Source organism: Oncorhynchus mykiss, chromosome Y, assembly GCF_013265735.2.
Source record: "Oncorhynchus mykiss isolate Arlee chromosome Y, USDA_OmykA_1.1, whole genome shotgun sequence".
Classification (NCBI taxonomy): Eukaryota; Metazoa; Chordata; class Actinopteri; order Salmoniformes; family Salmonidae; genus Oncorhynchus; species Oncorhynchus mykiss.
In genome coordinates this window covers 17,491,606-17,635,784 of record NC_048593.1, presented here as the reverse complement: position 1 = coordinate 17,635,784, position 144,179 = coordinate 17,491,606, and the positions used below count along the sequence as shown (strand labels likewise).

The window sequence follows — 144,179 nt, the reverse complement described above, 5'->3', positions numbered from 1 at the left end:
TGCTATGTTGTCTGATTATAAGACGTAGTATGTGAAACTTAGCTGCTGGGAAGAGGAGCGGTCAGACCTTTACTGAACATAGGGGTTCAACAGTTTGTTGCGAAACTACGGGATCGGTGTCCCTATACCGGGACGGTTGTTGCTAATGTGACTAGAATTACATTGTAAGTAACAGACAACTTTCCAGGACATAAAGTTTAAATTATTGTTCAATCCAACTGAAGTGTCCAATTAACAGTAGCTATTACAGTGAAAAAATACCTTGCTATTGTTTGAGGAGAGTGCACAACAACAAAACACTTTTATCACGGCAACTGGTTTGATACATTCACCTCTGAAGGTAAATAATGTACTTACATTCAGCGATCTTGCTCTGATTTGTCATCCTGAGGGTCTCAGAGATAAAATGTAGCATAGAATAAAAATCTATTTTTGTGTTCAAATGTAGGTACTGGGTTCTACAGGTTGAACCACTGCTGTACCGGATGGGATGTTAAACCGGTGTCCTGACTCTCTGTGGTCTCTAAAGATCCCATGGCACTTATCGTAGGAGTAGGGGTGTTAACTCCGGTGTCCTGGCTAAATTCCTAATCTGGCCCTCATACCATGGTCATCTAATCATCCCCAGTTTATAATTGTCTCTCATCCCGCTCCTCTCCCCTGTAACTATTCCACAGGTCATTGCTGTAAATGAGAATGTGTTCTCAGTGAACATACCTGGTAAAATAAGGGTTACATTTTTTTTAATTAAAAAATAACATGAAAAAAATAAAAGTTTGAAAAGTTTGTGTTATCTTTTACCAGATCTAATGTCTTATATTCTCCTACATTCTCCCACAAACTTCAAAGTGTTTCCTTTCAAATGGTATCAAGAATATGCATACAGTATCCTTGCTTCAGGTCCTGAGCTACAGGCAGTTAGATTTGGGTATGTCATTTTAGGCGACAATTGAAAAAAAGGGTCCGATCCTTATTAAGTCATGGACACTGTCATGGATACTGTCATGGATACTGCGTGAGTCTCTCGTGTTAAATGTTCGGGCGGAGAAGAAAATCACTGGTTTTCTTTTTTAGTAGATGGATATCCTTTGTATGGATTGTCTTCCCAATGTCCTTGCTGGTGGAAAGGAACATATGACAATGGCTGTCTCCACACAATGCCTCCCTCCACAAGCTTCCTCTGCCAGATCTCCATGCAGAACGTCAGCTGCGTGGCCTGTCACAATGGAGTCCCTGGGCAGGATGAGGGGAGCAGCCAAATTCTCTCCTCGGATCCTATTGATGGCTGAGCTTAGCTCTAATTGAGGAGGTGCTCGCTCAGAGAGCACACAGCCGATTCCAACCCCCCCGCCTCCCTCCAGCTCCAACTCAGAGCACAGTCTGAAAAACATTTCATTATTAACAGATACATGTATTTTTTTGAGGAATGTCCTCAATGACTATGAGGAGTGCTTAGGGGGTTCGTGGAGAAGGAAGGATCCAGACAATTTAGAAAATGAAGTAAGACGGTAAAAAGACAAGCGACATGGACGGGTTGTTCAGTGTTTACCCTGGTAAAGTAAGACATGCAGCTTTTAGAGGGAGATGCACTGACACACACAGAGCTACTGATTAATGGACTGGGTTGGCCAACCACAGCCAATCCAGTCCATCAATCAGTAGCTCTGTGTGTGTCAGCGCATCTCCCTCTAAAAGCTGCATGTGTCTTACTTTACCAGGGTAAACACTGAACAACCTGTCCATGTCGTCTGAGTGCATTTTATGGAGGGGTAGAGTACAGGCTGTTTGTTTGTGTTTTGTTATGATGGTTGACATTCCCAGTGGATTGTTAATAGGTAGGAGGGTGTGGAGTGGAGAGAGGCTTTTCACATTCATAGGGATCTCCTTCATTCACGTGACCGGGCTCTTTGTGGCCGCTGAAGGAAGCTACTCGAAGCAAATAAACAGCTTGTGAATCTCTCTCAATTAAAAACACATGCTTTGTTTATGTAGTGCTTGTATGTCTGTCTGCATGGGTGTGTCAGACATAGAGAGTACATTCTACCCAATATGGTAGCTGTGTCCTTTTGTATCTAAGAACGCAGTTTAGATTAATATTCCCAATTGAAATATTGCATTTCGATTTTTGTCATTTAGCAGACACTTTTATTCAGAGCGACTCAGGCTCTGATGCCTTATTGTCGTGGGCTCAAAATGAAAGAGAAAATCATACCTACTTGCTCTAATTGTGTAGTCGTCTGTCCTCCTTTTTGTTTTGTCAACTTTTTGGTATGTTCTCTGTTAAATAGGCTACATGGTTTTTATACCTTTTTCCACCTTGGCTTAGTGCTAGCGTGCTAGCTGGCGGACATCTGGAATCTATCTATTTTGGATTTCCTGGACTTTCCCTCGACCCCCCCTCGCTTTGGTAGCTAACTCAGGCTGCACTCTTTTGAAAGTTTTACCATCTGATGGGCCCTAACCATCAATCTGTAAGTCTCTGCTTTCTCTTGGCTTTGATTTGTGGTTATGTTTTAGTTGTGTTGTGTTCTAGCTGGTCTGCAGTAGTTGGACTCTAGCTGACTGTGGTGGTTAGCTAGGCGGGCTAGGCTAATAGCTTGTTCGATAAATAGCTAACGTTAGCTGGCTGGCTAGCTTGCTGGCTAAGATAACCGCACATAGATTTTTTAAAAATTCATAACTGTTTAGATGGTGTTTTTTATTTCCAAAACGTTGGTTTATTTTAATGTAGCTGTAAGCTAGGTGTTGATAGCAACTGACTGACTCATGTAGTGCTAACGTAAAATTAGCAGGTTGCTAGGGATAACGTTAGTAGGCAATTTGATTTGTAACAATAAACTCATAAAGTACTTGCTTGTAAGTTGGCTGAAAATGTCATTGAAACCAGTAGTCATGAGTGCAAATGATTTGGTTTAATTTGAAGGTATACATTTTAAGTTATTTCTATTGGAGTTTACATTATATGGAATAGTCTGTCTTGCCGGGTGCTCCATATTACATCACATCCCGGAATTGGGTCAGGGGGTCATGCTAACTCATGCCTGCCGGGCATCATAGAGGGGCAATGGTAACATATGTAGCTCTGGTACACTGACTTTGTCCACGTTCCTTCCACTCCAACACAACATGACACACACCCACACACAGCACGTTCTGTGCGCTGTGATCAGGGAAGTGTGTGTGTCTGTGACGCACGTCCTATATTAAGGGGATCAGAGGTCACAGGATTGACGTGTCATAGCATCTCTCCCTCAGATCTAACAACGCCCCCACTGTGATGGCGAATCCCTCCTGATCGATGAGATCTGATGGACCGGCCCATCCAATAGTGACAGTACAGCCGAGGGCACTGAGAGGGAGTTTTGGGAATATCTTCATCTCGTTCAAGTGGAAAATGACACGTCATGCTATCTCTATGGGAAATGTCCTGAACCGGATGATGAGTGCCACCGCCTGACATCCTCTGGTTTTCCAATCCCCCTCCCTTCAGTGCTCAATTGGGCTCTTTTATCTATCAGCCCCGTATCCGTGCCCAACCGATGCTGGGCCAGAACCAAAAACCCTCTGCATGTATAATTCAGGGAGCCATGTTTGTGTGCAGCTGTTATGGGCTGATTAGATAGGAACGATATAGAAGATAATGATACAGTGATGAACGAGCTGTCTCACACACTCTATCTTACAGTAAAGCAATATGGCATGTCTGTCAGAGGGAAGCTCGTAGTGCCAAAGCGCAAAAAAAACAACAACATGAAGTTAGAAAGTAGATGCAGAAGAAGCTGCTATCATTGACCATGCTGTTTCATTCATTCCATCTTTGTCTTGCCCGACGGAGCAGTTGTGGACTGAAGCTGCTGCAGCAATTGAGGGAAAATCCCCCCAGGTCCTCCTCCCTTCCTGCTTCCCACCCCTCCATGCAACTCACTCTGTTCCCGCCTCTAGTTAAGTGAGTGCTTTGAAAGGGTCACCCAGCCCATCCACAGGAACACAAACATCAAGACCCTCTTTCTTTCAGTTGCTGTCCAAGTAGAAACGTCTCCGCAACTGGCGACTGGCGAACACTGCCAGGATGCATGCGTGAGTGTGTGTGTGTGTGTCAGGCGTGCATGAGTTTGTGTTGTGTTTGAGTGGGTTTTGTTCCGTTTGGCTGCACATGGGCTGGGCCCATTAACCAAATGGATTTGGGCAGCACAGAGAAGGGGAGAGTGGAGGGGAGGGGAGGGGGGAGAGTGGGGAGGGGTACAGAGATGGGAGCCAGTGAGGGTTAGTGGGGATGTTAAAGGGTGACTGCACTTTCTGATTTGGTTCATTAAGAAATGCAAGCAGACCATGGCTAAATTCAACCTTGGGTTGGTTTTGGGGTGTGGTTTGATGTGAGTGTCTCTTGTGTGTGTTCACAGGTGGGAAGAGTTAACAAATATTGAGCCAAATATTGAGCCAAATATTGGCAAAGTTGCTTGTCATAGTTGGGTCCCGTCAATAAATTACACAATGTAAATGGGACAATATTTTCATGTTGCACATATTTTAGTTGTCTGATTAAATGCTTTCAATATACACATCTACAATTGAAAGTTGGTTTGAGGTTTTTAAGTCATTGAAATTTGGAGCTATTGCTTATTATGATTGGTTCACATGCAGCTGCGCTCCGAATTGATGATTACTTGGGTCCTGCCAGCTGTGGGAAGGTTAAAATAAACCCAACCCATGGAAAACTGTTACGGCACCCTTCATTCCGTGACATACCATTATTTTCCTATCATCTCGCAAATCTCAGTTTTGGATGGGACTGACTTTGACCAAAATGATCCTATTTACACATTGTAGTCGTGGTGACACTACAATAGGTGTTTCTGACTCATGACGATGCCACATAATGTAGGTTGTTTTCAAAGAAGATGCTTTTTAGGGGCAGTCGCTATTTAATGGCTTCCTCTCTTTCCTTACTCAGTGAATAGCAGAGAAGTGTCTGAGGCACACACACAAAAAGCCCAATGTACATCCGAGAACGGGAAGCTTAGGCAATTTCACGGAGCCAAAGGAGACGATGATAATCCAGTTAAATTAAAAAATGTGAATGTCAATGGATCCTCGTTGATCCCCCTTTTAATCCGTCTGTGTATTCATAGACCCAGATAGTTTACATGATTAGAATTGACTTAGGTTTCTAATGTTTTCAATATGTCGCTATGGTGAACTACTCTCTGTAGCCCTTGAGATGTTGACGAAATATTTGGTCATGGTGAAAAAAGAAATGGCCATTTGAAAGCTTTAAAATATAGAGAAGGCTGTTAACCCTGGCTCGGCGGAGTTGCTAGGAATAGGTCAGCATGTTATACATTGTGCAGTACCTCCACAGTGTTTAATGGAACGGCTAAATGAAGGACTACAGGGAAGGTAACGGGGGGGGCTGGTCAGACACACAGACATGCACACTCCCACATGCGCACACACATACACGCATTCTTCTCGAGCACCAGCCTACAGAGAACCTGTGGTCATGGAATCAACCTCTGTAACAACAAGTAAACCTATCCCATCTGTACCCTTCACTCATGTCCCCTTGGTGCAGTTAATCAGGGTTAATGAAAGTTTTATGGCTGTCGTTGTTACCTCTGGACCGCTGTTTGTGTGATGGTAATGGTTGCTGTGTTATTTCTGCTCCTGACTCTAAACTATGTGTGTCTACCCTGACAAGCAATTTTTAAAAAGTGTCTGGTTTGGAGTGCCTCCATAAGTGAGGGGGTAGGAGGAGGAGTCTGAGTTTATTGGTCTAGTACACAGATGTCATAGTGGTGCAGCGAAATGCTTATGTTACTAGCTCCTAACAATGCAGTAAAATGTCAAACAAGTACATAAATAATAATAATACATTATTTTGTTTTAAATATATGAAATCTTGAAATGTTGGAACAAATCCAATTCACTCAGATAGCACTGTAACAGCAATCAAAATCTTTATGTATACACCAGATGAATTTACAGGACAATGACCCAATACACCTCCAGGCTGTGTAAGGGCTATTTGACCAATAAGGAGAGTGATGGAGTGCTGCATCAGATGACCTGGCCTCCACAATCACCCGACCTCAACCCAATTGAGATGGTTTGGGATGAGTTGGAAGAATATGGAAGATAATGTTATTATTAGACTTTTGCATCATTATAACAAATCATGATAACATTGGATAGATAGATGCATGTGCACACACGTGGATGTGTAGCATGAGACAACAGCAAGATCATATATTGTATTTAACTAGGCTAGTCAGTTAAGAACAAATTCTTATTTACAATGATGGCCTACCCCGGCCAAACCCTAACCAGGACGACGCTGGGCCAATTGTGCCCCGCCCTATGGGACTCCCAATCACGGCCGGTTGTCATACAGCCTGGAATCGAACCAGGGTCTGTAGTGACACCTCTAGCACTGAGATGCAGTGCCTTAGACTGCTGCGCCACTCAGGTATAGCATCACAAATGAATATATAAGTACCACTTGAAGCTTGATGATGAGTTGATCATTTGTATCAGCTGTGCAGTGCTAAGGCAAAAACCAAAATGTGCACCTCTTTGAGTCCCCAGGACCAGGACTGTGAACCACTGCTCTTCATTTGGACCTCTTCATCTGCAGACAGGCTTTCACAGCTCTCTGTATCTGAAGACAGAAAACATCACATCAAACAGACTTCATCATACTCAAATTAGACAGCACTGAATATTATGTTACTATTATCTCAGTCCTCACTTCTAGGGACCAGAACTACCAACTACCAAAATAATGGGCAACTGGGCATTTTCATACATGACCCTAAGCATGGTGGGAGGTTATTGTTTGATTAACTTAGAACTCACACCTGTGTGGAAGCACCTGTTCTAAATATACTTTGCATCCTTCATTTACTCAAGAGTTCCCTTCATTTTGGCAGTTACCTGTATATCAGCCGTGGAAAAGGTTAACTATTAATACTGCAGTCATGACCACCTGGAGGCTTTCATCACCAGTCACATGGATAGTTCTAATACAGTACATAGATCACAGATAACCAAGTAGATATCTCTACTGTAACTGAATGGAAATGGTTAACTGGTAATACAATGGCTCATGGCCACATGGAGGTTTCCTCACCAGTAGGGCCCCCTAAAATCTGTGATGCGGAGAACGTGGATGGAATTACGGAATCCAGACATTAAATCTAAATTCAATAATGTTCAAAAACATTTAGTAGGAAATCAATTAAATGTACTTACCTTATGAGAGAATGGTGTTGGGATGTATAGCGGCCGTTTTGCGGGCTCCTGACAAGTTATACTATTTTGTGGGAGTTTTTGCACTGATCTTCTTTTGTAAATAATGTTTCCGCCATTATTTCCTACGACCCGAAAACAGTTTTTGCACATCAGAACAGTGATCAAAAACCTTTATTTGAATGAAGAATTATACTTCAATGACTCGGCCGTGCAGATCATACTGCTCACCCAGGACCAGGCCCTCTTAAATTTGGAAGAGGAAAAGACGGCAATATACAGTAGAGGCCGACTTGGCGACACCCTAAGGAAACTACGGCGACGAGTAAATAAACAGCCTCTACCCTCTGTTCTATTGGCGAATGTACAATCACTGGAGAACAAACTAGACAAACTCAGTTCGAAACTATCCCATGAATGGGGCCTGAAGAACTGTATTATCTTCTGATTCACGGAGTCATGGCTGAATGAGGGCATGCTTAGTATAAATCTAGCTGGTTTTTTTATGCATCAGCAGGACAGAATGGCAGAGTCTTGTAAACTCAAGGGCGGTGGGTTTCCCTTTGTTAACAGCTGGTGCGCAATCTCTAATATTAAGGAATTCTCAAGGATCTGCTCGCTTGAGTTAGAGTACCTCATGATAAGTTGTAGACCCTACTATTTACCAAGAGACTTTTCATCTATATTTTTCACAGCTGTCTATTTACCAACACAAACTGATGCTGGCACTAACAGCGCACTCACCGAGCTATATAGGGCCACAAGCCAACAAGATGCTCATGCTCAACAATGCTCATCCAGAGGCATCACTCTTGGTGGCTGGTGATTTTAAGGCAGGAAAACTGAAATCCGTTTGACCTCATTTCTATGTTGCAAAAAAAAATACATCTAGATCTCCTTTACTTCACACACAGAGACACATACAAAGATCTCCCTCCATTTATCAAATCTGACCACAACTCTATCCTCCTGATTCCTACTTACAAGAAACAACTCAAACAGGAAATATCAGTGTAGGTCGGATGCGGATGCCAAGCTACAGGACTGTTTTGCTAGCACAGACTGGAATAGGTTCCTGGATTTATCAGATGGCATTCAGGAGTTTACCACATCAGTGACCGGCTTCATTAATAAATGCAATGATTACGTCTTCCCCACAGTCACCATATGCCATGCAGGAGCCATGGAATACAAGCAACATCCTCGTTGAGCTAAAGGCTAGATCTGCCTCTTTCAAGGAGTAGGACACTATACCCAGACACTTTTAAGAAATCCTGGTACACCCTCCGACGAACCATTAAACACACAAAGCGTCAATACAGGACTAAGATCAAATCCTACAACACTGGCTCTGACGTTCTTCGGATGTGGCAGGGCTTAAAAACTATCATAGATTTTAAAGGGAAACCCAGCCATGGGTTGCCCAGTGACACAAGCCTACCAGACGAGCTAAACGCCTTCTATACTCGCTTCAAGGCAAGCAACACTGAACCATACATGACAGCACCAGCTGTTCTGGATGACTGTGTGATCGCGCTCTCTGTAGCCAATGTGAGTAAGACCTTACCAGATGGATTACCAGGAAGAATACTCAGAGCATGCGCTGACCAACTGGCAATTTTTTTCACTGACATTTTTCTCCCTGACCCAATCTGTAATACCTACATGTTTCAAGAAAACCACCATAGTACCTGTGCCCAAGAATGCCAAGGAAACCTGTCTAAATAACTATCACCCCATAGCACTAACATCTGTAGCCATCAAATGTTTTGAAAAGCTGGTCATGGCTCACATCCAGACACTCTGGAACAACTCCATTTCGCAGACTGCCCCAACAGATCCACAGATGATGCAATCTCAATTGCACTCCACACTGCCCTTTCCAAATTGGACAAAAGGAACACCTACACCTGTTCATTGACTACAGTTTAGCGTTCCACACCATAGTGCCCTCTAAAGTGCCATCACTAAGCTAAAGTCCCTGGGACTGAACACCTCCCTCTGCAACTGGATCCTAGACTGAGGGTAAGCAACCTCCAGGTGGTGAAGGTAGGCAACAACACATCTGGAACGCTGACTCTCAAAACGGGGGCCCCACAGGGGTGCATGCTTAGTCCCCTCCTGTACTCCCTGTTCACCCATGACTGCGTGGCTGCACTGCTCCAACGCCATCATCATTAAGTTTGCTAACAACACAACGGTGGAAGGCCTGATCACCAACGACGATGAGACAGCCTATAGGAAGGAGGTCAGAGACCTGGCGCCAGGACAACAACCTCTCTCTCAATGTCAGTAAAACAAAGGAACTGATTGTGGACTACAGGAAATGGAGGGCCGAGCATGCCCCCATTCACATCAACAGGGCTGTAGTGGAGCAGGACGAGAGCTTCGAGTTCCTCAGTTTCCAAATCCCTAAGGAACAATCATGGTCCAAACACACCAACACAGTCGGGCAAGGGAACGACAACGCCTCTTCCCCCTGAGGAGGCTGAAAAGATTTGTCATGGGCCCTCAGATCCTCAAAAAGTTCTACAGTTGCACCATCAAGAGCATCTTGACTGGCTGCATCACCGCTTAGTATGCATCAACCGCTTGGCATCCGACCGCAAGGTGCTACAGAGGGAAGTGCATACGACACAATACATTACTGGGGCCGAGCTACCTGCTATCCAGGAAATCTATACCAGGCGGTGTCAGAGCATGGCCCCATAAATTGTCAAAGATTCCTGCCAGCCAAGCCACAGACTGTTCTCTCTGCTATCGCATTGCAAGCCGTACCAATGCACTAAGGCTGGAAACAACAGGACCCTAAACAGCTTCTACCCCCAAGCCATAAGACTTCCAAACAAGACTGCTAAATGGCAAATCAAATGGCTACCGGACTACCTGCATTGACCCTTTTCTGTACTAACACACTTGCACTGACTCTATGCACACACACTGAACTCTACCCACACACACTGAACTCTACCCACACACTCACACATTGAAGATTGCACCGACAGACATGGCAGCTCTGCTTCTAGGTCCTAAGCAACATTGCAGTATTTAGTTTTTTTTGTGTGTTATTTCTTACATTATTATCCCATAACGTTTTTTTGTTTGTTATTACAGCCGGAAATAACTTTTGGATATCAGAGTGGCGGTAACTCACCAGCATTACGACCAGGAATACAACTTTCCCGAAATGGATCCTTTGTTCGTACCCCCCAGAGCAATTTATCTCAGAGGCTGCTCCAAGACCCCACTGGCGGGGAAGAGGTATTCAATGAATCATTGGCTCTCTCCGGAGATACTGTCCCCGTCCATATGGCCAGCTGGGTTCTCAGTACATTGCGCAGACAAGAAAGGAGGTGGTGTATGTTTCATAATTAACTACGCATGGTGTGATTGTGATAATATACAGAAATTCAAGTCCTTTTTTTCACCAACCAAGAATACCTCAAAATCAAATACCTTCCAAGAGAATTCTCTTCGGTTATAGTCACAGCCATGTATATTCCCCCTCAAGCCGATACCACGGCGACCCTCAAGGAACTACACTGGACTTTGTGCAAACTGGAAATCACATATCCTGAGGCCGCATTTATTGTAGCTGGGGATTTGAACAGAGCAAATTTGAGTAAAAGGCAAACAAAGTTCTGTCAACACATTGACTGTAGTACTCACGCTGATAAAACACTCGACCACTGTTACTCCCCTTCCGGGAAGCCTACAAGGCCCTCCCCAGCACTCCCTTCTGCAAATCAGATCACAACAAACATTTTCTCCTCCCTTCCTACAGGCAGAAACTCAAACAGGAAGTACCTGTGCTAAGGTCTCTTCAACACTGGTCTGACCAATCGTAATCCATGTTTCAAGATTGTTTTGATCATGTGGACTGGGATGTGTTCCAGGTAGCCTCTGAGAATAACATTGACGTATACAAAGACATTGTAACTGAGTTCATCAGGAAGTGTATAGGGGATGTTGTTCCCACTGTGTCTATTAAAACCTACGCAAAACAGAAACTGTGGATAGATTGCAGAATTCGCACAAACCTTCTTCGCCCACTTTGAGAACAACACAGTGCCACCGACATGGCCCACTCCCAAGGACTGTGGGCTCTCATTCTCCGTGGCCGATGTGAGTAAGACATTTAAGCGTTTTAACTCTCCCAAGCCGGCAGCCCTAGCTGCGTCCTCAGAGCATTCGCACATCAGCTGGCTGGAGTATTTACGGACTAATTCAATCTCTCCCTATCCCAGTCTGCTGTCCCCACTTGCTTCAATATGTCCACCATTGTACCTGTGCCCAAGAAAGCAAAGGTAACTGAACTAAATTACAATCGCCCCATAGCACTCACTTCTGACATCAGGAAGTGCTTTGAGAGACTAGTCAAGGATCATATAACCTCTACACCTCTACCCCCTTTAATTTGCATACCATCCCAATAGATCCACAGATGATTCAATCACCATCACACTGTACACTGCCCTATCCCATCTGGACAAGAGGAATGCCTATGTAAGAATGCTGACTATAGCTCAGCCTTCAATACCATAGTACCCTCCAAGCTCATCATTAAGCTCGGGGCCCTGGGTCTGAACCCCACCCTATGCAACTGGGTCCTGGACTTCCTGAAAGACCGCCCCCAGGTGGTGAAGGTAAGAAAGAACACCTCCACTTTGCTGATCCTCAACAAAGGCGCCCCACAAGGGTGCGTGCTCAACCCCCTCTTGTACTCCTTGTTCACCCATTTCTGCATGGCCACGCACGCCTCCAACTCAATCATCAAGTTTGCAGACGACACAACAGTACTAGACCTGATTACCAACAATGACAAAGCAGCCTACAGGAAGGAGGTGATGGCCCTAGCGGTGTGGTGCCAGGAAAATAACCTCTCCCTCAACGTCAACAAAACAAAAGGAGCTGATCATGGACTTCAGGAAAAAGCAGAGGAAGCGCACCCCTATCCACATCGACGGGACCGCAGTGGAGAAGGTGAAAAGCTTCAAGTTCCTCAGCGTGTACACATCACTCAGCGTACACATCACTCAGTGTACACATCACTGACAGGTCCTCGGCTTGGCCCTTAAGGCCCTCACAAACTTTTACAGATGCACAATTGAGAGTATCCTGTCAGCCTGTATCACCACCTTGTATGGCAACTGCACCGCCCGCAACCGCAGGCCTCTCCAGAGGCTGTTGCGGTCTGCCCAACGCATCACCGGGGGCACACTGCCTGCCCTCCAGGACACCTACAGCACCCAATGTCACAGGAAGGCCAAAAAGATCATCAAGGAGATCAACCACCCGAGCCACAGTCTGTTCACCCCACTACTATCCAGAAGGCGAGGCAATTATGGGTGATCAAAGCTGGGACCGAGAGACTGAAAAACAGCTTCTATCTCAAGGCCTTCAGACTGTTAAATAACCATCACTAGCCGGCTACCATCCGGTTACTCAACCCTGCACCTTAGAGGCTGCTGCCCTGCATAAATAGACATGGAATCACTGGCCACTTTAATAATGTTTACATACTGTTTTTCAACAGGACAATGACCCAACACACTAAGTGCAGTCGCAAAAACCATCAAGCACTACTATGAAACTGTCTTTCATGAGTACCACCTCTGCTGCAGAGGATACATTCATTAGACTTAACCGCACCTCACATTTCAGCCTAAATAAATGCTTCACAGAGTTCAAGTAACAGACACATCTCAACATCAACTGTTCAGAGGAGACTACGTTAATTGGGACTTTATGGTCAAATCGCTCCAAAGAAAGCACTACTAAAGGACACCAAAAAGAAGAAGACACTTGCTTGGGCCAAGAATCACTAGCAATTGATATTAGACCGGTGGAAATCTGTCCTTTCATCAGATGAGTCCAAATTTGAGATTTTTGGTTCCAACCGCCGTGTCTTTGTGAGACGCAAAGTAGGTGAACGGATGATCACCACATGTTTGGATCCCACAGTGAAGCATGGAGGAGGAGGTGTGATGGTGTGGGGGTGCTTTGATGGTGACACTGTCTGTGATGTATTTAGAATTGAAGGCACACTTAACCAGCATGGTTAACACAGCATTCTGCAGCGCATCGCCGTACCATCTGGTTTGAAAGATGCACATCCCTAATAAATTAGCAAGAGGAATGATATGGCAGGATAATTCAAGGATTCCATGTCTGGATTGACAATACTTTTTTGTGACCATCCTAAATGCCATCTAATGACTTGTGCTTTGATTGATGTTTTGATATTGTTTCATACTAGGGCATTGTTGGGATGACATATTTACTTTTGCAATTAAATTGTGAAAGGAGAGAGTCGTCCTCAATTTGTAGGTATGAGATCTTATTTTGCGCTCTGGGTCTTTGATCATCTGTGGTATCTTGTAACGAAAGCGCTTGGCTGGCAGAACCTGTAACACCTTGAGAAAGCATCTGGCTACGTCCAAAATGGCATCCCATTCTCTACATAGTGCACTACTTTTGATGGGCTCTGGTCGAAAGTAGTGCACTATATAGGAGATAGGGTGCCATTTGGGACTTACACTCTCTCTTATTATCCTTGTATAGCCCAGCGCTGACAAAGTCTCCAACTACTATTCAAACGGTAGAAGTAGCTAGTTAATGTTCACATAAAGAGCTAGAGGGAACTACATACAACATTATTTATCAGATATTAATCAGATATAATTTACTTCATGTTATTGAATGTTCTCCTTATAATTCAAGCAATAAGAGGAATGGTTTATTTGTGCAGTTTGGGTACTGAACTAAAACTGGTAGGTCTTTATCACTGACATGGATTTCCCAAGTCCATTTAACATTCCTTGATCAATAGCTAAGTCCATTGACAGGAAGAGTGGCAGGTGTATCTCACAATGTTAACTGTGAGCATGAACATATTTTTCCAAAGTGTGTGAAACCAGCAACAGAGCCAGGCTTGATTGTTTATAACACTTGAGTATTGACTACACTCTAAGAAGAAGGTTCTTAGCGGTTCTAAAAAAGGTTAAATATATACTGTAAACCCAGTTTATAAACCCAGTGAAGGCAAAGAACCTTGAGGGTTCTTTCTCTACCCCAAAGTGTAATGTGGACTTTAGCCAACAACAGCTAACCAAAACCAGCATTAAATTCTAAAATGACAGCTAACTAGATGCTTTTTCTTTTTTTTGACGTGATGGGCAGTGGGCTGACTGAGAGGAGGTATGTATCTAAATTATAATAAATTATTCATTATAAGTCTTGGTGATTCAATAGTTAATCATTACATGATTTGCTCATTCTGGCAGAGGATCTACTCTTTCGGCTACAGCTGATGACGACAACGGCATGTTCTTCTAAGAATAGAATTTAGTCTTCAATTTGGCAGATTAACTCATATTTATTTCTGAAGATTAACTTGTTTATTTCTGAAGATGAACTAATGTTTTTGCTCCTCATTTCTTCTTCTCAAAAACCAGCCAGGAAACAACCCATCTTGTATCTTGTACTGTTCCATAGGGGACTCAGCCAGAGTTGCTACCAGGATTGACGTTGGCCATCATTCAAATAAAGAGATGCCTCCCAGGCTATCGGTGCTTACAGTGACAATAAAACTATGCTGGTATTCTTTTGTACATTATTCTATTGTTTATTATGTTATATTCTTAGCTAGAAATAGTACTATTTATTAGTATAACCCATAATTCATGAATGGCACCAAACAGGGTTCTTTATGGAACCAATTTTGGTTCAGTGAAGAAGAACCCTTCAGGTACTGTATTTAGTTCTGTGAATAAGAACCCATAGGGTTCTGATCAAAGAGCCCTATAAAAGGGTTATATTGTATATAAACCTTTTAGGGGTTTTATATATGAACCAAGCAATATAACTGTTTTTGCTTCTATATGAGTGTACGATTGCTACATCAATTAATTAAAGGAGCAACAGTACACCCTCCTCTGTTTCTATACACATAGCCTCACAGCTGGAGCGAATAAGCTCTGGGGCTTTAATTAAATGGCCAGAGAGAACCAGTGATGTAAAAGCATTGGTCAGTCATTTCATTATGGGGAGTGTTTGTGTCCCTGAGAGGCAGCCCAGGCTGATGCAAGCCTCCATTAACCTGACGGCACCAGCTTAGTGCCAAGGGAGCACCAGGGCAACAACGGGCAAGGCACCACACTGTCATCAAGCCACCAGGGCTTTCTCTCTCTCTCTCTCTCTCTCTGCCCTAGCCAGAGCTAGCTCTGCTAACAGCCATCGTACAAACCAGGCCCTTTACGTAGCCAACAAAGCTGTCAAACTCAACACCTCCGGCAGAATATACTCTTCTTTAAGTAACTGATGCTTTTTATCAACCCTGTTAAGCACCAGCGTTCCCCCCCAAAAGAGGATTGATGACAGAGGTATAAAAACCTGTAATTGGAGGGGGTTAAAAAAGGATGGCATGGTTTTTAGGTGAACCTGTCCACCGTCCATTTGGTCCCCCGTGCAGTTGGTGCCAAAGTGGGAGTGTTGACACAATTAGGGATCTTTTTTTATACAGGCACCTCGGGCCCAGCCTCTATGGGGCTTTGAGGAAGCTGTGGGCTGGTAATTAGCTGAATAACTAAAAAGTTATTAACCCCACAGTGTTTCGCTGTTAGCGGCTAATATTATCCTGCCTAATTAGCCCTCTCGTTGCGTTATGTGGCCTAATTCCAGATATGTGCCACAATGTTCCCAGGAATGTGAGTAAGTAGTTTGGAGAGTAACCACGCCCTGAAAATACCTCACTGAAATATGGAGAAGGGGATACCTGCATTCCAACATGGCGACCGGCGTAAGGGTGAGAGGGTGTGCCGGAAGGAAAATAATTGGAGTGTGGAAAGGAGTGGGTGTGTCAAAAGCTCTCTTCTATAGGTTAGACGGTTTTGATTGAGCTGTGTTTTTTTTCTTCTGTTTCTTACCACGCAACTGGAGCTACTGTACAGCCAGAGCTTGGTCTTCTGCCCAATTATGAGTCTGAGTCATAGTTCACTGTTAGTTTTACAAAAATAATTGTACATTTTCAGTTGTAAAACTGACGATTGTTCATTTTTTATGAAAAGTACTGATGATGGGTGTACTGTTGCTCAATGCGTTGTATGTGTGTGCTTACTGTGACTGTCACCCTGTTATTGGCTAGGTAGCTACTGCAGGACAGAAGTGCTTGTCAAGTGTGAGTGTTGTTACAATGTTGCCGTTTTGTTATCGTTCATGCCCTTCTCATTGAGTAGTAGACTGTATGTATGTATCAAGGTGAGATCTAGATGGTTAACAATAAGAGTTATTTAATGTGTAGGCTGCTATAGCTACTTGAAATAAAATCATGTGAGAGAAAACATTTGCATCGTAGTTACCGCTGGCGACACGACCGTGATACCTAGTAGGAAGCACTTAAAGTTGGCAGGCACAATATCGGTGCTGGGTGCATCGACTCATCGTGATGCTGCCAAATCAACCACACAAAACGGTCTTGAGTGGCAACAATACTGCCCAATTAGCTGATTAGCTTTCCATACACCCACTGCTTTCGACACTCCCAATCACCCATACCTCGTTGCCATATTGGGCTGCAGCTACCCATACTTGGAAATATGAGTAAGAGCTACTGAGCAAACTCCACAAAACTCCACTGGTACACACTCCAAGCAAAAATAGAGATTCTTCTTTAAACGTGCATTATGCAGAAATTCCTCTGCCATTTCCTGATTGCAAAAATTCTAATAGTTTGCCTAATTTTAGTTTGTGTGACAAAACAAGCAATGTATAGGGTAGAGAATCTAAACCGCTGTGAAATATCTTTTCAATAACCAATCATGTTGTATTTTCAGCTGTTTGAAGCTGGTGTACAAAACCAAAAGTAAAAGACGCAAAAATGTAACTTCAGAACAGGAAGCATAGAAATAGAGTGCATAGAACATATCTGCTGCTTCTTTAACTTGCTTTTGATGAGAATGGCAGATCTATAACTCACATATCTATGTGAATTTGGCCGGGTCACCCAAAGAGTTACATATTGCAGTTTTAACCCTAAATGTGCTCGACTAGGGTCTATTGTTCTGGGTTTCAGTCAGGTAAACAGGGCACATCTTGTTTTGAAGGGAATAGCATGAAGAGCAAAGCAACACATAATGCTCTGTCCCTGCCTCATAAAGAGCATGAGAATGAGGGATCTCCTCTTTTAACTGCGCTGTGTGCTTAGCAAATACTGCTTGTTGATGTTTTTCATTGTCTTTGTGAAATGCAGCCGACCTTATTCAAAGGCTAGTCACATTGATAAATATTTACAATGATGAGAACGTTGGTGGTGGGATGGTAGGGGATTGTTGGGAAGGGAAGAAGGGGGAGGGTTGAGACGGTGGAGGACTGACTGGCGCATCAATTCCCAAGATGCATTCCTTTCCTGCATCCTCTGTGGCGAGGATGTTTGAATGCTAGAGCACAATCTTACTGCTGTAGACCAAAAAACAATGTTAACTAGCCGAACCTACACACACACCACACACACACACAGCAGTAGCTTCAAGTTTTATTAGTCATATGTACGGATAGCGTATACAGTGCATTCAGAAAGTATTCAGACCCCTTGACTTTTTCCACATTTTGTTACGTTACAGCCTTATTCTCAAACTGATTAAATCTGGGGGGTTTATTGTCAATCTACACACAAAGCTCCATTAGACATTTTTGCACATAAAAAAATTATAATAACTGAAATATCACATTTACATAAGTATTCAGACCCTTTACTCAGTACTTTGTTGATGCACCTTTGGCAGCAATTACAGCCCGGAGTCTTCTTGGGTGGGACGCTACAAGCTTGGCACACCTGTATTTGGGGAGTTTCTCCAATTCTTCTCTGCAGATCCTCTCAAGCTCTGTCAGGTTGGATGGGGTGCGTTGCTGCACAGCTAATTTCAGGTATCTCCAGAGATTTTAGATCCAGGCTCTGGCTGGGCCACTCAGGGACATTCAGAGCCTTGTCCCATAGCCCGTCCTGCGTTGTCTTGGCTGTGTGCTTAGGGTTGTTGTCCTGTAGGAAGATTAACCTTTGCCCGTGCCTGAGGTCCTGTGCACTCTGGAGCAGGTTTTCATCAAGGAACTCTCTGTACTTTGCGCCATTCATCTATCCCTCGATCCTGACTAGTCTCCCAGTCCCTGCTGCTAAAGAACATCCCCACAGCATGATGCTGCCACCACCATGCTTCAAATCAAATCAAATGTATTTGTCACGTGCGTCAAAAACAACCTTACAGTTAAATGCTTACTTATAGGCTTTAACCAATAGTGCAAAAAATGTATTAGGTGAACAATAGGTAAGTAAAGAAATAAAAACAGCAGTAAAAAGACAGTGAAAAACAGTAGCGAGGCTATATACAGTAGCGAGGCTATAAAAGTAGCGAAGCTACATACAGACACCAGTTAGTCAGGCTGATTGAGGTAGTATGTACATGTAGATATGGTTAAAGTGACTATGCGTATATGATGAACAGAAGGTAGCAGTAGCGTAAGAGGTGATGGTGGGTGGTGGGTGGCAGGACACAATGCAGATAGCCCGGTTAGCCAAAGTGCAGGAGCACTGGTTGGTCGGGCCAATTGAGGTAGTATGTACATATGTACATGAATGTATAGTTAAAGTGACTGTTCATATATGATAAACAGAGAGTAGCATCAGCGTAAAAGAGAGGTTGGGGGGAAGGCACACAATGCATATAGTCTGGGTAGCCATTTGATTACCTGTTCAGGAGTCTTATGGCTTGGGGGTAAAAACTGTTGAGAAGCCTTCACCGTAAAGATGGTGCCAGGTTTCCTCCAAATGTGACGCTTGGCATTCAGGCCAAAGAGTTCAATCTTGGTTTCATTAGACCAGAGAATCTTGTTTCTCATGTTCTGAGAGTCCTTTAGGTGTCTTTTGGAAAACTCTAAGCGGGCTATCAAGTGGCTTTAACTGAGGAGTGGCTTTCGTCTGGCTACTCTACAATAAAGGCCTGATTGGTGGTGTCAGTCTCTGATCTGTTCACATGTCTTTGTGCTTGTCTCAACCCACCTCCAGGTGTTGCCCATCTTTGTCATTATACTGAGTGTATTTATGCCTGTGTTCTCTGTTTATTTGTTGCCAGTTCGTTTTGTTTCGTCAAGCCTACCAGTTGTTTTCCCATGTTCCTGTCTGTCTCTAGTTCCTGTTTTCTAGCTTTCCCGGTTTTTGACTATCCCTGACCTTGAGCCTGCCTGTCGTTCTGTACTTTGTCATACCACCCTAGATTACTGACCTCTGCCTGCCTAGACCCTGAGGCTGCCTACAGTTCTGTACCTTTCAGACTCTGCTCTGGACTACTGACCTCTGCCTGCCCTTGACCTGTAGTTTGCCTACCCCCCTGTTTTTGTAATAAACTTTTGTTACTTCGAAACTGTCAGCATTTGGTTCTTCTCCTGAACCGTGACAGTACGAACTGGCCTTGACGGATGCAGCAGACTCGGACCAGCTCCGCAACGCCGTTTTCCACACAAGGAGCCACCATTGGAAGGCACGAGGAGTTGCTTCGTGGTCTTATGGAAGGGTTCACTTTCCTGGAGTAATTCCGAAGGTTGTCTGTCAGGCAGCCTACCACGATGGTAACCTCCCAGCCTCTCAGTAACTCAGCTGTTAGCAGCGCGGCCTCCCCGGCCACCCCGGTTTCCCGAGGGCCCCGCTTACCTCCCCCGGAAAGCTCTCGGACTGCTCGAAGATAGCGTACCTCATCACGCTGATGTCCGGGAGGGCTCTCGCCTGGGCTACAGCTGTATGGGAACAACAGTCAGTATGCTTCAGTTTGGAGGAGTTTGTGGCAGAGGTGAAGAAGGTTTTTCATTTTCCGGGAGACAGGTTGCCCGGAAGTTACTCCAGATTCGGCAAGACTTCCACAGTGTGGCAGACTATGTGGTGGATTTCCGCACGTTGGCAGCTGAGTGTGCCTGGAACCCGGAATTGCGGTTTGGCACAGAGTTTTGGAGAAGGTTAAGGACGAACTAACAGCCCGGGAACTACCGACAGATCTCGACTCGCTAATTGCCTTGACCATCCGGATCGATGGGTGGCTACGGGAACGCAGGATAGAGAGGGGGGTCTGATTTCACTCGCCCAACCAAGGATTCCACCTCGCCTCCAAGGCATCCCGGAAGTCCCCGACTCTACGTTGCTAAAAGGACGCGAGGCTACCCGAGTTCCCCCGAGTGTCTCCGAAGTCTGCAGAATCACCTCTTCCTCAGCCGATGCAACTACGCAGAGCTAGGCTGTCCCCAGCCGAACGTCTACACCGGCTTCACATGAAGAGTTGCCTGTATTGCGGTACTACTGGTTATTTCGCGTCCTCCTATCCACTAAAAGACCAGGCTCACGAGTAGGGGTGAGTACTCTGGTGGGCCATACAGATAACTTTTCCTCCTCCCTTACTCACACCCCTTTCCATGCCATCCTGCTGTGGGGGAACCAGTCGAAATATCTTCGGGTACTCATCGACTCTGGGGCCGATGAGAGTTTTATGGACTCTACCCTGGCGTCTGAGTTGGGCATTCCCAGTCAGCCCCTCTCTATTCCCATTGACGTTAGAGCACTGGATGGGCGCTATATAGCCCGGGTCACCCACAATACCACTCCCATCAACCTATGAATGTCAGGGAACCACAGCGATGCTATCCAATTCATGCTAATTAAGTCCCCTCAGGTTCCCGTGATATTGGGATTCTCTTGGCTCCAGCGACACAATCCCCTCATTCTGACAGTAGTGGACTGGTTTTCCAAAGCCACCCACTTCATTCCTCTCCCCAAGCTACCCCATGCCAAAGAGATGGCCCAGCTCATGGTGCAGCACGTCTTCCGGATCCAAGGACTTCCGCTGGACATGGTCTCCAACAGGAATCCTCAGTTCTCGTCCCGGTTCTGGAAGGCGTTCTGCACTCTCATTGGGTCGTCGGCCAGCCTGTCCTCTGGGTTCTACCCTCAGTCCAAAGGTCAGTCGGAGCGAGCTAATCAAGACCTGGAGACGACTCTTCACTGCCTTGCCTTTGCCAACACCACCACCTGGAGCCAGCAACTTGTGTAGATTGAATACGCCCGCAACAACCTCCCCTGCTCTACCACTAGGCTCTTGCCTTTCGAGTGTTCCCTAGGTTGTCAGCCCCACAAACCCGCGGCCTCCTGGTCAGGCTTCGAAGGCGTGCACACCGCCCACCGCTTCCGAGTATACCACTCGCAAATGTCCAGTCTCTTGATAACAAGATGGACGAAATTATGGCAAGGGTTGCCTTCCAGAGAGACATCAGAGATTGTAACATTCTCTGTTTCAATGAAACATGTCTCTCTCGGGATATGTCTCGGCGTCGGTACAGCCACCGTGTTTCTTCATGCATAGTGCCAACAGAAATAAACATCTCTCTGGGAAGAAAAAGGCCAGGGGTGTATGCTTCATGATTAACGACTCATGGTGTAATCATAACAACATACAGGAACTAAAGTCCTTCTGTTCATCTGACCTAGAATTCCTTACAATCAAATGCCGACCATATTATCTCCCAAGACAATTCTCATCAGTTACAGTTGAAGTCGGAAGTTTACATACACCTTAGCCAAGTACATTGACATTTAATCCTAGTAAAAATTCCCTGTTTTAGGTCAGTTAGGATCACCACTTTATTTTAAGAATGTGAAATGTCAGAATTATATTATGATTTATTTCAGATTTTATTTATTTTGTCACATTCCCAGTGGGTCAGAAGTTTACATACACAATTAGTATTTGGTAGCATTGCCTTTAAATTGCTTAACTTGGGTCAACCGTTTCAGGTAGCCTTCCACAAGATTCCCACAATAAGTTGGGTGAATTTTGGCCCATCCCTCCTGCCAGAACTGGTGTAACTGAATCAGGTTTGTAGGCCTCCTTGCTCGCACATGCTTTTTCTTTCAAATATTCTTTGGGATTGAGGTCAGGGCTTTGTGATGGACACTCCTTGGTTTTGTTGTCCTTAAGACCCATTTGCGACCAAGCTTTAACTTCCTGGTGTCTGGTGTCTTGAGATGTTGCTTCAATATATCCACATAATTTTCCTGCCTCATGATGCCATCTATTTTGTGAAGTGCACCAGTCCCTCCTGCAGAAAAGCACCCCCACAACATGATGCTGCCACCCCCGTGCTTCATGGTTGGGATGGTGTTCTTTGACTTGCAAGCCTCCCCCTTTTTCCTACAAACACAACAATGGTCATTATGGCCAAACAGTTCTATGTGTTTAATCAGACCAGAGGACATTTTTCGAAAAAGTACGATCTTTGTCCCCATGTGTAGTTGCAAACCGTAGTCGGGCTTTTTTATGGCAGTTTTGGAGCAGTGGCTTCTTCCTTGCTGAGCAGCCTTTCAGGTTATGTCAATATAGGACTCTTTTTACTGTGGATATTGATACCTTTGTACCTGTTTCCTCCAGCATCTTCACAAGGTCCTTTGCTGTTGTTCTGGGATTGATTTGCACTTTTCGCACCAAAGTACGTTCATCTCTTGTAGACAGAACACGTTTCCTTCCTGAGTGGAATGACGGCTGTGTGGTCCCATGGTGCTTATACTTGCGTACAATTGTTTATACAGATAAACGTGGTACCTTCAAGCATATGGAAATTGCTCCCAAGGATGAACCAGACTTGTGGACAATTTTTTTCTGAGGTCTTGACTGATTTCTTTAGATTTTCCCATGATGTCAAGCAAAGATTAACTGAGTTTGAAGGTACATCCACAGGTACACCTCAAATTGACTCAAATGATGTCAAATAGCCTATCAGAAGCTTCTAAAGCCATGACACCATTTTCTGGAATTTTCCAAGCTGTTTAAAAGGCACAGTCAACTTAGTGTATGTAAACTTCTGACCCACTGGAATTGTAATGCAGTGAATTATAAGTGAAATAATCTGTCTGTAAACAATTGTTGGAAAAATTACTTGTGTCATGCACAAAGTAGATGTCTTAACCGACTTGCCAAAACTATAGTTTGTTAACAAGAAATTTGTGGTGGTTGTGGTTGGAAAACAAGTTTTAATGACTCCAACCTAAGTGTATGTAAACTTCTGACTTCAACTGTATATTCACAGCTGTGCATATACCCCCTCAAGCAGATACCACGATGGCCTCTTTGGGCTGCAATCCCGTTAACGGGATGATATGACAACAGCCACTGAAAGTGCAGGACGCCAAATTCAAAACGACAGAAATCTCATAATTAAAATTCCTCAAACATACAAGTATCTTATACCGTTTTAAAGGTATTCTTGTTGTTAATCCCACCACAGTGTCCGATTTCAAATAGGATTTACGGCGAAAGCACCACAAACGATTATGTTGGGTCAGCACCTAGTCACAATAAAACACAGCCATTTTTCCAGCCAAAGAGAGGAGTCACAAAAACCACAAATAGATATAAAATGAATCACTAACCTTTGATGATCTTCATCAGATGACACTCATAGGACTTCATGTTGCACAACACATGTTTGTTTTGTTAGATAAAGTTCATATTTAAATTTTTAAAAATCTGAGTTTACATTGGCGCGTAACATTCACTAGTTCCAAAAACATCCAGTGATTTTGCATAGCCACATCGATTCAACAGAAATACTCATCATAAATGTAGATGATAATACAAGTTATACACATGGAAGTATAGATATACCTGTCCTTAATGCAACCGCTGTGTCAGATTATAAAAAAACTTTACGAAAAAGTAAACCATGCAATAATCTGAGACAGCGCTGAGAACAATCAAGTCAAAATAGCCGCCATGTTGTAGTCAACATAAACCATAAATGACATGCTAAATATTCCCTTACCTTTGATGATCTTCATCAGAATGCACTCCAAGGAATCCCAGGTCCACAATAAATGCTTGATTTGTTTGATAATGTCTGTTATTTATGTCCAATTAGCTACTTTTGTTAGCGCGTTTGGTATACATATCCAAACGCGTGTTCTGGTCAGCGTTACATCGGATAGAAACTACAAAAAGTTATATTACAGGTCGAAGAAACATTTCAAACTAAGTACAGAATCAATCATTTGGATGTTTTTAACATTAATCTTCAATAAAGTTGAACCAGAGTATTCAACCAAAGTCCAACCAGAGTATTCCTTTGTGTCTTCAGGAGCAATGCAACGCAGGTCGCTATCATGTGCAATGTGCATGACCAGAAAATAGCTGACTGCCAGAGCCTTGATTAATTCAGTCATTGAGTAATTCAGTCACACAACACAGTAGAAGCCTCATTCAAATTTGTATAGACAGTTGACATCTAGTGGAAGCCCTAGGAAGTGCAACATCATTAATATCTCAAGCGGATTTCAATGGGAACTGTGTACATACCAGCCTCAGATTTCTTACTTCCTGTTTTGATTTCTCCTCGGGTTTTTGCCTGCCATATGAGTTCTGTTATACTCACAGACATCATTCAAACAGTTTTAGAAACTTCGGAGTGTTTTCTATCCAATACTACTAATAACATATATTAGCAACTGAGACTGAGGAGCAGGCCATTTACTTTGGGCACCTTATTCATCCAAGCTACTCAATACTGCCCCCCAGCCATAAGAAGTTAAAGGACCCTCACTGGACTCTACATAAACTGAAAACCATATATCCTGAGGCTACATTTATTGTAGCTGGGTTATTTTAACTAATCAAATTTGAGAACATCGCTACCTAAATTCTACCAGCATATTGATTGCAGCACCTGTGCGGGCTATACACTGGACCATTGCTACTCTAACCTCCGCGTTGCATACACGGCCCTCCCCCGCCCTCCCTTCGGCAAATCTGACCATGACTCCATCTTGCTTCTACCGTCTTATAGGCATAAACTCAAACAGGATGTACCCATGACTAGAACCATTCAACGCTTGTCTGACCAATCAGAATCCACGCTTCAAGATTGTTTTGATCACGCGGACTGGGATTTTTTGGGTGGCAGCCTCTGAGAATGACATGGATATGCTGACTCGGTGAGTGAGTTTATAAGGAAGTGCATTGGAGATGTTTTACCCACTGTGACTATCAAAACCTAACCTAACCAAAAACCATGGATGGATGGCGGTCTACAGGCAATTACGTACTACAAAAACAAAAACTAGGGACGTCACGGACACCGACATATTGCTTCCAGACAAACTAGGCACAAATTATGGTGGAAAATAAGTATTTGGTCAATAACAAAAGTTTATCTCAATACTTTGTTATATACCCTTTGTTGGCAATGACAGAAGTCAAACGTTTTCTGTAAGTCTTCACAAGGTTTTCACACACTGTTGCTGGTATTTTGACCCATTCCACCATGCAGATCTCCTCTAGAGCAGTGATGTTTTGGGGCTGTTGCTGGCAACACGGACTTTCAACTCCCTCCAAAGATTTTCTATGGGGTTGAGACTGGCTAGGCCACTCCAGGACCTTGAAATGCTTCTTACGAAGCCACTCCTTCGTTGCCCGGGCGTTGTGTTTGGGATCATTGTCTTGCTGAAAGATCCAGCCACGTTTCATCTTCAATGCCCTTGCTGATGGAAGGAGGTTTTCACTCAAAATCTCACGATACATGGCCCCATTCATTCTCTCCTTTACATGGATCAGTCGTCCTGGTCCCTTTGCAGAAAAACAGCCCCAAAGCATGATGTTTCCACCCCCATGCTTCATGGGTATGGTATTCTTTGGATGCAACTCAGCATTCTTTGTCCTCCAAACACGACGAGTTGAGTTTTTACCCAAAAATTTTATTTTGGTTTGATCTGACCATATGATATTCTCCCAATCTTCTTCTGGATCATCCAAATGCTCTCTAGCAAACTTCAGACGGGCCTGGACATGTACTGGCTTAAGCAGGGGGACACGTCCCTGGCGGCGTAGTGTGTTACTGATGGTAGGCTTTGTTACCTTGGTCCCAGCTCTCTGCAGGTCATTCACTAGGTCCCCCCGTGTGGTTCTGGGATTTTTGCTCACCGTTCTTGTGATCATTTTGACCCCACGGGGTGAGATCTTGCGTGGAGCCCCAGATCGAGGGAGATTATCAGTGGTCTTGTATGTCTTCCATTTCCTAATAATTGCTCCCACAGTTGATTTCTTCAAACCAAGCTGCTTACCTATTGCAGATTCAGTCTTCCCAGCCTGGTGCAGGTCTACAATTTTGTTTCTGGTGTCCTTTGACAGCTTTTTGGTCTTGGCCATGGTGGAGTTTGGAGTGTGACTGTTTGAGGTTGTGGACAGGTGTCTTTTATACTGATAACAAGTTCAAGCAGGTGCCATTAATACAGGTAATGAGTGGAGGACAGAGGAGCCTCTTAAAGAAGAAGTTACAGGTCTGTGAGAGCCATAAATCTTGCTTGTTTGTAGGTGACCAAATACTTATTTTCCACCATAATTTGAAAATAAATTCATTAAAAATCCTACAATGTGATTTTCTGGATTTTTTTTTCTAATTTTGTCTGTCATAGTTGAAGTGTACTGAAAATTAAAGGCCTCTCTCATCTTTTTAAGTAGGAGAACTTGCACAATTGGTGGCTGACTAAATACTTTTTTGCCCCACTGTATGTAAGAATGCTGTTCATCGACTACAGCTCAGCATTCAACACCATAGTATCCTCCAAGTGCATCATTAAGCTGGAGGCCCTGGGTCTCAACACCGCCCTGTGCAATTGTGTCCTGGACTTTCTGACGGGCCGCCCCCAGGTGGTGAAGATAGGAAACAACATCTCCACTTCGCAGACAATCAACATTGGGGCCCTACAAGGGTGCATGCTCAGCCCCCTCCTGTACTCCCTGCTCACCCATGACTGCGTGGCCATGCACGCCTCCAACTCAATCATCAAGTTGTCAGATGACACAACAGCAGTGGGCTTGATTACCAATAACGACTAGACAGCCTACAGGGAGGAGGTGAGGGCACTCAAAGTGTGGTGTCAGGATAACAACCTCTCACTCAACGTCAACAAAACAAATGATATGATCGTGACTTCAGGAAACAGCAGTGGGAGCACCACCCTATCCACATCAAAGGGACAGCAGTGGGGAAGGTGGAAAGTTTTAAGTTCCTCGGTGTACACATCACAGACAAACTGAAATGGTCCACCCACACAGACAGTATGGTGAAGAAGGTGCAACAGGTCCTCTTGAACCTCAGGAGGCTGAAGAAATTTGGCTTGTCACCTAAAACCCTGACAAACTTTTACAGATGCACAATTGAGAGCATCCTGTCAGGCTGTATCAACTGCACTGCCCTCAACCGCAAGGCTCTCCAGAGGGTGGTGCGGTCTGCAAACTGCCTGCCCTCCAGGACACCTACTGCACCCGATATCACAGGAAGGTGAAAAAGATCATCAAGGAGAACAACAACCCAAGCCACTGCCTGTTTGCCCAATTACCTTCCAGAAGGCGAGGTCCGTACAGGTGCATCAAAGCTGGGACCGAGAGACTGAAAAACAGCTTCTATCTCAAGGCCATAAGACTGCTAAACAGCAATCACTAACTCAGAGAGGCTGCTGCCTACATAGAGACTCATATCATTGGCCACTTTAATAAATGGATCACTAGTTTAAACAATGCCACTGAATAATATTTACATATCTTACATTACTCATCTCTTATGTATAGACTGTATCTTATACCATCTATTGCATCTTGCTGCACGGCCATCGCTCATCCATATATTTATATGTACATATTCTTAATCCATCCATTTAGATTTGTGTGTATTAGGTAGTTGTAGGGGAATTGATAGATTACTTGTTAGGCATTACTAGAAGCACAAGCATCTTCCTACACTCGCATTAACATCTGCTAACCATGTGTATGTGACCAATAAAATTTGATTTGATTTGTTTCTAGGCCCACACCTCTTCCCTGTCTCATCGATGGCCAACCGGCGTACACGCTGAGGCGCCTCCTGAAAGTTTGACCGCGGGGCAGGGGATTCCAATACCTGGTTGACTGGGAGGGTTATGGCCCATGGGAGAGGTGCTAGGTCCCCACTAGGGATATCCTGGATCCAGGCCTTATTGCTGAGTTCCAACGCCGGCACGCTCATCTTCCTCATTATCCCCAGTGTAATTATGCCTGTGCTCTCTGTTTGTACCTGTGCTCTCTGTTTGTCTGTTGCCAGTTAGTTTTGTTACGTTAAGCCTACCAGCGTTTTCCCCCGTGCTCCTGTCTCTAGTCCCTGTTTTCTAGCTATCACAGTTTTTAACCATTCTGCCTGCCCTGACCTTGAGCCTGCCTGTCGTTCTGTAACTTGTCACACCACCATGGATTACTGACCTCTGCCTGCCCTGACCCTGAGCCTGCCTGCCGATCTGTATCTTTTAGACTCTGCTCTGGACTACTGACCTCTGCCTGCCCTTGACCCGTCGTTTGCCTACCCCCCTGTTTTTGTAATAAACTTTTGTTACTTCAAAACTCTGCTTCTGGGTCTTCTCCTGAACATTGTCAGGTGGAGTGTTGTAGGGATGGTTGTCCCTCTGGAAGGTTCTCCCATCTCCACAGAGGAACTCTGGAGCTCTGTCAGAGTGACCATCGAGTTCTTGGTCACCTCCCTGACCAAGGCCCTTCTCCCCCAATTGCTGAGTTTGGCCAATCGGCCAGCTCTAGGAAGAGTCTTGGTGGTTCCAAACTTCTTCCATTTAAGAATGATGGAGGCCACTGTGTTTTTGGGGACCTTCAATGCTGCAGAAATGTTTTGGTGCCCTTCCCCAAAGCTGTGCCTCGACACAATCCTGTCTCGCAGATCTATCGACAATTCCTTCGACCTCACCTCATGTGGGACCTTATATAAACAGGTGTGTGCCTTTCCAAATCATGTCTAATCAACTGAATTTACCACAGGTGGACTCCAGACAAGTTGTAGAAACATTTCAAAGATGATCAATGGAAACAGGATGCACCTGAGCTCAATTTCAAGTCTCATAGTAAAGGTTCTGAATACTTATGTAAATAATCATTTTTATTTTTAATACATTTGCAAAAATGTCTCATACACTATGTCATTGTGGTGTATTGTGTGTAGATTGATGAGGGAAAAAATTTATTAAATCAATTTTAGAACAAGGCTGTAAAATAACATGTGGAAAAAGTCAAGGAGTCAGAATACTTTCCGAATGCACTGTACATCATCCAACGAAGTGCTTACTTGCAGGTTCCTTCTCGACAATGCAAACAATTAGAAGTACTAAAAGATAAGAATACGAACGTAAAGTAAATGGCAATCAAATTGAATAATTTTATCATAAGTATAATACAGGAAGGTACAATTTATAGTCCAATATTTACATGTGTATTGGGGAATGGGGGATGGGGCAAGTGTAGAAATATAGCAGTGTAGTAAGAGTCTAGTAGCAGTGTGTGTGTGTGTGTGTGTGTGTGTGTGTGTGTGTGTGTGTGTGTGTGTGTGTGTGTGTGTGTGTGTGTGTGTGTGTGTGTGTGTGTAGATGTGTGCATGAGTGATTGCATGTGTGCTGAGGTGCGGAGAATCAGTGCAGGTGGTCAGTCCAGTTCAAGTGTTCAGCAATCTGATGGCTTGTGGATTGAAACTGTCTCTGAGCCTGTTGGTACAGTATCAGACCTTATACTCCTTTACCGTCTGCCCAACGCTAAGAGAGAGAACAGCTTGTGTGGGGTCCTTCCTCAGGCACCGTTTCGAGTAAATGTTCTGGATGGTATGGGAGCACGTTCAGGGTCCCAGTGATATACTGGGCAGTCTTCACCTCCTGCTGGAGGCCCTTGCGGTCGTGGATGGAGCAATTCCCATAACAGGCCGCGATGCAACCGGTCAGGCCGCTCTCGATGGTACCGTGGTAGTATTTGGAGAGGTCCCGGGGTGGCATGCCAAATTTCTTCAGCCGCCTTAGAAAGTAGAGACACGGTTGCGCCCTCTTGACAAGAGTGGTGGTGTTGATGGTCAATTCAAATGTCCTCGGTGATGTGGATGCAGAGGAACTTAAAACTTGTGACTCTGTCTCCTGCAGTCCAGTTGATGTGGATCGGGGCTTGCTCCCTCCTCTGCTTCCTGAAGGAGTACTCAACTTACCACTCCACTAGATTGCAAATGGAATCAGAGAACAATCTATGGTGTGCATTATTTGTTTTATTCAGTGTGTGTGCTCCCACTGGGAATGACAAGGGGGAGGTGAGCAATGAGATTACCCCTCTGCTGGTACAGACAAGCCTCTCTCACAGGCAACAGAGTACTACGTCCAATCTAGAAAACATCTCTCACAGAGAGACGCAACCGAGAGGGGTTACATTAGAGTCTGATTAACACGAGGAGATAAAAGGTGCATATGTATGGTGCACGTTATTATGTCCTCTGTCTGATTTCAATTTCCCAACGCTTCAATTAGACACCAGGGATGAAGGTGGTGGGGATAGAATGAATGGAGGGGAAACGTGTATATCCACGGCTCTGAAGCATGAACGTTGTTACCCCCCGTCTCGAGCCATCTCTCACTGAGAGTATCAGATTTCATTATGCCATGCCGGCTTTTGGTTAAGGCCGGAAGATTTAATCAAATGAATAATCATCCGGTTGCCACTAATGATGAATCACGGAGCATTCGCCGATCGTTTTGCATGTCACAAAGGCAAAACTGCTAACACAAAGCACTTGGTGCATAGCGTGGCGTGTCTGGTGTGAAATCAAAAGTCAAATGTGGAGATCCGTGGATTAAATATGGCCTCTAGTGAGTGGTACTGCTTACCCAGAAGGAGAATCCTCCATGTCCCCTGCTTCTATTCATCACGCCTAATCCAGAAACGTACCATAAATCAGCTTGGGAGCTTAATTTGATTAATTAGCTAATTAATTAAAGGCAAAATGATTGAGAGAATGCCTGGATGAGAGTCTGTTCCATGGGATGCTAGCACATGGTTTTTAGACTCTTGTAAATCCATCAATTTATATTTCCATAATAGATAAAACACTGCCCAATAATATACATGGAACAGATAATAGATGAAAAATGGCTAGGAAGAAATACATGGATATGGGGCGTGGCGTTATAAGACAGGAGGAGACTTTCCATTAGGTAATAAAATAGTACTGTAGCTAAAATGGTGTAGAGGCAGGGCTTTCTGAACAATATAGCTACACTGAAATTATGCAAGGAATGAGGAAAAGCAGGGTTGATCATTCTTCAGATAGTGTGTGTGTGAGAGCGCTAGCTAGCTAACCCACCTGCAGCTCTTGCAGAGGAGGGGGGAGAAGAGAGAGCTCCTAGTGTTGGTCTAAATCATTGATGGCTTATTCTGAGAACCTGCAGATCAGAGGAACAAGCTCCTAACACAGAGCGCCGTTTCACATTAAAGGAGTCGCAGGTAGAGGGCTCTCTGAACTGCTGCTGCTGCTGTTAAACGTTATAGTAACCGACACCAATGGATGTGAGAGGCCTAGGTGGGAAGGAATACTACTCTATGCTTAAAGATGGCTGTTTCTAAAAGAGAGACTGCAGGGAAAGGACGACGGACGAGGGTAGTTGGAGTTCAGAGACTAAGCAGAGTAATGGGTGATAAGGGTCTATGTTTTTTTAGGGGATCAACTTGAATAGATCCTTCATGGATCACAAGAGACATGACAAAGCCATTTCCCCCAGGGATTACTGATAATAAACATCTGAAATTGGGTTGCAGAAGGGTTACCATCACTAATGAATGCATGTCAGTATGGTAATAGGTCAACTATTGATGCTGCCTAAGGTGCTGCCTGATTTCCCCAAGGGTGTATTCACCTGGGCATCTCAACCTGTAACCTCCCCTTCTCCTCTTCTCCTTCATCCTCCACCTCCTCCTCCACCTCATCCTCCTCCACCTCCTCCTCCACCTCATCCTCCTCCCCCCCACCTCCACCCCCACCTCCACCCCCACCTCCTCCTACTATCCTGTTCCTTACATTGTTGGCCTCATTTATTTTTTTATTTAACCTTCATTTAATTAGACAAGTCAGTTTTGGAACAAATTCTTATTTACAATGACGGCCTACCCCGGCCAAACCCTCCACTAACCCGGAAGACGCTGGGCCATTTGTGCGCCTCCCTATGGGACTCCCGATCACGGCCAGTTGTGCTAACACTTCTGTGGTGGCTATCAGACGGAGACAAGCTGAAGGGTGACATTGAAGAGGCAGGGAGGGTTGGACACCGCGGCCCATAAATCAGATCCTGTCTCGGGAGGCAGACACATGACCCCCCTCCCCCACCTAGACCCTGCACCAGCCCCAGCCACTCCTCATCCGCCACAGACAGCCCCAGTCTGATCCAATCTGGTACATGCTGACATGTATAACCCGTTTGATTTCCTCTCTCTGATTGAAACACACAATCTCATCTGCAGGGAAGGCAGTTCTGGAGGGTTTTAAATTAAGACAATTAAGGTAAGGAGCACTTTACTCCAAAGGATGGGCAAATATTGATATGGCGGTTTTATTTGGTCTCCTGGTCTTTCTCTGCATGTTAGCATGCTTTTCTTATGGGTTTCTTTCATGTATGTTCATCACACATAGTTGACAGTCTTGAAAGATCTACAACATCTCATCAAATGAAACATGAAAAAGCCACCAGTAGCATGGACCAATAGCTGTCTTCGGCATGTTTTCCCTGTTACCCACCATATATCCCTATGGCTGACTCTATTAAAGATCAATCATTTTTTCCCAAGATAATTAATTGAAGATACTGTATGTCTGTTGGCCCAATATCTTTGAAAGAAGAGTATGAGCAAGTCCCTGCGTCATTATCTGATGTTATGGGTCATCCATGTATAATAATCCCTATGGGTTTCGTCACACACACACACACACACTCACACATCCAGGGATTGTCATGGAGGATATGGGTGTGTGTGTAACAAAAGGAAGCTTGACAAGTTGATAACAGCACTTACTTTCTTTTAAAAATGCTATAAGGTGCTTCCATAAAGCTGAATAAAAAGTATGCATTGAAAGTACCAAAGCCAGACTCTCTCTCAGATAAGGTGTTTTTTTTGTTTTTTTTACAGCTGCACTGGACTGAATGTGAATGGAGGGAGAAGGCATGATCGGAATGAGAAAAGAAGACACGGTCTCCGGGGGGGCTGAATAAATGTGACTTCACGTAATCTGTATGTGTATCACAACAATGCAAGACGGCCTTCATACTTTAGGCTATCTGTGTCTTCAGAGAGGTTTCTGGCGTCTTGCTAAGTCTGTTGATGAATAACATTATAGCCTTCTGCAAGAGAGAATATAACACAGGAATCGGATATGATGTGAATATTTCTTATTAACAGTGTGACTTCGACTTCCTGTGTGTTTATGGATCTATAGTCTTTTTTATGTTCTACTTCAGTACACACACACACACACACACACACACACACACACACACACACACACACACACACACACACACACACACACACACACACACACACACACACACACACAAACACACACACACACACACACACACACACACACAAAGCCAGAAAGTACAAAAGCCGAAAATATTCATCAATGCCCAGTTGACATGTATGTCTGTTTGTAAAGACTGTAATCTTAACCTGTCCAATGGGAATGCCCATTAGGCAGTGCTGGCAGTGGAGATGTGGAATGCACCAGGTTGTGATGCACAGTGTGATAAACACAATTACAGGCAGACAGATACCGTCTCAGACACTGGCTCGCAATTTTTTTATTTATATATGGCAAGAAAATATGTTAAAAAGTCCCTCGGCATGAATATCCATACTCAGAATAGACAAGATATAAACTGAAAAGTAGACATGAAAACCTTGTGTTCCTTATACACATCCCGGGCTTGGAGAGAGAGGTGAAAAGATGACAGGGTTAGGCATGGCACCAAAACCTGCTCCAAAAAGCCTTCACATTGTTATCAATAGAATGTCGCTTCAATGTTCTGTTTTGTTATACACAATCATTCAATTGCCTTAGGTCATGTTTGAGGTAATGTGATGTAGTCTCACCAAATATGCAATGATTATGTGACCTCATCAGGGCCGTAGCTACATATGAGCAGATCGAGGTCCAGACCTCTGTAATGTGGTTGTGCATCAGCAGTTTTCCTCTTGTTATATGTCATTCACTAACAGTCACCCAATTAGCCCATGTCTGTTCAAACATTTTAGACTGGTATATAAGTCTAGGTAGTCTAGCCAGCTATCTAAACTTGTAGTAATCATCAAGTTTTTAAATTGTACAGCAATGCAGTAAATGCGCTTGAACTTTTTTTAAATTGGAAATTTGAATTGGAAACACAACATTTCAAAAACATGAATATAATATTACAGCAAGGTCTGGGACTTGAGATTGTAATGCAAGGATATTACCCCTTGGCTCAGATAACTTAATACTGCTTTTGTTGGGAACTAATAAAGCTTAATGCATTTTTACATGTTTCAGCCCTCAAGCCTTCAGATAAATGACAGTCAGACTGTTGGACCTGATCTGAATAGAAAATGTGTGAAGAGAAGGTGTTAGTGTGTATTGGCAATGCATCTCTGGATAGCTTTATGCCTCTTTTCGCTCTTTTTGCATGAAATTGTGTTGATAATGATGGAGTCAAGGGTCAAACGGTCTGGTAGGAATTTTAACACCATCATAGAGACTGCTTAACCTCTTTTATTTTTCATTCAAATGCTGTCTTTGTGCATATGAATTGAAACATTTCGGAAAAGTTTCAACAGGCTATAGTTCAAACACGTTTACGTTGTTATATTTGACATTTCAGTCATTCCAGAGCGACTTGAAGTAGCTATCAGCAAAGTCAGTGCTAGTTCACAAGGTGAAACATCTGTCTGTGCCCTACTATACTACTATGGCTGATCCTGTAAAACAACACATTTCACTGCACCTATCCAGTGTGTGACAATACAACATCTATTTTCATTTAGTAGGAAAACGTGTTAGTTCTTGAAAGTAAAAAAACAAAAAATTGTGGGGGAAGGAGGGGTGCTGTGGGATTTTTAAGATATTCTTTGAAGGGGTAGGGTTTCAGACGTTTTTGGAACATGGGAAGTAGCATAATACAGACATACATACACGTGTACATACAAAGCTTGGTACAATACAGCTGTCACTTTATTAATTAAATGGTGACTTTGAACATCACAACACAAAGATGTCATAATTCTGTCTTTTATATTCACAACAAGAAAGTGCTACTCATCTGCTATAGAAGAGTATGGATAATCTAATTGTCTGTTCTCCATTGCGAGCCCTCTGATTTTGTGTAATTGTGATGATTTCTGCTTTTTTCCGAATTGGTTTGTAGTTTTCTGTGATGTCTTTTGAAATGCCAGAGTAATGAGGGGTAGAAAATAAAACAGCTTCTGTATTTCAGAGGCATTCGCACTATTTTCAGTCCAAAGAGTTTGCTGCTGGCGATATGTATATTTAATTGGGTGTCAGTTGGCTCCCTGAACACTCACTTGTATATTCTGGGGGCTCCTGGTCTCTAATGACAACAAAAAAGCCATAACATGTATCACTGGTTTGCTAAATAGCCCAACTGGGAAAAGATAATGATAATATCTATTTGTGCTTTTATACAGGAACCATATTTGAAATAGAGATCCATGGGTTCCGGAGGAATGCAGGAGACTTAACTATTCTTTAAAGCTAGAATCCTTTGTTGCTACATACATTTTGGGATTTATAAATGTATGATACACTGGTGGAAAAAGTACCCAATTTCTCATACTTAAGCAAAAGTAAAAATACATTTAATAGAAAATGAATCAAGTAAAAGTGAAAGTCACCCAGTAAAATACTACGTGAGTAAAACTGTAAAAGTATTTGCTTTAAAATATACTTAAGTATCAAAAGTAAATGTATTTGATTGTTTTTTTTTTAAAGCAATCCAGAATCACAATTGTCTTTTTATTTATTGATTTATTTATGAATAGCCAGGGTCACACTCCAACAATCAGACATAATATACAAACAAAGCATTTGTGTTTAGTGAGTCCACCAGATCAGTGGGAGTAGGGATGACCAGGGATGTTCTCTTGATAAGTGTGCGAATTGGACCATTTTCTGTCCTGCTAAGCATTCAAAATGTAACGAGTAATTTTGGGCATCACGGAAAATTTATGGAGTTAAAAGTACATAATTATCTTTAGGTTTTGCAGTAAAGTAAAAGTTGTCAAAAATATAAATAGTAAAGTAAAGTACAGATACTGCAAAAAACGACTTAAGTAGTACTTTAAAGGTATTTTTACTTAAGTACTTTACACCACTGATACTGTATACCCATTGATTCTTGAAGAACATAACTTATAAATGCCTCAGGATCTTGGTTCAAATCACACACCCAATCAGAACCCAAAATATAAGATAGTTTTACTCCAATGTTTGTAAACAATGTCAATGTAAACAAACTCTGAATAGTCTCAAAAGTCCTTGCATCAAAAGCTCTGTCTACACATTTGAGAATGGTTACATTTCTCCAGACCAATCCCACAGCTTTTTACCAAAACAAAGGCGGTGTGGGTGTGTTGGGCAAGACAAAAACAGCAACCTACATCAGTCAATTGGCTCTATCTATAACTGCAGACTGGTGGGCCCTTACTGCATATCATAATTTTATAGGTACTGCAAGGACCCATTTGTCAATAATTTCACAATGCTGTGTAAACTCCCCAGTGCCCATTTAAGTCAATCATCCCCACAGTGCCTAACTCTGCAGATTGTTTTCAATGGAATGAGGGCACAAACACAGAAGGGCTTTACGAAAACATGTTAGTGTGCTTAGGTGTAAGAAGGATGCACTCTCCTAAATGAATGTTACAAATGTGCTATAACCATTTCCATCCTTGAGGAATGGAGATGGCTATAATGTAAAACATATATTATTGTGTATCTTGATCAACTAGGCCTTCCTCAATGTTAATGTCCTTGGAAGAAGCCAGGTGATTAATACCAATGGACATGTCAGACAGAAGACTCAAGGTCCTATCAGGAAACAGATAAATTATTACCCAAACTAGTCAACGCGCTAACATCTGTCTAACCTTGGCAGACCCATGGCTGTTATAATTATCATTATATGAGGTCAAATATTACCAAATCTCTCAACTTCGTAAAGGTTGAGAGCAGGGCCTAGCCTCGTCGACTTGTCAAACACGAATAGGTCCATGACATTGATGCGTAGTGTACTTCAAGAGACGCGAAGTTGAAATGCCTCGGCATGACTCATGTAAAGAATCAGACACCAGTTGTTCGATACTTGTATATGTTTTTCTATAGATTAAACTTGAAGGCCAACGAGAAATACTTAATAATGTTGACTGACTTCTGTTGACAGAAGCGGCGCAGTAAGGCGTAAAGGCTACCCACTGATTTCCCTCCGGTGAGACAGCGCGAACATGTTCTCTACAGTTTACACTCTGCCCAGTGCCCAGGCTTTCACCTCACCTTCTGTACAACGTGAGAGAAACCTGGAGCCGAGGCTTCCTTCGTAGAGATACTTATATGTCATATGTTGTTTCCATGTAAGCTAGTCCACTGTAGGCTTGCATCACATAGGCCAAGTAGGCTACACACAAGTTTTTGCAACATCACCTGGTCTTATAACCTATTGGTGTATCTATATCAACTTTCTTGGTAGGTAAGCCTTTGAACTATGGTAGCATCATGTGTAGGTCTATACGTTAATTTGGCTAATGATGAATTGATAGGCCAACGGGCTACCTTTCACCCTGCGAAACAATACTTTTTTCATTTGAACAAAATGCAGAGATGGCATCTCTGTTGCGCATGTATAGGCCTATCTGATGTGCACACTGTTGTGCCTGCAACTCTGAAACCGAGGGTCTAAATATTAAAAAGATGTCACAAATGTAATACTATGCACATTCTAAGTGGACTGAATAATGCGCCTTTTGTATCGCCTCCTCCCATTCTGCAACTGGCTAAATTCCTCTCCACTCTCTCATCGTGCGTCTGTCTCAGTCTCTGACACACCGCGCAGGGAGCACAAGCCTATCTTCGTTTGCTTGTGTTACAGAGGGAATATTTAACGGGTTAATTTTCTTTGCCTCATGGGCATATTGGATATTCTGAAATAAATGCAGACTCTTATGCCGAAAGTAGAAGTTATATTTCTTTGTAAATACTGGTAACCGTTGGCGTAATTGGGTGGTCCACCAAGGAACAGCAATATGACTGAGATGGTTTTTCAGGACGCGGATCTTGGTGAAAACGAACTGTTTAATGTTTTTAGAGGTATTTTCGGCTCTATGTGATATGTGTTTCATGTGTTTACGCGCAACAGTGAGGTAGAATTCTCGTCCAAATTGGACCGCTTATCAGAGGGATCCGGAGCTGGGTGATTTATTTGGTGAATGCGGCGGCCAGGGTCGGTGTCTGAGCGCTGCTGGAGCAGCGAGTGGCGGGGCATGATTTCTCAAATGTTTCAGTTCGCGCGGCGCATTTGGATTATTTCTCCAGAGATGCTCCTGCTTCCCATGTTTTGGTTTTTATCTCAGGCTCTTGCAGCACCATCTCTGACGGCCGAACAGATGGATATGGGGGTGGTAAGTGCCTATATTCTTCCGACACTTTACACTGAATATTTGAACATAGGCTACTGCAGTGGATACATTTTTCTTGGTTAAATAGGCTACGTATAACTAAACTTTTATCCACATAGGCCGACAATAGGCTGTTGAAATAGGTTACCTCATATTAGTTCATTATCAGCATATCAAGACGATGCCAACTGTGGTGTGTGATAGTAGTGTAACTCCTGCGCATTCAGTGAACATTGAGAAATCATATAGGTTGCTTTTTATTGTAGCCTTATGGCTTCAGTCGTTTAGAAACAGAAGATAAAAGGCGGAGTGAATCATTGGGAGTGAGTATTGTTTCTGTGCCCTGTAGTCTCCCAGGTGCATTTGCCTAATATATGAAGTTACATTTTCAGTGAAATCAGTCTGACTTTCAGTAAATATTTTAATGGTAGGCTATCCATAATTATTTATTTGGACATCGGTCATGGGCTACTCTGCCATGTGAGCGACTGCTCCGTCCAACCTGGTCTCAGAGCATTAAGTATTATTCTGTATGAAAATCCGAGACACTCCATCTAGTATGATATGTTACGTTTCGTACAAGCTTGTATGAGAGAAAATATCTCTGCATGATCCTCGATATCACTGTGCAGACCGTGTCAATATGTTGTCAGTCTTGTATAACATTGTATTTACCCTGATTTATCATTTTTCACATGCACAATATGATGTAGGCAACAATTCCCATGAAATATTACACACACCGCGGCCACTTTACACGCATGGCACAGAACGATGAAGGAACGCTTTGAACTGTTTGTAAATGCAAATCAGAATCATGGCCGTCATTGCCCGCGGGTGGAGAGGTGAGAGAGGAAGAAATTGAAGAACGGTTGAAGAAATGCTACCAAAATGTAAGCAGATTTAAAACGCAATGTCGCTCAAGAGTGTAGGCTAATTGCCCTGTAGGCTATGGAGCTCATGGAGAAGTAACCCCTGAAGGCATGTTTCACTTTGAAATGGCATTTCTGAGTGCCTCAATATTTCTGCTCGCCACAGGAGTCCCGGGGTGATGGTGATGCGATGGCAAGGATGCTCACTCCTCTCAGCGAGTAGACAAAAATTGCTGCTTAAATAATCAGAGAGGTCATTTACACTTTACACAATCATCCAAGCATTAAATTAGTTGAAAGTCGAGAAATTCTATAAATGATCCTCATTTATCCCTTAAAGAAGTTCTCCAACACCATTTAATTTAGACAGTACCATCAGAGTAAAATAGTTAGTTTTTTATGCAGGCTTGCATTCAAGAACCATTCTATAGAGAAGATTAGTGTCCCTAAAATACTTTTGTACAGTATTACAGTCATCTGTAAAATGAACTGCCCCTACCTTACCCTCCCCACCCAAACTCTCAACACACAATATGCAGATCTTCCTCCCTATGTTTTCAAAGTTCATTCTCTAGCATGAAGGCTGCGAGGGTAGGGGGCAGAAGACGATCTTGTCTCACAGCTTGGCCCATAAACAAGGGTCACACAAATGCTTTTTCATGTGCTGACCTCTACATGGCCCCCCTGGAGCGAGTGGTGTAGGTGCTGTAAGCGTGCACATTTAACGAAGCTGCATCATGTCTCTGTGGAGCTGACACATTCAACACAGTGGACACTCTTATTGCCCGGGTGTTACTGTGTGGGCTAGGGCCTGTCTGGCACCATTACTGGGATGTGTCTGTAAAGACGATGGCCAGCTTAGCTGGGTAATAAGTTGGCCAATAACTGAACCTTATTAATGTGGCACAGCAAGGAGGCAGAAGGCTTAGGCGGGATCGTTCTGCACTAGTGGTGCGCAGGTCAGCTGTTTGTTCACCCGCACCCGCCCACAAATGCTAATAAACCATCTGCAACCACCCGACTAGGCCTATTTTATCTGGTTGAAATACTATCAGCTTTTATGATGCTGATAAAGATAGCACCTCTATAGACGGTATCTCACTGCACATTCGCATTCTCTCAAGATGTTGGAAGAAAGAAATCATATTTCTCCACTCTTGGTGGTGTATCATTTTGCTGCACGAAATGCTTAATTCTGCAGGGGTTAATGTTAAGGCTATGTGAGACGTTAACTTACAGTCAGTGTCCAGATGTCAGTTTCCATTTAACCCATCTGAACAGTAGGCTACTGTTCAGTAGGCCTATTTGAAGTCCCCTTCTTGTGACTGTCGAATTTGTATAGCGCTTCACAATCATCACACATCGTCTTTAGCACTGCAACAAATATTTCCCAAACAGGACTTTTCTGACCCTCCCTTCTCTTTATTTTCAGCTCTACATTTTGCAGCTTTTCTGTATTTGAGTTAACCGCTGACATTGTTATTTCTGCCTCTGTGGATGGATGTTAGCTTTTTCTGCCCATTCCCAAAAGCATTTGGCTATTGGCGTGTAGGCTATATGGCGCGTGTACAGTTAGGCTCTAAAGTTTAGGCTTGCGCACCAATACCAGATTGGTGCGTAAGAAAAACCTCAATGTAGCCCATAGATATAAATTGTTTTTTCTTTATTTAACCCGCCCGCCAACCACCCGCTCTTCATCCACACAATATTTATTGACCCTAAACCTGGCCGCCCCATGGATATAACCGCGGGGACTGCGGGTTATGAGTCAACCGGCGCATCATTAATCTGCACAATCAGCCCATCCACAACACAGGCTTTACAGCAGAGATGTGATCAGATGATTACAGAGACGATTCAACGCGTGTGCTGGTGCATGTCGGTGTGTACTGGTGCAAGTTGTGTGGGTGTGCATTTGGGTGTGTCCGGCTCAGCTGGGCAGGCTCAGGTGCGTAGAAGTTACCGCTGCAGGGGGGGCATTGGTCAATACTCAGACAGACAGATGTAAAGACTTCTATCCCCTGGAGTGCCACCCCATCTCACGCCCTTCTGCAGCCGGCTGGGATTAAAGTAAGGTTTACGTGGGGCAGGTGAGTGTGTTGCTCACTGATTAGGGTGGGAGGCCATTTCCCCTACTCAGCAGGACCATGTCGGAGACTGCTATTCACCAGGGGCTTGGGATAAGCCCCCTTCCAGACAGCCCACCAGAGACACACTAGACACTGTCTCGATGTCTGGGTTATTGTCATTGTACATCACATGCAAAGTCCGATTGGCAATTTTGTAACATTCTAGGAATTGGGATCAAATGGACACATGCGAGCTATAACCAGCACAATATGCTTTCTGCTCATCATGTCATTTTTCCCCTGTGGATTTCAGTCTGCTGATACTGAGAGCCCTAACTCCCCAGTGGACAACTCTCTCAGCTCTCAAGCATCTCTTTAGCTGTCATATAGACCAGTTGAGGAAGCACTGAGATGGTGTTTTAACCAGCTAGCAAATCACTCCTGTAGAGGACGTGTAGTTGCAGTAGAGAGAAAACAGCATGTTGTGCAAAACTAGAGTTATTATCAGTATAGTATTGCAATAACGTTAAAGTTCTCTGGCTAGTGTGAGCAAACTGACTAGAAGGTAAGATGCTAACATTAAACGGAGCCTGACCTCAGCAGTAACAAAAGACAACTAAGTTCTCATCATAACTTTGCTTTACAAGAGAGTACTAGCGAGACAGACAGTGGTGAGGCTGAGGCAGGCTGCGATGCATGCAGGAGTAGACAGAGGAGACAAAGAGAGAGAGGAAGCAAGCAGAGAAAGAGGATAGGACAGAGGTTCCCAAACTTGGTGTCGGAGCCCCATGTGGGGTCCCCTGAAATAATCTGCACTAATTTTATCAAACGAATCAAGAACTTAAAAAGAAAAATAAGATATGTTTCAATATGAATACCTCCCAGAGGCCTACCTTCCATATAGGCCGACATTAAAATGCAATCAAACTGCAAACCATACAGTTGTAAAAATGTTAGATGTCTTAGTTTATATCGGTGGTTGTTTGTCTTAACTCGATTGCCTACTGGAGTTTATGGTTTGCCCACTTCTTTTTGCCACTACAACACTGGTTATTATCACACCCTAAATGTAGGCACAATGCTTATAAGAAACCGTGTGAAATGATTCCGGCTGAAATGTGTGTAGATACGATGTGCTACTGTTTGAGTCCCCCATTCTTTTTGGTGTCTGGCAGGATGGTATCGATCTTACCAGCCCGTCTATATCCTAAAGCGGAGAATCTCATTTTGCTGTAATTTCTTTAATGAGAGCACCATCTGGTCCCATCTCCAGTGGAGTGGAGGCGAGAAGAGCATACCCCCCACACATACCCTTGAATTCGCACCACACAGTCCAGTTGTGTCACTTCCTCTCAGCTCACTCTGTCCCACCTATAGCATTTCTCCTCTGGAACTCTGTAGATAGGATGCATTCCTTCACCGACCCCAGGCTGCTCCAATTACACAGAGAGGCGTCGGGAACAGGTAAATGAAAGAGAGTGGGATTGATCGACGGGGAAAGGGAAATGGGTAGGAGTTAGTGTAGCTCTGAAAGGAGAAATCAAACAGAGAGGCACAAAAGAGGCGCACACCAAACAAAAAAAAGCTAGCGCACCACTTAGACAAGTGGCAAACATGAAATCAATACCCTCTCTGCGGCTGGGATGGAACTGTCTCTTTGGGCTAATGCTCTGGGGAGAGATTTGCACCTGTGGAGAGGAGAGAGGATACATTTTTACTTAATTGTCCTCGTCAGCTGTAGTCGTGACTCAGTTGTGTCTGAGTTATGGTATGTTACTATGGGCTCTATCCAATCCGTATCGTGGAAGTTAAGCATTACAGCATAATTGAAATTTAAAGGAAATGTTAGCGGAGACTGCATTCATGGTAAACGCTGCATTTGTCGGTGCAATCGGAAAATACCTTTCCATCGGTTAAATCATACAGATTTGAGTAGAGCCCTAGATAAAAGGGACGTGGGATATTAATAATAATGGTATGTCTTCTCTTTCACACACTCCCCTGGTTCCTAGTCCATTTTTAGCACGCCTGTCCTACTTTCAGTTGGCACTTTGGACGCCTGTGACCATGCGTCCATTGCACGGCATGGTTGGGACAGATTCCGGGCAAGGAGATTATTTCAGGAACAATGTCTAGGGAGAGGAGGCCGCAGTGCAGGAGAGAATATATTACTGTACAGAGAAGGAGGGATACCCAGCTAACAACAAACGTTCCCACAGCTTTCTCTTAAGAGTCTCATTAGGTTATTACCTAATATTGTCATAGGAATGTTCCAGTGATGTGCAAGGACTGTTTCCAAGAGACCATTGACCTTATTATCAAACATAATTTATCCAGAACTTGGTTGCCATGTTCTCCAAATATAATATATTCATGTTCTAGACACGTATCATGGGAACGTTGCAAAAGCACCGTATCCAGTTTTCTGTGGGATAGGAGAATATTCCATCAACATCCCACCAAACATACACAGAACGCGGTTGCTATGTTCTCAGGACATAATATATTCATGTTCTAGACACGTTTCATGGGAACATTGCAAGAACATTTGTGTCCCAAAAATCTTCCTTACACATTATTACACATTCATGTTGCTTTGCCAATCAAGGCCCTGATTGGTGAATCACTTATCCATTCATAGCTCTTTGTCTGTTAGCCAGGTTAAGGATGCTCACTCACGCAGTTATTTTAACATACAATGTTTTCAACGTACTTATTTGGCATACAGTACCAATCAAATGTTTGAACACACCTACTCATTCCAGGGTTTTTCTATATTTGTATTATCTTCTATATTGTAGAATAATAGTGAGACATCAAAACTATGAAATAACACATGTGGAATCATGTAGTAATCAAAAAAGTATTAAACAAAATATATTTTATATTTGAGATTCTTCAAAGTAGCCACCCTTTGCCTTGATGAGAGCTTTTCACACTCTGGGGCTGAGGTCGGGTGATTTTTCTTAGATTTTCGCCTTTATGATAGCCTATTGGAAACGAGCTAGCCTACAGCATGAATATCGTTAGCATGAAATAAGGCTTAAAAATATATGCATGTTGGCATGCCTGCTCCCGCTCCCTCTCGAGGGCGCCTGGCGGCCCATCATTAGGCACGTCTGTCACCATCGTTACGTGCATCAGCACTTCATGGGACTTACCTGGACTCTTTTACTTTATTGATTGCCTTCCCTATATCTGTCACTTCCTCAGTTTCTTCCCAGTGTCTGCATTAATGTTGTTTTGTTCCCCCTGTCCAGACGCTGTTCTTGTTTCGTTATAGGTCCATTTATCCATTAAATCTTCACTCCCTGTACTTGCTTCTCACCTGGTGTCTGTCCTCACATATATACAGTATTTGATAAACTACCAACCAGTAAGAATTCCGGCTCTCACAGACCTGTTAGTTTTTCTTTAAGAAGCCCTCCTGTTCTCCACTCATTACCTGTATTAACTGCACCTGTTTGAACTCGTTACCTGTATAAAAGACCCCTGTCCACACACTCAATCAAACAGACTCCAACCTCTCCACAATTGCCAAGAGCTGTGTAAGGACATCAGGGATAAAATTGTAGACCTGCACAAGGCTGGGATGGGCTACAGGACAATAGGCAAGCAGCTTGGTGAGAAGGCAACAACTGTTGGCGCAATTATTAGAAAATGGAAGAAGTCCATGCAAAATCTCACCTTGTGGGGCATCAATGATCATGAGGAAGGTGAGGGATCAGCCCAGAACTACACGACAGGACCTGGTCAATGACCTGAAGAGAGCTGGGACCACAGTCTCAAAGAAAATCATTGGTAACACACTACACTGGCAGCGCACGCAAGGTCCCCCTGCTCAAGCCAGCACAAGTTTGCCAGTGACCATCTGGATGATACAGAGGAGGAATGGGAGAAGGTCATGTGGTCTGATCAGACAAAAATACAGCTTTTTGTCTAAACTCCACTCGCCGTGTTTGGAGGAATAAGAAGGATGGGTACAACCCCAAGAACACCATCCCAACCGTGAGGCATGGAGGTGGAAACATCATTCTTTGGGGATGCTTTTCTGCAAAGGGGACAGGACGACTGCACCGTATTGAGGGGAGGATGGATGGGGCCATGTATCACCAGATCTTGGCCAACAAGATCTCCTTCCTTCGTAAGAGCATTGAAGATGGGTCGTGGCTGGGTCTTCCAGCATGACAACGACCCAAAACATCATACAATGTGATTTTCTGGATTTTCTTTCTCTCACAGTTGAAGTGTACCTATGATAAAAAATTACAGACCTCTACATGCTTTGTAAGTAGGAAAACCTGCAAAATCGGCAGTGTATCAAATACTTGTTCTCCCCACTGTATATATAAAACATGCCTGTAGAGATATGCTTCTAAAAGTAATATACAGGTTATGTGAAAAAGTACTGTAAAACTGTAATATTATTGCAATATTTGAAGAGAGTAAATCGTTAAATTACCACTGTAATACATTATTGTGCCTTCGGAAAGTATTCACACAACTTTACTTTTTACTAATTTTATTGTGTTACAGGATAGAATTTAAATGGATCGAATTGTCATTTTTTTGTCAACGATCTAGACAAAATATTCTGTAATGTCAAAGTAGAAGAACAATGTGAACATTTAAAAAAAATGTATGGAAAATAAAACAATAATATACACTACATGACCAAAAGTATGTGGACACCTGCTCGTTGAACATCTCATTCTTAAACCATGGGCATTAATATGGAGTTGATCCCTCCTTTGCCGCTATAACAGCCTCCAATCTTGTGGGAAGGCTTTCCACTAGATGTTGGAACATTGCAGCAGGGACTTGCATCCATTCAACCGCAAGAGCATTAGTGAGGTCGGGCACTGATGTTGGGTGATGAGGCCTGGCTCGCAGTCTGCGTTCCAATTCATCCCAAAGGTGTGCGATTGCGTTGAGGTCAGGGTGGTCCCGTTCTGTGAGCTTGTGTGGCCTACCACTTCGCGGCTGAGCCGTTGTTGCTCCTAGACCTTACCACTTCACAATAACAGCACTTAGAGTTGACCGGGGCAGCTCTAGCAGGGCAGAAATTTGACGAACTCTTTCATTTATGTTAGTATATTTATCTAAGCCATTAAACTTTGTAACTGTTTTAAAGTCACCATTGGCCTCATGGTGAAATCCCTGAGCGGTTTCCTTCCTCTCCGGCAACTGAGTTAGGAAGGGTGCCTATATCTTTGTAGTGACTGGGTGTATTGATACCCCATCCAAAGTGTAATTAATAACTCCACCATGCTCAATGTCTGCTTTAAAAAAAAAAGTTTTAAATGTACTAATAGGTACAGTACCCTTCTTTGCAAACCATTGGAAAACCTCTTTGATCTCTGGTTGAATCTGCATAAAATTCACTGGTCGACTGAGGCACCGTACAGATAATTGTATGTCTGGGGTACAGAGATGAGGTAGTCATTTAAAAATCATGATAAACACCATTATTGCGTACAGAGGGAGTCCATGTAACTTATTATGTGACTTGTTAAGCAAATATTTATTCCTGAACTTATTTATGCTTGCTATAACAAAAGGGTTGAATACTTGACTCAGACATTTCAGCTTTCCGTTTTTTTATTAATTGTGACACGTTTCAAGAAGCGAGCCGTATGTTCCGTATGTCACTACATCACAGGAGATGCATTTGAACGTTTTTTGTTTTTTTATTAAAATGCGTTTTTGGGGGGCAGAAATGCCTTCTGGAACATGTGAACTTGTATGTGCCTTAATAACAAACTTGTATGCCAACTGTAAATATGAATAAAATTGTTAAATTACAAGCCTAGTTGGTTTAGCCACGCTAGCCATGATTGGTCTAGATAATGTCTGGACTGGACATGCCGAAAGATGAGTTCATATTGATCTGTCATGTAGAATGCTTCTGTCTATAACATGAGCTGCTCAGCATGTGTAGTTAATCCTTTCTACTGCTACTTTTTTTTTAAAGATATCATGAAGAAGTAAACTACTGCTCTCAACATTGCCTCTCTGAAGTTATCAGGCGCTATCGACAGAGATCAGTGGGAAAAAGTTGTGATCGACTATTTTCTGGAGGACGGTTTTGCCATTCTGACTCAGAAAATGAATCTGACAATGAGGAAATCCCTGATGTAGGTAAAACCATTTTCATTGAACCAGACATTGTACAGTTGTGGCCAAAAGTTTTGAGAATGACACAAATATTAATTTTCACAAAGTCTGCTGCCTCAGTTTGTATGATGGCAATTTGCATATACTCCAGAATGTTATGAAGAGTGATCAGATGAATTGCAATTAATTGCAAAGTCCCTCTTTGCCATGCAAATGAACTGAATCCCCCCCAAAAAAATGTCCACTGCATTTCAGCCCTGCCACAAAAGGACCCACTGACATCATGTCAGTGATTCTCTCGTTAACACAGGTGTGAGTGTTGATGAGGACAAGGCTGGAGGTCCCTCTGTCATGCTGATTGAGTTCGAATAACAGACTGGAAGCTTCAAAAGAAGGGTGGTGCTTGGAATCATTGTTCTTCCTCTGTCAAACATGGTTACATGCAAGGAAACACATGCCGTCATCATTGTTATGCACAAAATGGCTTCACAGACAGGAATATTGCTGCCAGTAAGATTGTACCTAAATCAACCATTTATCATGTCATCAAGAACTTCAAGGAGAGTGGTTCAATTGTTGTGAAGAAGGCTTCAGGGTGCCCAAGACAGTCCAGCAAGCGCCAGGACCGTCTCCTAAAGTTGATTCAGCTGCGGGATCGGGGCACCACCAGTACAGAGCTTGCTCAGGAATGGCAGCAGGCAGGTGTGAGTGCATCTACACGCACAGTGAGGTGAACACTTTTGGAGGATGGCCTGGTGTCAAGAAGGGCAGCAAGGAAGCCACTTCTCTCCAGGAAAAACATCATGGACAGACTGATATTCTGCAAAAGGTACAGGGTTTGGACTGCTGATGACTGGAGTAAAGTCATTTTCTCTGATTAATCCCCTTTCCGATTGTTTGGGGCATCCGGTAAAAAAGCTTGTCCAGAGAAGACAAGGTGAGCACTACCATCAGTCCTGCGTTACGCCAACAGTAAAGCATTCTGAGACCATTCATGTGTGGGGTTGCTTCTCAGTCAAGGGAGTGGGCTCACTCACAATTTTGCCCAAGAACACAGCCATGAATAAAGAATGGTACCAACACATCCTCTGACAGCAACTTCTCCCAACCATCCAGGAACAGTTTGGTGACGAACAATGCCTTTTCCAGCATGATGGAGCACCTTGCCATAAGGCAAAAGTGATAACTAAGTGGCTCCGGGAACAAAACATCGATATTTTGTGTTGATGGCCAGGAAACTCCCCAGACCTTAATCCCATTGAGAACTTGTGGTCAATCCTCAAGAGGCAGGTGATGATAATTTTAAATGTAACTTCTTTTCGAAAGTTATTCTTGAAAAGGAAGAAGCTAACAAATTAGCAACATCATCCTCTTCGACAACACCTGCTGCAGCCTCTGCAAACTAGCCTACAACAAAAGATGGCTAGCTAGACCGTGGGAAAACTACTGCTCTCTATTGCACAGTGACCTTTTGGCCTTCGAGAAGGCAGAAGTTTCCATATGTTTTTGTTTAAACGGTCCCACCCATTACAAGTCAATGTAATTGGTTGATTCCACTGTCAGTCCAAAATGTTGCCCTAATTGTTATGCTCGTCATTGGAAGGAATAGACCAAGGTGCAGCGTGGTAGGTGCACATCTTTCTTTTATTGATGACACCGAAAGAAAAAAAACGAAAAGCACAGTTCGGTGGGGCTGGAAAGCAACAGTACAAAAACAAGATCCCACAAACTAAGGTGGAAAAAAGGCTGCCTAAGTATGATCCCCAATCAAAGACGACGATAGACAGCTACCTCTGATTGGGAACCATACCCGGCCAACAAAGAAATAGACAACATAGATTGCCCACCCTAGTCACACCCTGACCTAACCAAATAGAGAATTAAAAGATCTCTAAGGTCAGGGTGTGTTGAACAGTTGAATGGCAGATACCTTCTATCAAGCTTCTGGTGGCCTAGCCAATTGCTGACTTAGCTAGCTATAATTATCTCCCCAAAGACCACCAAAGAAAAATCATGATTGGATATTTTTTTCTCTTCAGTGTTAACAGGCCAACTGCACCACTCGCGTCGCGTGAGCGAGCGTTGCAAAATAAATGTAGAAATCTATATTATTCAATTATTGTGCCCACATTGCTTGCGCGCGCCAACGAGCGTCTGCGTTGCCAAGGGCTAAAATAGAAGTCAGTTCTATTTGTGATGCAGATCACGCTGCAAGTCCCGCCTCTCCCATCGCCTCATTGGTTATAGAAGCAGGTACCCACGTGCCAGCTCCTTATTGGTTATACCCACGTGGGTGACTGAAAGACGAACGAGATCAGTGGCGGTAATGCACTTAATTTATGAAAGTTGCCAATCACAATATAAAGTCAAGAGAAGAAAAAGCCCGGATGGAGGAGATATGACTAGAAACAATTCAGTTGGCCGTTTTATGTGTGAATTAATTGGTGGAGTAGAGTACCTTGTGCATTTCAGGTAAAATAATAACTCAATGTTTATATCCCAGGACAAATTAGCTAACAACAGCAAGCTAGCTAAATAGGACAAACTAGCTAGCAAGTGCAAGCTAGCTAGCTTAATTGCCATAAATGTTTAATGCTTTTTGACCTGTCCCCAAATTAATATAGTTAGTTGGTTCAGAGTTTGTTTTGATATTTTAACCTGCGTGTCGTGATCGCGTTTGATGTGGGGGGACAAAATACATTTATGCATGATGGCGCACGCACGCGCGCAGCCGGTTTGGGATCCATATTAATCCTTTCTCTTTTCAAAAACTGAAGAGATTAAATCAGAACATAATTGAAATTAATAATATTATTATTATTATTTTATATATCCTTAGCCTTACTCTGAAAGCATAGAAGGCCCTCATTGTTCCCAACTGTGTTTGGGTTAGTTAAAATGTGTAGAGTGGCTCTATTTTCCTTCAGCATGCATTTATTCTGAATGTCTAAAGAATCCATATGTTGATGTGAAATATGAACACAGAAATACTGGACATTTTGAACACTTATTATGGTGAAAATTTGACTAAATTACAGTCATGGGCTTGAATGTGGACTCTCCGTTTCTGGTCTTGGCATAGCCGCGGGAAGTAGGAGTGCTGAGGGTTCTACAGCACCCCTGAAAAATAAAAACAAAAATAAAAAAAGCTACATAATTTTTTTTTTTTTTTTTTTAGAAAAGTAGTAGTAATCCTTCAAAGAAAAAAATTGTGGCACCCCCAAACTACTTCTCTATGGTTCTCGGTCTTTACTTGGTCTCGGACCTCTCGTCCCCCTCCCGTTCTCGGTCTTTACTCCGACTCGTTTCGCTCCAGTCTTGATCTTGAATTGATCTCACTTTAGGTGGTCTTGAACACAACACTGGTGCATGATCTGTGTTGTAATATTATTTGTATCTCAGAAATCCATTTGCATTGCTAGTTCTAGCCTAATATTAGTTAGCTAGCTCAATCTTTAGCTACCTGCAGATTCATGCATGGTGCATGGTAGTATGAGTTGGGATTATGGTTCATTGTTTACTACTGTACAAAATACTCCACTATGCAAGTAACCATTTCACTGTACCGTTTACACCTCCTGTATCCTGTGCATGTGACAAAGGCTTAAGGCTTAAGAGGGTGTGAATAATGCTGAATGGATGTAGACAAAGAAGAGCTCTCCAGTAGGTGTACCAAAACATTCATGGGTCATTTTCTCAAAAGTGGGGTTACAAGTTTATCAACTTTCAAAGCAGAATAACTTTCTCATTGTTCCTCAACTGCAGTGTATGATATAACATTTTCTAGCTCTGATTCTCTACTTTTATCCAATGTAAAAAACACCATTTCAAATGTTGCTACATAGGACCAAATCCAGGTGGTGAGTCACAATATGTAAACATTTCTTAAAACATAATTCCACTTTGGCGTTATGGGATGTTGTGTGTAGATCTGTGAAACAAAATCAATTTAATTCATTTAAAATGTAGGCTGTAACACAACAACGTGAAAAAAGTTACAGGGTTTGAATACATTTTGAAGGCACTATATTACCCCCAACACTGGTCCCAAGTGATTCTGTTGTCTGTTTTTCATGGACTGTTTTGGTATAACTGGCATCATTGCTTAAATGGCAAATGTGAGAAAGTACAAGCATGCTACTGTAAATATACATATTTCTGATACTCTGAGAATACGGCAACCATGTTCTAGGTATGCTTCTGTCAGACGCAACACTCCCACCTGGGCCTTGTATATGCAAAAAATTAGGAATGTTCCAGATAGAAACACTATGATGAGAGCTGATGTGATTCCTTATCAGAGACACGTTTGTTCTACATGGTATATGTGGTGTGGATTTAAAAAACACATGATAGAGAGTTCCCTTTGAGATGCTCAGCTATCTGGAATTCTACCAATTCTTATCTCTCAATAAGAAACACATTTGAATTAGATCAGATAGATGTGTTGTAACTGTTGCCAAACAATGACATTAACGTATTTGGCTAGTGATGTAAAAGTAGGGTGATTCCCCTACCGTGTCTCGAACCCTGGCCACAAGCAGCAATGACAAAAGCCCTAAACACTGTTCCAATAAGGGATATCTCTAGGGCAGTGGTTCTCAAACTTTTTCACTCGGGCCCACCTTCCATCAAACCTAGCTAAAACACCTTAGCTGACATTAACTAATTGATCTAGACATTTCTGGCAAATTGTAAATAGCGCTCTAAGGTATGCAATGACTAAAATTACAAGAGGAAAACTGCTAATGCTCTACCCAATTTCGAAATTGTACCTCATGCAACTTGTCAGAATAACTATCGAGAGTAGAGTGAGTTCCTTAAAAATAAAATCTGCACCCTGGGGGGGCACTAGTGATGCATGGGATGACTCATAAGCCGCAGTCCCCGCGGTTATATTCGCGGAGCAGCCGGGTTTAAGGTGATTCATGTGTGGATGAAGGGCAGGTGGGTGGTGGGCGAGTTAAATAAAGAGAAAACAACACCTTAAAGAAATCCATAAATGTATCATTCTTGTGCAATTTATATCTAAACATTTAGGTTTTTCTTTCATTATTTTAGGCTATCTGGCATTAGTGCATAAGCCTAAGCTTTAGGGCCTAACTGTCCACAAGCCAAATAGCCTTCACGCCAATCACCAAATGCTTTTGGGAACCAAAGAGGCAAAAAGGACAATGTCGGAGTTCAATTCAATAAGAGAAAAGCTGTGAAATGTAGAGCTGAAAATAAAGAGAAGGGAGGGCCAGAACAGTAATGTTTAGGAAAGATTTGGTGAAGTGGTAAAAGAGGACGATAGCAGTGCCAGCTACTGTACGTTAAGTGTGATGATTGTGAGGCGCTGTACAAATTCGACAGTCACAAAACGGGGACTTCAAATAGGCCTATGGCACGTCAAGGGAACAGTAGCCTACTGTTCAGATGGGTTAAATTGAAACTGAAATCTGGACACTCATAGCCTTAATATTAACTCCTGCCAGTGGCGAGCTGTCATTCAGGGCGGGTGGGGCAGAGCTTTAAACAAGTCAGCCATGTCAACTGTGTCTTTTAAAAAGGAAGTAAATTAGTCTGAATTAACTGTTTCCTTGCCAGACAAGGCTCCACCAGGTGTAGCGATGGTAGGGATTCACCCCACGGTGCTGAAAAGAAAGCTCTGCTGTTGGGACAGCTTTATGTAGGACCTAACAGTTTGTGGGCACCGTTTGTCATCGTTATAATGCAATTCATGTATTTTTTTGTGTTTTATTGTGTTGTGTAGTGGCTTTGCTGGCATGCATTTAAAAAAAAAAAGATGTTGAGTTTGCTCCACCAAAATTTACGTGCTAAAAGCGCCAATGGTTTCTGCAGAATTAAGCATTTGGTGCAGTAAAATCATTCACCAAATGTAGGCAATTTTTTTACTGGGGAACATAAATGGAGAAATTAGATTTCTTTCTTTCAGTATCTTAAGAGAATGCGAATGCACAGTGAGATACTGTCTGTAGAGGTGCTATCTTTATCAGCATCATAGAAGCTGATAGTATTTCAACCACATAAAATATGCATCCAAGCCGAACTGAAATGATCAGACACATGTTGGGTCATTTTCACATCTTTTTATTTCCTTACAACCGGTCAAACTGATGTCATATGGACATTTTGCACTGAACATCTTTCCATTATTTTATTTTCTCCCTGATCCCTAATCATCTTTGCTCTGCGAAATAAGCAGATTGAAGCATTCATTTTATTGATTTATTACGTTATTCTGGTGAGCTAGGGTTTATTTAGTCTTCTAGGGTAATATATAATGACAGAAGAGAAGCTACTATACATGTATCTAATTATAGACCAGTTGACTAACAAATAGCCTTGCAAAATATTGGATATTATAAGCAGCAACATATCTATTTTTTTTTTACCCTTTTTTCTTGGTAGTTACGGTCTTGTCCCATCGCTGCAACTCCCGTATGGACTCGGGAGAGGCGAAGGTCGAAAACAATCGAAATTTGTTACTTTTCTCCCAGACCTAAAAAACAATGTCTTCTGATGTGATTTCTCCATGAACAACTGTCATTTTGTGAGTGAAAAAAAAAAGTATGGAAAAGTAAAACTTTGGTGTTAGAAAATCTCAGATTTTATAGAGTTGTTTATTAACCATTATTTTACCAGGTATGCTGGCAGAAAACATAGTTCACTACTTTCTCTTGTACACTAAGGACCCGGGGAAGAGTTGCAGGGGAGAGGAGAAAAGAAGAATGTGTCCATTTGAAAGATAGAAAAAATGAGTAGCTCGCAACACGTTTCTTTATAACTCTTGTGGTAGAAAATATTGGAGACCCCTGAGTTAGGCCATGTCCAGAAGAAAACCTAACCCCTCCTCCCTAGGCACTTGATAGGTGTAAGCAATAGGGTGAACAAATTCAATCTCAGCTCTGTTAAAAGTACATTCAATAACAACTTTTATTGATCATAGTGATTCAAGAGTATCATTAAAACAGGTTCATATGCCCCAACAACATTAGACAACTATACAGAAAGCCCTTAAATTGTTTAAATAGTCAAATCAATGAGGATAAATTAGTCAAATATAGTGCTAGCTGTGCCACCAGAGATTCTGGGTTTGAGCCCAGGCTCTGTCGCAGCCGGCCGCAGCCAGGAGGCCCATGGGGTGGTGCACAATTGGCCCAGCGTCCTCCGGGTTAGGGAGGGTTTGGCCGGCAGGGATATCCTTGTCTCATGGTGCACTAGCGACTCCTGTGTCGGGCCGGGCGCAGTGCACGCTGACCAGGTCGCCAGGTGTCAAGAAGCAGTGCGGCTTGGTTGGGTTGTGTTTCAGAGGACGCACGGCTCTTGACCTTCGCCTCTCCTGAGTCCGTACGGGAGTTGCAGCGATGAGACAAGACTGTAACTACTACCAGTTGGATACCACGAAATTGGGGAGAAAAAAAGGAGTAAAAAAAAAATCTAATCAAATATAACTGATAGCTGACACAGACATGGCGGCGTAGAAGGAAGCGCTGAATGCCGCAAACCAAAAGGTTGTGAGTTCAAATCACAGGTGAGGACATGGGGCGGCAGGGTAGCCTAGTGGTTAGAGCGTTGCAAGTTCAAACCCCCGAGCTGACAAGGTACAAATCTGTCGTTCTGCCCCTGAACAGGCAGTTAACCCATTGTTCCTAGGCCGTCATTGAAAATAAGAATTTGTTCTTAACTGACTTGCCTGGTTAAATAAAGGTTACATTTTTTTAATTTAAAAAAAAAAAATGTAAATGTTGAATATGAATTACTGTATAAATGAACATGCACAATGTAATCAATTGTTTGGTGGGACATTGCTGGAATATTCTCCTGACCCTCAGAAAACTGGACACATAAATGTTCTTGCAACATGTCTAGAACATTAATATTGTATATTCTGAGAACACGGCAACCTTGTTCTGTGCATGTTGGTGGGCTGTTGATGGAATATTCTCCTATCCCTCAGAAAACTGGACGCATGAATGTTCTTGTAATGTCCCATAAAACTCACACAGAACATTAATGCTGTACTGTATATTCTGAGAACATTTGATCCACGTTCTAGTTACGTTCTGCTTGACACTAAGGGAATGTTCTTCTAACTTCCACAACAAAACTAAAGGTTCTTCGGAGGATTTTGCTGACATAGATAGAATGTTCCCCAAACTAACGGGAAATGTTCTTGAGGAGATTGTCAGATTTGCTGAAGGGTTTAAGACAGCCTCAAAGGCCCGATCTGTGAGGTTTTGCAGATCTTGACACATTGGCAGCCGCAGCAGCTCTGCAGTCTGGGATTGCTGCACTGACCTCATCCAGACCCTATCGATCAGCACGAAGACAGGCATATTCAGACCGTTGATAGATCAAATACTCATACTTTGCAGTGAGGTATAAGATGACAAGATGAAGACGTTTGTTTTCCTGAAACAACCACACATGCAGAACAGCCACATAAGCATACATACATAAACTCACAAAACACCAAATGAGATTACCTCATAATATTCCAAGCAACATTGATTATGATCAGAGTGAAGCTATGGATCATAGCAATGGAACAGGAAACAATAGTTCACTGGCCAGAAATCTGCATTTCCAATCTCTACACTTTAATTCATGCCATTGTAATGTTGTGTGCGTCGAAAAAAGATTCCAAATGCCAGAAAGTATGACTTACAGTGGTAATGAATCAAATTGTGTGGAAGAGGGAGTGGGAGTTATTGTTCTCCGCAACAGAGCTGCAAGCGATCTCCCTCTCTCTATTGGCTCACACTGATTCCTGCACTCAACTGTGGTTTATGAACGAAGCTGCCCCACTCCACGAAAACCCCAAATCAACTCCATGTGCTCCCTCGCAGGTCTTATTTCAGCCAAGGAGTCCCCCCTCTCCCCATCTCATCCCAGATTATGAAATAGTCACCATTGCCATCCAAATGACCAAGGAGCTTTTGTAATTACTGTGGTTACTGGTATTTCCTGTCACATCACATCTCAATACAGAGTCCAGACAGCTAATCTGGCGATGCACGACCTTAAAGCACCATTAAGGAAACCACAAAGCATCAACAGAGCTCTTCTTAAATTGCTTGCAGAAATTTGCAGAAGATTTGCGGAAGAATAAAGAAATAATTGTGTGTGCGTGTGTGTCTGCATGTGATCAGGTTTGTGTGGTATGCATAAAGCATTCCTGTGAGGGCAAGTACGTCAGTAAGCTGACAAGCAGTCAGCTCCCACTATGAGTAAGCAGGCAAAATGAATGTAGAAAGCCACCTTGTTACTGATGCAGGTGACAGGCCCCTTTGGCTTTTAGTAAGTTTGTTCATTTTCCAGGTTGTTCTAAGCCACGCAGCAGGTGATGCCGCCGTTTGTCTCTCATTAGCATTTGTCAGTTCTTAACCAGACGAAAGGAGAGCGGAGCAGTGAAAAAAAATGGAAGCGAAAAAGCTCCCTCAGAGAAATCATCATGGGGAATGAAGACGTTTGATGTGTAGTGTAGAATCAGCTTCAAGCCCGCCGTGTAATGTTCTCATGACGGGACCCTATTCCTCTGCTGGTCCTTATGGAAGGAAGTTGGAAAGAGAAGGAGCGGGTTGGGTTAGCTAGCAGCTTGTTTTCAGAGGCCTACTACTGCTAATTAGATAGGAGACTCTGATAGGATCAGGGAATGAGCTAATAGGTGACAATAATCAGACTGTGATGAAAATCATCTTAACCACACATATTGGAGAGTCATCATTAGTGGAACAATTCGTTGTTGACAGGATTTTCTCTCAGCCGAGCCCAGGGGAGAGAGAGATAATCTATTCTCTGGATGGATGGATGTCTTAATAACAATTTAATTCATTAAGGTGCTCTGCAAAAGTACTTCAGAATGAAACAAGTTACTCCTTGATTGACACTGATTATCTAGATTTCGGACAGCCCATACAAAGTCCAAGAACTACCAATTCACAGACCTGTATCAGTCTATAAAAAAGTTATTGGTGTAGAAGGCAGGCAGGATACCTGTGTGGGCTGGGGTTGGCTCAGCAGGGAGCCCACTAAAGGTAATGACCCTCACTGTGTCCTTGATATGGACTCCTCACCTCACCGGCTTCATTTCAAATGGATTTTCAGTAAATTGGTTACTGCCTCTGAGTTAACAACATTGTAAGTCACCCTGGGAAATTGTATCTGCTCAGAGAATACTGTGTATGAATGTAGCTAAGCGGGGATAGAAATGGGCTTTTCTCTGTCTATATGGTTTATGCTTTCACTTCTTTGACCCCTGTGGCTTCTGGGTATTCCAGTGCTCACATACCTTTCACTAGCTTTGCAGAAAAGTCCACAGATCTGCTGAAGAGCTCTAGCCTTCACATGGAAATGGATAGTTAGTCCCTCAAGCCAGAAGCAAAGCAGAAGATTAGCTTTTTCTGAGTGGCCAAAGTGCTGTTTTTACTGATTGGTTCATCCTCTGCTGATGTTGGGGGAACAGTGTTGCAGTAGATTCTAGGCCTTTACAGGGAGTCTGTTTAAATGCTTGACGTACACACTATGTTGTGTTGTGATGTAAGATACTCAATATCTTTACGATCTCTTTCTCCACTCCCTCCTATGGCTCTCATTTAAATAATCTGAACCCCCCCCCCCCCCCTCTTCTCTTCCTCCATTCTTTAGCACAGACACTTGTCCCTGTGAAGATGCATAGTGCTGCAACTGGAGGCTGGTTGGCATTTAATAAGCTAGCAAGTCTATATGACCTTAATCGTTGGCCGTTCATTCAGTTATGTGCCGGATCATCAGTTCCATAATTTCTTTATGCCCTTATTAATATGATTTCAGGCCGGCGTTGATCTGATTGGTCGTTATTGGCACACCAACCAGGAGTAATGGGCCGAGCCCAGCTAGAGTGCTGGTGCACTTTAAAACAGGGTCACGTTAGGGTGTCTTATATATTTATGTACAGTACAGGAAAGGAAATATAACCACACTAATACATTGCCCTCCAAATGACTCAAAGAGATGCTCCAGGTCCTTACTTGCGATAAGACACCTTAAGAGCATGTAGCCCACAGAGATCCTACAAATTACTCATTTTTTATTCTATGATGTAGCCTATGTTCTGGGGGAGAAAACCTTGCCCTCTTCAACTCTGCCCTCCATCCAACATCTAACAAGAAGAGTTTGGCGAAAGAGAGATGTTGTTCTTCCCAGTCTTTTGTGGCACGACTGTTCCTTCCCCAGTCCATAAACAAGCGAACCCAGCTGAATCCTCTCATTTTGTGTCGTCTCTCATTGTTAAGTAGCACCCTGTAATGGACTAAATCAGGATTTGCAGCATAAAGTGAAGATAATAAAGAACAGGCCTACTGTGCTCGGCGCCGTGTTATTATCAATTTACCCGGATCAATTGTCTCCTCCATCTGTCTGTGGTTTGCATCCTGCAACCCTAACCGCCTTACCCACTTTACGAATACACTGGTTTAATAAAACTCTGATTCACCTTGGAATTAAATGGTTCTGTTTCACCAAGTGCCAATATGTCAGTCTATGAATAAATTAGACCGGAAGACAGCCCCCCCAAAAAAATCGTATTTATTCACACCGACAAATATACGCATTTTTCCCCCTGTTTTTGTGAGACGATCCAAGGTCGATGAATATGCATTGCGATAACTCATAGAAGTGTGTAAACATGCTGTGAGAAGTGCTGTATTTATCATTTAGCTCGTCATGAGCACGCATTCTTCACATACAGTATATGTGTGAGTGGGATTAGTCTTTTGGTAGGCGATCTGCATTTTTTTTATAGAGCACCGCAGCCCACTGCTGTTGCCTGGCTGCCAGACTGTCATTAAGGTTACATTGATGTTTCCGTATTCTTGGATCTCCTTGCTCTGCCTACGGGTAAGTGTCTGGGGCTGTGGTTTGACAGCAGCCCTGCGGTGAGGTGAGCCCCCTGATCCCAGTCTGGCATCACAGACTAATCTGGGTCATTCCACAAAATGAGTCCCTTTTATATGTTAAGTAGAAATTGTACACCAATATAGAATTTCAAAAGGCTGTTATATTAAATTAAGTGGCTTTTCATATAAAATGGAAAATTGTGTTATTCGAATAAAGACTTGCTAATGTGCCAAAATTCAGCCTTTTGGCATGTCGCTGTGCACTCGCTCTGACTTCTAGGAAGATTTTAACCCACATAAGTTTTCACCAAAAGTCCTAGTTGTTCTGTTGTTTTGACAAAGTCATTTCTGGAGATTATTATTTATTTTAATGTGATCAGTGACTCATTTTAACGTAAAAAAAAATTAAATATTAACTGTCCCTGATTTTAAGGTTGACCCTGTTACATGGACGGAACTGGGGGACTAATATGGAGCAACTATTCCTTTTTAAATATTTTTTTCAAAAGAAACATTGAACATCTAATAGTCGAATCATAGTGTAAAAGCAGGTGATCTGATTTGACATTTTCTGGTGTTTTGTGGTGGTAAACTAAGTGGTTCGAGCATAACACGTCAAAAATAACACATGAAAAGATCTTTACTCCTGAGGTACTGACCTGATGCACCCTCTACAACCACTATGGTTATTATTTGACCCTGCTTGTCATCTATGAACATTTAAACGTTTTGAAGAACGATCTGGCATTAATGTTCATGTACTCGTATAATCTCCACCCGGCACAGCCAGAAGAGGACTGGCCACCCCTCAGAGCTTGATTCCTCTCTAGGTTTTTTCCTAGGTTCCTGCCTTTCTAGGGAATTGTTCCTAGCTACCGTGCTTCTACACCTGCGTTGCTTACTCTTTGGGGTTTTATGCTGGCTTTCTGTATAATCACTTTGTGCCTACTGCTGATGTAAAAATGACTTTATAAATACATTTAATTGATTTATTGATATAGCAATTGTATTATTTAAAACATGTTTTTTATTAAGTTAAATATTTTCTCTTGATGACATAATGTTAAAATTAGGTGAAATCAAAAAAACGATTAACCAAGTTACACTACACAAAGGGACTAATTTTGTCGAATCACCCAGCTACATGACGGCTGGCGAATCAAAGAGAGAGGAGACGGAGTAGCTTATTAGCAGTCATTAGTGAGATGGCTACTGTGATCAGTTGGTGCTGCGGGGCACCCACTAAACCCCCTGTGCCCTGTGTGGGGTGGGTATCACTACCCACCCTGCTCTGTCAGCTAAACCCTGTATGGGCACCCCTCCTCACCATTCAGCACGGCAAATGAGATCTAATTTAGCATGAGCTGAGTTACAGAAACTCACAGGCCACTGCATAGATTGGATCACTGACACACACACCCCAGCTAGCACATTTGGTTCCTTGTAAGTTGTGGGAAAGTACGTTTTTGGTTTCCTATTGGTTCTGGGAATGAAGCCATACTTTTCCTGAAAGGTAAACATTTTTTTTTTAAAAACATTCTGAGAACGGAAGTGAAAATTTTACCTAATCTGGGAATGTACATTTTTAGGTTGCAGAGAGGTTCTGAAAAAAAGCTACTATGTTTCCCTAAAAGTTTTTCTGGAAGGTTGTATTAATGGTCAAAATGAATGTTTCAAAAATGCTTCTAATAACACTGCTATCTTATTAGAAATGAATTTCCTTAGGCATTAATCAAATACATTTCTTTTTTATTGTGACATTGCATCAGTGAGATTCAAACCTACAGTATAATCCCCTGTTTCCCATCCATGGAATTAGTCCAGTGAGCCACCAGGATGGAGCTAACATGACATTTTTTTACACATACAAAGCTGTTCATTTTAGTCAAGTTTTCTTAACGTTCTTGGAACATTTTGAGAACATGACTTGAAATAGAACCATGAGGAAACCTGTAGGAAAAGTTATGCTCCTCCCCTCCAGTGTTCAAAGTCGCCGGTCTACTAACCACAGGTCCTGGCAACCCATTTTCACACATACCTGGCAACCACCATTACGCACACCTGTGTCTCATCCTCAGTCACACCTGGACTACGCCCTAATTACTTACCTTTCATATAGAACTCTTTTGTTATCAGACATCAGGTAGTATTGTTTGTGTTTCCATTCCAGACGATGTTCTTGGGTTGTTCCATGCGCATTGTTATTAAACTCACAAACTGCACCTGCTTCCTGATTGCCGGTGTCTACGTTACAACAGACGAATGTTGTTTCTTAATTCCAAAAATTCTTAATAAAAAAAAAGCAAGTCAGTGTCTGGTGTGACCACCATTTGCCCCATGCAGTGCGACACATCTCCTTTGCATAGAGTTGATCAGGCTGTTGATTGTGGAATGTTGTCCCACTCCTCGCCAATGGCTGTGCAAAGTTGCTGGATATTGGCGGGAACTGGAACACGCTGTCGTACACGTCGATCCAGAGCATCCTAAACATACTCAATGGTGACATGTCTGGTGAATATGCAGGCCATGGAAGAACTAGGACATTTTCAGCTTCCAGGAATTGTGTACAGATCCTTGTGAGCCGTGCATTATCATGCTGAAACATGAGGTGATGGTAGTGGATGAATGGCACGACAATGGACCTCAGGATATTGTCGTGGAATTTCTGTCCATTCAAATTGCCATCGATAAAATGCAATTGTGTCCGTTGTCTTTCGCTTATGCCTGCCCATACCATAACCCCACCACCAACATGGGGCACTCTGTTAACAACGTTAACATCAGCAAACCGCTCGCCCATACGACGCCATTGACAGTGTCTGCCATCTGCCTGGTATAGTTGAAACCGGGGATTCATCCATGAAGAGCACACTTCTCCAGCGTACCAGCTGCCATCGAAGTTGAGCATTTGCCCACTAAAGTAGGTTACGATGCCGAACTGCAGTTATGTCATGACCTTGGTGAGGACGACGAGCACACAGATGAGCTTCCCTGAGACGGTTTCCGACAGTTTTTGCAGAAATGATTTGTTTGTGCAAACCCACAGTTTAATCAGCTGTCTGGTTGGTTGGTTTCAGGCGATCCCGCAGATGACGGTCGGATGTGGAGGTCCTGGGCTGGCGTGATTATACGTGGTCTGTGGTTTTATTGTCCCCAACACAAAGTGCACCTGTGTAATTATCATGCTGTTTAATCAGTTTCTTGATATCAGCTTCTTGATATATATATATCTTGGCAAAGGAGAAATGCTCCCAAACAGGGATGTAAACACATTTGTGCACAAAATTTGAGAGAAATAATATTTTTGTGCTTATGGAAAATGTCTGTGAACTTTTATTTCAGCTCATGAAATATGGGACCAACAATTTACAATTTATGTTGCGTTTATATTTTTGTTCAGTATATTTGAGAACATTCCCAATGTCAAACCAGTTGGAGAATGTTCCTAGAACGTTACCAAAAGTTAAATTAAATGTAACCATGTTTGAACTTTTTGGAAACGTTCTGTTAAAAGTAATGAAATACCAAGAAAATTCAATTTCTTTGTTAAGTTCCTTAAAAGTGCTGAGAATATTCCAAAGCCAAGCAACTATCCTGCACCATTCCCAAGTTGGTGGGAAGGATGTATGCAAAATAACCAGCTCTAAGAAACATATGGTTCTCATAATGTTATGTGCCGGGACACACCTACAGTGCTGTGATGCCATAGCATTTGGGCTATTTTATTCATGGGAGTGTTGTTGGAGTTTCAGTCTAGGGCAGCTAGTGTCCCCTCAGTCTCCAACCAATACACAGTACTTGTTTTCACTGTGTTCATTTGCTAGTCTTTACTGAAGTCTTTGCCTCTGAAAATAGCATTTTTCTCCACCTCTGGTTGATGGTGATTCACAGTGGGACATTGTCGTGCTGTTTTATGGCTCTGGGTTCTGTGTCGTCTCCACTTCTCTCCATGAACAAGGCACGCAGTATCTAGGCTATGTACACTATCTCCGGCGGGCCATTCTAGTGGCCCCTGGCATTCCACCCACTCTCAAAGCTGCCGGCATGGTTCTCCGTGTGTTACCCCACTCAGGTAACACATGAAAACTTTGTCACCCAACACTGTGCTGCACTTTTCATCGCCGGTGGCTAATCTGAAATGTTGTTTTATTTGTGATGTGCTGTTTCACTTCCTACCTTTCCTAGGGAAATTCCTATTGTGTCTAATGTACAGTAGTCGTTTGTTACAGCTAGGGGTTGTGTGTATGTGAAGATGGCAGTAGAAACTCTCACACTGTCTACCTTGCAGGATGAAAAGTTTGTTTATCCTGGCGTTGATGGGGATTGTCTGTGTTTTCTTTATTGCTTTGGTTTGAGTATGTGAGAGTTGTAGGCCAGTTGCAGCTGTTACTCAGTGTGTTGTCAATGGGGCTCACGGCTTAGACTAGGAGGGCAAATCTGTCTTTATGACACTGGTCACATCTGGTCACATCTGGTCACATCTGTCCCACGGTTACTTTCCAGGCCATGAGTTACATACACATATTGTAGAGGCCTACGTAAATACTCACACATAGACACACACACATTCATATACACGTACTGACACTCAACCTCATTCATAGAAATGGTAACAATAACACTCAGACATACACAAATAAATGCATACTCATATGCATACCGTCACACTCGCACTGACTAAGAGGCACACGGTAATAACTCAGAGACAAACACAAACCACTCCCCTGCTCAAACAGCTCCAGCGTTTGCGTTCTCCCTTGCACAGACACACAATTTCATACTGTCCATGCACACATACACACACACTCAGGGATTCATCATAGCACTAGATGGCATATAACAGTTCTGCAGATTTTCCTTGGCAGGTCTCTGGTCGATGGCAGTCAGTCTGTGTGTGTGACTGTGCGTCTCTCGTTTCCCTCCGTGACATATGGACTAAATATCACAGTAGGGCACCAGGCCAGCTTTATTCAAGCCTTCTGTTTGTGGGCTTTGGCATGGTGCCATGTTAGATCGTTGCCCAAAAGAGATCAGACATCAAACGGTTCTGGAAGTTTGGACCCACTTTGGCAGTTAAATAAAATGACTGTTATAGGGCGTCTCCAAATTGGCTCCGACATCACGGTTGGTTTATTTTCTAACTTGAGCTGACTCTTGTTTACCGTGTGTGTTTTCCCTGGCAAGGTTTAATTCATAAGCACACATATAAAACGCTGACTAACTGAGAGCCTCTGATGTGGGATTTGGTCTTTATTTTCTCTGTAAATACTTGCCAAGGGGTGATGGGGGGGCAATTGTAGCGCACGCCGCGATGGTGCCAGGAAGAGGCACTTCCTCCACCACGGTGAAAAGGTGCCAATGATGGGATGGCTGAGATACCTTTATCAGAGGCTGTTCTTAGCCATGCCATAGCCTCGATCACTGTCACATTACTGCAGTGAATCAGCCTACAGTTAGCCCTCTTTGGAAAAAATTGGGAGTCCGAGGAACAGCTGCCATCCATAACCATGTCTCCCCCCTACACACAATACACACTCTCTTTTTTTAAAATGTATTTATGTATTTTATTTCACCTTTATGTAACCAGGTAGGCCAGTTGAGAACAAGTTCTCATTTACAACTGTGACCTTCCAAAGCAAACTGTGACACAGACAACAACACAGAGTTACACATGGAATAAACAATAAACAAGTCAATAACACAATAAACAAGTCAATGACACAGTAGAAAAAAAACTTGACCAATCTGATGCAGATCGCTCTCATCGAGCAGACGACCATAGTTACCATTAACCGGTCGCGGTTATCCCCGCAGAAGAAGGCCCGTGTGATGGATCTGCCATATTGATCCCCTCCCTCTGTCTACCGCCGTCCTTCTCTCGCTCTCCATCCTTCCCAGCAGATTTTAATGAATCACCTGTCCTGTGTCTATGAGAGGTGACCGTACCTGTTCAATGTAGTCTGATACCCATTAGCCTCCTGTCACTGATGTACCTGATGGGACCACACTTACTGTCCCGTGATTTCCTTCTGTCTCTCTCTCTCTCTCTCTTTGTCTCTCCATTGCTCTCTCTCATTCTAATTCTCTGTCTCTCCCACTCCCTCTCTCCCCCCTGCCACTGTCTCTCTTTCTTTCTTTTTGTCAGCAGTTCGTCCCTCCTTAGGGACAGATAGGAGCTCTATCTCTTTTCCCTTACATCAAATGTTGAGATCCAGGGATTTAAGACTAACTTATCGGCTGCATTTTATACATGGGTCTCTGCCTGTGTGTTGCACATACACGTTCCACACCACACTGGGGATCGCACCCCGAGAATCACGTGCACGTGCGCACATATACACACATGCACACAGACTCACTCTCAGAAGTGACGAGGTACACTCACAGACACACTCAGATACACCTTTTAGCATGTAAATCTTGGTGGGGCAAACTCAACATTACACATGGAAATCAGCGGAGCCGTGTCTGGCAGTTCATTCAGCCTTATTTACTGTCTTTAAAAAAAAACATAGCTGATATGGCTGACTTGCTTAAACAAATGTGGTTTCTACTGACAATTGAGATGTACAAACTATGGCATAAAGGAACCGTGAGTGGATAAGAGGCAATCTGTAATTTTGATTACGACATTAATGAGCGAGCTAAGATGGACGTAGTCAATAAACTATTTGTTCAGTACTTTTGAAATGTACAGTGACAGAATTCAGAACATGGGCCATTCTTACAGTATTCTCCCTGTACACCAAGTCAGAGCTGTAGGATAAATAAAGGGGACATATAAGCAGACAATGAAAGTTCTTCCAATATTTGATTATGACGTTTCTTTAAAACAGGCTATAGGCTACATGTGCACCACCAAGTCAGAACAGTAGGCTAATTTATGAGGGTGAAAGGGACCAAATTATTAGGGTGAGGCACATGAGCTACTAACAGCTTACTATCCAACATATACTTAGTATTACTTTCTTAGCTACAGTATACATATCTCCCTGGCATATTACATAATTTATGCAGCAGCATATAAGACATTTTTGGACTGTTGTGTGCTGACATGAATAGAAAGGTGTCGCAGTAGTCCTTCTTGTGGGCAACTTTTGTCATGAAACTTTGTCATCAAAGTCTGGCATTCTCTTGATTTATGGTGCATTCAAGACATCTGGGATCTCTGAAAAAACAAGGTTGATTCATGACATCAGTGATCTTCAGGTCAGAGCTCTAGAATGATGCCCGAGTTCCCGACTTGTAATTCCAAGTTGGATGACCATTCAAAACATATTTTTTAAGAGTTCCCAGAGTTCCCAGTTGTCTTGAACTCACTGAAGTCTGAGATTTCCCAGTTCCGAGTTTCCAGTTGTTTTTAATGCGGCAGAAGTCATGCTGTATTGACAGCATGGCCAGTGTATTCAACCTTTTCTGGCCCATGGTGTTGCCTGTGAATGTTTATCCTTTTAATCTTGGAAAAGAGACCCTTAAACCCAGACTTGGACCACACACCCTCTCCACCAAATATCAGGCAGGGGAAGAAAAATAGTGATTGCTTTGCAATGCTTGCAGTTAGCCACTGATTCTTTCCGAACCACACTGTTGAATTTGCAATTCCAGAACATTTCTGAACACACAGTATTTTCCACTGACTGCCCCTCCACCACAGAAAGCACTGAGCTAGTCTGCAACACCTGCATTTTGGAGCTACCAGAGACCATGTTTGTATGTGTTTTTTTTTATTTTTAGCTAAACAGGTGACAGGTCGCCACTGTACAGCTTAGACACACAAGTAAAAGCATAATCTCAGACAAACATGCCAAATATTGTTCACTCACTCCATTTCATACACCCTCAAACACACATAAAATCATGTTACAGTGAACAAGACCGGCAGGTGTTGTTACCTTGCTATGGTCTCAGTTTAAGGACGGGTTATGATGAAGCTATTTCCTACTCAGGGTGTCAACCCACTAAGACACAAACACGTTCACACACACACGCCCAATTGAACACACACCTGCATCACCAAACGGCAAAACGCTGCAGGCCTAAGAGGATAAGTGCAGCGCCCTGTGTTGACGTGCGCTTCCTCCAGCGAGCGCGCACGCGTCAGGGTTATCGCTGTCAGATTGTGTGTGTCTGGAAAGGTTAGTGTCGACTCCACACTGCTCGCTCCCTGGAGGAGCGTCTGAGAGGCTGATGACAGACCAGACACAAGTGCGACCCAAGAGAGTATGTAACGGAAATACATGGTGACACTCAAACACACAGTCACACAGCCACATATACACAGTGACACACACACACACACACACATCGCCCTCCGTAGCTTAGTGCATCTGGCTCATTTGATTTTCAAGTGGCAGTCTCTCTGACATTCACACCTCTTGGTGTGTGGACAGTGTGTGACTAAATAAACTCTCCTCGGTGTGTAGCGACCTCTCCCTCGTCACGTGAACCATACACTCCTGTGTCCTCTAGTATATGATTAGAGAAGAGCCCTGAGACTACCCCTTGCGCCCCCTTTATCATGATCTCTACGTATACTAGATATACTGTGTAGTACCCTCTCCTGTGTGCACTTCTACAGTAGTACTCTAATAAAGGTGGTATGAAGACACAAGCTATTGCAGCAGAAACTAATTGAAGTTGTGCAAGTGTGTGTGTTTACTCTTCAGTGGTGGATGGCTTCCTTCTGGTCTATGACTGATCCGTCTCTTGAGGTGTGTATTAATGTAGCTCTGTGTTGAATGCTAAGAGTTTCCATTGTATCGATCGACACATACCTGTTGTTTGTGCTGCTACCAGCAGCCTGAATATGGATGTACTGGAACAATGGGACCGGCAGCAAGGTTCTCTCTCTCTCTCTCTCTCTCTCTCTCTCTCTCTCTGTCATGCGGTTTATTGTTTACTCAGTTGACACGTGACTGTTTTATCCATCATCCTGCATCTATCTTGGCTTGTGGTCCCCTAGAGAACTTGGCAACTCCTGATGGAAGTTACACCTATGAAGCTCTACCCGTCAGCCATCTTTAATCTGTCTTTCCTCTGGTAGATGGAGGTGTGTGTTTGGACTGCTCGCACGCTGGGTTTCCATTCCCCGCTTCACTTGTTTTGCTGGTTAAATCCCCTCTTTCCCTTTGGCTCTTGTAGCTGTGTGTGTGGTGTGTGTGGTGTGTGTGTGTGTGTGTGTGTGTGTGTGTGTGTGTGTGTGTGTGTGTGTGTGTGTGTGTGTGTGTGTGTGTGTGTGTGTGTGTGTGTGTGTGTGTGTGTGTGTGTGTACACCTCTGTACCTTGCTCATCCACTGGTGATCGTTATAACCCAGGGCCAACATGTGCTGTCAACATACTGCACACACAGCACAATATGGGAATGAACCAGCCCAGTCGGCCTATACGCTCCGTAGCTTTAGTAAAGGGGAAACGTCATGTTGGTCCTTTCTTATTTAATCAGAACTTGACAGGACATGCATTGTTAAGATGAAACTGATAGGTTGGGGGTGAGGGTAAGCTGATTTTAGATCAGTTTCCACTGGCAACTTGTAGCCAGAGCCGACCACCGCAGTCAGCAGTGTTTAACTGTGTTTTCCAGTTATCCGTCTCGGAGACAATGACATTTATTATGGGAATTGGTCTCTGGTGAGTTCAACTGAGAGAGTTGTGTTTGTAAGGAAAATTTTGATTATGGCAGCATGTGAACAGAGAACATTGAATTGACGAGGAGAGGTGAGAAGAAAAAGCATAACAGATGCAAGATAGGATCAAGACAGAGATTCATTCTCACTTTTGCTTGTTTATAATCCACATGAAATCTGATGTTGGATATTGGTGTCAGTAAGGCTCCGAACCCCCCAGAGTGTCGCCTGCATGTGCTCTCTCTTCTCCCTCTCTTTTTCTCCCCCCTCGCTCATCCATCACTAAACTCTGTTTACTCTCAAAGACAAACTGTGTTTTGCTGTTCGGCTCCTCTCCTCACGCAAGATCAGAGCACACAATTGTTCTGAATCCTCCCATCGATGTATCATAGACACATAAAAAAAAGCAGCTACATAAATTGTTTCTCTGAGATTGTAGGGTTTTTGAGATGTAACGGCTTAGGGCAAACGATAATACGTTTTTGTCTGTAATGGATAGGGATCTGGATGATTTTTGAAGACACCCAACTTCTTCCCCCTCAAAAAAAATGTCATCTGAGATTTAATCTTTGCATCAGAAACAAATGGCCTCTGAATATTCTGAACCAGAACAGTTGTGTGTGTATGTGCACGCGTGTGTATGTGTATGTGTGTCTCTGGGTTTGGCTGTGTTTGTTTCTCTGTCTGTGACTTTTTACACCTACAAAATATACAAAGTAACCACCTGCTTTACTTCGCTATCAGATATGCAACTTTTCTGTTTACACGATCCTCACATTAACTTTGAATGGGGTGTGGCCAAACCCATGTTCACACTTTATGTAAACTTCATGCTACTTCAAGCCTCACGCTTCATTAGACTTCATGTCGTGGAGGAACACGGTATCAGCTAGTCTGATCTGACCTGGCCTGACCCTATCGTGAAATAGCTGTGTAAACGCTATTTTTCCACAACTGATATGGAGGGCTAGAGAGGGGTCAGCGGGTTAAGTCTGGCCGGATGACTCACTTCCTGTCACTAAGGCAGATAAAATAACCTTGGTCTGCAGCTGGTCCTGAGGGCCCCACAGAGAGGAGCATTGTGGAATGGAGAAGGTCATCAGAAGGGGACACATGGCTGTTCATGGCGGTTGTGTGTGGTGGCATGGTGAGTAGAACCAGCTGACGAGTTAAAGTCAGCAGAGCAGCGGTGGAAGAGGAAGGGTTGTGCACTTTGACCTCTTAGAGCTCAGTGTGAGAGTCCTCCCTTGTTGTCCAATTGAATCTCCCCATCTCATCAGATATCATGTGTTATGTGATCCTGCCAGTGTCCTAATCCACAACAGGAGGGATGAAGTGACTGGAACTACATTTTCTGTTTAGGACTGGTTCTCTCTTTAGCTCTCTCTCTCTCTCCTCCCTCTTTCTATATGCTGTATCTCTCTGTCTCTCTCTCTTGCCCCCCCCCCCCTCATTTATTCCAAGATGTGCAGCTGGATATGCATGTTTTTAGACCATTAGGATTACTGTTGGTAACTGCTGATACTTAGGGATTACACAGAGAAACGAGGGACAGTCGTTTTCTTACACTGCGGAATAGAGAAAAAACCTGTAACTCCCAATGTTACACAGAGTGGATACTAATCTGGTGACTCGCATGGGAGTGTGTGTGTGCAGGGATGTATATGGGGGGAATGTGTATGTGGTACATGCATGGCCTGTGTGAGTGTGTGTCCCTGTGCCCAGGCAGGGTGTGTGACAGGGACAGAGTGTTAGGGGATTACAGGGTGTGTGTATGTGTCTGCTCTGACTCTGAATTGTGGTCTAAAGCATGTCCCAGGTCTCAGAACAACCCGGGGAGTACAGTAGCCGCCAGCATCCTCCACATACCTTTTGGGTGTCCCCTTTTTTAGCCCTACACTCCCCTGATCTGTCCAACTAGGTTGTCAATTTGATCTGTGACCCTGGAAGTGACAGGGTCCAGTGGCGTACAGTCTGGCTCGCCCTCAAGGGGATTTATTTGTTTAGAGGAACAGGAGATGCAGGAGAAGCAATGTGTTTTGATGACATCATGAATGAATGACACAGGCCAGTGCCACATTTTGAGTGAGTTGCCACTAGGGATGTGACGAATGGAAGAATGCTCTTAACGTTTAAACAGAAAAATTGATCAAATTTGGGATTAAAAATAAATTAAATATAGGACAGAATACAACAAAAGAGAGGGGTTGGCGGGTGGTGGGACACAATGCAGATGGCCCTGTTAGCCAATGTGCGGGAGCGCTGGTTGGTCGGGCCAATTTAGGTAGTATGTACATGAATGTATAGTTAGTGACTATGCATATAACATAAACAGAGTAGCAGCAGCATAAAAGATGGGTTGGGGAGGCACACAATTCAAATAGTCCAGGTAACCGTTTGGTTACCTGTTCAGGAGTCTTATGGCTTGGGGGTAAAAACTGTTGAGAAGCCTTTTTGTCCTAGACTTGGCACTCCGGTACCGCTTGCCATGCGGTAGTAGAGAGAACAGTCTATGACTGGGGTGTCTGGGGTCTTTGACAATTTGTAGGGCCTTCCTCTGACACCGCCTGGTGTAAAGGTCCTGGATGGCAGGCAGCTTAGCCCCATTGATGTACTGGGCCGTACGCACTACCCTCTGAAGTGCCTTGCGGTTGGAGGCCGAGCAGTTGTCGTACCAGGCAGTGATGCAACCGGTCAGGATGTCTCAATGTTGCAGCTGTAGAACCTTTTGAGGATCTCAGGACCCATGCCAAATCTTTTTAGTTTTTTGAGGGGGAATAGGCTTTGTCGTGCCCTCTTCACAACTGTCTTGGTGTGTTTGGACCAATCTAGTTTGTTGTTGATGTGGACACCAAGGAATTTGAAGCTCTCAACCTGCTCCACTACAGCCCCGTTGATGAACAACATGACGGCAGCACAAAACAGGGTACAAACATTATTGGGCACAGACAACAGCACAAAGGACAAGAAGGTAGACACAACAATACATCACGCAAAGCAGCCACAATTAGTAAGTGTCCATGATTGAGTCTTTGAAGAAGAGATGGAGATAAAACTTTCCAGTTTGAGTGTTTGTTGCAAGTCAAATAATCCTGACTTAATGAAGTGGTGATTAAAGAGCTCAGCCATGTGCTTCTTGTCAGTAACAACCACATCATCAACTTTAAGGAGGGAGGGTTTATTCTCCAGGTCTTTAACCATTTTCCAGAACTTCTTGGATTTAGATCCACAGAGAGAAAACTGCTCCTTAAAGTAACTACCTTGGCCTTTCAGATAGCCTGAGTGCACTTATTTCTCATATGCCTGAACGAGAGCCAGTCAGCCTGAGTATACGTGCTGAGCCTTTCGAGAGAGGGAGAGAGGGAGAGGGAGCGAGAGGGAGAGAGAGAGCGAGGGAGAGAGGGAGAGAGCAAGGGAGAGGGAGAGAGCGAGGGAGGGGGAGAGCGAGGGAGAGAGTGAGGGAGAGAGCGACAGAGAGGGAGAGAGCGACGGAGAGGGAGAGAGCGACGGAGAGGGAGAGAGCGACGGAGAGGGAGGGAGAGGGAGAGAGCGACGGAGAGGGAGAGAGCGAGGGAGAGAGAGAGAGGGAGGGATCTCTGCATACAAAGAGAGAGCGAGAGAGAGAGGGAGAGCGAGGGAGAGCGAGAGAGAGCGAGCGAGAGGGAGAGCGAGCGAGGGAGAAAGGGAGAGAGAGCGAGGGAGAGAGCGAGAGGGAGAGAGAGGGAGAGCGAGAGAGAGCGAGCGAGCGAGGGAGAGCGAGCGAGGGAGAAAGGGAGAGAGAGCGAGGGAGAGAGAGCGCGAGGGAGAGAGCGCGAGGGAGAGAGCGCGAGGGAGAGAGCGCGAGGGAGAGAGCGCGCGGGAGAGAGAGCGGGAGAGAGAGCGAGGGAGAGAGCGAGGGAGAGAGCGCGAGGGAGAGCGAGGGAGAGAGCGCGAGGGAGAGAGCGGGAGAGAGAGCGAGAGAGAGCGAGAGAGAGAGCGAGGGAGAGAGAGCGAGGGAGAGAGAGCGAGGGAGAGAGAGCGAGGGAGAGAGAGCGAGGCAGAGGGAGAGCGAGGCAGAGGGAGAGCGAGAGCGAGGGAGGCAGAGGGAGAGCGCAAGGGAGAGAGCGAGTGAGGGAGAGAGAGCGAGGGAGAGAGCGCGAGCGAGGGAGAGAGAGAGGGAAAGGGTGCGAGGGAGAGCGAGGGAGCAAGGGAGAGCGAGCGAGAGAGAGAGAGAGGGAGAGCGAGAGAGAGAGGGAGAGCGAGAGAGGGAGAGCGAGGGAGAAAGGGAGAGCGAGGGAGAAAGGGAGAGAGAGCGAGGGAGAGAGAGCGAGGGAGAGAGCGTGAGGGAGAGCGAGGGAGAGAGCGCGAGGGAGAGAGCGCAAGGGAGAGAGCGCGAGGGAGAGAGCGCGAGGGAGAGAGAGCGAGGGAGAGGGAGAGCGAGGCAGAGGGAGAGCGAGGCAGAGGGAGAGCGAGGGAGGCAGAGGGAGAGCGCAAGGGAGAGCGCAAGGGAGAGAGCGAGTGAGGGAGAGAGAGCGAGGGAAAGAGAGCGAGCGAGGGAGAGAGAGAGGGAAAAGGGTGCGAGGGAGAGCGAGGGAGCAAGGGAGAGAGAGCGAGAGAGAGAGAGGGAGAGCGAGAGGGAGAGCGAGAGAGAGAGGGAGAGCGAGAGAGAGAGGGAGAGCGAGGGAGAAAGGGAGAGAGAGCGAGGGAGAGAGAGCGAGTTAAACAGTGATCACTAAGGTCATTACAGAAAACACCAGACTGATACCTATCAGGATTATTTGTGAGGATAACGTCAAGGAGAGTAGCCTTTTCTGGGTGTTTTAGGGAGTACCATATCATTAGGGCTTAGTCAGTTGGTTTAAGCATGTCTCAGTTTAGGTCACCTAGCAGGACAAATTCAGACTTGGTGTAAGGGGCCAGGAGAGAGCTTATGGCAGGTAGGGTGCAGGTCGGTGCTGATGGAGGACGATAACACTCAGCAACAGTCAACAAAGAGCTATTTGAAAGTTTAATGCTTAAAACGAGCAAATCAAATTGTTTGGTAAACAACAACTAACTTGCCCGCTCCATATATCAAGCTGCTCTATCTGCACTGATTGGTGAAGGATTCAAAAGGAACAAAGGAACTATAGAAATCGTTACTTTTTTGCTGGTCAGAACAGTGGAATAGAATGAAAGAAATTATGGTTTTGTTCAGAACAAAACAATTGGAAAATAATTTTAGTCCCAACCCCTGACATAAAGTAACTGGTGATCTTAAGTTTAAATGCAACAATGTTTTTAACTTTCGCACGCATTTTTAAAGAGAGCTAACGGCAAGCTAGCTGCAATAACAGTGCCACTTACCAGATGATGATCATTTGAAACGTCATTTATTGTTGAAAGTTCCCCTTCAAAAGTCGATGACAACAAATTAGCAATATCCTCCGAGTCCTCGGTAACACCTGCTGCTGCCGCAGCCACAACCGCACATAACAAAAGTTAGCGTGGGAAAACTACTGCTGCTATTGTGCTCTCTCTCAGTACTGACTTCTCAGGGCCTTCGAGAATGTCAAGGTTTTTACCCAAAAATATGTAATAACGGTCCCACCCATTGCAAGTCTAAATCAAATTGGTTTTTCACTCTCACTCCAAATGTAACGGTCGTTGTCAGTGGAAGAAGGTGAGGACCAAAGTGTGGTGTGTGTTCATGATGTTAATATTTAATGAATCAAATTGAACACTGAAATACAAAACAACAACGTGAACGACCGAAACAGTTCTGTCTGGTGCAGAATACAAACACTCAACAGAAAATAATCACCCACAACTCAAGGGTGAAAACAGGCTACCTAAGTATGGTTCTCCATCAGGGACAACGATTGACAGCTGCCTCTGATTGAGAACCATACCAGGCCAAACACAGAAATCCCAAATCATAGAAAAAAGAACATAGACTGCCAACCCCAACTCACGCCCTGACCATACTAAAACAAAGACAAAACAAAGGAACTAATGTCAGAACGTGACACCAAAATTCTGTCATAACACAGTTGAATGGCCGATGCCTTCTATCTAGCTTCAGAGGGCCTAGCCAATGGCTGAGCTAGTTAGCTAGATTTTTCTCCCCAGAGACCAGCAAAGAAAAATCCTGATTGGATTTTCTCTAATGTGTTAATCCTTCCCTTTCCTACACAAACTGAATAGATATAATCAGAATATAACTTACATTATTGAACAAATGAAATATATAGTTAAAATAATTGTAAATACAAAAATAAAATACAAATTCTATAAATCGTTAGGGCTTCACTGAAGGACTAGAAGGCTCTAATGAGACACACTCTACCAGCACACACAGCACACAGCACACAGCACACAGCACACACAGCACACAGCTCACTGTACTGTTTGTCAGGACCTGTTTTTGAACCCTATAATACTTTCTCTGGTCTTGTATAACAAGGAACATGTACAAATAGTATGTAAAAAAACAAACAACCCTAGGGGTTGGTAGAAGACCAACAAATAGATGATATGCGTGCCCTGTACAGTTACATTATAGCATCAACTCATTCCAGGGACATGAAAGACATGGACAGGTTTCCCCAGAGGGCTGAGAATACAGCGCTTTCGGGAAGTATTCAGACCCCTTGACTTTTTTCCACATTTTGTTACGTTACGTTTTGTTACGTCTAAAATTGATTCAAAGCTTTTTTCCTTCATCAATCTACACACAATACCCCATGATGACAAAGCAGAAACAGGTTTTCAGAAATGTTGGCTACTTTGTTGAAGCACGTTTGGCAGCGATTACAGCCCGAGTCTCCTTGGGTAGGAAGCTACAAGCTTGGCACACCTGTATTTGCGGAGTTTCTCCCACTCATCTCTGCAGATCCTCTCAAGCTCTGTCAGGTTGGATGGAGAGCGTTGCTGTACAGCTATTTTCAGGTCGATCGGGTTCAAGTCCGGGCTCTGGCTGGGCCACTCAAGGACATTCAGAGCCTTGTCCCGAAGCCACTCCTGCGTTGTCTTGGCTGTGTGCTTAGGGTTGTTGTCCTGTTGGAATGTGAACCTTCGAGGTCCTGAGGGCTTTGGAGCATGTTTTCATCAAGGATCTCTTAGTACTTTGCTCTATTCATTTTTGCCTCGATCCTGACTAGTCTCACAGTCCCTACCTCTGAAAAACATCCCCACAGCATGATGCTGCCACCACCATGCTTCACCTAGGGATGGTGCCAGGTTTCCTCCAGACGTGACGCTTGGCATTCAGACCAAAGAGTTCAATCTTGGTTTCATCAAACCAGAGAATCTTGTTTCTCATGGTCTGAGTCTTTAAGTGCCTTTTAGCTCTGTCAGGGTGACCATCGGGACATCTAGGAAGAGTCTTGGTGGTTACAAGCTTCTTCCATTTAAGAATGATGGAGGCCACTGTGTTCTTGGGGACCTTCAATGCCCCAGATCTGTGCTTCGGCACAATCCTATCTCCTTCGACCTCATGGCTTGGATTTTGCTCTGACATGCGCTGCCAACTGTGCGACCTTATATAGACAGGCGTGTGCCTTTCCAAATCATGTCCAATTAATTGAATCAAGGGGTCTGAATACTTTCCGAAGACACGGTATGTCCTTCCCCATCTGCCCTTCCTTCTCTCCTCCCCACTGATCCTGTCATGGCTGCTAGGCAGGTCTGCCGGTAAAGTGGGGAGCCAGGGGAGGGAGGAGGCGTAAGGGGTCAGGAAGGGGAAGCGGGGGCTGCTCAGGAAAGACTGACTGTTTCTGAGATAAGTGCAGGTGCCTATAGCCAGGAGACTGACAGTCTTGCCGGCGGCAACAGACAGGAGGAAAAAAAGGAGCTCATCACCGATCTGCTTTGCTCCCACACTTTGCTCTGGATGGGATGAGATGCTGAGACGGAATTGTGGAATACTGGGCAGCGTCTCTCTCTCTCTCTCTCTCTCTCTCTCTCTCTCTCTCTGCGTTCTTTAATTATTATTATTTTTGGCCAGACAGACCTGAAAAAAAAAAAAATTATTGTATCTTTCAGAAGTGTTTCTGAAGCCAAAACTTTGATTATTACTCTGAGACTGTAGCAGAGTTTGGTTTCGTTCGCCCCTCCTCCCTGTACCCATCGCCTGTCAACCCTCAGGGGTGCTCTTTAACTTTACATGCAATAGGCCTATGGATGAAGCCCCCTGTGTCTCTCCTCCCTATCCAATCTGCCTATTAACCTTTCACTGTATCCGGTGAGTGGCACAGAGCCAGACATCATGCCAGGTTAAACTGTCAGACAGAGAAGAGAGAGAGAGAGAGAGAAGGAGGAAAGGAGAGAGGGGGGGGGGGGGGGTGACAGTGAGAGAAGGGGAAAAGGAGAGAGGGGGGTGACAGTGAGAGAAGGAGGAAAGGAGAGAGGGGGGGTGACAGTGAGAGAAGGGGAAAAGGAGAGGGGGGGTGACAGTGAGAGAAGGGGAAAAGGAGAGAGGGGGGTGACAGTGAGAGAAGGAGGAAAGGAGAGAGGGGGGGTGACAGTGAGAGAAGGGGAAAAGGAGAGGGGGGGTGACAGTGAGAGAAGGAGGAAAGGAGAGAGAGGGGGGGTGACAGTGAGAGAAGGAGGAAAGGAGAGAGGGGGGTGACAGTGAGAGAAGGAGGAAAGGAGAGAGGGGGGTGACAGGGAGAGAAGGAGGAAAGGAGAGGGGGGGTGACAGTGAGAGAAGGAGGAAAGGAGAGGGGGGGGGTGACAGTGACAGAAGGAGGAAAGGAGAGAGGGGGTGACAGTGAGAGAAGGAGGAAAGGAGAGAGGGGAGGGTGACAGTGAGAGAAGGAGGAAAGGAGAGAGGGGGTGACAGTGAGAGAAGGGGAAAAGGGATGTAGGGGAAATTGTATGATAGTAGAAGACAGAGGCAGCAGGTAGGCAAAGAGAATGGGGTGAGAGAGAGAAAGAGAGAGAGAGAGAGAGAGACAGAGAGAGAAAATGTAATGGTAAGATAGTGGAAGACAAATGCTGCAGGTAGGACAGATTCAGGAGGATCGATGTGTCTGTTTTGTTTTGTCATTAAAGACCCCAAAGGTCAAGTGAGATTCCACACAGCAGCATGCCGCAGCAAGGTCTGAATAAAATACTGTACACACAAGGACAAAGGCACACACACACTCAGCTTTTTGTTTTGCCTTACAGCTAAACAAACATCAACCTTGCTGTAGGTTTTCAATTTGTTGGAGGACGACATGTTGGAGGTGATCCAGACTGTTATTGCTCCTAGACTCTCTAGGTTTTTTTTTTCATTGGGGGTGTAGAGCAGATTTAATCTTGCAGATAGATTGTGGGTTCTATCAATATCAACTGTTTGCATCATTTATAATTCCCCTTGTATTTTCCCCCAACCCTGCCATCCCTACCCTGATTGGAACAATCTAAAAGACAACAATACTTCTACTGCTACATACAGCTACTTTCTCTCACATGTATGGTGCATGTTATTAAATAATTATACATATATTCCTAATTTCCTCTTTCCTCAAGAGCTGGCTTTTCACCCACAGCGGCCAATCCACCATTCAGTCTGATCTTAACTCCAGCTCTCCGATGTCCACAGATTAACTCATCTTTCCCAGTATAATGCCATTTTGCTATTTCCTGTTGCAATACATCCCTCCATTTTACTGTGATGTCTAATGAGGTTCTCTGTTTCTCTCTCTTTCTCTCTCTCTTTCTCGCTTGATGTGTAGCCTAAACAAATTGCCTTTTTTTGCTTGTTAGTGAGGACATACCCATCCCATTCCTGAGCTTTTGTGCACACAGACACACACCCACACACACAAACAAACAAACACACACACACACACACTTATAGTTCAGGTATCTTACTGTAAGTAACTCAAGGAGAGGACAACGTGCCTGTCTGCATAGCTTTTTTGTTGGAAGTTGGTTTTCTCATTGCTAGACTGATTATGTAGGGGGAAATCATCTGCGCTGTGATTGAGTCAAATCCCATATGATTGTATTGGTATTCCCTTTCTCCATCAGCCCAGTGGGGTATACCTCTGATTCTCAACGGTGTATGCTGGTTTTTGTCCTAGCCTTTTAATCAGAGGCTGGTTTAGAGTTGGGTAGGTAGATGAAAGGACTGTGGCAGTGTGGGTGTCCTGGTGTGGCTGTGTTGTGTTGTGTTGTTGCGGGTGATAGGAATCTCATCTCCCAGTGCTGAAGGAGCCCGCACTGTAGTTGATAACTGTGCCTGGTCAATGCCTTGGAGGAGCTGTGTATTCTAACTTGTCATGCATCGATTTCCCAGCCAGCCAGAGGAGGAGAGCAGTCTCACTCACTCACTCAGTCACTCACTCACTCACTCACACACACGCACACGCACACACGCACGCACACACAAAAACACACACACACACACACACACACACACAAACTCATGCACACACTCACACATACACAGAGACAGACAGAAAGACAGAGGGAGAGAGAGAAACCGTCACACACACACACATAAACATAAACTCATGTACACACGCACGCACACACACACACACATGCACACACAGACACACACACAGAGAGAGACAGAGTGAGCCCTCTCTCCACAGAGAGACACAGCTGGATGATTGGTCAACACACAAACAGTGTCAGCAGGGAGTGTAGCACACCACAGTCAACATGAGACTGGAATTTAGTGATAGAAAGAGGAGAAGAGAGGAGAGGAGAGGATATTACTTGTTGTCCTCCACAGGGGCTGTCCTTTCAGTACCGAGCACTGTCCTCTGTATTCCCTCTCTCTATGGGTATTAGGTGTGTCTCAGAGTCAGCATAGGGAATGCCCAAGCCAGTGTACAGTATGAAAAGCTTTAGATTTATGCAATAGGCACTCATAGTTTACCAAACACTTGTTCTACTGAATCTAATACATTAAAAACTGGAGTTGTGTGGTGGCAGTTGGACTTTTGGGCAACACAGAACCTATAAGCTCAGCAGAATGGCGCAGTAACACCCAGAACCCCACGACTCACAAAACATCTCTCTCCATTCTCTCCACTCTCCATTCAGCAGACGAGTGAAATGCTGATGTCGTCATTCTTCTAATTCAGCTGCTATAGATGCCAACTTTTTCCATTTTCCTTGTTTCTCCAGTAGCCTTTGCAGCTATCAGATGTGTTAGATTGGCTTCCATAGGTCAGGCAATAGACTGAGGCTCTGGGCCAGTGGCTGTGTTTGAGTGTCCACATGTGGTATTGTGTGGTGATATAGTGAGCTGGCTGCTGAGTTAAGCAAGCAGGAAGTCAGAAAGCCCTGGTTTAGTTTGACAGCACCGCTGTTGTGCAAACACATTGCTCACAGAATCAACACTTTCAGAAGTGTCACTTTTCGCTTTCACACTCCAAGACTTGAGATGTCAAACACATGCTTGCGCACAGACACACACACACACACACACACACACACACACACACACACACACACACTGATTAGTGTAGTCATGGTGACTAACTTTGTAGTTTTGTTTGTTAGCTGGAGTTATGAATTGGTTTAAATCAAATGATTTTTAAAATGTATTTTATGAGGTAGAGGGATTTGTACATTTTGACTAGAAAACGTAACTTCATGTGCTTCCTAGTAAAAGTTAAGAGTCCTTAAAACGTTGCACCAGAAACTTTTCCCAGTTTGCAGCCCTGAACTCTGCTAATACCATGGATGGGGAGGCACATATCATCGGTAGGATTGCGGTGTAAGCACAAAGCAATTTGGGTAATGGAATTTGTGGAGTGTTGTCAATAGAAGAGGGGGGTCCTGGCTATCGATGCAAGTCGTTCATCACTCAACGCTGATCAAAAGCCCATTTAAAACTAACCAACTCTGACTGCATGCTCAGGGATGGAGGAGAAAATGCTTGAGTGGTTAGAGAGGATGTCAGTACTTAACTTTCATTTTAGCCAGACATGATTAACTCTCAGATTAGTGCAGCTGACTAGGCTTCCCCTTTCCCTTCCCTTTCCCAATGTTCCTATCCCTCGCTTGCTAGCTAGACAACTTCGGCTAACACAGTCACATCAAACAGTGCAGCCAGAATAACAGAATACATCTATAACAATGAGCTAATGATGCACGATTTCGCCTGGCATAAGAAATTTGCTCTCCCGCCAGGACACTGTTCAGAGAAGCTAGCCAACTAACTTAGACAGCAATCACTTCAAATTGAATCTGGACTGACAGCAAACTAACTGAATGTTGTGTTTTTCTTATGGGATTTCTTTGTATATATCCACAAAACTGATGCTGATTCATGATTTCGACTAGCTGAGAAAAGCTACCAGACTGTCTTGTCCCGAATCCTGGCACGTTCATTACTATGGGACAGCTGGAGATTGAATTTCAATATTGAAACAATGTTGCAAATGTCAGAGAGACAGACAGCAAGGTTCATACAAATTTCCGCTGTTGAAAACTAAATGTTGGTCAAAAAGAAATGTGAGATAATGTCTAGAAGCTTTTTACAGTGGAGATGAAGTTTATAAATTGCCTGGCCGGGCTGATGAGACACTGTATTGCGCAGTCAGATGGAACAGAGTAAATAGGCATTTTAACGTCATAGATTTAGCCGGTGGTAACTTGTGGTATAGACACCTGCTGGAATCCAGTTTTAACCAATCAGCATCTAGAATTAGACATACCCGTTGTATAACCTCAAATATTCTCATGCACGTGCTCAAACACACATCAAATATATACTGTAGATGTTTAAACACACACACCTACACATTCATAACACTGACACATTCACAGGGGTTTGGAATGGCTGGAATGGTCCTTAACACTTCCTGTTTTGTCTCCTCCAGGACTGGCTGAGTAAGTTTGGGTATCTCCCACCCCCTGACCCGGTGACTGGACAGCTCCAGACCAAGGAGGCCCTGACCAAAGCCATCAAAGCTATGCAGAAGTTTGGAGGACTGGAGGAGACCGGAGTGCTAGGTGCGTGTGCGTGTGCGTGTGTGTGTGTGTGTGTGTGTGTGTGTGTGTGTGTGTGTGTGTGTGTGTGTGTGTGTGTGTGTGTGTGTGTGTGTGTGTGTGTGTGTGTGTGTGTGTGTGTGTGTGTGTGTGTGGCACGTATGCACACACTGTCTTTGTCTTTGTCTTGTTTACGTTCTGCTAAAACAATACAGCTTTAATTGATTAATGGGTCGACATGCTCACTAGTTCACTACTCAATATGAACGTGTACGTATCTGTTCCCCTGCTCAGACCAAGCCACCCTGGGCCTGATGAAGACCCCGAGGTGTTCCCTCCCGGACCTGTCTGAGACCGAGGCGGTGGTGGGCCGCAGGAGACGAGCCCTGATGCCCCAGAACAAGTGGAGCAAGAGACACCTCTCCTGGAGGTACAGTACACTACAATAGAATAAACCCACCTGGCCACAACGTCAGTCTGTGTGCTACCAGTGTGAGGCTGACCGGGGAGATGTAGAGTGGACTGGGTATGGTAGAGAGTATGGTACCAGGGATGGTATGGAACACATAACCTGCTTTGCATGTACAATCTAGTCCATGGCTAATGATGCACATGGTGTTGAGCAGGTGTGTTGGATTTCAGGGAGGATCAGCGTTGGATGTGTGAGGTTACTTTATGAAATGGGTGAAACATTGTACAAACAGTCCCTGCATGCGGACCGCTGTGCTGGACTGCAGATGGATGTGTGTGCAGGCCAGGGTCATTGGGAAGGGAGGCAAGGGGGAGGGAAGGGTGAAACCATTACTATACTGAGCAAAAATATAATTGCAACATGCAACAATTTCAATAAGGAAATCAGTCCATTTAAATTCATTCATTAGGCCCTAATCTATGGATTTCACATGACTGGGCAGCGGAGCAGCCATGGGCTGGCCTGGGAGGGCATAGGCCCACACACTTGGGAGCCAGACCCACCTACTGGGGAGCCAGGCCCAGCAAATTCAAATATGTTCATCCCCACAAAAGGGCTGTATTACAGACAGAAATACTCCTCAGTTACATCAGCTGTCCGGGTGGCTGGTCTCAGATGATCCCGCAGGTGAAGAAGCCGGGTGTGGAGGTCCTGGGCTGGCGTGGTTACACATGGTGTGAGGTTGTGAGGCCAGTTGGACGTGCTGCCAAATTCTTTAAAACAACATTGGTTGAGACATGAACATTCAATTCTCTGGCAACAGCTCTGGTGAACATTCCTGCAGTCAGCATACCAATTGCACACTCCCTCAAAACCTAAAACATCTGTGGCATTGTGTTGTTTGACAAAACTGCACATTCTAGAGTGGCATTTTATTGTCCCCAGCGAAAGATGCACCTGTGTAATGCTCATGCAGTTTAATCAGCTTCTTGATATGCCACAACTGTCAGGTGGATGGATTATCTTGGCAAAGGATAAATACTCACTAACAGGGATGTAAACACATTTGTGCACCAACTTTTGGAGAAATACGCTTTTTGTGCGTATGGAACATTTCTGTGTGCGTGTATAAGTTGCTGACACCTACATAGCCTCTCTCACATGCACACGTACACACACACACACACACACAAACACACACACACAAACACACACACACACACACACACACACACACACACTCACACACACACACACACACACACACACACACACACACACACACACACACACACACACACACACCTTTCTTCCCCCTCATTGACAGATCCTGTAGTTGTATCTATCGCTTTCCTTTTTTCCCTCTCTCGTGCTCTCTCTCCCTCTCTCCTTCTTTCACCTGCATTCTAGTGCCAATCATATGCCTTGCTCCTGTCTGCTTGCTCCTGCTCCTGCTCTCCTCTCACCTCTACTGTCTGCTGGCAGCCTGACTGTCTGTTGAGACCAGGGAGAATGTGTTTGTATTAACACTAGTACTGATTTGTACAGAGTCCTGAAAACACTGTGCTCACTGGATGGGGAGCTGGAGTTTTCTCTCACAGATTTCTTGGTTTGGGCTGTAGAGCTCAGAGACCAAGCAGATCTTCTATATGCTTCTTTACCTGGGGGGTTGGAAAGTAGCACCCATTGATTATCTGTTGAATTAAACCTAGTCTTGCCTCACTGCACCGTGCAAATGAAAGCATCCCAGAAAATAAGCTTGAATCCATGTTTCTCCAGTCATCTAAAGAGTCAACAGAAGTTCTTTAAACAGGTGAAGTTCTCTCTCAGTCAGTTCTACTTACTGCTCTCAGTCACAGACTGGCCTCGGGTCTACCAGCCCCAGTGAGAGTAAGGTCAGGGCTCAAACACTGTAATAATGTTCCTTAATGGTTTGTTTGAGAGCGCTGGAGATAAGGGGCTGGTGTAGAGCAGAGGGTCATGGGGCAGGGGCTTGGCTGGGAGCTGTGTGGAGAGCGATACACACACAAACACACTCAGGAAAGTTCAGTGGAGTCCACACTTCAATAGAGTTCCAAATATAGATATGTAGGGAGCTATTTTCAGCTGGCGTTAAGGCGGCGCTAGTGTCAAACGCACATTAGTTTGCAATTTCATAATCTAAAAACTGTCATTTTCAAGCCCTAACGCCAGGTTCGGCAATTTACCTGTCTTATATCAGCACACTTGCGCTCAGATGGGAGGGGTGGAAATATTTTTGACTTGTCCTTTACAACATGATCCGAAGTTCTAATTTCAGGCAGCGATGGTAGGGATATATAAGACCAAACAAAAACTGTGTTTAGAGGTAACGCAGTTGGTTATGCCTTGAATATTGAGAGTGGAAACACAGCCTATCCATCCATGACGCACACTGTCCATATTCGCATGGAACAAGCGTAGACTAATGTGCCTTTGATGCATGTGTACGTTGTATTTAGTTAAAATACCCAATGTAATCACGAAGTAGTCAATACTGTCCATAAAGGGTTTGGCTCCTGAGACCGCTTGGAAATACATCTTAAATCACCAAAGATTTATACAAATATCAAGTTTGAGAGGAGTAAAACAGTGAGTAGACATTCCATTTTTATCTCTGCATTGTAGGCAGGCCCGCATTATTTTAGCCATGCAGGTCTCGTGCGTTAAACCCCCTCCATGATGTAGGCTACATGTTACGCCCATCGTATTTAGAAGTTATCTGTAACCTGTAACAATTGCTTGTTTTCCGTTGAATATGTTCAAACCCCAGGCCCTCCCTACTATAACAAAGAGTCTTTGTATCCTGGTTACATTTTACATTTATTTATTGTTGTTGTTCAAAAAAACAGATTGAAAGGGGCGGAGCTAGCATGTTGGAGTGAACGGCTGTGTGTGTGAAACATTCTAACTTAAACCTACTTTACTTTTTACAACATTTGTTTCTTTCTAGTACAATATTGTACATTTTTATGTGAACATGCTGGGTAATAGGCGACTAAAGGACAATAAATCCTCATCGGAGGCCTCCTCCCCACCAAACAACGAGACAGACATGGCGGAAGGCACCGGTAATAACGTGACACTTTCCAAACTTATTCGGGCTCTGGGAGAACTACGTGTTTTAAAGCTACTATTGCTGAACTGGACACCAAAATCGAGAGCACCACTTGAAAGGTTTCTTCATAGGGCCAGAGTATTGTGGACCTTGAGAAGGCTTCTGAATTCAATCCTAGGATCGACGACTTAGAGAAGCTGTGCACATCCTTGCAGGAGAGTGTGCAGGGGCTTTCTGTGAAAGTGGTCGGCCTAGAGGTTTGTCCAGACGTCATAACCTTCACGTTGTTGGTCAGGCAGAGGGAGTGGAGGCTGGCTCTCACCCCACCGACGACTTCGCCAAGCTATTGAGGGATACAATGGGATCGGATGTTTTGGCTTCGGATCCGCTGCTGGACCGTTCACATCACGTTCTTGTCTCCGTGCCAGGGCCAACGTCCTCGCCCAGTTATCATCTCTTGTCCCCGTGCCAACCGGGCCAACGTCCTCGCCCAGTAATCATCTGTTGTCATGGTTTCAAGACCAAGGATCTTACCCTGCATGAGGCTCGAATGAGGGGTAAGCTGTTACATAAAGGACATCCCTTCCGTGTCTATGAGGATTATGCTCCCGATGTGGCAAAGCATGTAGCAAAGCGCCGGCTACAGAGATGTCATGACCAAACTCTACAAACTCCATCTTCGCCCAGCCTTGCTCTTCCCTGCCAGACTCAGAATTACCCCCCCTTCTAGTGAGAAGATCTGGCTCTCCTCGGTTTTGTACGCAGAGAAGTTTATTCTGGAATATACAGCAATCCCCCATACGGGTTAGAGTGCCTTGTCATTGTGTGTTAGAGTCTGCTCATGGACTCAAATCCATACTGTGCCATAGCGGATGAAATCTTATTAAACTGTCTCAGCAAGGGCTGCCGACTGTAGTTTTATTGTTGCTCTCGGAGATATTAGACACTTAGCCGGGCCAATGGAGGGCGGTCAGAGCTTTCATTTCACTTTCATTCTGGCTGGACGACTGCCCTGTCGTTGGAGGTTAGAGTGGCCTGTTCGAGTGGCTTGCCAGGTTCGATCATTGACGCTTTCAGGTGGATATTCTTCTCGTCCCCCATTTTTGTTTTGTTTCATTATTTATTTATTTATTTCTCAAGTCAGGCATTATTTATTTATTATTTATATATTTATTTGTATTATTATTTTTATTTATTTGTTTAAATCTTGCATTATTATTATTATTATTACTATTATTATTATCATACCTTTTATTTATTGTTGGCAGAGGAATGGTGGTGATGGTTGGGGCGGGGCAGATGGGGTGGCATCAGACACCTGGATATCATGTTGGAGTTTTGTGCCATTCTGTTTCTGTCATTGCGCAAGCCCCTTCTACCCATTAGGTTCCACCCAGCCTCCTGTGGTGTTTTTGTATATTTTTGTAGGTGTGTGTACATATAATTATTATTTATACTATTATTATAAACTTTCTTTTTTTCTCTTAGCATTTTATTATTATTATCCTGTGAATATTTTAATTTTGTTTTTGTTATAAATGTTTGTGTGTATATACAGTTGAAGTCGGAAGTTTACATACACTTAGGTTGGAGTCATTAAAACTCATTTTTCAACCTCTCCACAAATGTTTTTGTTAGCAAACTATAGTTTTGGCAAGTCGGTTAGGACATCTACTTTGTGCATGACACAAGTCATTTTTCCAACAATTGTTTACAGACAGATTATTTCACTTATAATTCACTGTATCACAATTCCAGTGGGTCAGAAGTTTACATACAATAAGTTGACTGTGCCTTTAACCAGCTTGGAAAATTCCAGAAAATTATGTCATGGCTTTAGAGGCTTCTGATAGTCTAATTGACATTATTTGAGTCAACTGGTAGTGTACCTGTGGATGCATGTCAAGGCCTACCTTCAAACTCAGTGCCTCTTTGCTTGACATCATGGGAAAATCAAAATAAATCAGCCAAGACGTCAGAAAATGTATTGTAGACCTCCAGAAGTCTGGTTCATCCTTGGGAGCAAGTTCCAAACTCCTGAAGGTACCACGTTCATCTGTACAAACAATAGTACACAAGTATAAACACCATGACTACGGTTTGCAACTGCAAATGGGTTTTGCAACTACAAAGATCATACTTTTTGGAGAAATGTCCTCTGGTCTGATGAAACAAAAATAGAACTGTTTGGCCATAATGACCATCGTTATGTTTGGAGGAAAAAGGGGGAGGCTTGCAAGTCGAAGAACACCATCCCAACCGTGAAGCACGGGGGTGGCAGCAACATGTTGTGGGGGTGCTTTGCTGCAGGAAGGACTGGCGCACAAAATAGATGGCATCCTGAGGAAGGAAAATTATGTTGATATATTGAAGCAACATCTCAAGACATCAGTTAAAGCTTGGTCGCAAATGGGTGTTCCAAATGGACAATTACCCCAAGCATACTTCCAAAGTTGTGGCAAAATGGCTTAAGGACAACAAAGTCAAGGTATTGGAGTGGCCATCATGAAGCCCTGACCTCAATCCTATAGAAAATTAGTGGGCAGAACTGAAAAAGTGTGTGCGTGCAAGGAGGCCTACAAACTGACTCAGTTACACCAGCTATGTCAGGAGGAATGGGCCAAAATTCAACTAACATATTGTGGGAAGCTTGTGGAAGGCTATCCGAAACGTTTGACCCAAGTTTTCATAGGGCTAGGTCCCTTTTCTCAGTTTCTGCCTGACTGATGTGCCCAAAGTAAACTGGCTGTTGCTCAGGCCCTGAAGCCAGGATATGCATATAATTGGTACTATTGGAAAGAAAACACTTTGAAGTTTGTAGAAATGTTAAAATTATGAACACAATAGATATGTAAGGTGCAAATACAAATAACAAAGAAGAGACCATGCTCTTACAATGGAAACTAAAGGGGCATACTGAATTCTAGCACCCAGGATGCAATTCCTAAGGCTTCCACGGGGTGTCAGCAGTCTATGCTCAAGGTTTCAGGCTTGTAACTTCCCAAACGAATAAGAAATATGAGTTTTAGTACAGGGACACAGTTTTGGAAATTCGTGTTTGGGCGCGCGATGAAGTCAAGACTCACCTGCTAAGGCGCACCTGTTCCTATTGAACATACTTTTTTCCGTAAGAAACATTATAGTTTGATTTCATTTTAGGGTATCTGAGGAGTAAATAGACATGTGTTTTGACTTGTTGAAACAAAGTTTAGCGGTAGATTTTCGGATTCCTTTCTCTGCATGTTGAACGAGAGGATTACTCAAATCGATGGCGCCAGCTAAACTGACTTTTTGGGATATAAAGAAGGATTTTATCTAACAAAATGACACTACATGTTATACCTGGGACCCTTTGGATGACAAATCAGAGGAGGATTTTCAAATAGTAAGTGAATATTTAATCGCTATTTGTGAATTTATGAAACCTGTGCAGGTGGAAAAATATTTTGAAGTGGGGCGCCGTCCTCAAGCAATTGCATGGCATGCTTTCGCTGTAATGTACTGTAAATCGGACAGTGCAGTTAGATTAACAAGAATGTAAGCTTTCAACCGATATAAGACACTTGTATGTACCTAAATGTTTAATATCCATCATTTTTATGATTATTTATTTGAATTGCGCGCCCTCCAGTTTCCCAGAAGTTGTCCCGTTAGCGGGACCCCTAGGCTTATGAAGTTTTAAACAATTTAAAGGCAATGCTATCAAATTCTAATTGAGTGTATGTAAACTTCTGACCCACTGGGAATGTGATGAAAGAAATTAAAGCTGAAATAAATCATTCTCTCTACAATTATTCTGACATTTCACATTCTTAAAATAAAGTGGTGATCCTAACTGACCTAAGACAGGGAATTTTTACTAGGATTAAATGTCAGGAATTGTGAAAAACTGAGTTCAAATATATTTGGCTAAAGTGTATGTAAACTTCCGACTTCAACTGAATGTATATATATGTATGTATGTGTGTGTGTGTGTGTGTGTGTGTGTGTGTGTGTGTGTGTGTGTGTATATGTGTATGTGTATGTCTGTATATATATGTGTGCGCGCACGTATGTGCATGTGTACATGCGCACATATATACACATATGTAATATGTAAATGTACTGTTGTCTATATCGGTTGCAGATGGTTTATGTTTAGACCAGCATTGTTCACGCAATATAACCTTGAGATGTTATAGCTTGCTTATCTCATGGGTCGACCCAGGATGGCACTTACAGTGACTTGCGAAAGTATTCACCCCCTTGGCAATTCCTTATTTTTTGCCTTGAAACCTTGAATTAAAATTGATTTTGGGATTTGTGTCATTTGATTTACACAACATGCCACTTTGAAGATGCAACATATTGTTTATTGTGAAACAAACAAGAAATAAAACAAAAAAAACTGAACTTGAGTGTGCATAACTATTCACCCCCCCAAAGTCAATACTTTGTAGAGCCACCTTTTGCAGCAATTATAGCTGCAAGTCTCTTGGGGTATGTCTCTATAAGCTTGGCACAAAACTGCTCCAGCTCCTTCAAGTTGGATGGGTTCTGCTGATGTAGAGCAATCTTTCAGTCATACCACAGATTCTCAATTGGATTGAGGTCTGGGCTTTGACTAGGCCATTCCAAGACATTTAACTGTTTCCCCTTAAACCACTTGAGGGTTGCTTTAGCAGTATGCTTAAGGTCTTTGTCCTGCTGGAAGGTGAACCTCCATCCCAGTCTTAAATATCTGGAAGACTGAAACCGGTTTCCCTCAAGAATTTCCCTGTATTTATCGCCATCCATCATTCCTTAAATTCTGACCAGTTTCCCAGCCCCTGTCGATGGAAAAACATCCACACAGCATGACACACAGCATGATGCTGCCACCACCATGCTTCACTGTTGGGATGCTGTTCTCGGGGTGATGCAAGATGTTGGGTTTGTGCCTGAAATAGCGTTTTCCTTGATGGCCAAAAAGCTCAATTTTAGTCTCATCTTTTTACCTTTATTTAACCAGGCAAGTCAGTTAAGAACAAATTCTTATTTTCAATGACGGCCTGGGAACAGTGGGTTAACTGCCTGTTCAGGGGCAGAACGACAGATTTGTACCTTGTCAGCTCGGGGGTTTGAACTCGCAACCTTCCGGTTACTAGTCCAACACTCTAACCACTAGGCTACCCTGCCGCCCCATCTGACCAGAGTACCTTCTTCCATATGTTTGAGGAGTATCCCGGAGCCATCCCGGATCCGGGATCGTGACTACAGCCTCAAGCCCATTACCATAACGCAACGTTAACTATTCATGAAAATCGCAAATGAAATGAAATCAATATGCTAGCTCTCAAGCTTAGCATTTTGTTAACAACACTGGCATCTCAGATTTTCAAAATATGCTTCTCAACCATAGCAAAACAAGCATTTGTGTAACAGTATTGATAGCTAGTGTAGCATTTAGCGTAGCATTTAGCGTTAGCATTCAGCAGGCAACATTTTCACAAAAAACAGAAAAGCATTCAAATAAAATAATTTACCTTTGAAGAACTTCGGATGTTTTCAATTAGGAGACTCTCAGTTAGATAGCAAATGTTCAGTTTTTCCTGAAAGATTATTTGTTTAGGACAAATCGCTTCGTTTTCTGCGTCACGTTTAGCTACGAAAAAAACCTGTATCCAGGATTGTGTAAATCTATCCGCAAGCTCATTAGCATAACGCAACGTTAACTATTAATGAAAATCGCAAATGAAATGAAATAAATCTATTTGCTCTCAAGCTTAGCCTTTTGTTAACAACACTGTCATCTCAGATTTTCAAAATATGCTTTTGAACCATAGCTAAACAAGCATTTGTGTAACAGTATTGATAGCCTAGCATAGGATTATCCCTGGCATTCAGCATGCAACATTTTCACAAAAAAACAGAAAAGCATTCAAATAAAATAATTTACCTTTGAAGAACTTCAGATGTTTTACATGAGGAGACTCTCAGTTAGATAGCAAATGTTCAGTTTTTACAAAAAGATTATTTGTGTTGACAAATCGCTCCGTTTTCTTCATCACGTTTGGGTAAGAAAAATAAATAAATAAATACAAATAATTTAAAAAATGAAGTCATTACAACGCAAACTTTTTTCAAAATTAACTCCATAATATCAACAGAAACATGGCAAACGATGTTTAGAATCAATCCTCATGGTGTTTTTCACATATCTATCGATGATAAATCCTTCGTGGCAGTTGACTTTCTCTTCTGAAGAAATGGAACGCGCATGGACCTAGAGATTACGCAATAATTTTGACACAGGACACCGGGCGGACACCTGGTAAATGTAGTCTCTTATGGTCAATCTTCCAATGATATGCCTACAAATACGTCACAATGCTGCAGACACCTTGGAGAAACGACAGAAAGGGCAGGCTCATTCCTGGCGCATTCACAGCCATATAAGGAGACATTGGAACACAGCACCTTCAGAATCTGGGGCATTTCCTGTTTGAAACTTCATCTTGGTTTCGCCTGTAGCATTAGTTCTGGGGCACTCACAGATAATATCTTTGCAGTTTTGGAAACGTCAGAGTTTTTTCTTTCCAAAGCTGTCAATTACATGCATAGTCGAGCATCTTTTCGTGACAAAATATCTTGTTTAAAACGGGAACGTTTTTTATCCAAAAATTAAAAGAGCGCCCCCTATCTCGAAGAAGTTAAGCAATGGCTTTTTTCTGGACATTATTCTGTAAAGCCCAGCTCTGTGGAGTGTACGGCTTAAAGTGGTCCTATGGACAGATACTCCAATCTCCGCTGTTGTCACGTCCTGACCTTAGTTCCTTTTTTATGTCTCTATTTTAGTTTGGTCAGGGCGTGAGTTGGGGTGGGCATTCTATGTTTTTGTTCTATGTTTTTGTATTTCTGTGTCTGGCCTGGTATGGTTCCCAATCAGAGGCAGCTGTCTATCGTTGTCTCTGATTGAGAACCATACTTAGGTAGCCTGTTCCCACTTTGTGTTTGTGGGTAGTTGTTTCCCGTTTTGATTTAATTTCTGTTTAGTGTGTGTTGTACCTGACAGAGCTGTTTCGGTTGTGTCTTTGTTGTTTTTGCATTTTAGTGTTTAGTTTCGAATAAACATGACGAACACGTACCACGCTGCGCTTTGGTCCTCACAAGTATTTTTTTTTTCACTTCACCAATTTGGACTATTTTGTGTATGTCCATTACATGAAATCCAAATAAAAATCAATTTAAATGACAGGTTGTAATGCAACAAAATAGGAAAAACGCCAAGGGGGATGAATACTTTTGCATGGCACTGTACCAATGACAACACAGAGACTAACCCCAGCATTATTGTGGGAAACAGTGAAGGCTTATTTGAGAGGCTGTATCATCTCCATTCTGGCTGCCAGGAGTAGGCAAGACAGAGAGAAATGAGTAGATTTGGAGGGACAAATTCACTTACTGGATAGGGGGAATGCTAGTCATCCATCGAAGGAGAAACATTTTTTTTAAATGAACACTTTGAAATTTGAATATAATCAAGATTATCTCAACTAAAATTGCTTAATCTTTTCTCTATGCCAAGCAAAAATATTTTGAGTTTGGTAACAAACCACAACCAGGAAGATTCCAACTTCCTGAATAAGGTAATATCTCTTGGAGAAATTCGAGAAACAATTACACCTCTAAAGAGTGGCAAGACCCCGGGACCAGATGGATTCCCTATAAAACATTCAGCAATATTCTCCCTACCTGCACAAAATGTTGGTTCAGGCCATTGAGGATGGAGATCTCCCACCTACTTTCGATGAGGCGTTTATTACAGTTGTTCATAGAAAGGGTAAAGATCCGGAAGAGGTAGGGTCATACAGACCAATATCTCTCCTTAATACAGACCAAATGATTTGCGCAAAAACTCTGGCTAATAGGCTTAGCACTTTATTGGGAAAATTGGTCAATTCGGACCAGACTGGCTTTATCCCTAACAGAAACTCATTCTTCAATCTCAGTCGCCTCTTCAACATTATGTATTCTCAGAGGTTACCCAACGTGGACCTTGCCGTTATATCTCTGGACGCCGAAAAGGGCTTTGACCAAGTTGAGTGGCTCTATCTATTCACAGTCCTACTGAAATGTAATATTGGAGATGGGATCATAAAATGAATCCAGCTTTTATATAGGAACCCCTGTGCGAGAATACTCACTAACCAATCATTGTCGCCCCGATTTAACCTTTATAGAGGGGGAAGGTTGTGCGCTGTTGCCTCTGCTTTTTCGCTCTAATTATTGAACCTCTCGCTCAGGCGATCAGATCTCATGCAGCAATACACGGCTATAATACTGAAGATACTCTAAATAAGATTTCTCTATACGCAGATGACATGCTCCTCTATGTAACAGAACACCAGTCTAGTATTCCAGCTATTCTTGATTTGATTCATTTGTTTGGTACATTCTCAGGATATAGAATCAATTCTCAGGAAGGAAATTAAAGTCCACTTTGACCCTACACCAATATCATTCCTGCTCCCTGTTGCCAGGAATCCCTCCTTTGCCCCCTCTAACCTTGATAACACCTTTGAGCGATGGGGAGAACTAGAGATCAATACCACAGGGGATCTACAATATATATAGAAGGGACCTTTGCCTCTGATTTGTTGAAGGAAATCTATAATCTTCCCAGAAGTAACTTTTTCAGATACCTACAGATTAGAGACTATGTTAGAAAACATCTTCCTACATTTAGAAATGCTAAACCTTCCATGTTTGACGGATGCATCAACATTTGTCCCACCTCAGGCAAACTAATATCTCGTCTATATGATGCTTTTCAATCTGTTAGCACACCATCTACAGATGCCATTAAGGCAAAATGGGAAGAAAAGCTAGGCACTAACATTTCTGTAGCAGACTGGGAAGAGAGCTTGGAGTATATCCAAACCTGCTCCATTAACTCCAGACACCGTCTCATACAATTCAAGATCTTACACAGATTACACTATTCCAAAACTAAGCTGCATAGGATATTTCCTGATACCTCCCCTATGTGTGATAAATGTCATGCTGTGCAGGGTACACTATTCCACTGCTTTGCCCTTTGCTCTAACTTGTATGGTTATTGGTGTGGAATTGTTAGGATAGTCTCTGAAGTTCTAGAGACTTCAATTGACCCCAGACACGCTTCTGATCATCCTGGGAGTGTCTGAAAGTGTCAGCCTCTCCTCTCTTACTTGGACCATTCAGTGCTGTGGGGAGGTAAGAGGCGGGGGGGGGGGGGGGGGGGGGGGGGGGTGACATCTGCCCTCTTTCTATTTACTTTGGACCCAGAACTCTGGGTCTTGTTGTTTCTGTCTTCTCTTTTATGTTTAGATAAGAATTTCATCCTTATCTTTTCTACAAAATACCTATACACCATTCGTGTGTGTGTGTTCAATGGAAAATATTTGAACAGAGAATGTATTTGTATTTTTATAAACAGATGACTTGTTTTTCGTTTTATTACAACCAATCTTATTAGAATGATTCACCTTCCTGATTTAATGCAACTTCTGGAGACGTGTGAATGCGATGTGATCTGTGAGATGGGTTCCGATTATGTTCAGAAAACGTAGGCCTTTTTGGGAGCAGTACAACGGTGAGTGGACATTCTCCCTTACTCTTTATATTGTATCTTTTTTTCAGCTACTGTGAGAAGTTTGGATGTGAGTAAAACCATCCATAGTCTGTCTTTGTTTTTAATATCATATGCCCACGTGCCGAAGTTATGGCGCCTGTAAGTGTGACACAGCATATTTAAAACAAAATGTTGTTTCGCTTTGTTTAGGCCTTATCAAGAATGAATCGAATCTTGCTTATTGACAATGTTTGGCATGTCCATGCTCAGACATAATTTAATGTACAGTAGGCCTAGTCTCTATATCAGTGTGAATGCTGTGTGGACTGTGGGCTGCAAATGGGTTCAAGTTAACGTATTTAGCACAGATAGGTCTATATTTATTGAATGGAAACCTGGAAACCATGTGTTTGATGTATTTGTTACCATTCCACATATTTCTCTCCCGTCATTACCACGAGCCAGTTAAGGTGCCACCAACCTCCTGTGGCCTATAGTATTGTTAGTGGGCTAGCAGCCCAAGCCTGAGGCAGAGCTCACAGCCAGTCCAAAACAGGCTCTATTTTAGGAACACTCAAACATATAATAGCGTATCTTAAACCCCAAACTAAGGATTGATCTTGTGTTGTTTTGTTGTCCTTGTATCATATATTTTTTTTTAAGTATGAGACTGGTTGATTTTGGTTTGACGTCAAAAGATTACCTGTGAGTCACCTGTGAGACAACACTTAAAGGAATATTTCAGGATTTTGGCATTGAGGCCCTTTATCTGCATGCTAGCAGATACCCATATACTTCCAGTCATTGCACTAGTCATACACATCCAATAAATTGGTCTGCACCTCTTAAAACGCACCACTCGTAATGATTCAGGGCTAAGAACACTGTTCTGTGCCCAAGAACACTAAGGTTACCTGCCTAAATGACTACTGACCCGTAGCAATCACGTCTGTATCCATGAAGTGCTTTGAAAAGCTGGTCATGGCTCACATCAACACCATTATAGCCAGAAACCCTAGACCCACATACCGTCCTAACAGATCCCCAGATGAGGCCATCTCTATTGCACTCCATACTGCCCTTTCTCACCTGGACAAAAGGAACACGTATGTGAGAATGCTATTCATTGACTACAGTTCAGTGTTCAACACCATAGTCCCCTCAAAGCTCATCAATAAGCTTAGGCCCTGGGACTAAACACCTACTTCTGCAACTGGATCCTGGACTTCCTGATGGCCGTCCCCAGGTGGTAAGGGTAGGTAACAACACATCCGCAACGCTGATCCTCAACACATGGCCCCCTCAGGGGTGCGTGCTCAGGCCCCTCCTGTACTCCCTGTTCACTCATGACTGCACAGCCAGGGACGACTCCAACACCATCATTAAGTTTGCAGATGACACAACAATGGTAGGCCTGATCACCGACAACAACGAAACAGCCTATAGGGAGGAGGTCAGAGACCTGGCCGTGTGGTGCCAGGACAACAACCTCTCCCTCAACGTGATCAAGACAAAGGAGATGATTGTGGACTACAGGAAAAAGAGGTCTGAGCACGCCCCCATTCTCATCGACAGGACTGTAGTGGAGCAGGTTGAGAGCTTCAAGTTCCTTGGTGTCCACATCACCAACAAACTAACGGTCCAAGCACACCAAGACAGTCGTGAAGAGGGCACGACAACGCCTATTCCCCCTCAGGAGACTGAAAAGATTTGGCATGGGTCCTCAGATCCTCAAAAGGTTCTACAGCTGCACCGTCAAGAGCATGTTGCATCACTGGCTGGTATGGCAACTGCTCGGCCTCCATCCGCGAGGCACTAGAGGGTAGTGCATATGGCTCAGTAATTCACTGGGGACAAGCTTCTGGGGCCAAGACTCCAGCCACCCTAGTCATAGACTGTTCTCTCTGCTACTGCAAGGCAAGCGGTACCGGAGCACCAAGTCTAAGTCCAAGAGGCTTCTAAACAGCTTCTAGCCCCAAGCCTGAAGACTCCTGAACATCTAATCAAATGGCTACCCAGACTATTTGCATGTTCATGTCTTTCAAATCCCTACACGAGGTATCCTAAAGATATTTGTATTTGCGAACGCCTTTCATCAAAGTTCTCCATGTTTGTTGTGAAAAGTTGTCAAAGTTGTCAAGAATGTGAGTGTGTTTATACAGGATGTACTGCCCCCACCTACCATCAACAACATTTGGGAGGCGCGCGGCATCGCCGTACAGAGCACAATTTGGCCTCTGCGAGGTTTCAGAGGATCATTGGCGTCACCCCCTCCGCACAGAGCCTGCTGAATCAAGCATAAATCACATTATTGTTAGACAGAAGACATGGCCTCCTAATGACACACAAAAGCACATACCTACACACAAACACACACACACACACAGTCCAGTTCATCACACACTGTTAGCCCATTATCCCCCAGCAGACAGCCTCCTGCTCGTTAGCGCATGTATTAATCACCTGAACAGATAGGTGGGGAAAGCAGAGCAGCCTCCCTCCCTCCCTCCATCTCTCTCTCTCTCTCTCGCTCTCTCTCTCTCTCTCTCTCTCTCTCTCTCTCTCTATCGCTGTCAGTCTGTCTACTGCTCTAATTCACTTTCCTGTCTGTCGGTCTCGAGCTCTGATTCACTTCCCTGTACTGTCTGTCTAGTCCAGCTGGCTGGCTGGCCGGGGTTAACATGCTGCAGTGGAGGAAGGAGACAGTCATTATAAGCATCAGTCACTCTGTCACCATGACCTTAGTGTACCCTCTGGTTCCTATTTGGATTTGAGTGACACGATGCATACAATGGATCAGAGAAAGAGCATGGATAAGAGGGATAAGTTGGATACAGTATAGGTTGTCACATATGTCCAGTGGTGTACACACACACAAGTGTTAAGGAAATATATATTTTAGGGACACAGTAGGGGAGGAGAGAGTCGGGTGTATGTGAACCAAAGGACAGACCCAAGGAACCTAAGGAAGCCCCATCACATCGTCATTGTACCATAGCTGGGTGATCTAATGATGAGGGTGTTACCATAAAGTGATACTAATAACGAGGGGACACCACATCAATTCCACCCTTCTCCCTGTGCTGTCATCATTATAGCCGTGATTGACGGCTGGGATAGCCACTCTGACAGGGAGATGGAGGAAGATGGGACTCACTCCTGACAAAGGATTTATCGAGGGACTGGAGTATTATCCTGCTGAAGGACACTATCTTTAAACCTCACAAGTTCACTGCATTTTAACTTTGCGATGATCTTTTTTAACTCTCATTTATTACTCAGCCCAGTGAGTCAAAGTTAAAGGATAGAGTTACTGTTAAGTCCCTGTGTCAGCGATAATTCCTATTATCTTCTCACGGCCCTAGACTGTTTTGCAGGACAGGGGTCCTAGCCTTCAAAATTGGCACATTCTTCAAATAGTACTCCTGCAACTCTTCCCCAGGTCCTTAGTGTACAAGAGCACTGTGTGTGTGTGTGTGTGTGTGTGTGTGTGTGTGTGTGTGTGTGTGTGTGTGTGTGTGTGTGTGTGTGTGTGTGTGTGTGTGTGTGTGTGTGTGTGTGTGTGTGTGTGGCACATGGGGATGTGTCCCCACTTGCTCCACTGAATAGCCGATCAGCTAGCTTTTTGTGTGGCGCAACTGATAAGAGTGGCAAGAGGCTCTGGGAGGGCGGTCACATGTGCTTTCAAAGCAGAGGTCCTGGGTTTGAGCCTTGGTGTGAGCCGAATCAGGAGGAAGAGGTACTTGTTAAGCAAGAATCCGTGACATCCTTTAAACGCACCTGCGTGTGTCCTATGTGTGTCTGCATATGTCTGTCAGTAGAGAGAATCTGTATGTTTGCATATATAGTTTCCATGAAGAGAGAAAGACAGCTCATTTCATATCAGGGCTAGGGAGGTTAATCCTGCTGAGAGATTTAAGTGAGAAAGAGAAAAATGACTTTGTTTCAAGTTCTATGTTTTTCCCCCCACTCGTATTCTGAGTCATCAGACTATGGGAGCGCAGGAGCTGTGACTGGACTTGCAAACGAAGAGTCAACATTTGAGTTGCGCCTGGGAGACTTGATTTACCATTTATTTCTATTGGGCACAAAATAATGTGAAACACAACCAGAACAAACAGCAAGCATCCAACAAGTGTGTAGAGTGAGAAGCTTGATGTAATCATTGTGTGCTAGGAATATGGGCCCAAATACTTATCTTTTGACTACTTTAATACACATATAAGTGAATTTTCCCCAAAACTTTTGGTCCCCTAAAATGGGGGGAATCTATGTAAAAAAAAGTGATGTAATTTCTAAACGGTTCACCCGATGTGGATGAAAATACCCTCAAACTAAAGCTGACAGTCTGCATATGATACATAGACATGCTACATAGTCATTTTATCCGGTCAAATTCAAAGTGCTTGAGTACAGAGCCAAAACAACAAAAAATGTATCTATTTACAGTGGGGTCCAAAATGATCGACACATCAACAATGACTGTACAATAACACTGAGCCATATTGAATGCTCAAAGAAATTGGAGACATCACATACCTCGCTTGTCAGATCTAGACTCTGTACATAGGGAAGCAGTCTCTAAGGTGCATCTGTGATGCAGGGGAGTCTGCCTCTGACCTTGGCTAGCAAGCTGCTATTCCTACACTATGGCTGACCAAGCACCTGTAATAATGCTATTGAGCGTGTGTTTGGTCTGGGGTTGTTGCTGGGGACTGTGATAGTTCTGGTCTTAGTGGCTAGAGAATGGAGGATGGCTAGCTAAGTGAATCCCACTCTGGGGGTGGGGGGGGGCTGTCTTGTGTGTCTATGTGTGTGCAGGGGGGTCTGTGTGTGTGTCTGTGGGTTTGTGGGTCTGTGTATGTGGGCCTGTGTGTGTGGGGGTCTGTGTGTGTGGATCTGTGTGTGTGTGGGTCTGTGTGTGTGGGTCTGTGTGTGGGGGTCTGTGTGTGTGGGTGTGTGTGTGTGGGGGACTCCTAGCGGGCCTCAAGCTTTAACAGGTGAACTTTACATACATTTCCTACCGATCTGGTCTGGGGTGGAGAGGCCAAATGGCCCTCACAGGAGAGGGGATGTATGTGTGGGAGTGGCACAGTGGGTTCCCAATCATTCTCTGTACGGTTTGGACAAACACACACAGAGGAGAGTGAGAGAAGAGGGGTAGGAAATAGAGAGAGGGGATAGAGAGGGCGAGAGTATGACTGCCCCACTGTTTATTCAAATCCTATTACTGCTGCAGCAGAGGCAGAGAGAGATGGGGGAGATAGGGAGACAGAGAGCGTGAGACAGTGAGAGAGAGAGAGAGAGAGAGAGAGAGAGAGAGAGAGAGAGAGAAGGGAGGGAGGGAGGGAGGGAGTACCTCAAAAGTTATTCCTAAAAAATCTAATTCTTTGTCTTTCTCCTCTCTCTCCGCAACTCAGTTCAAAGATGTTGATGTATTCTAACACTATGGTCAATGTGTTTCCAGCTGCGAGGGCTCACCAAGCCATGAAATGGAAAAGGAGATACAATCAGTGGGTATCTGCAAACAAGCCCTGTAGTCATGCATGAACTGGCAATATTTTGGCATCAGCTAACATTTTGTTGAATAGTGAATGCAGCTCTGCCAGTGTACTTGTACTGTATTCTAATTTTGAATTTTGACCTCTCACACTCTCTCCTCCTCTCCTCCTATCTTTTTTCCCCTCTCTTGCCTGGCCCTCCTCTCTCCCTGTTCCTACTTCCATCTGCTTCCACTCTCCTCTCATCCTCTCCTCTTCTCCTCTCTTCTTCTCCCATCTGGTCCCCTCTCCCTCTTCTCTTCCTCTCCATCTCCAGGATTCGTACCTTTCCTAAGGAGTCTCCTCTGTTGGGTCGAGATACGGTACGAGCTCTCATGTACTACGCCCTCAAGGTCTGGAGTGACATCTCCCCCCTCAACTTCCATGAAGTTGCGGGCAACGACGCAGACATCCAGATCGACTTCACCAAGGCCGACCACAACGACGGGTACCCTTTCGATGGGCCGGGAGGCACCGTGGCACACGCCTTCTTCCCCGGAGAGAGGTTCACGGCCGGGGACACCCACTTTGATGATGATGAGGCCTGGACCTTCAGATCACCAGGTGAGTGCTTGGTGGTTTACTGTACCTTCAGTGACTAGTGTGTATTGTGCATGTATTGTATATGTGATATCATGTTCATTTGTTCATTATATTTATGTGTATGTGCAATTCCAGGAGTTTGCACGTGGTTGCATGTGTGTGATGCCCAGTGACACCTTGTGACACCTTGAAGCTCCAGCGGTTGGTCGGTCAGCCATGGGTCGTTCAGATCTACTAAATGCTCCCAGACACAGGGATGCTCTCATTAATCATTAAGTCTGCCTGTTGCTGCTCGGCTGAGGACTGCCCACCTCCTCTTCCCCCTCCCCTCTCCCATTCTCATTAGACTGAGTGGACTCAATGTGGCTTCCCATCGCTCCCTCCCTGTCCATCTCTGATGGAGAAAGTCATGCCTTCTCTGTTATGACCTTACCTCTCCTTCCTTCCCGAGACAGACGGAGGAAGAGGGTGGCAGGCGAGTGGCAGGCGAGTGCAGACAGTTTTGTATGCTGGCCCATTACCTCTCTAACAGGGCAGGACAGATCCCAAAGACAAACCGACCCAAGTTTGACGTTTTAATGTCACATGCACAAGTACAGTGAAATGCCTTTCTTGCAAACTCAAAACCCAACAATGCAATAATCAATAACGATGTATTACTAGAAAAAAAAAACTTGAGAAATAAGAAAAGAAAATATGAAATACACAGTAAAGTAAATAAGTAAGCATATATTTAAAAAGTCAGTTCCAATACCATATGAACAATGTGCAGGGATACTTGAGTGAAGGAGGTAGATATGTACAGTATAGGGGTAAGGTGACTAGGCAGCAGGATATAAGATGAACAGAGTAGCAGCCTCTTGTATGTGCGTGGGTGTGGAGTCAGAATAAATGTATGTGCATATTATGTGTGAGTGAGGAAATTATGGAGTGAGTGAGTGTTTGTGTGCATGTGTGTGTGTGTGTGTGTGTGTGTGTTGGAGTGACAGTGTGTGTGAGTGTGTAGGGCCCTGTGAGTGTGCATAGAGACTGAAATAAAAGGTCAATAAAGATATAAGGTAAACTCGGTCCGTGTAGCTATTTTGTGAGCTATTTATTAGTCGTATTGCTTGGGGATGGAAGCTGTTCAAAAGCCCGTTGGTGTCAGAAGCCCATTGGTACCTCTTGCCGTGCTGCACCAGAGAAAATAGTCTATGGCTTTGGGTGGTTGGGGTCTTTCATGATTTTCCAGGCCTTTTTTTTTTTTAAACACCGCCTGATAAAGAGGTCCTGGATGGCAGGGAGCTTGGCCCCGGTAATGTACTGGGCTGTCCGCACAACCCTCTGTTGCTCAATCGATCAAGGGCGGTGCTATTGACATACCAAGCAGTGATGCAGCCAGTCAAAATGCTCTCAATGGTGCAGCGGTAGAACCTTTTAAGGATTTGAGGGCCATGCCGCACTTTTTCAACCTTCTGAGGGGGAAGAGGCGCTGTCACGCCTTCTTCTAGACTGTGTGGGTGTGTTTGGGCCATTTTAAATCTTTTGTGATTTGGACACTGAGCTGTCTACCTCCTCCGTTGCCAACCCATCGATGTGGATGGGGGCATGCTTTCCTCTAGGTGGATGAGGGCAGTGTGGAGAGCAATTTAGATTGCGTCATCTATGGATTTGTTGGGGCAGTATGCAAATTGGAGTGGGTCTAGGGTCACTGGGATGATGGAGATAGTGTGTGCTGTAACCAGCCTCTCAAAGCACTTCAAGATTATGGAAGTGAGTGCTACAGGGTGGTAATCATTGTGGCATGAAGCCTTAGAGTTCTTTTGATCATGGGTGACTGTTGTCATCTTAAAACATGTGGGGATTGCAGACTGGGACAAGGAGAATTTGAAAATTACTCTGAGAACGCGCCCTGGAATACTGTCGGGGCCCGCGGCCTTGCGGGTGTTGACCTTAAAGACCCTTCTCACATCTGCCTCAGAGATCACCCAGTCCTCTGGGTCGGTTACCGCCTTCACTCCCAGCTCATTGTTGTTGTCAAAGCATGCATAAAATGAAGCATATCCTCGGATATCCTCATATCCTCGCATATCCTCTGATTTTAGTGACCATTTCCCAACGAAGCGAATCGCAGGTACTTCCTGTTTCAGCTTCTGATTTTAAACAGGAAGCAAGAGTACGGAGTCATGATCTGATTTGCTGAATGGAGGACGAGGAAGGGCCTTGTATGCTTGCTTGTGGGACCCAGACCTCAGTGTAGGGGGTAGGAGAGAAGCGGGGCTGCGTGATGCAGACTGGCCCAGCTTGTATGCCTGGTGATGGGGCCAGGCTGCCAGGCCGTGCCCTGGTCTCCCTCTGTCCTGCAGGAGGCCTGGGGGCCATATGCTCCTGGACAGTGGCTCATTCTGCTCCAATTAGGGCTCCCGCCAGGCCAGGCCAGGCAGGCAGGCAGCAGCTGCCTACACAGGGACTGGCAGGTGGAGCAGACAGGGAGGGAGGGAGAGAGGCGGTGGGGGTCAAGGGAATACACTGAGAGGGTTGGCGGATGGAGGGTTAGATTTAATGAAGTGGGAGAAAGTGAAGGAAGATTATTGGAAAATCCAGCCTCTCTCCAAGCCATCTCACATCACTGCATGAATAAATGATGATGATGAGGAGGTGGAAGTGAAGGATAATGATGATGATAAATATTATGATTTACCCTTCTCAACCCACACAGGGAATGAGATCGCTCCAGTATTTGCTTATGATATGAACCCTTTTACTGAAACGAATGAACACCCCAACCCACCATCTTGATTTCTTGTATAATATCCTAGTCCTTCAGCACTTGGATTTATTTGTGTTTGTTTGCTTTTCGTGTTATCCTTGACTTTCTGGTGGCAGACGTGAGTCAACCGAGGCGCAGGAAATACAGTTAATTAATCTCTTAACTTCTTCTCAACATCACAGTCCGTCGGGTCAACACCGCGACTCTTAGTCCCCCCCCCCCCCCCCCCCCCCCACACAGTAGGATACTAATCTCAAAGATCACTTACTAAAACTGATACCAATGCCTTACCTTGACTTACGTTATGTACATGTATGTGTGATATGGTTGTTGTTGTGTTTTAAGACACTGAAGGATTGTGTTCTTTGACATGTGTAATGAAAACGTTGTTGGTGCTTTGGGTTAGAAATGGGAGTTAAACCTTAACTAGTTGTCCCTAGTTTTCTGTCATAACAGCGAGCCATACAGGTGCTTCTTTCATTAAGGTCCTTTTTAGTCAGTCTGAAAAAGGATTCAAAGCCTGGCCCTGGCTTTTCCCCCCCAATAACCTAGACATTGGAGGTGGTTGTTGTTGCTGCAACTTTCCAACAAGAGGATCATCTTTGGAGAGGTTGGAAAACTTGTATGGTCAAGAGCTAGCAGTGAAACGCGGTGGTTCAGTAGACTTCCTGGGCCCTAATCTTCTTAAGAAGGATGGACGTTACCAGAGGAATAAGGACTTGAGCAATTGCTTTTCCTCTCACCCTTTTTTTTTCTCTCGCCCCTTGCCTATTCTCTGAAAATATCTCTCATTGTATTGTTCTTGATAGGACCTTACAACTTTCCACCCTTTGAGGGCCATCTGCTAATGTATGTAATTACCACTGAATTTAAAACGGAGCTAGAAGAATGCTGAACGCTCCATTTAAGTTCGCTAGCATTCTGCTCCCCACTGGTTGATTGTAAGGGGTGACATCAAATGTGGTGGCCAGGGTAGGCTCTTGGGGCCCGAGTCACATAAATGGAACGCTGTTTTTGTTTTGACAGCAGACAGATTGCTTTTATTCATAATCTCGCTGCTGATTGCTCGCTAATGCAGACAGCTTACGGTGGCCGAAACAAAAGGCTCATTAAGCAGGTGTGTTTTCAATTTGGCTTTGGTTCATGCCTGTGTGCGTGTGCACACTTGAGTGTGTTCATGTTTGTGTGAAACTGGGAGAGAGAAAGAGAGACAGAGAGATAGAGAGACAGAGAAGAGAATGATATGGGAGAAGGTAGAAATTGCTCCACCCTGCTCATCCACATTATCAAGCTGTCAGCCAGTCATTTAGTCTCCCTGCTCTGGCTGACTGGCTCCTCAGAGACCAGGGTGCACCACAGTGGCTAACAGGCTGTACGCCATCACCACCATCGCCATCACCACAGAGGAACAGCAGCCCTCTCCTGAGGATTGGAGAGAGACATCGAAATGGAGCACTAGTCATATTTGGAGATGGTCACAGGGGCATGGAATCAGGTTCCACAAAGCTGAACGCATTTTGGCTGAGTAAACAGCCACAAGGCTGAACCTGCTGTAGTCAGTGAACAAAGGACTCTAAAAGGGAATAGGGGGTTGTTCCTCTCATCCTCCACAGACTCCTAATGTTTTCCCAGCAGCACCCTGTTCTGGCCACCTGTGGCTTGCTTTTAGAAAAGGTTCCCATCCCTAAATCTAATGGGACAGACAGACTCCATCTGGCCTGTACTCTCTCTCTCTCTCTCTCTCTCTCTCTCTCTCTCTCTCTCTCTCTCTCTCTCTCTCTCTCTCTCTCTCTCTCTCTCTCTCTCTCTATCTCTCTCTCTCTCTCTCTCTCTCTCTCTCTCTGTACCTCCTGCTGCCACCCATCCTAGCCCAGATGCTTCCTCCTCCACCCTGCATACTCCTTGTAAAGGAAATGTCACCATGGTACCATAACCTCTCTCCCTCCTTTTATCCCTTCCTCCATTTCTCCATTCCATTTCTGCACAATGTGCTCCCTTAGATTACAACATGTATTGGGCTTTCCTCGCCCTGGTGGCTACACTAACCGGGAGTGAATCTATCACCAACTCTCTCATTTGTCTGTGTTTCAGCATGACCCTGAGACGCAGCCAAGCCTGTGCTAATCTAAAGCTAGCCACACACAAAGCACCAGGGAACCTAGCTAGCTGTGGCACACTAACACACACCACACCGAGTTTGGTGGATGATAGAGCCGCAATCTAAATCTCTTAGCCACAGGTTAGAACTCTTGGTCTCGCTTAGCAGAGCCAGACGAACAGGTTTTCTTTCTTTTTTTTAAAGCAAATTCAGCCGTGGAGGAGAGGAGCGGTATTTCTAGCATGCTGCCCTCGCTCCAGGTGTCCCTCCATGCTCGTCTGTGACTGACAGCTCGTGGATCAGGCTGCATTTCCATAACTATCTCTCTGCACCACTACCCTAAAAGCATTAAAAGCCTCTGTGCCCGTCTGCCAGTCTCCTTAACTGTAACTATATGAAGATGAGTTTAGAAGTAAGAGAAAAACACTGTGTCCCCCTGAGATTGAAAAGTTGGGAGTTTGATTCTCGGCCGAGTCATACCAAAGACTGTAAAAACGATTTGACACTCAACATGAAGGAGATCAATGGGGGTTAAGGCCCTGCAATAGACTAGCGTCCTGTCCAGGTGGTGTACTTGTGCATCAATCTGCCTCACGCTACAGAAACAGGAGATTGGCGTCATGGTTCCACCTGTCAGAAGAGGGCGGCAGAGACCGCCCTAGAGACTATTATGACACTCGGGTGTTTTCTATTACTAATTCTGATTCCCTTTTAAGAGATGTGTGTTTTCTGTTACCCTTTGCAGAGGTTTGATTTGTTTGCTGTGTGTTTGTCTCCTGAGTAGGTTTTCGAGTCCTAGTGTTTATTGTTGTCCCAGTTTTACTGTTGAACTTTTTCCAAGTAAAGTATTTACGTTTATTCTAAACCACTGGTTCCTCGTCTGGTTCTCTTCTCTGCTCCTGGGTCCTACCTCATGTCACAGCAAGCGTCTGCCTCCAGCATGGACCCAGCAGAGATCGGCCAGATCAAGAATGTTATAACCCACCAAGGAGCACTGCTGGGGTGATAGCAAGAACAACTTTCCCAAATATCAGAGACTCTCCGGCCACTTACCGACTCGCTCCAACCAATGCACACCCACAACCCAGGAGGAACAACTGCCTAAGTCTCAGCGCCCAGTGCTCCAGTCGTCACCGTAGATTTCCCAGGGAACCTGCACCGGGAACCGAAGATCCCAGCCTCCGAGTAGCATGACGGCCACCCGGGAAGATGCAAGGGGTTCCTAACACAGTGCTCTCTGGTGTTCGAGCTACAGTCCTTCTTGTTCCACACCGATCGGGCCAAGATCACCTATATCCTCTCTCTACTCTCGGGTAAAGCCATGGCATGGGCAACAGTGGTGTGGGAACAGCAGCCACCATCTTGCAGCTCCATAGCATTTCTCTACACCCACAATAACATCTGCCTTCATTTCCGAGTTGCAACGAGTCTTCGACCACCCAATCGGCAGACGAGAAGCGGCGAGCCGGCTCTTCAACCTCCGCGACCAGTGGCTGACTTCACTATTGAGTTCTGCACCCTCGCTGCCGAGAGTGGGTGGAATACTGAGGCACTGGTCACCGACTTCCACCAGGGTCAGTCTAACTTTATCAAGGATGAACTGGCCTCTCAGAAACTGGGAGAGAAACTCGAGTCCCTGATAAGCGTCCCTTTGATACCATCCCCGTATCCGGGTTTCCCCAGTACTGAGGAGCTCATGCAGCTGGGACGCACACGTCTGAGCCCACAGGAAGGCGACTGCGCATGTGCAAAAGCTACTGCCTCTACTGCGGAGGTCTCGGTCATCTCTGTTTTTTCTACATGCCCAGAACTTACAGGAAACACAGGGGCTCGCCAGGACAGGGGGAGACCCTGACAAGCTGTGTAGTCACTCCCAGGCTACCCAGTCACCGACTGTCACTACCGGTGACCCTACACTGGGACAACCATCAGCACCATATTCAAGCCTTCGTGAACTCCGGGGCCGCGGATCATTTCATTGATTAGGACCTCGCCAGAGAATTACAAATCCCTGTGTGAAATGCCCCATCCCTCTTCAGATTCTTTATTCCCTCTCGGCCCCTGAAGCAGCATCCATGGACGACTACATCCGGGAGTCGCTGGAGGCAGGCTTCATTCGTTCCTCAACATCCCCAGCTGGCGCAAGCTTATTCTTTGTGGGAAAGAAGGATGGGGGTCTGTGTCCCTGCATCGATTACCGAGGGCTGAACAGGATTATGATTAAGAACCGTTACCCCCTAACCCTGATGTCCTCCGCCTTGGAGCTTGCCCAAGGGCCCCAATTCTTCACCAAATGGACCTCCGCAATGCTTACAATCTGGTGAGAATCAGGGAGGGAGATGAATGGAAAACTACCTTTAACACCCCTAGTGGCCACTATGATTCATGCCATTCGGATTGTCGAATTTACTGGCATTGGTCAGTGACACACTTAGGGACATGTTGAATCGTTTCGTCTTTATTTACCCCGACGACATCCTGATGTTCCCGAGACGCCTCCTGCAGAGTCAGCTATATGTCAAAATAGAGAAGTGTAAGTTCCACGTATCCCAAGTCTCATTCCTGGGCCATATTATCTCTCATATTATTTCTCCCGCCGGCATCTAGATGGACCCCGTAAAGGTTACGGTGGTCACCGACTGGCCCCATCCCGCCTCACTCAAACAAGGCCAGGGTTTTTTCAATTTTTACAAATGTTTTATACACAAATTTGGTGCGGTGGCAGCGCCTCTCACAGCCCTAACCCGTCAGTCCCAGACCTGGTTGTGCTGGACCCCCGAGGCTGACAGGGCATTCAAGGAGCTCAAGGGACATTTCACCTCCGGACCCATCCTTGTTCATCCTGATTCTGCTCGTCCCTTCATGGTAGAGGTGGACGCCTCGGATACCAGAGCAGGTGCGGCCCTTTCACAGCGGAATGAGGGGGACAGGAAACTCCAGCCATGTGCCTTTCTCTCCAAGCGGCTCTCAAAGGTGGAATGCAATTACGATGCTGGCAACCGGGAGCTCTTGGCAGTTAAGTGGGCACTTGAGGAGTGGAGACACCGATTGGTGGGGGCACCTCATTCCTTCGTAATCTGGACGGACCACAAGAACATAGTCTACATTCAAAAAGCTTAGAGGTTGAACACTCGCTAGGCTCGGTGGGCTCTGTTTTTTAACAGGTTCAACTTCACACTAGCCTATCACCTGGGATCCAAGAACCAGAAAGCAGACGTCCTGTCCCAACAACATGATGTCTCTAATGAGGAGAAAGACCCCGAGCCCATCATCCCCAGCTCCCGCATTGTGGCCCCTGTAGTACAGAGTATTGAGATCACGGACCGACAAGCCCAGACTGAGAACCTGACCCCAGCGGGGGTCCCACTAACCGACTGTATGTTCCACGCTCAGCCCATTCTCGAGTACTACAATGGGGACACTCCTCTACATGAACAGGGCATCCAGGGGTTAATCGGACACTGGAGTTCCTGAGGCGGAAATTCTGGTGGCCCAACATGATTGAGAATCTCAGATCCTTCGCTACAGCTTGCTTCATCTGTACCGAAAGCAAGTCCTCATGACAGCAACGGGCTCGGTTGCTCCAACCTCTGCCCATCCCCAACCGGCCCTGGTTCCCACCTGTCCCTAGACTTTATCATGGGGTTACCTCCATCCCAAGGGCTTACCACTATCCTGGTGGTCGCCCATTTCATCACCCTATGCAAGTTGCCCTCGGCCAAAGAGACAACTGATCTCATGATTAGCCATGTCTTTCGACTACAAGGACTCACACAGGACATTGTCTTGGACCGTGGCCCCCAGTTCATCATGCGGTATTGGAAAGCCTTCTGCTCCCTGTTGGGGGTGTCGGGAGTTTCTCCTCTGGGTTCCACCCACAGACGAATAGGCAGACTGAGCGGGTCAAACATGAGCTGGAGAAGTTCCTCCGCTGTTTTGTCTCCACTCAAGTCACCAACTGGGGCAAGTTCCTCATCTGGGCCGAATATGCTTACAACACACTGCTGAACTGTCACCTTTTGAGTGTCAATTTGGGTTCACACCCCCTCCCGTTTCCTGAACAGGCCGAAGTGGGGGTGCCCTCAGCAGAGGAATTCATTTGACAAATTTGCGCACCTGGACCAGAGCGCAATCCTTCTTGTTCCGCTCCTCTGCTTGACAACAACACCAGGCAAACCGACAACGAAGGCCCCTTCGGCTCCTCCAACCTGGTCAGCGGGAGTGGCTGTCCACCCGTGATCTCCGCTTAAAAGAATACTCTCGGAGTCTCGCTCTGCGCTATGTAGGACCATTCAAGATCCTGAGTCGCATCAACTCGGTCACCTGTCGTCTGATTCTCTTCTCTGCTCCTGGGTCCTACCTCCTCATATCAAAATAGGCTCCTGCTCCTATTAGCCATTCCAGCTCACTCAAGCCAAGGCTTTCTAGGGCAGTCCACCACAACATTCTTCTGACTTGTCTTGTCTATCAGTGAGGGGTGTGTTCATGATACAAAAGCTTTATTAAAGCATTTCTCTGCTCCAATGGATGGAGAAATCTCACCATTATCTCTCTCACTTCTCTCCTTTCGCTCTCTCTCCTCAGACTCTCACGGGATGGATCTGTTTGCGGTAGCAGTGCATGAGTTTGGTCATGCTATTGGCCTGGCCCACACCTCAGCAATAGAGTCCATCATGAGGCCGTACTACCAGGGTCCTGTGGGGGACCCACTCAAGTATGACCTCCCTTATGAGGACAAGGTCCGCGTCTGGCAGCTCTACGGTACGTTCTCCAGCCCACGTCTCCCTCCTATACTATAACCAACACTTCTCTTTCTCTCCTCCCCCTCTCCATCTCACATATTCCAGTCATCTCCCTCCACTCTCTTCCTATCTTTCCTATTTCAGTCATCTTTATCCTTCGGCCCACACATCTGAACACCTCTTGCCTAGCTACTCCTCCATAACTCTTCTATACCTGCCCCCGCCTACCTCACTTACACAGATCACTGGACTGGCATCCTGCCATCCCTTCTATGTACACATGCTGTGCAGAAAATCCTACCTACCACCACCATTCAACCACTCACTGCAAATGTCTCCTATAATTACCCATGATTCCTAGCGGGATGTGGCCGCCCATCCCTCAGCGCGACATGGCGGTGCAGAGCAGAAAACCCAAGGCCTCGGCACAGGAAGCAGAATTGATTTGTTTATATGCAAGGAGCGAAGAGAGGGCTTTAATTGGTCATCCCTGTGGCACAGGCCCTGCTTATCACTGTGTGCCATGCTACTGAGAGAGGTAGGAGAGGAGGAGAGTAGAGGAAGACAGATACTTGAGGGGCGAAGAGAGAGGGAGGCGAGGAGGATAGGAAGACTGATAGGTGAGAGGGGATAAGTGGCTGGGGGAGAAGGGAAGAGACTCGAGTTAGCGGGCAAGGTAGGACAAAGAAGAAAGGGAGGGTGAGAGAGAGAGAGAGAGAGAGAGAGAGAGAGATGGAAGGAGGGAGGGAGAGACCATGTTGAGCCATGCTGGGGCTGTATGTCTGCGTTTACACAGGCAGCCCAATTCTCATCTTTTGCCCAATTATTGGCAAAAGAGCTGATCTGTTTGGTTAAAAGACAAATAAGTGAAAAAAATATACAAATTGGGCTGCCTGTGTGAACGCAGCCTATGTGTTGAATATCTGTATCTGAATGCGGGGTCTCATCTTTCCCAGGGGTGAGAGATTCAGTGTCTCATACGACGCGTCCTGATGATCCCTCCCAGACCGCTGACCCACCTGTACTACTGGACCTCCCTGAGAACAGATCTACTGTCCCGTAAGTCACACACACACACACACACACAAACACACACTCACATGGACACACAAGCAGACACATTAAATCTACACACCCCTGTATACCTCCAAACTGAAGCTCAGAAACTTCCAGGCCCATTTTCTCTCCCTCAGTCATCCATCTGTCCTTGAGGTCAGCGAGTTTGGACATTGTCACAACGCCGCAGTAGTGAGAGATAGCAGTCTCTTACTTCACCTTGTTCTCAAGTCACCTTGTTCTCGAGTCACAGTAAAGTACAGCCGAGCGTGTGCTCACAGTACAAAATGAGTCCATTTATACCAAATCCAGTCTCCAGATGACACAGCACTCATCTAATGTAATAGATTTTCATACAAAGCGGAGACTTTGTCCTCTTTTCTGTAGCTTTCCCTTCTCATTTCTCCTCCACTCCATCTTGCTGGATAATGTGTGGAGAAGGTGGATTTAGCCCGAAAAAGGTCACTAATATAGTAGTCTCTTCGCAGCTCCTCTGTTAATAAGCCCTGAATGGAGATCTTTGTTAATAAGGATCTAGGCGAGTAGCGTCTCACAAAAGCAGCCCTGTCGTTGTAATTGCCTCGTCATTTGCAGCCAGGACACGTCAAGTGCTTTACTCAGTCATTAGCACTGGGATAATGCGTGTGAGGACCTCGGTCTCCTGCGTCAGGACGATAACATCTCCTCTGATGTTTGGCTCGTTTTTTAATTGACACGCATACGCAGAAAATAAACACAAATATAGTGCGCATGGGCGCTTTGCATACATGAAACAAACAGAGACACGCACACATTGGTTTAAGATGAGAAGATACTGATTTAGACTGGCATAGTAACACGTATACACATTACAGTACGTCTGACTGGGGATAGAGAAGTGGTTTGGTGTACAGAACATTCTGTCTTAGTTTCTTCAATTAATTATATAATTCACTTTTGTCTCTCGCTCCCCCTCTCTCTCTCATTCTCTCCCCTCCCCCTCTCTCCCTTTCTTCTCTTAGGCCGGCACGAGATGCCCCTAACAGGTGCACAAGTCACTTCGATGCAGTGGCCCAGATTCGTGGAGAGGCCTTCTTTTTCAAAGGTACAGAGAGAGGCCAGAAAGGAGAGAAAACAGAGTGTGGCGCTGCCTGCGATCAATATAGAACCCAGCCAAGCATATCTCTCTGAGTTCCACACACACCTTCACACCAAAACAGGGGATAGCCCTAGAGGGGCCCCCAGTTCCATCTGACTCACACAATCAATTCGATACATTTTACTGTCCAGTTATAAGGTTTTATGAGACAGGTCTCTCTCGCAACAAAAAAAAATCTGAATTAACATCGGTTAACCTCAAGAGAACTCCTGGTAATAATTAAAGTTAAGTATGTATGGACGCTGTTAATACCCTGTAGAGCTGCAGATTACAAAGTAATAATGCACAGGCTGTGACTAAACTCAGACAAACTTAGACTAAGGCAGTCCGACACAGATACTGGGAGCTAGGCTGAATCTGCTTCTCCCTGTTCGCTTGGTTGGATCTGCCAGCTGTGTGCCTGCCTGGGTACAATATGCCCTGAGGTGTCCACACATGTTTTCCCTGTGGACCATTTATCTTATTTTACAATTAACACACATACAATGCATACAAACACACACACACACACACACTCCACATACAGTGCATAATCCTGTACAGACACACACACACACACTTAAACAGAGAGAGAAGGACTTTGTATTCTCTCTTCCACTTTTTTTAAAACATTTCCTTCCTACTTTTCTTTTACTTTCTCTATTTTCCTCCTAGGGAAGTATTTCTGGCGTCTGACGCGGGAGAAGCACCTGGTGTCTCTGCGTCCGGCTCAGACCCACAGGTTCTGGAGAGGCCTGCCTACCAACCTGGACAGTGTGGACGCTGTCTACGAGAGACCTGGGGACCACAAGATCGTCTTCTTCAAAGGTACATAACTCGGAAACTCTGCCGTGGCCGTGGTTGAGGCAGGGAGGTCAGCTATGATACCAATGATGGGCTGGTCAAAGGAAGGTGAATGTGTTCTGAGAAACACATGAAAAGAGGTCTATCAGTTGCTACTTCCATTTGTGGACTTATAAATGCATGATCTGTGCCCATTGATTCTTGAAGGATATAACTTATACAATGCCTCGTGAGCTTATTAGTTCAACTGTCACACCCCATCAGAACACAAAATATAAGCTTGTTTTACTCCGATGTTTGTAAATAAAGCAAATGTAAACAAACACTATATAGCCACAAACATGGTTAAAACTCTCCTTTTATATCATGGATGGTCAGTCCTTGGAACCATAGCTCTGTCAATGAATTTCAGAGTGGTTACATTTCTCCGGCTGCATCCCTCAGCCTTTTACCAAAACACTGGTGGGGAAACACTTTGTTATTGTGTAATTGCTGATTGCTGCTTTCATGTGTCATCATTGGCCTTGGAGGGTGTTTTTGACAGTTTTGGGGATAACAGAGAGTTTAAAATACAATCAAGATTACCAAAGCACAAAAACAAGAACACCTCTTGGTAAAACCTGTATCTTGGTAAAACCTGTATCTTGGTAAAACCTGTATCTTGGTAAAACCTGTATCTTGGTAAAAACCTGAATCTCTATATTTCAGTCAATTGAATAGTTTAATCACAAAACACATTTAATCACAAGTCACTTTCATTCAGTTGAGTTATTAAATTAAACAAGTTATCCAGTTCACTCTCGTTGATTGACGTTCCTTTGTCCTGCCTCCTCAGGACTAAAGTATTGGATATTCAAAGACAACAACGTGGAGGAGGGTTATCCTCGGCCAATCAGTGACTTCGGCCTGCCTATGGAGGGTGTAGACGCGGCCTTTGTGTGGCTCCACAATGACAAGACCTACTTCTTCAAGGACAACCGCTACTGGCGCTATGACGACCATCTACGGCGTATGGATCAGGGCTACCCAAAAGACAGCACACTGTGGAAGGGGATCCCGTCCCCACTAGACGACGCCATGCGATGGTCTGACGGTGAGTATTAGACACACACAGATCAACATACTAAACACACACATTTACTCACTACATATACACATTTCGCTCACTTCGTAAAACTAAATACAAGCTGAGAAACACATTCAGTACACTGCACTTGACAGTACACAAAAATAATGGAAGCATTAGTAAAAAAGAATGGAGTACCTGAGTGTATGTCATTCATGCCTGCCCTCAGGGTCCTGACAGGTCTACTTCTACAGTATATCCACTACTAACCCACACTGGGTCCTTTTCCTCTCCAGCCCCCTTGCCCTCTAACTCTCTCAGACTGGAGACTAATCTAGTCAAAAACAGCCCGGGTCATTGGTCAGTCAAGCCTGCCTAAACCACAGTCCTGGTGGCGCCGCTATGCATTCTAAAGCCCTCAATGCAGACGGCCCCTAACATGTAATTTGATATTCGGTCTTTTGATCTGGAGTGTGATCTGGGAATGATAGGTGTTGTGTACCAAATGGCACCCTATTCCCTATTTAGTGCACTACTTTCAGCCAGGGCCCATAGGGCTCTGGTCAAAAGTAGTGCACTGTATAAGGAATGGGGTGTCATTTGAGATTCAACCATAGTGTTTTCATTGCTATTGCACAGTACTTTCAGCAGTGAGCTCCTTACTCATGCCTATCTCAGTCAGACCCTAACCAGTGGAGGGCCAGTCTAACAGTAATTAAAGTACACTCAGTCTGACACGTTGGTAAGTCATATCACACCAAAGCACACATGTAGTATACAGCCCTCACCTCTCTATCTGTCTCACAGAAACTCAAGCACACACACACACACACACACACACACACACACACACACACACACACACACACACACACACACACACACAAAGAAGCATATAATGTAGCTACAAATACATACAATAGCTTATCAAACATATTCATACAGTATAGTGACCACAAGTTATCAAAACCCATTCTTCAGTAACACACACAGCCATTTTACACACTCACTCTACAGTGCATAAACACACACACGCATGGCAAGCTCCAGCCGAGTCTCCACATGAGCCAGTTAGATCCTTTCTCCCCTGTAGCGACTCCTGTGGCTGAGTGTATGTAAGCGCTTTCCTCCGTGTGCTGGGCTCTGTACCGTTGCCAACTCTAGAGGTCCTGCTCGGAGCTGTTTGGTGTCGGTGAGCACAGGCCACGCGCAAAAATGACAGTCTGAGCCACCAGAGGATTCATACATACACACGTGGACCCTGGGGGCCTGGGAACTGGAAGCACATCAAAGACCTCAGGGAGAGAGGTGGATGTGGTGGCAGGGATGGAAAGAGTGGGAGAGATAGTGCTAGGGAGGATAAGAGCGAGGAAGGGAGAGAGAGAGAGAGGAAGAGATAGCTGCTTGTAGAGACACAGGAGACAGATGGGGGGGGGGGGAATTATATTTGAGAGAGAGGAAGAGAATGAGAGTTTGTTGTGGGAATACGAACTGGTGTGGGAAAACAAACTGGTGAATAGAGAGAGGGACTGGACGAAAAACAGCGAGACAGAATCAAGTGACTGATGTATTACCATAGCAAAATCAATCGTCACACCCTCTTTTTCACTTATGCAGCCTCTTTGTCTTCTTCCTCTTTTCATTAAGGCTCCTCATACTTCTTCAAGGGGAAGGAGTACTGGCGTGTGGTGGGCAGTGATATGGAGGTGGAAGCTGGGTACCCACGGTCCATAGGAAAGGACTGGCTGGTGTGTACAGAGATGCAGTCGGACTCCCCAGCCACAGAGGCCAATAACACGGCTAACACGCGGCTACACGGGCAGCACCACGCCGACCACGCCGAAAACGGCTACGAGGTGTGCTCCTGTACCTCCAACTCTGCCTCGCCCTTGGGAGCCCAGCCCTCCCCCTCCCCCCTCTGGCTACTTGCCCTCTTGACTATCTCTGTGGTACTATCCTACGTCCCTCTATGATGTAAGCAGAGGGGAGCGGCCTCACTCTGTGACAGGAGGTACAGCAGCCAATCTGCTGAGAGCGTGGGAGTGGCTTAAGGGGGCTTTTCGCCCGGGGACATGCCCGACCAGCTACACCATCGAATCAAAACGATGACTGGAGGAATTTGTTGTTATTGTTATCTTAATTGGGATCCTCATTGTTAATTTGTTTTATTTATTATACCAAATCTTTCTCAATGGATCAATATGCTTTCAAATGAATGATGTTTAAATTATGATACTGGATTGAATTAGAAATGTGATAACGTGACGATAATGGAAATAGTACATCAACTTGATGATGATAATGATAACAAGTTTATAGCAAAATGTCCCTCCGTGACTAAGCAGTCTAGAAGGAGAGTGGTCCTCTGGGATGCTGTGCTCCCTGTCCCCTTGTTTCTGCAATCACTATAAGAGTTTAAAGTAACTCTCCAGTGTTTTGGGATTTCTGTGAAATATGACCTATTATTAATTACAATATTAGTGAAAGTTTTCCTTCCCCCAAAAAATGTATTATGTTTTCTTTTTTGGAATGTTGTGGGGCGTGCCCCAACAACAGAATGGTGTTGGCGTATACCGGTCATTAAAAATATTCACACGACTAGACCACTGATTGGCTAGCTCATCCTCCTCAGGAAGATGACCATCCTCTCTGAGGAAATAACCAAGCATTTTTTTAACTGTTTGAGGTTGGGTTTTTCAAGTGTTTTGTCTCCAATTTATGCTTTTGGCCACAAATACTAGTATAGGATGAGTCAACAGCATAATTTGCGTATGAGTTAGCAGAATATTAACTTTTAAATGTTTTTTTTTACTGGAAAGTTACTTTAAGAACCCTCACACACACACACACACACACAGACCACCCCATGTGCGTTTTTTACAGTCTGAGCTAGCTGGACAAATGTATCTGTGTCCTCTCACTCCTTCAACTGGTAATGTGTGGGCTGGTCGGATGAACACTCCACTATAATTGGACAGCTTGTTCTCTCACTGAGTTTCTAATGTCAGGGCTATCTGGATGGAATGGACACTACTTCCTGTAATGACACTGACTCTCCCTCCTTGACTGGATTCGCGTGCCCTTTTGAGACCTTTGCCCCTGTATCTTTCTTTTTGTTCTCAGCTGAGATACAGTCGCACCTCCTGCCGTTATCAGAGAGGGTAACCCGTTAGCATTGATTATTAGGATGTATTTTTGTAATAAGCACAGAGGGATTGTGGTCGAGCCCTACTCGGAGATGTGCTTGATGGGGTTTTCATGATGCCTTGGCCTGGTCAGGTCAGTGGCCACTGCAGCTGTCAGCGATACCCAGCGGTCACCCAGCTGCGCCATTCTCCTTCTCCATTGTCTCTCCTAACATGAACTATCCCTAAGGATAGGAGGATGTCTGGGTACCAGTACAGTGACTGGACATGGATATCCACCAGAGACATGCCTGCTGAGAGGAGGGCACCCACTCAAAACACAACTAGATTTATGAATATTGCTAAGATATATTTACTTACAGTCTGTATATACAGATCTATTTGAGGTGAAACATTCTATGGCAGTTGCAACAACAAAAAACATGTACATTTCACAGCCGTCTTTTCTAAGGTGAAATATTTTTGTAGGAAAATAAAGAGGGGGTAAGACGGAGTGTACTGGGTCGTGTAATGATTTTGTGTCACAGGGAGCCCAGGCTGAACAGAAAGAGGAGGACAATGCGTCGGCAGCCCGTCACAGGCTGACAGTTACTTTCTTGTCTGTGTTGTTGGGAGCCATGTTTCTTATGTACAGGCGCAGGTTATTGTTTCCTCGTTGCAAAACAAACCATGCCAATCAAACTATGCCAATCTCCTCCTGGTAACAAGCCAGCTGCTACATTCATTCCTTGTTTCAGATCTGTTTATTCAGGATTATGTGTTTTGCATGTGTTTTGTGACAGAATTCAGTGACTTTTGAGAATAAGTCTGAACAATGTTGATTCAGTGACTAGAGCCAATAACACTCCAGATACTGTGTTATTGACTCAAGACACTCAGGCAGACACACAATGGCATGAGGATTGAAACAAACCGTTTTCCAGCAGAGGCTGATGTGGGGAGAACGGCTCATAATAATGGCTGGACTGGAGTCAATGGAATGGCATCAACCATATACCATTCCATTCACTCCATTCCCTCCGTTACACTCCATTCCAGACATTATTATGAGCCGTCCTCCCCTCAGCAGCCTCCACTGTTTTCTAGCATTAAGAAATGAGCACGCAGAGAAAGCAGCAGTACGTGCCATGTGTTTTTTGCAGATCAGAGGCTGCAGCAGTTGAACTTTGAAAGAAACAGTCTGACTAATTTAATGGGTTACATAAGCAGCACAATGCCAGGTCAAAAAAAGAAACTGAGTTATTGCCAATTGACTCCATTTAAAGTAGCAAAATACTCTTGATGGGTCTTTGTACAGGGCAAAAGATCATTATGTTCAAAGAGATTCCAATTTCAAGGAAGATCTTGACAAGTTGTTTCAACCAGAAAGATCACAATGGACCTCATCTCAGTGGTTGGAGTTGACCTCTGCACAACCCTGCTACACTACATACAACCCTTCTTACCTCCACGCACAGCTGTGCTCTGACCTGCAGGAGACACTGGGATCTAAACTCAGACACTAGCAGCAATGCCAGGTGTGCACTATAGGACACGTGTGTGTGTGTGTGTGTGTGTGTGTGTGTGTGTGTGTGTGTGTGTGTGTGTGTGTGTGTGTGTGTGTGTGTGTGTGTGTGTGTGTGTGTGTGTGTGTGTGTGTGTGTGTGTGCGCGCGAGCGTGTGTGTGTTTGTGCGCACCAGTGGCAGTCGGTGCCGTTTAAGATTAGGGAGGACGTTTTTTGTTGTCGATAGGTTTAGGCTACTACATGATACTTGAATTTGCCCTATACCCATCACAAATTAAAGTTTATAATACAGGTGCGTAGGTCGAGAGACAAACTGGAGTAATCAAGGTGACACATTCAATACTGCTTTGCAGTCTTGCCTGCATCTAGCTGATCTGGCAGTAATCATTAGTCCAAACAGTTAGTCCAAACACTGCAAGTTCATACTAAAACGAGAGTTTCAAATGGAGAAATTCAGGTAGGTCCCTCCCGGTTTCGTTCCGTTTGCTTCTATTTAAGAAATGTTTTGCAACAGAACCTGCGGAATGAATACAGCCTGATCACCCGCACGCAGTTCACTTTCATAGCAGCCACACACCATTTGTCTACACCATGGTGCTACCTTCATGTGTTTTAATCAGTTAGTTTTATCTAAGAAGGATCATTATTTCATTTTTTGTATTTTTATTAAATTTACTGAGTAGGATGGTCCTCCCCTTACCCCTCTGAGGAGAGCCTACACTGGTCTCCACCTGTGTGTGTAATGTATGCGTTTGTGCATGTGTGTACGTGTGAAAACCTCAATCCCTTCACTCAGACTGACAGAACTGAGACCGCAAGGCTTTGGACCGAGCCGCAGCAGGGTATCCTCCAGATGGGCCAGGGAGAGCCGATCAATCACCCCTGGGCTGCCACGATGCCGCTCCACATCCAAGACCAGAGAAAACACTTACAGAGCATCTGTGGTGAAATTGATAGCAATGACAGGAGATGGTGTTCCTTCCGACAGGTTACACCACCTGCACTGCTGGAAGGTTCTGACATGAAAATACACACCGGATCTGAGAACAGAACAACCGCTGAATTTGCACATCTCAGTACTGTCTACATTGTATAAAACATTATTTAAATGAGCCATAAGCCAGCACATATCGCATTTGTCAGTCAGATTTTTAGATGGAAATATCCTTGGATCTTAGTTCTTCTGCAGATGGGATATTTGACACACGCACCTCCTCTGTAATAACCCTTTCTGATGTGCCTCCACATGGCGCTGTACAACCACTACTGCAATAATACATGACGCATGGTGCCCCACACTGACTACTTGAACGGTAAGAGTTAAAAACGTTGCACTGGCTGAGGTGCTCTGGCTCTTGGATCGAAATGTCCCAAACTGCCCCCTGCTCTACACCCAACCTTTAAGGCAGTCTACAGAGGCTGCATTGCTACTGGTTAGAGCGTTGGACTAGTAACCGGAAGGTTGCAAGTTCAAACCCCCGAGCTGACAAGGTACAAATCTGTCGTTCTGCCCCTGAACAGTTAACCCACTGTTCCTAGGCCGTCATTGAAAATAAGAATTTGTTCTTAACTGACTTGCCTGGTTAAATAAAGGTTAAATAAATAAACACTGGGGTTTGCTGAGCAGGAATGCAGCAGTGGATGTTTCATGTGACATCCTGGTTATCATTTAGGCTACTACTGGGGGGAGGGTGAGGTGTTCTACTAGTAGGCTACTACTGTAGTGCTGCATTTCCTTCCACCTAACACACCAGGGTGTCTGTCGCTAGTTGTTGTATGTTACTGTCAGCTCTAGTGTAATTGTGTTTCCATCAGCAGTGTGACACTAAAGACTTGGGTAGTAGAATCAACAACCTCTGCATTATGAAGCCAGTTACTTTGTGAGAAGGTTTTCAAGTTCACAGTTATCCATTGTTATATATATGCCTGCTGAAAAGTACCAGTGGCCTGACTTTGGCCCCAAGTAAGACCAGGTCTGCCGGAGCCATGGCCCAGTAAGTCATGGGTGCCGGCCTGCGTAGATGGAAACAGAAAAGTCTGAGCCTTTTCGGTAAAAACACTTTGGTATACCTCAGATGGAAACTCGACATACTGTGTCGCTCATTTACAGTACCTCACCTCAAGCTCCCCTGTCCTCACTTTAGTAGACCTGCACTGCCCCCTGGTGGTGGAAACGTGCAAAAACATATTTTTTTTAAGTAAGCACTTGCAAAAAAACTTGACAAATGACAATAATAGAAAGATAAAGGTGTATGGATGATGAACCAATCCAAGGGATGAAGGTAGCATATGGAACTCAGGTGGAGAAGGCAGGAAATAAGCTCTGGCATCTGAGAGGGAGGCCAGTGTCTAAATAGGAAAGCAAAGAATACATGAATTGAGAGGGTAAAGTGTGGTGGAGCAGCATATATGCCAAGTCAGTTGAAAGAATTCAATCTGAGAAACAGAACAGAAAGATTAGGAGTTAGAGTTTCACACATTAGTAGAATTACATACTGTTGACATTTGACAAGCAACTATGGAAAAATATACATAGTAGTAAAAAAAAATTAAGTTACTCTCAGATAATGTACATACTGTACCTTTTCTGCCATATGCTCATGCATACTCTGTGAAGTCCTCTGTGATATTCTCTGTGAAGTCCTCTGTGACATTCTCTGTGACGTACTCTGTGAAGTCCTCTGTGACATACTCTGTGAAGTCCTCTGTGAAGTCCTCTGTGACATACTCTGTGAAGTCCTCTGTGACATACTCTGTGAAGTCCTCTGTGACATTCTCTGTGAAGTTCTCTGTGAAGTCCTCTGTGACGTACTCTTGCTGTTGGTCTTCACACACCTAGCCAATCTCTCAGACCATATTGTTATCTTTTGGCATCCCACCTCTCATACCTCTCCTCCCTGCTCAGTTCGTTTTGGTCTTTCTTTCTGTCCTTCTTCTCAGCTCTCTCCCGCTGAATTTTTTTGCCAGGCCTTTTCCCATTTCTGCCTCTTCTCCTCCTCCCTTATATGCTACTTCCTCTTCTCCCTCTTTCATTCCACTCTTGTTTTTCTGTTGATTCCTGACAGGGGAAAGAAACGGTTGATATACAGTACCAGTCAAAAGTTGTGATACAAATCAAATCAAATTATATTTGTCACATGCGCCGAATACAACTGGTGTAGGCCTTACAGTAAAATGCTTACTTATGAGCCCCTAACCAAAAATGCAGTTTAAAAAAAATACAGATAAGAATAAGAGATAAAAGTCACAAGTAATTAAAGAGCAGTGAAATAACAATAGCGAGACCATATACAGGGGGGTACCGATACAGAGTCAATGTGTGGGGGCACCGGTTATTTGAGGTAGTATGTACATGTAGGTAGAGTTATTAAAGTGACTATGCATAGATGACAACAGAGTAGCAGTGGTGTAAAGAGGGGGGGGGGGGCGGCACTGCAAATAGTCTGGGTAGCCATTTAACTAGATGTTCAGGAGTCTTACGGCTTGGGGGTAAAAGCTGTTTAGAAGCCTCTTGGACCTAGACTTGGTGCTCCGGTACCGCTTGCCGTGTTGTAGCCGAGAGAACAGTCTATGACTAGGGTGGTTGGAGTCTTTGACACGTTTTAGGGCCTTCCTCTTACACCGCCTGGTATAGAGGTCCTGGATGGCAGAAAGCTTGGCCCCGTTCGCACTACCCTCTGTAGTGTCTTGCGGTCGGAGGCCGAGCAGTTGCCATACCAGGCAGTGATACAACCAATCAGGATGCTCTCAATGGTGCAGCTGTAGAACCTTTTGAGGATCTGAGGACCGTTGCCAAATCTTTTCAGTCTCCTGGGGGGGAATATGTTTTGTTGTCCTCTTTTTCCCTGCAGTCCACAATCAACTCCTTTGTCTTGATCACATTGAGGGAGAGGTTGTTGTCCTGGCACCACACGGTCCTACACCTACTCATTCAAGGGTTTTTCTTTATTTTTACTATTTTCTACATTGTAGAATAATAGTGAAGACATAAAAAATATGAAATAACACATATGGAATCATGTAGTAACCAAAAAAGTGTGGCCATCCTTTGCCTTGATGACAGCTTTGTACACTGTTGGCATTCTCTCAACCAGCTTCATGAGGTAGTCACCTGCAATGCATTTCAATTAACAGGTGTGCCTTGATAAAAATTCATTTGAGGAATTTATTTCCCTCTTATTACGTTTGAGCCAATCAGTTGTGTCGTGACAAGGTAGGGCTGGTATACATAAGATAGCACTATTTGGTAAACAGAAGTCCATATTATGGCAAAAACAGCTCAAATAAGCAAAGAGAAATGACAGACCATCATTACTATAAGAAATAAAGGTTTTTATTTATCCTTTATTTAACTAGGCAAGTCAGTTAAGAACAAATTCTTATTTTCAATGACTGCCTAGGAACAGTGGGATAACTGCCTGTTCAGGGGCAGAACGACAGATTTGTACCTTGTAAGCTCGGGGATTTGATTTTGCAACCTTCCAGTTACTAGTGCAATGCTCTAACCACTAGGCTACCCTGCCGCCCCAAGGTTAGTCAATCAGGACCATTTCAAGAACCTTGAAAGTTTCTTCAAGTGCAGTCACATAAGCCATCAAGCGCTATGATGAAACTGTCTCGCATGAGAACCGCCATAGGAAAGGAAGACCCAGAGTTACCTTTGCTGCAGAGGATAAGTTCATTAAAGTTACCAGCCTCAGAAATCGGCAATTAACTGCACCTGAGATTGCAGCCCAAATAAGCTTTACAGAGTTCAAGTAACAGACACATCTCAACAACTGTTCCTGAAGAGACTGCGTGAAACAGGCCTTCATGGTCTAATTGCTGCAAAGAAACCACCACAAAAGGACACCAATAAGAAGAGTCTTGCTTGGGCCAAGAAACACGAGCAATGGACATTAGACCGGTGGAAATCTGTCCTTTGGTCTGATGAGTCCAAATTTGAGATTTTTGGTTCCCAACCGCCGTGTCTTTGTGAGACGCAGAGTAGGTGAATGGATGATCTCTGCATGTGTGGTTCCCACCGTGAAGTATGAAGGAGGAGGCGTGATGGTGTGGGGGTGCTTTGCTGGTGACATTGTCTGTGATTTATTTAGAATGCAAGGCATACTTAACCAGCATGGCTACCATAGCATTCTGCAGCGATTCACCATCCCATCTGGTTTGTGCTTTGTGGGACTATCATTTGTTTTTCAACCGGACTGTCACGTTCATCGTAAGGCTCGAACCAAGGCGCAGTGTGGTATGCGTACATATTCCTTTTAATAAATATACACCGAAGAAACCAACTAAATAGAACAAATGTAACGCTATACAAAATAGTGCTGACAGGCAACTAAACATAGACAAGATCCCACACCAGAAAGTGGGAAAAAGGGCTGCCTAAATATGATCCCCAATCAGAGACAACGATAAACAGCTCTCTCTGATTGGGAACCATATCAGGCCAACATAGAAATACAAAACATAGAAAACTAGAATACCCACCCTAGTCACACCCACACCCTGACCTAACCAAAATATATAGAAAAACAGGGATATCAAAGGTCAGGTCAGCATGACAAGGACAATAACCCAAAACACATCTCCAGGCTGTGTAAGGGCTATTTGACCAAGAAGGAGAGTGACGGAGTGCTGCATCAAATGACCTGACCTCCACAATCACCCGACCTCAACCCAATTGAGATGGTTTGGGATGAGTTGGACCGCAGAGTGAAGGAAAAGCAGCCAACAAGTGCTCAGCATATGTGGGAACTCCTTCAAGACTGTTGGAAAAGTATTACAGGTAAAGCTAGTTGAGAGAATGCCAAGAGTGTGCAAAGCTGTCATCAAGGCAAAGGGTGGCTACTTTGAAGAAGCTCAAATATAAAATCTATTTTGATTTGTTTAACACTTTTTTGATTCCACATGTGTTATTTCATAGTTTTGATGTCTTCATTACTATTTTACAATGTAGGAAATGGTCAAACTAAAGAAAAACCCTTGAATGAGTAGGTGTGTCCAAACGTTTGACTGGTATTGTATATTGAAACAATACCTAAGTCATGACATTTTTACGTCCTTTCTCAAAAAAGGAACGTAATTAACTATTGTTAGGTTCTTCTTTTTCAGAGTAAATAACTCAAGGACACTAGAGAAGCTTTAACCAAGTTGAATTCTTCCCAAAGGTTCTGTACAGCTGTAATTCAGACAACCCAAAATTTCTCCCATCCAGATATATATATCCCACTTAAGACACTCCTCCTTCTCTCCAATCCTTACATCTTGTGGTTTAATAACAGGAAAAGAGTAACAAAATACTAAACCCTTATTACTCCCTTCAGGGGACTTGTCCTCACCTCCTGACCTCAACTAATCCACAGATGTCCATCTGTCTCCCCTGTATTAACACATTGCTCTCCTCTTGTCCACCCAACACATTCCACAGCTATCTGTCTTTCTACAGAGACTCAGTCTCTTTCACTCCTTAATATACTATGCATCTGATCTATCATGTCTTTAATATCTCAATGTTCAAAATGTCGAATCCAACACTATAAAGTATTTATACAACGGGTGGTTCTAATCCTGAATGCTGATTGGTTAAAACCGCATTCCAGACCGTGTCTATTCCACAAGTTACCACCGGCTAAATCTATGACGTTAAAATGCCTATTTACTCTGTTCCATCTGACAGCGCAATCCACTGTCTCATCAGCCCAGCCAGGCAATTTATAAACTTGATCTCCACTATAAAAAGCATCTAGACATTATCTCACATTTCTTTTAGACCAACATTTCGTTTTCAACAGCGGAGATTTGTATAAATCTTGCTGTCTGTCTCAATATTCAAATTCAATCTCCAGCTGTCTCATAGTAATTTTTTATTTTTTTTTATTTTACCTTTATTTAACCAGGCAAGTCAGTTAAGAACAAATTCTTATTTTCAATGACGGCCTGGGAACAGTGGGTTAACTGCCTGTTCAGGGGCAGAACGACAGATTTGTACCTTGTCAGCTCGGGGGTTTGAACTCACAACCTTCCGGTTACTAGTCCAACGCTCTAACCACTAGGCTACCCTGCCGCCCTAATGAATGTGTCGGTATGAGACAGACAGGCAGGCAGCGTTTCTCAGCCAGTCGAAATCATGAATCAGCTGGCATAATTTGCATGGATGTATACAAAAAAATGTCAATTGAAAAATGGTCAAACGAAACGAAGTGCAGCTCATTTGCAGTCTTTCCAGCTTCACTTTGAAGTGATTGTGTTAGCTGTGTTGTTGGCTAGCTCCTCTGAACAACAGTTTCCTGACGAGAGAGCACATTTTCTGTGCCAGGGCGAAATCGCGCCTCAGCTCATTGTTATGGATGTATCCAAATAAATGTCACTAGAAAACAGGTTAAACAAATGCAAATTCAGCTACTGTTGTTATTCTGGCTGACTGTAAGTTATCCGTAGTTGGCTAGCTAGCAAGAAAGGGATGAGAACGTTGCCAGCCAATACGGCAATGGACCATTTAGAACAAATGACTGGGTCATAGACACAGAACAAAAAGAGTGAACGACTGGGTCGCATCTCTGGCAACCGATCCGATAGAACGAACGACTAGCCAGCTTGGGTAGCAACCCTAGATTTGTGTCGGGACTATATGTTGTGTAAGGATGAAATAGTATTAATAAATTAATCAAAATTACGTTTTTTATGAAAATATGTAAATCACTATTTAAATATGTTGATCACCCGTTGTATAAAATTGATAATGCCCTCGAAGCCAGTGTTTGAAGGTATATTGGCACGGTTTGCCGGTCATCGACTTCATCTCGGGCCAAACAACACCCATGCCAATATATCCTCCAAACACCAGCTTCTCTGGCATTTTGACTTCAGTGGAAGAGATGGAAGCAACTAACTTACCTATGCTGTATTACTTAGTGTCATGACGTTGGCCTGGGGGTAGGTTTATGACAGTCATAAATACCTCTTCCCCCCTTTTTCCTCTCTCTACCCTACTGATGTTACATTTGCAAAACCCTTGGTTAACATAGAGATTCTGGGAACATCAGAAGGTGGGGGGAAATTAACTATATTCTGGTAATCCGACCAATTGAACATATGCGGTGGTACTTAATGAATATGATGTCAGTTCGGTTGTCATCTGAGACATTCTCATCAATGATAAGATGACAAAAACATTACAGTGGAAAGTCTACACATCAGAGTTATCGGATTCACATGGAATTGTTGTTCAATATAAATGTTTGAATATGAAATTATTCGTGATGGGATGAAATGTGATTTTAGCTTCTAAAATGTGAGATTTGGGTTTTCATAAGGTAGGGAGGGCTCTGCTCAATCAGTGGCCCGTCCCTGTGAAGGCTATAAAACTTTTCAAACACGCCTCCTCTCCCTTCCTATATAAAGCCTTGATGACAATGTAACCTCCTGTTCTGAGGATGTGAGGACAACGGCCCGATGTCAGAATGGTTCAGATAATAACTACAGAACGAAGCCAACATCAGTGTGAGCTTTGGTTGCAAATGGTATGAACTTTTAACTCTTATTCACTACAGAAGTGATACCTCCTAGCCGTTGAGTTAGCAACAGCCGCTGCAAACGAGGGTTAGGAAGGAACAGACAGAGTATCCCGTCTATCACACAAAGACGTTACTACAACGTATCCAATTGACAACCAGAGACATTCTTCAAAGGACAAAGGACTTGGTTGGGCAACACGGCCTTCCATCTACCACCAACCTACCGAAGCGCAGCTCAGAGTAAATATTTATTGCATTTTCTTTTTCCAAATGGGCGGTAATTTAGAATGCATAAGATACTGTATTTACGATAGCACAGCTTCGCCCATTATTCCTCAGTCTTCCCGCTCTTTCACTCAAACCCAGCCCTTTTCTTTTGTGTAACCAGCTGTCATATCTGTTCCGCCCACTAGGGATGTTTTCCTTTATGACGTAATTTGTAATCAAGTTATGATTTAATTATGTGTATGTGTAATTCTGTGTGATTAGTTAGGTATTTAGTAAATAAATAATTAAACCCAATTTTGCATTGCTGATTCAACTTTTTAGCCAGGGTTCATGCAGATAATCAAGAATTTACAACTTTCAGATGAGACTGAATTAAGATGACGATTAATATTGACTGCTATTGATGTAAAATATTACTAGGTCTTTAAGAGTATATTCGGAAGATAACAGCTCTATAAATATTCCTTTGTGGTGCCCCGGCTCTCTAGTTAATTACATTTACATGATTAGCTCAATTAGGTAATATTAATTACGGAGAAATTATTTTATAGAATAGCATGTCATATCACTTAATCCGGCATAGCCAAAGACACGACATTAGTTATCACCTTCCTCCTCTGAAAAGTTCTCTCGATTCTCAGTTTGTTTCTTTTTTCGATCTAATAATTTCCCCAGCTGATTATCCTCCTGACGCTTTTTCTTTTTCTCTTTATTATTGTTTCCCTCAACATCTTCCTTACTCTCTTCTGTCCTCATTTCCTCTTTGCTCTGCCACTCCATTTTCTTTACTCTTTTGTCTTTCAATCTGTTCTTGTCTTTCTTCCTTCTCTCTCTCCATCTTCCTCGCTTTCTCTAATGCTCCATGTTTCTTTGCCTCTTGCCTGTCTTGCCCTATTCAACTGTTCTTCAAACTGTTCTTCAAACCTTTTAACTCTGCTATTTTTTCCCCATCTCTGTCTCCATCTTCCTCTGCTGTTTTAATACCAGTGTTAAATAATACTGTTTTTCTGCCTCTATACACAATTGAATTGTATTGCTAACTGTGTAACCTCTGCTCTCCAATTCCCCTCCTCTCTGATTCATTTTGCACCACTTTCTCTCTCTTTTCTCTCCATCTATTTGTTACCCTCATCCTCACATCCTTTTATTTTCCTCCTGTACTCGCTCTCTCGTTCTCTCCCTTGCTTTTTTTAGTTCTGTCTGGGTTTTTTTTCTTCATGACCAATCTGTTGTTGTCTTTCCTGCATTTCCACGTCAGTTTCTTCTCCACTTTCTGGATTTTTCCTTTTCTCTTCATCCATTTGCTGAGTAGTTACCTTCCACCTTTCTTCCTCTCATTGGCTTGACTCTGCTGTTCCCCACAATTTATTTAGCTTGTTCTCTCTGTATTTTGAATTATAATACTCTCTGTTTCGTCCTTTACCCTTGCCATCCATGTATCCTCCTTTCTCTGGACTGTCTCCCTCTCTATCTGTTTTTGCCTGTCATCCAGCTCTCTTTGGACTTCCTTTGTTCTTCTACTATTTGTCTTGACTCTTCTCTTTTCCTCTCCAAGTAAATGAGCTTTTCTTGTTCTTTCTGTTTGTTTCTCCTCCTCTTTCTGGATTCTCACTCACTCTCCATTGCCTTCATTTTCTTCCGCTCTATCTCCCTGTCTTTGTCTATTTTTTGCATCTTGAAAGCTTTTAAATTCATGTAGCCATGCTGTCTTTTCTGTTATTCTGTCTGTCTTTATCGCTCTTTCCTCCCTCCTCTGTCTCCAATTTCCCCCCGTTGTCATCACAAGATAGCTCTTAAGTGGTTTGTCCCTTTTTCTTTGTTCCCTGATGTTTGAAATTGTTTCCCTCTCTGACTCCATACCTCCTCAATTATCAATGTATCTACTGTTGTATCTTCCTTGTCCAGGCTGTATCACATCTAGCCGTGATTGGGAGTCCCATAGGGCGGCGCACAATTGGCTCAGCGTCGTCCGGGTTTGGCCGTCATTGTAAATATGAATTTGTTCTTAACTGACAGCCCTAGTTAAACAAGCTTTTCATTAAATATGTATGTTTTACTCTCTTCTCCTGTCCTCTCTTTCCTGCCCAATTTCTCTTCTATCCGCCATTGTTGTCACTTCCTTCTGTCTTTGTGTCAATGACCCTCTCTCTCTCTCTCTCTCTCTCTCTCTCTCTCTCTCTCTCTCTCTCTCTCTCTCTCTTCTTGTCACTTTCATTCAGTTTGATCTCTCTTTCCTCCTCCTCTCTCTCCTCTTTCCCTTTTGTTGTCATGACTTTGTCCACATCACTTTTCACTATTGTTTTTAGGTAATGCTCAAGTGTTATCTCTGTTTCTTTTTTCTCTGATATTCTATATTTTCAATTCTCATTGTTGTTTCTTTGTCATCGTCCCTAAACATGCTTTGTATTAGATCGTTTTTTTCTCTCTTTTATATCTTACTGTGCCTTCTGTTTTTCTGTCTCTCTTTCCTCCCACAATTTCCTCTCCTCCCCCCCGACATTTTAGTCTTTGTGTCATTGAACCATTGTCATTCTCTCTCTCTCTCTCTCTCTCTCTCTCTCCCTCTCTCTCTCTCTCTCTCTTCGACACTTTCATCCAGCTTGTTTGTTATGTTTTAATTCTGTTTCTCAGTTGTTGAATTTGTATTTCTCTCTTTCTCCATGTTTTGCCTCACCTCTCTAATCTCCTGTCTTTCCTATAATTTATTTTGTTCTTGCATCTCCATGTTCCATCTTTCTTTGCGTTTTCAAATCCATCCTATATCTCGTGCCTTTGTCTCTGCACCTTCCTCAATAATGGATTAAGTCTATCTCCTTCTGCATCACTTCCATCTCTCTTTCTGTTCTGGCCAGTGTCTCCATCCCTTTCTGTTTCTCTTCATCACCCTTTCTCACCTTCTCTATGAGTCCTTCCATCTCCCTCTCCATCTCCCTGGTTTCCCTCTCCATCCTCCATGGTTTTTTCTGACTTTCCACCATTCTCTAAACCTCTTCAAGCGGAGGCCTCAATGGGTATGGCGGTCGCCATAACCTAGCTCAACACCAACCATTTAAAATAGGCTACTAAAATCATTCCAATCCCGATTGAAAGGCAAACCAGTGTAGCAATATTAGTAGCATGGCTTTAGGACCATGCGGGCGGTTCAGAGCAGGGCGGGAAGGCTGGACTTTGTTACTCCTTAAATACACACCACTTTGATACAGCTACGAGCGGAGTGACTTTTAATAGCAGGTTAGAAGTGCATTTTCCTAACCTTAACTTCATTTTCCTAACCTGCTACGTTAATTCTCCGAACCTGCTACGTAAGTTCTCCTAACCTGCAACGTAAAAATGGAACGTCCGGTCGTAGCTGTATCGAAGTGGCATGTGTTAAGGGAATATCGACTATGGACAGCCAGAGAGGAATAGGCGAAGTGACAGGGTTTACTCAAAATCTGTCCACAATAAGCAGACCAATAACCAGACTGCCTGTCTTCCCGCCTTTGGGACAATGACTCCCATTGTTTGGGCAGAGACAAGACCGTCTCGTCATTATATACAGTATCTCTGGGACAGCGCATCGATGCAGCTCTGCAGTGAACAGCGCAACTTTTCTCTCAGTGCAGAGGTGGAAAATGGCTGTAGATAGGTAACTGTTGTTTGACTTGACATGAAACTAACCTAGAGTTTTTGATCCCGGTGCTGAACTAGCGCGTAGCAGTTAATTGCTGTATGACTTGGTTACCGCAGCCAAGGTGATAAGGGCGGGAGTAGGAATGCAGTAAATGGGCTTCACTTTGCCCATCCCTACGTATAGCTGAAATGACGCCCCTGTCTCCAAGTCTCTCAATCTCTCTCTGCATATCTTCCTTCTCTCTCTCCATTTGTAGCAGTCTATCTATCTCTTTCTGCATATCTTCCTTCTCTCTCCATTTGTAGCAGTCTCTCTTTCTGCATATCTTCCATCTCTCTCTCCATTTGTAGCAGTCTCTCTATCTCTTCCTGCATATCTTCCTTCTCTCTCCATTTGTAGCAGTCTCTCTATCTCTTCCTGCATATCTTCCATCTCTCTCTCCATTTGTAGCAGTCTCTCTATCTCTTCCTGCATATCTTCCTTCTCTCTCTCCATTTGTAGCAGTCTATCTATCTCTTTCTGCATATCTTCCTTCTCTCTCCATTTGTAGCAGTCTCTCTATCTCTTCCTGCATATCTTCCTTCTCTCTCTCCATTTGTAGCAGTCTCTCATTCTGCATATCTTCCTTCTCTCTCTCCATTTGTAGCAGTCTCTATCTCTTCCTGCATATCTTCCTTCTCTCTCCATTTGTAGCAGTCTCTCTATCTCTTCCTGCATATCTTCCTTCTCTCTCCATTTGTAGCAGTCTCTCTATCTCTTTCTGCATATCTTCCTTCTCTCTCCATTTGTAGCAGTCTCTCTATCTCTTCCTGCATATCTTCCTTCTCTCTCTCCATTTGTAGCAGTCTCTCTTTCTGCATATCTTCCTTCTCTCTCTCCATTTGTAGCAGTCTCTCTTTCTGCATATCTTCCTTCTCTCTCTCCATTTGTAGCAGTCTCTCTATCTCTTCCTGCATATCTTCCTTCTCTCTCTCCATTTGTAGCAGTCTCTCTTTCTGCATATCTTCCTTCTCTCTCTCTCCATTTGTAGCAGTCTCTCTTTCTGCATATCTTCCTTCTCTCTCCATTTGTAGCAGTCTCTCTCTTTCTGCATATCTTCCTTCTCTCTCTCCATTTGTAGCAGGCTCTCTTTCTGCATATCTTCCTTCTCTCTCTCCATTTGTAGCAGTCTCTCTTTCTGCATATCTTCCTTCTCTCTCTCCATTTGTAGCAGTCTCTCTTTCTGCATATCTTCCTTCTCTCTCTCCATTTGTAGCAGTCTCTCTTTCTGCATATCTTCCTTCTCTCTCCATTTGTAGCAGTCTCTATCTCTTTATGTATATCTTCCTTCACTCTCTCCATTTGTAGCAGTCTCTATCTCTTTCTGCATATCTTCCTTCTCTCTCTCCATTTGTAGCAGTCTCTATCTCTTTCTGCATATCTTCCTTCTCTCTCTCCATTTGAGGCAGTCTATCTCTTCCTGCATATCTTCCTTCTCTCTCTCCATTTGTAGCAGTCTCTCTTTCTGCATATCTTCCTTCTCTCTCTCCATTTGTAGCAGTCTCTCTTTCTGCATATATTCCTTCTCTCTCTCCATTTGTAGCAGTCTCTATCTCTTTCTGTATATCTTCCTTCACTCTCTCCATTTGTAGCAGTCTCTATCTCTTTCTGTATGTCTTCATTCTCTCTCCATTTGTAGCAGTCTCTATCTCTTTCTGCACATCTTCCTTCTCTCTCTCCATTTGTGGCAGTCTCTCTTTCTGCATATCTTCCTTCTCTCTCTCCATTTGTAGCAGTCTATCTCTTTCTGCAAATCTTCCTTCTCTCTCTCCATTTGTAGCAGTCTCTATCTCTTTCTGCATATCTTCCTTCTCTCTCTCCATTTGTAGCAGTCTCTCTTTCTGCATATCTTCCTTCTCTCTCTACATTTGTAGCAGTCTCTATCTCTTTCTGCATATCTTCCTTCTCTCTCTCCATTTGTAGCAGTCTCTATCTCTTTCTGCATATCTTCCTTCTCTCTCTCCATTTGTAGCAGTCTCTCTTTCTGCATATCTTCCTTCTCTCTCTCCAATTGTAGCAGTCTCTCTATCTCTTTCTGCATATCTTCCTTCTCTCTCCATTTGTAGCAGTCTCTCTATCTCTTTCTGCATATCTTCCTTCTCTCTCCATTTGTAGCAGTCTCTCTATCTCTTTCTGCATATCTTCCTTCTCTCTCTCCAATTGTAGCAGTCTCTCTATCTCTTTCTGCATATCTTCCTTCTCTCTCCATTTGTAGCAGTCTCTCTATCTCTTTCTGCATATCTTCCTTCTCTCTCCATTTGTAGCAGTCTCTATCTCTTTCTGCATATCTTCCTTCTCTCTCTCCATTTGTAGCAGTCTCTCTTTCTGCATATCTTCCTTCTCTCTCCATTTGTAGCAGTCTCTATCTCTTTCTGCATATCTTCCTTCTCTCTCTCCATTTGTAGAAGTCTCTCTTCCTGCATATCTTCCTTCTCTCTTTCCATTTGTAGCAGTCTCTCTTTCTGCATATCTTCCTTCTCTCTCCATTTGTAGCAGTCTCTCTTTCTGCATATCTTCCTTCTCTCTCTCCATTTGTAGCAGTCTATCTTTCTGCATATCTTCCTTCTCTCTCCATTTGTAACAGTCTCTCTATCACCTTCTGACTTTGGCCATTTCTTCCCCTCTCTGTTAGTCTTTATCTTCCTCCGCATGTCTTCCATTTCTCTCTCCATGTGTATTAGTCTCTCCGTCCCTCTCAGACTCGCCCCCTTTCTCACCGTCTCTCTAAATATCTTAATCTCCCAGTGCATCTCCTCCATTTTTCCCTCATGCATCCCATCTATCCTCTCTGCCGATGTCTTTAATTCCTGAATGTCCTTCCCTGTCTCCTGATGTTCTCGCAAAACTGCTTCCATTATCGCCATCTCTCTCAGTCTCCCCTGTTGCCTCTCTGTAGACCTGTGTTTTTCTTCCCCTCTCTGTTAGTCTTTATACACATGGAGAGAGAAATGGAAGACATCTATTTGTTCTTTCTCTTGGTCTGAATGTCCCACTCTCGCAGGATAGATTCTTTAGTTTGAGTTTTCAATCCCTTGCCTTTGTTCTGAAATACAAAGTGAATGTGCTCATAAGATGCACTACATGACCAAAAGTATGTGGACACCTGCTCCTCGTGCATCTCATTCCAAATCATGGGCATTATGGTCAGGTACTGATGTTGGGCGATTAGGCCTGGCTAGCAGTCAACGTTCCAATTCCTCCCAAACATGTTCGATGGGGTTGAGGTCAGGGCTCTGTGCAGGCCAGTCAACTTCTTCCACACCGATCTCGACAAACCATTTCTGTATTGACCTCGCTTTGTGCACAGGGGCATTGTAATGTTGAAACAGGAAAGGACCTTCCCCAAACTGTTGCCACAAAGTTGGAAGCACAGAATTGTCTAGAATGCTGTTGTATGCTGTAGCGTTAAGATTTCCCTTCACTAGTACTAAGGGGCCTAGCCCGAACCATGAAAAGCAGCCACAGACCATTATTCTTCCTACACCAAACTCTACAGTTGGCACCATGCATTAGGGCATGTAGCGTTCTCCTGGTATCCAAGAAACCCAGATTAGTCCGTCGGACTGCCCGATGGTGAAGCGTGATTCATCACTCCAGAGAAAGTGTTTCCAATGATCCAGAGTCCAATGGCGGCGAGCTTTACACCACTCCAGCCGACGCTTGGCATTGCGTATGGTGATCTTAGGCTTGTGTGCGGCTGCTCGGCCTTGGAAACCTATTTTATGAAGCTCCCAACAAACGGTTATTGTGCTGACGTTGCTTCCAGAGGCAGTTTGTAACTTGGTAGTGAGTGTTGCAACCGAGGACAGATGATTTTTACGTGCTTCACCACTCAGTGGTCCCCTTCTGTGAGCTTGTGTGGCCTACCACTTCACGTTGTTGATCCTAGATATTTCCACTTCACAATAACAGCACTGACAGTTGACCGGGGAAGCTCCAGCAGGGCAGACATTTGTTGGAAAGGTGGCATCCTATGACGGTGCCAAGCTGAAAGTCACTGAGCTCTTTAGTAAGGCCAGTCTACTGCCAATGTTTGTCTTTGGAGATTGCATGGCTGTGTGCTCGATTTTATACACCTGTTAGCAACGGGTGTGGCAGAAATAGCCAAATCCACCAATTTGAAGGGGTGTCCACATACATTTGTAGATATAGTGTACTTATGGCTACAGAATTGAATAGATCAAATAATTATAGGATCCTCCGTGCTTATGACTTTCTATACATCAATGGTATTGATTATACAGAACTTGTCACGCCCTGGCCTAAGTTATCTTTGTTTTCTTTATTATTTTGATCAGGCCAGGGTGTGACATGGGTGATTTATTGTGTTTCGTCTTGTCTAGGGGTTTTATTAGATTAATGGGGTTGTGTTCAGTTTAGTTGTCTAGGGAAGTCTATGGTTGCCTAGAGTGGTTCTCAATCAGAGGCAGGTGTTTATCGTTGTCTCTGATTGGGAACCATATTTAGGCAGCCATATTCTTTGGGTATTTTGTGGGTGATTATTTCCTGTGTCAGCGTTTGTGCCACACGGGACTGTTTAGGGTTTTCACGGTTCTTGTTTTGTAGTTGTGTTCATGTTGAGATTTTCTTATTAAAAGAACCATGGACACTTACCACGCCGCATATTGGTCCTCCGATCCTTCTCGCCTCTCTTCAGATGAAGAGGAAAACCGTGACAGAACTACTGAAACTGTGTCAATCACTCTCAACTTTCTCACAGGATGTTCCTGTCTCCAACTGCAAACTTTCTTCTTTGAACCCTTCGTCTCTTTTTGCCTGTCCTCTTGAGATCTCATCTCTTTTTTTAAATGTTGTACCTCCTGAAAGTCCAAACAAATAACTCTAACCTGCTCATATTTTATCACAGCTCAGCCAGCATTACATCAAAGTCATAGCCCATTTGTTCTGAAACAACAACCACTCAAATTAAAACTTGTAAATGCGTCCCCAATACTTATTTGGTTCCTGGATCGGTAATGTAAACACTATTAGGTTGTTGCACAACTAGTTGATTCAGGAACCAATGATAGAATTGTTCTGCTCCAACCCAAGTGGCTCGTCTGCCGCTGAGAAACAAACATACTGCATCATGTTTTTAATCCCAATGCCTGATTATAGACCAATAAACCATTCAGTCCTCCTGTCCCAACATACTCATACCTTTGTTCAATGAAACTATTGGGCTAGCCCATTCCCCTCTGCCATGCTCGTTCATTGTCATGGCAAACAGACTGTTATCAATGTAAGTTAATACAGTTGAAGTTTACATATACTTAGGTTTGAGTCATTAAAACTAGTTTTTCAACCACTCCACACATTTCTTGTTAACAAATGATATTTTTGGCAAGTCGGTTAGGACATCTACTTTGTGCATGACACAAGTAATTTGTCCAACAATTGTTTACAGACAGATTATTTCACTGTATCACAATTCCAGTGGGTCAGAAATGTACATACACTAAGTTGACTGTGCCTTTAAACAGCTTGGAAAATTCCAGAAAATGAGGTCATGGCTTTAGAGGCTTCTGATTGACATAATTGAGTCAATTAGAGGTGTACCTGTGGATGTATTTCAAGGCCTACCTTCAGACTCAGTGCCTCTTTGCTTGACATCATGGGAAAATCAAAATAAATCAGCCAAGACTAATAGTATTGTAGACCTCCACAAGTCTTGTTCATCCTTGGGATAAATTTCCAAACGCCTGAAGGTACCACATTCATCTGTACAAACAATAGTACGCAAGTATGAACACCATGGGACCATGCAGCCGTCATACCGCTCAGGAAGGAGTCGTGTTCTGTCTCCTAGAGATGAACGTACTTTGGTGCGAGACGTGCAAATCAATCCCAGAACAACAGCAAAGGACCTTGTGAAGATGCTGGAGGAAACAGGTACAAAAGTATCTATATCCACAGTAAAACGAGTCCTATATCGACATAACCTGAAAAGCCGCTCCAAAACCGACATAAAAAAGTCAGACTACGGTTTGCAACTGCACAAGGGGACAAAGATCGTACTTTTTTGGAGAAATGTCCTCTTGTCTGATGAAACAAAAATAGAACCGTTTGGCCATAATGACAATTGTTATGTTTGGAGGAAAAAGGTAGACGCTTGCAAGCCGAAGAACACCATTCCAACCGTGAAGCACAGGGGTGGCAGCATCATGTTGTGGGGGTGCTTTGCTGCAGGAGGGACTGGTGCACTTCACAAAATCGATGGCATCCTGAGGAAGGAAAATTATGTGGACACATTGAAGCAACGTCTCAAGACATCAGTCAGGAAGTTAACCTCTCTGATCTCCCAAACCCGGATCCGGTATCGTGACTACAGCCTCAAGCTCATTACCATAACGCAACGTTAACTATTCATGAAAATCGCAAATGAAATGAAATAAATATGCCATCTCGCAAGCTTAGCCTTTTGTAAACAACACTGTCATCTCAGATTTTCAAAATATGCTTCTCAACCATAGGAAAACAATAATTTGTGTAACAGTAGCTAGCAAACAAAGGATTTAGCGTTAGCATTAGCGTTAGCATCAAGCACGCAACATTTCAACAAAAACATAAAAGCCTTCAAATAAAATCATTTACCTTTGAAGAACTTCTGATGTTTTCAATGAGGATACTCTCAGTTGGATAGCAGATGCTCAGTTTTTCCAAAAAGATTCTTTGTGTATTAGAAATAGCTCCGTTTTATACATCACATTTGGCTACCAAAAAAAACCCGAAAATTCAGTCCTCAAAACGCGAACTTTTTTCCAAATTAACTCCATAATATCGACTGAAAACATGGCAAACGTTGTTTAGAATCAATCATCAAGGTGTTTTTCACATATCTCTTCATTGATACATCGTTCTTGGACACATGCTTTCTCCCCTGAATCAAATGGTAAAGTACAAGCAGCTGGCAATTGCGCACCGAATTCCACGCAGGACACCAGGCGGACACTTGGAAAATGTAGTCTCTTATGGTCAATCTTCCAATGATATGCCTACAAATACGTCACAATGCTGCTAAGACGTTGGGCGAACGACAGAAAGTGTAGGCTCATTCCTTGCGCAATCACAGCCATATAAGGAGACAATGGAAAACAGAGCTTCAGAAATTCTGCTAATTCCTGGTTGATGCATCATCTTGGTTTCGCCTGTAGAATGAGTTCTGGGGCACTTACAGACAAAATTTGCAGATTTGCAGATTCTGAAACTTCAGAGTGTTTTCTTTCCAAAACTGTCAAGAATATGCATAGTCGAGCATCTTTTCGTGACAAAATATAGCGCTTAAAACGGGAACGTTTTTTATCCAAAAATGAAATAGCGCCCCTAGAGATCTAACAGGTTAAAGCTTGGTCGCAAATTGGTCTTCCAAATGGACAATGACCCCAAGCATACTACCAAACTGGGGCAAAATGGCTTAACCTTTCTGATCTCCCCATCCCGGATCCGGGATCGTGAATACAGACTCAAGCTCATTACCATAACGCAACGTTAACTATTCATGAAAATCGCAAATGAAATGAAATAAATATGCCATCTCTCAAGCTTAGCCTTTTGTAAACAACACTGTCATCTCAGATTTTCAAAATATGCTTCTCAACCATAGGAAAACAATCATTTGTGTAAAAGTAGCTAGCTAGCGTAGCATTTAGCGTTAGCATTAGCGTTAGCATCCAGCACGCAACATTTCAACAAAAACATAAAAGCCTTCAAATAAAATAATTTACCTTTGAAGAACTTCTGATGTTTTCAATGAGGAGACTCTCAGTTAGATAGCAGATGCTCAGTTCTTCCAAAAAGATTCTTTGTGTATTAGAAATAGCTCCGTTTTGTACATCACATTTGGCTACCAAAAAAACCCGAAAATTCAGTCCTCAAAACGCGAACTTTTTTCCAAATTAACTCCATAATATCGACTGAAAACATGGCAAACGTTGTTTAGAATCAATCCTCAAGGTGTTTTTCACATATCTCTTCGATGATATATCGTTCGTGGAAGTGTGCTTTCTCTCCTGAATCCCAGGAGAAAATGCCCGCACCTGAAGATTACGCACAAATTTAGACAAAGGACACCGGGCGGACCCCTGGAAAATGTAGTCTCTTATGGCCAATCTTCCAATGATATGCCTACAAATACGTCACAATGCTGCCGACATCTTGGGGAAACGGCAGAAGGTCTAAGCTTATTCCTGTCGCATTCACAGCCATATAAGGAGACATTAGAAAACAGAGCTTCAGAAATTCTGCTCATTTCCTGTTTGACGTATCATCTTGGTTTCGCCTGTAGAATGAGTTCTGGGGCACTTACAGACAAAATCTTTGCAGATTCTGAAACTTAAGAGTGTTATCTTTCCAAAACTGTCAGAATATGCATAGTCAAGCATCTTTTCGTGACAAAATATCACGCTTAAAACGGGAATGTTTTTTATCCAAAAATGAAATAGCGCCCCTAGAGATGCAACTGGTTAAGGACAACAAAGTCAAGGTATTGGAGTGGCCATCACAAAGCCCTGACCTCAATTCTATAGAAAATCTGTGCGAGCAAGGAGGCCTACAAACCTGACTCAGTTACACCAGCTCTGTCAGGAGGAATGGTACAAAATTCACCCAACTTATTGTGGGAAGCATGTGGAAGGCTTCCCGAAATGTTTGACCCAAGTTAAACAATTTAAAGACAATGCTACCAAATACTAATTGAGTGTATGAAAACTTCTGACCCACTGGGAATGTGATGAAATAAATAAATCATTCTCTCTATTTTTCTGACATTTCACATTCTTAAAATAAAGTGGTGATCCTAACTGACCTAAGACAGGGAATTAAAATTAAAATTAAAATGTCAGGAATTGTGAAAAATGAGTTTAAATGTACTTGGCTAAAGTGTATGTACACTTCTGACTTCAACTGAATATTGCTCAGTAGAATAGAATAAATATTTTAGCCTAAGCATAATACAGGAAGGCACAATTTATAGTCCACAACTTACACGTGTTTTGGGGAAGGGGGGATTGAGGGGCAAGTGTTTGAAGTAGTGTGCAGTATTTAGCAATCATAATCGGAGTCCTCGATGGAGTCCAGTGATGTTCGGGGCCGTCTTCACCACTCGCTGAAAGGCCTTGCGGTCATGGACGGAGCTATTCCCCGTACCAGGCCGTGATGAAACCGGTCAGGACGCTCTCGATGGTGCAGCGGTAATATTTGGCGTGGACCCAGGGTTGCATGACAAATTTCTTCACCCGCCTTAGGAAGTGGAGGTGCTATTGCACCCTCTTGACAAGAGTGTTGGTGTTGGTGGTCCATGACAAGTCCTCGCTGATGTGGACATAGACAGCAGAGGAATTTAAAACTGCTGACTCTCTCTACTACAGTCCTGTTGATGTGGATTGGGTCATGTTTCCTCTGCTTCCTGAAGTCAACAATCAACTCCTTTGTTATATAATGCATGCATGTTCAAGATATCATGCATAAGTCATCGCAGGTCTGTGGAGATATTCAGAATTTCTGTAATAATCTGTGCAGAATCTCAAACGGCATTGATCACTTGCACCATGTACTTTTAATGTAATCTCAACTGAAATCCAGGTCATTCGGTTCTGCTATTTGAGCTTTGCTGTGCTTATAAATGTTTGAAACCATAGTGACAACATGTTGGAAATTCAACTAACTTTTGGCTGTCTTTTTGAGTGTATGAGGCTTCAATTGTACCCACATTACACAACACACAGCCAATAAAGCCAATGTTTTGTGATCAATAAGTGCTGTAACAAACAGCTAATGTGTTTTAAGCTTAATGATGCAGCCATATGACATTACTGCGTTTTATTTAATAGCCTATATTGGACAGTGTGACCATTCATGTAGCCTATTGTAACATTGCCATTACCACTTCTAACTAGCCTAATTATGAAGTTCCATCTGAGAATAATGAAGCAATGCTCTATTCAGTATTCAATTAAATTCTAATCTATTCTATTGTATTCTATATCTCACGTCCAAGACATTCGGAGCCATGACTAAATATTTTAGGCATATACACTACCGGTCAAAAGTTTTAGAACACCTACCAATTCAAGGGTCTTTCTTTATTTTTACTATTTTCTACATTGTGGAAAAGTAGTGAAGACATCAAAACTATGAAATACTTTGGGAAATTTGAATACAATCCAATGGTAGGTGCATGTTTTACTCTGTTCACACTGGCGTAATGCAGTTTCTCTGGACCCCCGCAAGGTTGGAGGCCAGAGACCTCGAATGTGTCAGCCAGACAGACAGCCACTCACAAAGTATATACTACCGATCGCTATCCATGGCGCTGAAATTGTGACACGTCTATGTATGTGGTTGCATGCCTATCGAATTGATGGTAGGCTTTCTGTAGTGCTAGCAGGGTGCAAATTACGGGGGAGTCAGGGGGGGTTAAGCTCCCCTGAATTAGACATTAGCTCCCCTAAAAGCAACAAAGTCCAACTTTGGAGGATCTCTAAAAAATGCACATTTATCCATTCCCTATTTGTTTAAACTATAGTGGTAAATATGTTTTACAGTGGTAAATATAAAAATAAAAGCTTCCAAATTAAACAAACACCCCCACCTGTCTGTTATGGTTTAAACCATGTATTTCTATGTGGCAGTTGCTGTCCATTTAGTAGTGTTGAATTTCGGCCTCGAGCTGAACTCCTTTATGCATAGATTTCCTTTGTACCTCGTCATTTTCACCATTTGTTTTCCATGCATCCTTGATTAAGGGCCTTGGTTTCTCTAATGACTGCCTCGCCTGGTTCACCAACTACTTCTCTGATAGATTTCAGTGTGTCAAATCGGAGGGTCTGCTGTCCGGACCTCTGGCAGTCTCTATGGGGGTGCCACAGGGTTCAATTCTTGGACCGACTCTCTTCTCTGTATATATTAATGATGTCGCTCTTGCTGCTGGTGAGTCTCTGATCCACCTCTACGCAGACGACACCATTCTGTATACTTCTGGCCCTTCTTTGGACACTGTGTTAACAACCCTCCAGGCAAGCTTCAATGCCATACAACTCTCCTTCCGTGGCCTCCAATTGCTCTTAAATACAAGTAAAACTAAATGCATGCTCTTCAACCGATCGCTGCCTGCACATAATTTGATATACAGAAGAATATACATAACTGTCTTATGATTTATATTATCTTGTTTGATATTGTAAATTGAATTACTCTACTCTGGACGGCTCTGACTTAGAATACGTGGACAACTACAAATACTTAGGTGTCTGGTTAGACTGTAAACTCTCCTTCCAGACCCATATCAAACATCTCCAATCCAAAGTTAAATCTAGAATTGGCTTCCTATTTCGCAACAAAGCATCCTTCACTCATGCTGCCAAACATACCCTTGTAAAACTGACCATCCTACCAATCCTAGACTTCGGCGATGTCATTTACGAAATAGCCTCCAATACCCTACTCAACAAATTGGATGCAGTCTATCACAGTGCAATCCGTTTTGTCACCAAAGCCCCATATACTACCCACCATTGCGACCTGTACGCTCTCGTTGGCTGGCCCTCGCTTCATACTCGTCGCCAAACCCACTGGCTCCATGTCATCTACAAGACCCTGCTAGGTAAAGTCCCCCCTTATCTCAGCTCGCTGGTCACCATAGCATCTCCCACCTGTAGCACACGCTCCAGCAGGTATATCTCTCTAGTCACCCCCAAAACCAATTCTTTCTTTGGCCACCTCTCCTTCCAGTTCTCTGCTGCCAATGACTGGAACGAACTACAAAAATCTCTGAAACTGGAAACGCTTATCTCCCTCACTAGCTTTAAGCACCAACTGTCAGAGCAGCTCACAGATTACTGCACCTGTACATAGCCCACCTATAATTTAGCCCAAACAACTACCTCTTTCCCTACTGTATTTATTTTATTTATTTATTTATTTAGCTCCTTTGCACCCCATTATTTTTATTTCTACTTTGCACATTCTTCCACTGCAAATCTACCATTCCAGTGTTTTACTTGCTATGTTACGATCAACTAGGAGTGGTGGGTGGAATCAGGCGCAGAGAGCAGGGTTCAGTTGTTTGTTAAATTTATTCACC

The 144,179-nt window shown here is 43.9% G+C and overlaps 1 protein-coding gene across 1 annotated transcript; it reads left to right on the top strand.

Annotated features, from left to right (window-relative positions):
- The first annotated feature begins 38,233 nt into the window (after positions 1-38,233).
- LOC110509737 (matrix metalloproteinase-17) lies at positions 38,234-118,696 on the top strand. Its single transcript, XM_021590813.2, has 10 exons — positions 38,234-38,816; positions 82,171-82,303; positions 82,574-82,709; positions 101,159-101,445; positions 110,856-111,032; positions 111,970-112,072; positions 113,071-113,153; positions 113,862-114,014; positions 114,826-115,083; positions 116,704-118,696. The coding sequence occupies exons 1-10, from the start codon at positions 38,625-38,627 to the stop codon at positions 117,027-117,029; spliced, it is 1,848 nt and encodes a 615-aa protein (XP_021446488.1). The 5' UTR covers positions 38,234-38,624; the 3' UTR covers positions 117,030-118,696.
- Positions 118,697-144,179: the final 25,483 nt, after the last annotated feature.

Bases quoted from the DNA above. Each gene is read 5' to 3' on its own strand.
- LOC110509737 (XM_021590813.2), top strand. From the start codon at position 38,625: ATGCGGCGGCCAGGGTCGGTGTCTGAGCGCTGCTGGAGCAGCGAGTGG. The intron at 38,817-82,170 runs GTAAGTGCCTAT...TGTCTCCTCCAG, and splicing joins AACAGATGGATATGGGGGTG to GACTGGCTGAGTAAGTTTGG. The intron at 111,033-111,969 runs GTACGTTCTCCA...CATCTTTCCCAG, and splicing joins CCGCGTCTGGCAGCTCTACG to GGGTGAGAGATTCAGTGTCT.